Source organism: Phocoena phocoena, chromosome 12 (assembly GCF_963924675.1).
Source record: "Phocoena phocoena chromosome 12, mPhoPho1.1, whole genome shotgun sequence".
NCBI lineage: Eukaryota > Metazoa > Chordata > Mammalia > Artiodactyla > Phocoenidae > Phocoena > Phocoena phocoena.
The window spans coordinates 72,496,781-72,640,959 of record NC_089230.1 but is presented as its reverse complement, the minus strand read 5'-3'; the positions used below and the strand labels follow the sequence as shown (position 1 = coordinate 72,640,959).

Below are 144,179 nucleotides of genomic sequence, written 5' to 3'. Positions count from 1 at the left end.
GATAGCAGGTTTCTGGTCCTCAAAACAGGAAGGAATGCCTAATTGCCAGATAGGCACTTCTTGTTTCTGATAAGACAATGCAGTTACAAATAGACTCTATCAGAATCTTTACTGTATCCTTCAGTTTGGCATAGGAAATCATGGTTCACATTTTTCTCATTGTTAATATTAAATTTATATAATATAAAAGTATAATATTTATATATGGATTTAAGTATCTCTATATGCCTAAGGTTTTTTTTATTAAGCTATACTAAAATGGTTGTGGATTCTGAGTAACGATTTCCAGTTCTTCCTTAAAATTAATACAAGAGACATACTCTGCTAAGTGAAGCAAAGCTAGGGTAAGAATCAGTGACATGAAAGCTTCCTTGAAAGATGATTAAGTCCATCTCTTTGACCACAGCTAAACCTATGTGCTACGTTACCTGGGCAGAAAGAGAATATTGATCTATTTTAAAATTCCGCTTTCTGGTAGGTTCCTCAGTCCTCCTAGTAATGCTCACATTTCTGTGTTCAACTGTGTCTTCAGACCCCATCCTGCTCTCCAGGATGCAATATTAAAAAACACTATTGAAGGATGAAAAATTAAGAAACAGGGTTCATACGTCATTCTACAAATTAATCTACATTCCATACACACATATTTCCGTTGGTTCTCTGGGTTTGCTTTTACCTCACCATGATTATCAAGTAGATGCAGTTGAATTATAACTTCACCCTTAAGTCATTTGTTTAAATAATAGTTATTAGTACCTAGTAGGCTCTGGGCAGTATGTGAATGCTAGGGTTACAGCCTAGTGAATATTTTAAGCTTGCTCTTTTTTGGTTTTATTAAAGTCCCTAACGTCACGAAATGAGCTCTGTGGGTACCTAGTTGATACCAAGCTAAACAGTTGATTTGGTCAGAACAGTGCCTGACAATGTGTAATCACAATTTAAATAAAATTCAACTCAAGTTGAGAAAAAAGGAAACAACACTGTCAAAACTCTATTTGGATTCACACCAAACCAAGTACACTGCTATAGCATAATCTAAGTTTTATTAGTTTCTTGTATACACAGAAAACAAAATTTTAAGCATCATCAAAATAATATTAGTAAGGCACCTCTCCCTTATGCTAATGAAATATATCAAAATCAAGACATATAGCATTCCGCTTACTACAAAAGCTTTAATCATCTGCATCACAATTCTATATTAAGGTATAAGCCGAGAGCAGTTGACGCATTTGCCATATAGACGCCCAGATCAAGTTTCTGCATTTAATCAGCTACGAATAGACACTGTATTTAGATCATTTCTCAGAGCAGCACTTTGGGAATATCTCTATCTTGTAAAAGATATTAGTGGAAATGAATTATTTTAAAAGCCGATAAGCTTTCAGAAACACCCTAATGACAAATTCATGCTAAAAATGGATATTATATAGATTAGCACAGGAAACATAAAATACTGTAAGATGATTCAGTTCCCCAGAAATTCACACGTAGTCCATCTCAGGAAAGAATTGGTTGTAATCCAGGAATAATTACCTCCTACAAAGTTCTTGCCTGTCTGTCATAGGCCATTTCCCATCATCTAGGTGTGTTCAGACTCTACAAATAAAACCATGATTAAAAATATCACAGTGTGGTGTCCTGGTTGCCATTTGAATAAACCAATAACATTTAATCACAGATTTTTAACCTGTCCTTTCTATAGATGCTAAACAACCCCCAAAGAATAATCACATCCACTTTCATGAAATATTCTAATATCAAACTCATGAAGTACTAAAAGTACCATTGTCAGGTGGAAGCATTTAATATAATGGAAGATTTTGGAGGGACTATATTGCATACAATAGAAATTCTTATTCGGGAAGGGCACGTATCTGCTTGAGCTGTTTTCTTCCTGTTACATAAGCACCTGGGAGTCAGCCAGTGGACATCTTGCCTCGGAGAATTGACAGATGCCTACTGACTAAGATGGAAGCAAGCCAGGAAATCCAAACTAGCATACTTCATATTGACTATGAACAGAACATTTGCTCTAATGAAAGATATTCAACGAGTTTTCCAGTTTTTGACTTTATTAGCACATTTATTGCCTCCTTCTCTGAGGTTTCTTAATAGCAATTCCTATATTTGCTTTTATCAGTGTGATGGTGTTGTATTTATTATAGACTGATAAGTGTAATGCAATATGGTATGTGGCCAGAATCGTAGAATATTTAAATATTAGAGGCATACACTGTTGTTTTGAGATGGCATGAGAAGCCTGTGTATTTGCATGGGAATCATCAATTAGTAGGGAAAAAAAGAAAAAGAAACAGAAGAGTTTTCTGCAAATAGTCAACACTACATTTTATTAATGAATCACGGTGCTTAAAATCCCCATTTTTGTTCTAGTTATCCACATTTCCAGTTTACCTCGTAGTTATAGTGGAAAGGGCATAAGCTCTTAAATCGGACTGATCTGCCTTTAAATCCAGCTCTTCCACTTACTAGCAGAATGACCTTGGAACCTAAAGCTCAGTTACATCACTTATACAACAGGTATAATAATATTTAATTTGAATGGTTGTTACAAAAATGAAATAGGAAATACTGCTTGTCACAGTTAGTAAGTAGGCTATTATTTCACTTCAAATCCACCCTCTACCCTCAAAACAACAAAACAATAAAACCTGGGTACATCATGAGGGTATTGTGGTTTGGGGTGGTACGAAGCTTAAGAATACAAAATTAGTTTTAAAAGTAAATATATATTTGGAAGGAGAAAATAAATCATAACAAGTTACACATTTTTTAAAAAGCTGATTTAAAAATCCAGATGAAACAACATACTTTTTGTTAGCCTCCTCATATGACAACAAATTTTGTAATAGCATTTTTCTTCTAGTACGTTGATGGAACTTTGGTTTTTAATTCTATTTAGTCTGGGAAAACTTTTTTGGGGGGTCATAACTTGTTCTTGGGAAGGGCATGTTAAATTGTAGAATCGTTGCCAATTTTAGAGGAGTTTTTATCAAGTTTCTTTCCTACGTGAGTTACAAGATTTGGGGGAGTTTCAAGTTTTCTCTAAGTGACAAATTTTAAATATCATTTTGAAAGGATACTGGCAACACTTGACCTATTTTTGTGTTGATGTCCTCGTGTCATGATGTTGCATAGTGTGGGCAGAAGCTATTTCTGAAAGCTATTCTTATATCTGGTCAACCAGCAGTAATTTAACTCTACTCAGTTGTGACTTTGTAATAAGTTCCAATAAACCCAAACTAAATGGATCTCCAATTCAACTCCCCCTTAATTTGCATCCCGTACTGACGAGGAGAAGTTAAAGAGGAAAGAAAATGGTCTTACAACAAATTGCAGTAAAAATATCTTGCTCTTGCAAGATTTACAAAACATACAACCATATGGGTCCATTGCTAGCATTCCTCCCAGGGCCTTGGAAGGGATCCTTGTAAGTAAGGGGCAGTGAAGCTCAAGCTATATCAGCTTCACCTAAAATTCACCTTTTCTTTTCATCTTTTCCCTTCCTTTCCTGCCCAACCTCTGGTCACCTCTTTCTTTATATCCTCTCATTGCTTCACTTCCCCATGTTCTGACTTTTTGCCCTGTCAGTACTGAAATTGCTCCCACAAATGTGATAACATTCAGTAGCTTTTCCTTGGTTTCCATTCGACTTGATCTTATAACCCTTTAGGCTATTATCACATGCTCCTTGAAACTCCCCCTTCCCTTTTAGTTTTTGGTGACTCCTTGGTTCCCCATTTGTCCTTCAGCCTTGCAGTCTTCTTTTTCTGCCCTATTCTGGCTTGTCTCTTCCTTCACTTCCCACATCATATGGATCCCTACCATCCTTTTATCTGCCCTCTGTACTCATTGCTCTGTGAACTCCAAAGAGAACCCTCATCTCTTACGGTTTTGCAGCTGGTACCTCCACAGGGGTGATCTCTTAATCTCTAATTCCCATCTTAACCCTTTCAGTTTGCTCCAATTTCATTTTTCCACCCCTCTGAAGGACAGGCTGCTTCAAAGTCACATCGGCACCTTAAAATGAGATGTTCAAAACCTACTTCATCCTCACCCTTCTCAACTGACTCCACGTTGGTCTCAAGGATATAAATTTTGGAGTAATTTTGATGAGATCCTCTTTGTCACATTTTAGACCTCAGGCTATCACCAAGGCGATTCATTGAAAAGGCTTCCTTAACTCTCTCTCAGTATAAATTCCCATTTCCATCTGTTTATAAGCTTTGAACTTAACCCCAATAGTGTATTTGTTTATTCTCTACTGAGAACAATAGTATACAACATTTTGGCATTACCCATACAGGTTTTTGCTCCTCTGTTGGTGAGATTTTTTTTTCCCCCCCAAATGCCCAAGCAAATCTGAACCTCTATTTTGGGAGATGAGGACCCAGAGTTCTCTGCACATACAGGCTATTGCCTCACAGGGAGAGGTGGCGTTCTGACTATGTTTTTTGCCTCTTTTGTGACAAAAATGGCAGGTCACTGTGCTACACACTAGCTCCATGTCTTCATTTGAGGACAGTTCAGTCGGTAGGCCCCAATCGGGTTTCTAAAAGTGACCCAAAAAACAGCAAAGAGAAACAGCTTGTTCCACTTGTTACAGTTTGTGAAATTTATCTTCCTGAAAAGGCACTCACCATTCCTCATTGCAATAAAGAACAATCACATTGGCTAATCCCATTCATTTCCCAACAGTGAGGAAAAGTTGTCACTTGTGTGATTGACAAGGTTACAGGCCCACGCAGGAGAATTTGAGCACGGATCCTCCAGAATGCAGTTCTGTCACTCTTTTCTGGATTTCTACTTCACTTCTAGTCTGTATCTTGGGGAAGAGGGAGAAGGGAATGTGGGAGAAATAATGACTCCTCATATTTCCCAGAGATTCAGTACCAGAATCAGAATTTTTAGAGATGATTTCTTTATGGAGGTCTCACACATCAGCCCACAGACTGAGAGAAGGGAGAAACTCTGTCACGAGTTGAGTCCAAGCCTCCGTGGGGGGCAGGGATTGTTAGTGTACTATGCACTTGTGCTATATAATTATTTATTGACCTCTAATTAGGTATCATCTCCCCCCAAAGACTATAAATTTATGGAGGGTTAGAAATGTCTGCTCTTCTTCTTCTTCTCCTGCTTTTCCTCCTCCTTCTTCTCTTTCTCCTTCTCCTTTGAATTCTCAGACAGCGCTGGTTACATATGGCTACTTATTTAATATGTGCAGATGAAAAAATTAAAGGATTGTTTTTAGAACATTGAGGAAAATTCTATACATGTTGCTCAAGTTCAACCTTGTTTGCCTAAATTGAGTTTACAAGCCTAATACCTATGACGTTTCCAGGAAATCTTGAAACCTAGGGAAATAAGGGGGAAACCACTCAGATGTATAAGATGATGACATATGTACAACACTCTAATTGTGTGGTCTTCATTAAAATGAGAAAATCTGTCAAACACTACCATCTGCCATCCAAAGAATCAAAAGATGAAAAAACACAGGCAAATCAAGTCAATAGATGACTCACAAAAGGGGTACCCATTTGAAAGGCAACACATTAATGAGTAACAAAGTCGAAAACAATGGCAAAGCAGTGGGGGGGGGAGGGGAGGAGGAGGGGGAGGTCTGACGGTGATTATCCAGTTGCCATGTCACTGCTGAGCTACAAGAAAAGAATATGTAGTGGGGGGAAGATGACTAACTAAATTAACTATTCTCATCCCGCACCATTCCTGCAGAGACTCAGGAAAGATGTCTTTAATTTCAGGAAGATGTCTTGTCCTTCAATCATGTGATTGTCTTTCATTTCTTGGGCAAATCTGTGATCAATGGTGGGGGAAGAAGGGAAAGGATAGAGAACCTCCAATTTACTCACAAAAACACAGTTACACTCTAACAGAAGCATTTTGATCCACAGTTGCTCACATTTTCTCAGGGGATAACCCAGCTCTGAATAAGAAAAATGCTCTTGCAAGGAGCTGGAGACTGACCTCACATGATCCAGATGGAGGAGTGATAAAATGAGAGTAAATCACTGTCATGTATTGAGTTCTTACCACGTGCCAGGCATCTGGAAGTGCTCTGGAATTACAGTTTCATCGATCCACACAGAAACCTTATATATTTGGAACAGTTATGACCCTGATTTCGCAGATAAAGAAACCAAGGCACAGAAAGGTTAAGTAAATAGCTCAAGATTACACAGTTGGAAAGTATCATTAACCAGGATCTAAACCCAGGCAATCTGATTTTAAATTTCATGTCTTCATGAAGAAACTTCGTTTTTATCCTATGCTGTTATATCACAGTGCATTTTAATGTATTTTAGGTCATTTTGTTATCATAAAAACAGAATAATAGAGATGAGTTGTATTATGAAAATATCAATAAAGCTGAAAATTCCATAAAAGTAGGTGGTAGCTATTACCAGTACTTCAGTTTTAATAAGAGAAACCCATGCAGGGGCTTCCCTGGTGGCACAGTGGTTGGGAATCTGCCTGCCAATGCAGGGGACACAGGTTCGAGCCCTGGTCTGGGAAGATCCCACATGCCGCGGAGCAACTAGGCCCGTGAGCCACAACTACTGAGCCTGCGCATCTGGAGCCTGTGCTCCGCAACAAGAGAGGCCGCGATAGTGAGAGGCCCGCGCACCGCGATGAAGAGTGGTCCCCGCTTGCCACAACTGGAGAAAGCCCTCGCACAGAAACGAAGACCCAACACAGCCATAAATAAATAAATAATTTAAAAAAAAAAAAAAAAAAAGAGAAACCCATGCATAAATGAATTAGAACTGAGAATCAATGTGAAATAATGAGATAATTATATATCATTTTTGTCTCCCCGGTGATCTCATATTATATAGAGTTGTACAACTAAGTTAAAAACCTAAATATTGTTAGGGATTTATCCACTTTAAAGTTTAACTCATTTAAAATAAAAAGGAAAGAAAAGATTGAAAGCATTTATCTTCTACTCTTGCAGAAAATTCAAATACTCAAATTTTACTGAGTATCTCAACTCAGAAAGTTTTGAAAGGGTTGATGAGATTTAAACCTGTGAAGTACTTAAGAACACCCAGCACAGGCATTTTAAAAATGCTTCCTTTAAGATAAAACTAATATATAATAAGTCAAATTTCCAGTGACCTTGTATCTTACTTTGGCGTCCCACAGAAGCAGACACTGAGATAAGACTTGAAAAGCGAATAGTTTGTTTGGGAGGAGAAGGATGTGACCAGAAGAGAGTGGGGAAGAGAGACAGGAAGGAGGCAACCAACAAAGGGCACATTAAGAAGCCAGTTATCACCTCGTATGAGTGGAGTCTAATTTCCCTGGGGAAACCCTGAAAGCCAATGGAGACCATGCATCCAAGAAGGGTGAGGGAGTTGGGACATTGACACATCAACTCCCATCAGTTGTTGCTTTAGTCATCAAATGAGGGCTGCTCTGGGGAGGGGCAACGATTCTGCCATGGGTCAAGCCTGCCCTCTGTGAGGCAGAGTGGGCTCCAGTAGCAAGAGGAAGTCCTTGGTGCAGTCGCTGGCAGCTGGAAGCCCAGCCAGTGTGCAGGCGCCAGCATCTGCTACACCTCTCCCCCATCCTACCCTTCACTCTAAAGGACATTAGTTTGTCTCTAAATCTTTACATCCAAACATCATTTTCTCTTGATAATAATGAAAGATCAAATTATCCTACAAATAGACTTCATCACATTGGTTATTATGAGGGTTCCACAGAAGCAAATGCCCAGGAAGAGAATCCAGGCTGCCTGTTTCAAGCTGCTCTGATGATCAGGGTCATCACAAGGTCTTGCACAGAGTAGTGGATTATGAGTTAGTGGGAAAGAGTGTGTGCGAGAAGCCAAGTGCACTGAGTATATATCATTGATCCAGGATATCAAGATGCCTTCTGGGAAGTCTCTCTTTCAGCCCTCGAAGTAAAATGGTTGTTATTATTGGACCTGATGGTCATTCTTCTTACTCTATCTTCACAAAACCCTGAAGTTCTGTGGGTCTCCAAATCCTTAATTTATGAGGCAAGGAGATTTGTAGTCCAGAGAGAGATCAAGTGGCTTATCCTTGGTCATAAACTGAGTCAATTGTTCAACAAGGGGCAGCAGTGATTCCACATTGTCAAGGAGATGGCAGGATTTGGAATAAGAAGTCTGTTCCAGATCACCCAACTCTCCTCTAAGTTGTATGTGTTTCCATTCTTACCCACCTTCTAATTGTCTCATTCTCTCCTTCCTTTCACATAAAATTTCCTAACTTGGCCAAATGGCCAAATGAGTAGATAGGTGTTTCTCTTTTCTAGTGTTCTTGCTACATTGTGGCCATAGGTTATGACCTGTACCCCTTTCTCAGGAATGAAAAATACCAGGTAATGAAATAAGCCCTCATGGGATTAGATGGTGAAAAGAACATTTTGACCATTTCTTCCTGCCCTTGTATCCTGTTTCTAGTCACCTACCTCTGAGCCATATGCCCACATAGTTAGAAATATGGATTTTTTTGCATGTCTTCTGGTTTGCCCCCGGTTCTTCCCGTGTTAAACTGTTTCTTAGAACTGTTCCTTGATGCTTTGTCCTGAAACTCCCTCATTCATTACCCAAACAGTAATAATCAAAATTACTTAACCTTGAAAAATCAATTATAAAGATGACCCAAGTTGGGAGAAAAAACATTCAAGAAAGAAATGCTTTTAACAACAAAAAAAGAGGTGATGAAAAGTGGGGAATCATGTACTCAAGTAAGAAGTGTGATTTTCACTCTCTTGTTGGATGCCTGGTAGGATTGCTTAGAAGAGGAAAAAAACGGATCAGCTATGTGATTTATATTTGCATTTTGAAATTTGTCCCTAGCCTGAAATCAGATCTCTGTGTAGTTTACTCAGCCATAAGGTGGAGTCATATTACTCCTCCGGCTGATGACTCACAGGAAACACTGGATGATTTTTAAACAGAAAAATAAGCATAACACTCCTTTTCTGAGCATTCTGGAAGATAGGTGGATAAGAGAAGAAGGATGGAAAATGTCTTCCTACACTCATGGCTCAGTAATCCTCACCAAGTTCAGAAGAGAGCAGAAACACTGAGATTTTTCTCTGGTCTATGCAATGGGAAGTATGAAAAGCTGCTGTTACATTGGAAGTGGATTTATTGTAAGGTTTTCTTCCCAGCTAAAGCTCCAGGGTGTGAGTGCACCTGTGGATGTGTGTGTGTGTGTGTGTGTGCGTGTGCGTGTAAAAGAGAAAGGCATGAGCATAGGACCAGGAAAATGAAACTTGTAAATATTTATCCCTAGGCTTCCTATGCATGTCTCTTCTATATCTTTGGAGAAAACATTAAACATATAGATTACGATTACGATGGAAAAGCAAAATACAGCAAAGTTATCAAAGTTGCAGTTACAACCCTGCACAATTCAAGCATGGCATTGACTCATCCTTGGCGAATAGCATGCATTCCTGTAAAAGAAAATATTACTTAGAGGACAACATATGCGCACTACTGTGTTTTAATTGCATCAGGAAGACTGGTATTCAGCCAACATTGATTGGATTTAGAATAGACAAGAACATCCTGCCAATTTAGGGTTTATTTATTTACTATGCTTGGTTATTTAGTTGAAGCTACATCAATTATTTATTTAATGCTCTTGTTAATTTGATCTGCTCCACATGTCTTAGGCTATGGTCTAGTAGACAGTGGCTCTTAGGTATGTACTTAACACAGAGACTGTAGGCTATTTATTCTCAGGCATACTGTCCCTATGAAATGCTCTGATATCCAAGTCAGACAAAAGGATGAGCACCAAGTCTTGATTTCCTAGTGAACTCAGGTTCTCCTTTTACATCCTCAACTGGACCTTGAGACTCAAGGAATACATAGGAAATCCAGATCCTTAAATATGAATTAAAAATTCTGAAAGGTAATAGCAACTTGATAGACATTCGTAATTGCCGGAAGCATCTGGGAATAGTGGCAAATTACCTTAACTATGTCTAACAATGATCCATTTAGGCAGAAATTTTAATTAATGACAGGAGCAAAAGAACAAAAGTATCAGATTGTTCTGGCATTATGTACAGACTTTATGATCTGCAGATAGAAAATGTAGCATGTTCTTATCCTGTAAAACTATAATCCCTTGAATCTACAGAACATAACTGGCCTATGGAACTATCTGTGATGATGGAAATGTTCTATATCTGCTCTGCCCAATGCAGTAGCCACTAGCTACACGTGGCATTTGAAGTATAGCTGGTGCAATGGAGGAACTTAATTTAAAATTTTATTTAATTTTGTGGGAAGCCGGTGTTCTGCCATGGGAAGCCGTTGTTCTGCCATGTCGCAGATAACGCTTATCAGGGAGTAGCCCAAAAGGCTATGTGGCACACATGCGCCACGACGAGCCAATATGCTAATGAAGGATCAGAATTGCAACCAATAAATTGTGAACAGCACATATCTTGTTGAGTTAACCAGCCAACCACAGGTTGCCACGGGTTATAGTGCATTATAAAAAGCCAGTGTGAACAAGTCTCGGGGTCTTCCCTCCATCTGTCTGAAACCAAGCTGTACTCCAATAAAGTGTGATACGAGAAGAATCTAGCGTGTGGTGACTCGTCTTTCTGCTGGTCAGAAGCGGCTCGCCGCAAGTGGTGCCGAAACCCGGGAACTTCGCACCCCGCGTGGGGGACCGATTCAGAACTCGACACACGGAGTGGACCGTCGGATCAAGATCCAATTTGGGTCCCAACAAGATTAACAAGAGTCGTGGAAGAGGATCCCAAGGGCGATGCAGGGCGCTCAAGGGATGATGCTGAGCTGGATGGTGTTGATGGGCCTTTCCCTACTCAAGGCGGAGGACAAGATGTTTTGGGGAATTAGCCGGTCCTGGCCAGTTCCTCTACCGGTCCATTCCCATAGCAGAGTGCTTCCAATATTTTATTCCACCAGTTGTGAGATGAATACAGCCTGCACTGTATCGTTAGACGATAAATGGGTACAATATAATGCTACAAATTTTGTTTTAAATAATACCCTTTGTTTTAGTTGGAATGCCTCTGTGGACTGCATTCATTTAGCTCGAAAAACCTTGACTGCCTGGAATAACCCACTTACGGGAAATCAGGTTCCTCTGTCTATGCTAAATGAAGCCTTGACCAAAGTAGTACAGGGTCAACATTCTGGCTCTGGTACAGGGAACTCTAGCCAGGATGCAGTGAATGTTACCACCTTACTTTTGAGACATGAGGGCGTGGTCCCCCTACCGAACAATACAAAAAATTGCACTAGGTCTAACCGGACCAGGATTGCTCCTTACTGCGCAGCCATTGTCAATTCACCTCCAATTTTTACCCCTTGCCAGGACCAAACTTATGCTAAGTGTCAGCTTACCTCTGGATTTCAGTTCTCCCCAGGTTTAAACTCTTATGTGGGGAGAAAAAAGAAGGATGATAATAAGACGGTCTGGTACTATGAAGGGTGGCCTTTCTTTTCTTGGCTATTGAGAAATCAAGTAGGGGCAAGTACAGACCTTTCCCCTTTTGCTATGTTACAAGATAGTAATGGCACCCTTTTTAATGCTAGTGGAGTGGCAAAAACGTCCAATGGGACACGATACAAGCTTAATGTGACCTCTTATGCATCTGAGTTATATAATTATTCCAGAGCAGTAGCTTCGGTTTGTGTACAGTCGCCATTTATGTTTTTATTAACTAATGATAGTCAGGGCTGTGGTAACGGCAGTGTATGCTGGCTATCACAATGTTGGAATGGCTCTGTGGCGCAGACTGCCTTATTGGTCAGGGTACCTACCTTTGTGCCCATCCCAGTCCAGGCAGACCCCAATAATTTTCCTCTTTTGAATTTACTGCGCGAAAAGCGAGACTTTGGCGTAACAGCTGCCATAGTCACCGCGGTCGCGATATCTGCTGCTGCAGCGGTCACCGCTGGAGTGACCATGGCTAATCAAGTACAAACTGCACAGGCGGTAAATACTATAGTCTCCCAAACCTCCCGGATTTTGGAGGATCAAAATAAATTTAATAACCATCTGATGAATGGGATTTTATCACTTAATCAGCGAGTAGACTTGCTGGAAGAAACCGTGGAGGATGTTTACAGCATCCTACAAGTAGGATGTGTACAAAAGCTGGAACATTTCTGTATCACGCCTCTTCCTGTTTCAGATGCCCTGAACCGGAGCAGGGAGATTGGCAATTTCCTGAGAGGAAATTGGTCCCGAGAGGCTGAATTGATGCTGTTAAACCAGAAGATACAGATTAAGACTTTAAATGCTACTAGGCTATACCCCGTTACGCTTGGGGACTTTACTACCTGGCTGTCCTCTACCTTTACCTTCTTTAAGGAGTGGGTCGGTGTAGGGATGTTTGCAGTGTGTTGTATGGCGGGACTTGTGGTGTGCCTGTGGTTGATATGTCGTTTACGAACTCGGATAAAGCGAGATAAGATGTTGTTCACGCAGGCATTGGTGGCCATTAGTAAAGGCGACTCCCCTGGCGCCTGGCTCTCCATCTTGAACGACCCGTAGTGATTGCCCTTGCACAAAAAGGTTTATGACCATTGCACTTTTGATGGGAATCACGAGGCAACATCAGCCCCTGCACTCCGCGGTCCGTGTGGACATTGCACGACGGGGAGGGTGATGAGCCAGCTTCTCGAACCTGCTCTTGCTCAGCGAGCATCCCATGGGGTGAGCGCTTGTGCGGGCATTGTTCGAGTTCAGCTCCTGGGTCTAAGAAAACAAAAAGGGGGAGATGTGGGAAGCCGGTGTTCTGCCATGGGAAGCCGTTGTTCTGCCATGTCGCAGATAACGCTTATCAGGGAGTAGCCCAAAAGGCTATGTGCCACACATGCGCCACGACGAGCCAATATGCTAATGAAGGATCAGAATTGCAACCAATAAATTGTGAACAGCACATATCTTGTTGAGTTAACCAGCCAACCACAGGTTGCCACGGGTTATAGTGCATTATAAAAAGCCAGTGTGAACAAGTCTCGGGGTCTTCCCTCCATCTGTCTGAAACCAAGCTGTACTCCAATAAAGTGTGATACGAGAAGAATCTAGCGTGTGGTGACTCGTCTTTCTGCTGGTCAGAAGCGGCTCGCCGCATAATTTTACTTAATTTAAATTAAAATACCTACAGGTGGCTAGTGGCTACTATATTGCATATTATAGTTCTAGGGAAAAATCATTTTTGATCGTCAAAGAAAAATTATAGTAGAGTATGGCAGGGATGAGATAAAATTGGAGATTCTGAACAACGGTACATGGAGAAAATACTTGTAAAAGATGTATCTGATAAGGAACTGTTATCCAAAGTGTATGAAGAACTCTTAAAACTCAACAAAAGAACACACAGACTAAAAAAGTCCGAAGATCTTAATTGATACCCCACCAAATCAAATATAAAGATGTATATATCCAAGTAAGCATATGAAAAGATACTCTACATCATATATCATGAGGGAAACACAAATCAAAACAATAATGGGATGCCACTACACATCTATTAGAATGGTCCAAAACCCAGAACACTGATAACACCAAATGCTGGTGAGGATGTGGAGCAACAGGAACGCTCATTCATTGCTCATGAGATTGCAGAATGGTACAGTCGTTTTGGAAGACAGATTAGTGATCTCTTACAAAACTAAACATACTCTTACCATATGGTCCAGCAACTGTGCTCCTTGGTATTTACCCAAAGGAGTTGAAAACTTACGTCCACACAAAAATCTTACACTGATATTTATAGCAGCTTTATTTGTAATTGCCAAAACTTGGAAGCAACCAAGATGTCCTTTAGAAAGCAAATGGATAAAAATCAATGGGCATAATCTGAAAATATATCGATTTTAAAGCAGGATCTAACTCTAAAGGTTTGGAGACCCTTCTAAGAAAATATATTTTTCAGTTGCACTTTGAGTCCTCTGAGGCTTTGAATCAGGTAAAAAACTCCTAGAAACTCTCTTCTCTTCTTGAATTCTTTGGCCCTGGTGTCCAGCTTCTCCCTCTACTCTTCTATTCCTTCTCAGTCTCCATTTTTGGTCCTTTGGTTCCTACTTACTTTCATGCCTCCTATTTGGGCTTTTGTCCCCTGAGCCCTTAAGACTCTTCTCTTGATATCTGCTTTGCTCTACCCAGTCTCTGTTCACTTTTCACTCCCATGACTATGTTTTGACTCCCAAACCAGCATCTTGAGCTTCAGACTTCATATTGGGCTGCTTCATCCTAGCTACTAACTCCCCAGGACCCTTCTGCCTGAATGTTCCACACAAACCCAACATCAGAGGATTTGGCTCAGTAACCCTCTAATATCGATACCTTCTGACACTATTAGGCTACAGGTCTATCATTTTATATCCAGATTGATCTTATCGTGGACCTCTTTCACGTCTTATCTTCTGTGGGTGGTAACACTATTCTTCTCCTCCTGAGACTGGAGATATTGGTGTCTAGAACATTATCCTTTCATTCAATTAGTCAACAACCCAACCTTCAGAAGACCAATTCTTCCTGGATAAATGTCCCTCATATTCATCCTGCCTGCTCTTCCTGCAGGGCAAGCTGGAGGCCTGGGGCTCTAAGAATGAAGGCAGCTTGGGCCTGGGAATGGGAAGGGGGTTGGCCATGCACTGTGTGATCAGAGCACCGGGCACTTGGGGTTCGTGATCCGTGAATCAGTGAGAGGTCAAAGCAGAAAGTCCATTGGAGAGGACTGAGAACAACAGTGAGAAATATGGGGAAGGTTTTATAGCATATAACCTGCCAGATGGAACAAGCAAGTCTGAGAAGCAAAGTCTACAAAGGGTTCTAGAAGTATGGATGTAGGGCAAAGGAACTTTTAGGAGCATCTGTTGATGACTCTGTGGGCAGGAAGGGCGCTGCTAAGATTACAGAGCTTACTAGACTGGCTTTTTTCTTTTCCCTGGTACATCACCCTAGTCTAAGCCCTCATATCTATATTACTACTTAATTACTGTACTACTGCTCTGCCTTAATTATTACTTTTGGCAAGTTAGGCAAACTCTCAGTGCCTCAGATCCTTATTAGTAAAAGTGTTCATACCTGTCTCACAGAGTCATTTGAGGATTAGATATGTTACTGTATGGAGAGCACTTAGAAGAGAGTCTGGCACATAACAAATGCTCTATAAACATTAGCTGATGTTCTTGTAGTGTTATATTAATATTATTATTTCTGTAACAGTTTTTTAACTGGCCTATCTATTCCCAGACTCTATCCCCTCCATTCCATTCTGCATTTAATTTTGCAGTCATTTTCTTCATGGTCCTTCTTTGGCCTTCAGTGGTTCCCCAATTACCTGATGATCAGACCCAAACTCCTCTGTCTGACTATCATGACCTTCAGTAATCAAGCCCCACCCACCCAACTTGACTTCTCTTTGCTCTCCAATGCTTCACCTCTCCTTTCAGAGACCTACTTAACTGTCTCCGGAGGAAGTCAAGACTTTTCATACCACCTCACCTTTGTTTGGATTGCTTTTCTTCCCTGGAAAGATCCCCTTTCTTATCTTCTACCTGTCTCAATTCTAACCACTCTTCAGGGCCCAGCTCACATTCTACCTCTTCCACTGCAGCAGAGGTAGTGTCTGTTGTGCTTTTTCAATGTGTATGTCTAATGACATCAAGCAGAATATCTGACACATAGTAAGTGTTTGATAAATTTTTCTGTTTTAATTATCCTTTCTGTAGTAGTCAACATCACAGAATTTAGAACTATCTATTGCTTGATTAATAGTTTATGGATATATGTTATAACAGTTTAGAAAGCCTTCAGTTACATGTCATAGAAGACCACATTAATGGAAGGTTAAACCCTAGGGATATTTATTGTCTGCTTCCAAAGTTTCATCAACAACCTATAAATGTCTTTCTACCCTTTGGTTTCACCATTCTCAGCCTGTTGGATGTTCATCTCTGTGCTTTTTACCTCACCATCACAATATGGCTGCTATAGCTCCAGTCATTACATCCTCACCTCAGTGTCCCAAGTGGAAGAAAGTATCAATGGCAAATATGTCAACCCTAGTTGGAGAGGCTAGCAAAAGGAGTGTCTGGGAAAGGAGAAAAGGGATGCCATGACTGGCTTAGATAATTCATCACTTGGGGCAGGGCACATTGCTACCCAAACAAAATTGGAATTCTGCTGGGAAAAAAGAAAGAAATGACTCTTGAGTTGGCCTCTTGGTTAGAGTCTGACCCTCCCTCTCTTGCATTTTCACTCTTGACTGTAGTTTCCTTGAAGGGAGTAATAACATCTTTATTGCCAGAGCACACAGCACAGTCTTGAAAACGTAGCAGCCATTCAGTAAGTAACATTGTTGAATCGTTACCCAGATAGCTACCTACTTTGTAAGGAAGAGAGGTTCAACACGCACACTGTGAGCTAACAGACACATATGTTTAACCTGCTTTATATGATTCCTGCAGAAGCTCAGAAACCAAAATACAAATATTGAGAAGTATTTTTTTGTTGTTGTCGGTACTGTCTGCTTGATGTAAACATTATGTGCTTAGCTGAGCTGGGAGTCCTTTAATTATCTTTTCAGGAAGCCTTGTTGAGAGGGTAGATCCTAAAGCAACCAACCAGAGTAGCCTCCTGCCATTCTGTGCTCTAAAACAGGAGTCAACTCCAAATAACAGTTCCCTCCCGGACACATTATAGTGTTTATCTGAACGCAAAGTAATTAACATCTCCATCAAATCAAATCTCTAATTGCATCATATGGTCTCAGCAACTCTCAGGCCACTTACCCATCTGGTTGCATCGATTTAGCCATTTGCCAGCATGTGGGTTTGTGTGTGTAGTGAGGGGGGAGCAGAGGATTGTTGGGTGTTTGGAGTAACACGTTACCACATGTGCATAGACAGGGTTGTAACGTGTCCCCCAGTCACTGTGTGCCTCTGCTCAAGGCAGAAGGGGACAGCTGCTCCTGGTCACACCACTCTTGCACTTAAATCCTAAAACATTTCCTGCTCACTGCCTCTGGAGAGCATCACGGCATGGAAGAGATAAAGGTTTTACAATTACCTGGATGAAACGGTATAGCCTAGCAATTCCTTAGCTGTGAAAGGAAAATTCTACATGTCAAGGAAACAACGGCAATTCTAGATAAAAGCCACGCTGAGATTTTGAGCCCTTGGAGAGAATGAGATATAGAAAAAGAAAAGTGATTGTTAAATAGACTCGGAGAGTGAAAAATTCCAAATATCACCAGATGATTTGGTTATATGACACTCCACACCCAGATGTTTTAGATCCGAAGTCTGACTTCGAAGTACATAAATGTGATAAACAAATCTGCACAACTATAAGGAGAACTGGCCCAATTTATACAATGGTTAATGCCAAAGCTAAGAAATATCCAACCCATCTGTCTGAAGTTGCTGGTCAGGGGCTATCCTGAGAAGTCACTGAATAAATATAGCTGACTTAGCAGATGTGTTACTAAAACTCATGAATGGCCATTTGGTAAATATGCTGAGACAAAATAAAAGAAACAAAATGGGCTGTGGATATTCCACACAAGCTAAACGTAGCACTTGCAACGAACATCACCTAATGAACGGCCAATAAGAGTTGTAAGTTGCATCCATTATTTCAATACGCCTTTTTGTTTAATTTTGTTTTCCACAGAGGGAGAATGCCGGTGCACCTGGAATTAGCGCTTGATATGCTCTCCTCATAGGGGCTACGGTGATCTTGCCTTGATATTAACAATTCCAACTCCCAGGCTTGGCTGGGAGGTATGGGTGACTGGCAAGGGCAGAGGGGGAAATAACCAAAACGGCCCTCCGACCCACGGTGTCCGTGATTGCTTTTTGCTTCTGTTGTCTCTGACTCATACTCTGACACCCATTTAGCTGATGCTGATTGATGTTCCCACTAAGAGTGAAAGACTGTGTGTGTGTGTGAATTGGAGATAATAATAGTCACTATCTCATAAGATTATGGGCAGATTGAATGAAATAATCATATAAATGGTTTAGCCCATGATAAGCCATATAAATGTTAACTCCTATTATTATTCCTTTAGTTATATTGGTGATAAAAGAGAGGGGTAGAGGAAGGAGGTCTTTTAAAACCTGTTCCAGACATCATTCATTCACTCATTTCTTCATTCAAAAGAAGCCCCTTGGTTGTCATATTGGGTGCTCACTCTACTGGGGTAGAAGTAATGGCATTGGATACAACACAAGATCTTGGTAAAATCTCAACTAGGTGAAAATTGCTTCTGAAATTTCTTTCCTCCCATTCAGCTGCCCTCCTCCACAGTACTATTTTCTCCCAAGGCCCTGGTGGTTCAGAACCACTCACTGAAGATCACCTTAATAGGCCAAACGGTCACCTCAGTCATCCCCCACCTAAGTCTCATTTCCTCAGATGTTTTCTTTGGTGACCGACTTAATTCACGCTACGATGTTAAATTTTCTGGTCTGGTGGTACATTGGATTACCTCTTCCAGATTATAACCCTGCAGTTCAATGGTAGAGACACAGTGCCTTACACATCGGAATCCTTCTCATATGGAATTTCAGAGCTCAGAGTGGGCCCGTGGGGTAAAGACCTTGGGGCAGATAAGCTGTTCAGCATCTCCCAGATCAGTTTACACAGGAAGTTCTGTCTATGTACAGGGATGGCTTAGTGAGAGATAATGAGGTCCTATTCCGATCTGATGGTGCAAGCAGTTTAGCTGGAGAGAGAAAAAATTTATCGGTTAGACAACAATAGAATAAAACCCAATGCATAATATTGCTAGATAATAACCGTCAAATATTATTGTTCTGAGAATACGTAAAAATGCCAAAAGTTATTTAGTAATAATAACTAATGTTTATGGAATGCTTACTATGTGATAACAAAGTTTCATGTGGTAAAATACACGTAACGTAAAATTTATCATTAGTAACATTTTGAATATTCACAGTGTTGTGCAACCATCACCATTATCTAGTTTCAGAACATTTTCCTCACCCAAAATGGAACCCCATACCCATTATACTCCCCAATCTCCCCTCCCACCAGTCCCTGGCAACTAACGGGCTTTCTGTCTCTATGGATTTGCCTATTCTCGATAGTTCATATAAATTGATTCATTTAATATGTAACCTTTTGGATCTAGCTTCTTTTTCTTCGCATAATATTTTCAAGATTTCATCCATGTTGTAGCATGTATCAGCACTTCATTCCTTTTTTGTGGCTGAGTAATATTCCGCTTTTTGGATATGCCACATTTTGTTTATCCATTCATCAGGTGATGGACATTTGGGCTGTTCCTATGTTTTGCCTATTGGGAATAGTACTGCTTTACATATTTATGTTCAAGTCTTTATTTGGGCACCTGTTTTCAGTTCTTTTGGGCATATACTCAGGTGTTGAATTACTGGGTCATATGGTAATTCTAAGTTTAACTTATTGAGGAATTGCCAGACTGTTTTTCAGTTTCTATTTTCCATTACCACCAGCAATATGCAAGGGTTCTAATTTTTCCACATCGTCACCAACACTTGCTGCTTTTCATTTTTTTTGATTCTAGCCTTCCTAGGTGGTGTGAAGTGATGTCTTGCTGTGGTTTTTGATTTGCATCTCCCTAATGACTAATGATACAGAGCATCTTTTCCTGTGCTTGTTGGCCATTTGTATGTCTCTGTGATAGCATTTTAAACACGTTATCTCAGTTAACTCTTACCCTAGACCTGACAATATTTTGCAGGTAAACTGTAAACTGAGGCTTTGTAAGTGAATTTAATATATTGTCCAAAGTCATGGCAGAATTGGGTTTAAATCGATTCTGGCAATCTGGAACTAGGGGTAACGAACCTGGCAAATAATGGTCTTGGGTAACTGAAGAGCATCTGTACCTCCCAGGTTACAGAAAACTTCCAAGGACAGCGCAGTTAAGAATCAAGTAACGCTGAAGCAGCTCCCCTGCAAGGCAGGTCAGTTCTAGAGAATAACCACACGCAGTGGGTCACTGAGCCAGTGGCTGCACGTGGGGCCCAAGGCAATGAGCATTCACAATGGAAGTTCTGGGGAACCTCTGGAGGTCATTGGAAAGTTTTATTTCCATTTTGTTTCTCATTATTAGAGAAAAAAGAAGTGACCTGTCATAACTGCACCAAAATCTAATTTCTTTCACAAAATGCCATTTTATTTGATTCGCTACAACACTGCGGTCAGAAGGTGCAAGATGAAGGAGTTAGACTTACATAACCCCATAGCAACAGAAGCCAGACTGTATTTCAAAGAGCACCCAGGATATTCAAAGAGCTTTGGAATAGGCCAGGGGAGTAAGGAACCTGTGCTCTGCTGACCCTCGGACCGACTCGACAGCCCCAGAGAAGAGTGTCTATGCTGACGTGTCACACAGGCCACATATGTGGATGTGCCACAGGCCACTGGCAACTGGTTAGACTTTATACACATCTTGGCTAGCTACCCTGCCTCCTCCTTAGATTATTCTGGAATTGATTACATAATTTGGAAATTAAGATAAATAATGCACAAATAGGAATGAGAGTTCCTACAAAGTCCCTTTGATATAGTAGTTTCTAGGAAGAACACTCCATGGTAAAAAAAAAAAAGAAAAAGAAAAAAAAAAAAAGCCAAAGTACACGGAAATTGAGCCAAATGAGGGAGAATTTCAAGTTACAGTCTATTTTATCCCAAATACTGAATAATCTTTCATTCTCCGTGAGAGGGTATTACAGTATGGCATGACTTTGTAAGTCAGAAGCAAAGAGAGTCAAATAGACACTGGGACTAGTTAGAGAAACCCAAGTTTGAATATTGGTATCTCTAAAGTATCGACAAATCACTTGAACGGGACAAAGCTTGCTGCCCCTGCTATGTGGGAGCATTGTCTTTTCCCAGGTATTTGTGTGAGTAACACTTGCCTGTCACATACCACCTGGACCATGTGGAGTGTTTTCATTAGCACATTCAGACTGATCTCCAGCCAACATCAGCCCTTTCTGTTTACCTTAAACGAAGTGCAAAGTATAAATGTTTATCAAATCTGGACTAGACTGCCTAGTCTCCAGAGAGTTTAATTGTGGTTTCTTAAATGTGTTTGAATATGGAAGAGAGCAATTTTGGACAGAAAATAATGAGATTCACTTGAATACTTTTTCTCTTATGATCTGGACTTCCCAAGGAAAGATGAAGAAATTGGCAGGAATTTTCTTATCAAGGATGGTGATTGTGTAATATCACCCATATAAAGTATATAGAGTTATTTTTTTAAGAAATACTTTTTAAGGGTAGTCATTAAAAAAATTTTTTTTCCTCAAGAATTCTCTATGCTCATTTGAAAAAAAGAAAACCTCTCAGCAAAAGTAACATGTATGTAAAGATGAGGCATTAGTGAAACAACCGGGGAGCATTTGCTGGTGCCAGGCTGCTATCTGGAGCATTTGTTTCCTGGAGAGGGTGGTGAGATAAAGTGAGCTCTTTTATCCTCTGCATCCAAAATACAGATGCCTTAAATCCTGTTTCAGTGCAGAGCTGAATCAGAGCTGGAGTTAGACCGTGAAACCACAGATCCTTTGTAACAAGGTCTTTATGTATATGACTGGCTGTACTGAGTGGGTGCAACCCAGCTGAATCTATGTGAATTCCCTGGTTGGTGTAAAAATATTTATGGACTTTTCAAAACAGCTGTATGTTTATTTGAACTATGTGATTCCAAATTCAAAAAGCCAATATATTCAACATTAAAAGCTTATGGAAAATTACAAGTAGACATTACTGGCTTTTAAAATTTTCTGTCTTAAAATACATTTCACTTAGAGTACATCACATATGGATAGCCAATGGTTCATTTGTTTGATACTAGTCAAAAAGAACTCTAGGAAGTTTTCCCCTTCTACGTTTAATATTAATTTAGTTTAAATTTACTATTTTTCTTGATTATTAGTGGAAAGAAAGAACATTGCTGAAAAAATGGAAAATGTAGAACATTGTAAAGAAATAAAAATCACCTGTGATTGCAACCCCCAGCTCTAACAGATTTTAATATTTTTGTCTATTTTTTCTAGTCTTTTATCTATGATTGTGTGAATACATATGCATATCTAGATTTCTGTTTGCTTACCAAATTGAATTCATACCTTAAACAAGTTTTGTCCCTGATTTCACTGAATTATACAATGAGATTTTAACATGCCTTTAAATATTCTCTGAGCACAAGATTCTAAACTGCTGCATGCTATTATCCTTTAACAATTTCACTACTGTTGAATGTGTAGGTTGTTTTTAATGAATGACACAGTAATGAGTATTTTGATATACAAATTTTTTATCATATCTCTGATTATTTCCTTTATATAGTTTCTAGAATTGGAATTGGTGAGAAAAATATAAAAGTAAAACTTTCTTAAGGTTCAAATATATTTTGCCTGTATTCTTCCGAATTAATATACCAATGTAAATTTTATAAACTCCCACCACCAGTGGAAAAGAATGTGATTGTCTATCTCACCATATTCTCATCCAGACTACTTACTAGTATTAAAAAAGAATAGTTTCTAGTTTGATGTGCCCAAAATAGCACCTCTATGTTGCTTTAATTTGCTTTTCTTTCAAGCTAGTTAAAATAGACATTTAAACATTTTGGTAAGTTGTATGTTTTCTTTTAAAAACTGTTCATTTTCTTTGCCCATTTTCCTTTTTCTATTAATTTAATTTCCTCTTCAGTTTTGGTCTTTAAATAAAAAGTAGATGCTGGTTATGAAAATTTAAACAAAATAGAATTATGAATAAAAATATGAAAATTACCTTCTACCCACCTCTCACCAGTATAGTTTATTTATATATTTCTTATAGAAATTTGCTTTTACAAAATACACAGGCATACATATACATCTATAGGGTGTTTTTTTTTTTTTTTTTTTTTTTTTTATGCGTTACGCGGGCCTCTCACTGTTGTGGCCTCTCCCGCTGCGGAGGACAGGCTCCGGACGCGCAGGCTCAGCGGCCATGGCTCACGGGCCCAGCCGCTCCGCGGCACGTGGGACCTTCCCAGACCGGGGCACGAACCCGTGTCCCCTGCATCGGCAGGCGGACTCTCAACCACTGCGCCACCAGGGAAGCCCTATAGGGTGTTTTTTTAAAAAACATAAATTAGATCATTTGCTTTTTCACTTAAAAGTATATTATAGAGTTATTTATCAGTGTTAATAGATATCCATTTTTAAAAACTCTAGTATTCTGAAATTTGGGGGCTGTATCGCGTAATTTATCTCATCATTTCATTATCTGTGTACACCCTTGTGCATATATTTTTATGCTTACTGTGAATGAGGCTCTGGCCTTTTCTATGCATCTTCCCTCTAAATGAATGCAAAATAGGGATTTGATTTCCCATATGTCTTTTTCTCAGGGAAGAGGCTTCTGTTCTACAGCTGAGAACATAGTTCTCATCAACTAGTCAGAAGAGACAAGGGCAAAATAAAGTGCTCTGATAGGCCCTTCTTTGTGCTCAGAGATGACAGCACCAGATTCCTGAAAAAACTGCAGAAGATGTCTGACAGACTTTTCAAATCCCTATTCCAAAATCAGAGAACAGGAGCGCAGCTATTCATGGCTCCAGCAGGGAGGAGAGGGGTGAGTCACCATGTTGCAGCCTGTCCTCCGCTGAACTGGTGGCTTCATGCTTGGAGCTGTCGAGCAGGTTGCCACTGGCCACACCTAGAGGCCAGGCTGACCCCTAGGTACCTAGGATAGGGAACTCCAAGGACAGCCCCCAAAGCCTGTGCAGCCAGTAGGCTCTTGGTTCCTTCCTCCAGGAAATAGCCCAAGGGGCCAAATACCTCAAGAGGCCGGAGGAGGGAGAAGCTGCCAGGCTTAGCCTGATTTCACCTCCTGGCTCAGAGCGTTCTGCCGGGACTGCTGGTAGCACCGCACAGCCATCTGCCTGACCCGTCTCAGATGAGCACAATAGAGGGATGCTGTTATGCAGACCCATTGTTCACAATCTCTTACTCCCGGAAACCCCGGGAGGGGATCCTAGAAAATCCATTCATTCATTCATCAATCAGACATTTATTAAGTGCCTCCATAATACTGGTTTGTGGCATCTTGTTGGGGAGGAAGGGACACAGTGATGAAGAAAACATGGTCTTCTCCCTCAGGGAGCTTGCTGTTTATTATAAAGACACAGATGTGAGCAAGTGATTATGGTAACGTTTCACTATGTTAGGTGCCAGACCAGAAGTGTGTCCAGAGTGGGGCTGGCATGACGGAGGAGGTGGGTTATTCCTACTTGGGAGGTGAGGGGACTGGGAAGTCTTCATGGAGCACGTGCTGTTGGAGCCAAGTCTGCTGGTCTTTCCAAACACTGACTTCCTTTGCATCCCTGGAGCTCTGTCTGACTCCAGAGCAGGTCCTAGCAGTCGCAGCTAGTGTCCAAGAGCTGAGCATGGCCAGCCTAGTACCCAGGATTGCAGGTAGGCCTCCAGCCTATGCAGAAGGCTTCTTAACCATGAGACTACGAGGCAAGCCTAGGAACATAGTGTGATGTCTTAGGGTTGAAGACCAGACGCTCAGAAAGGCCATGGATTGAACCCACAGTGGAGATTCATTTGACCTTTGTCTTTGTTTACATTTCCCATAAGAAGACCCTGAGACAAAGCTAAATTTTCTGCAAAGGCAGGATGAAAAGCAGATTTCTTGTATATAATTTTGTGACATCATTACCTCCGGTTCCTCCCAGATCAGGGGTACAAGTGGGGAGATCAGGATCCATACCCAGCTGTGGATTCAAAAGGCCTGGGTACCACTGTCAAGGCTAATAGTAAAGAGAGAACCAGCAAAGTGGTTTAGGACAAGAACCCAGTGAAGTCGAGGAATTTCTCAGAGGTAATAGTTTACTGTTTCATTTTATGAGGAAACTACAGTTATTAAGAATTTAAAGAAGTTGGGTGCTCACTAATAAAATTCATCCTGTGTTTAGAATTAAACTTCAGGTACTTCCCTGGCGTTCCAGTGGTTAGAACTCTGTGCTTCCACTGCAGGGGGCACGGGTTCGATCCCTGGTCAGGGAACTAAGATCCCTCAAGCCATGAAGCATGGATAAAAAATAAAGAAAGAAAATGAAACTTCAATCTATTAACAAATTAACTTAAATAATTGAATCTAATATTGTGGAGCGCAGAGAGCAGAGTGGTGCCTATTGTTCCTCACAGAAAGAGCACACCCACACACCACTCATTCATCTGGGGACACAAACCTCCCATTGTAAAGTCAGCACTGGAAGCAGAGAGACATTCCTGAGGGGCCTGGAGCCCCTAGAACTTGCGGTCAGACCTTCAACAGTGATTCTTACACGGTGGTTGGAGGGGATAGAAGAGGGAGGGGTTGAAGCTGAAGATGGAAAGAGCTTTGGGAACTATAACAGTTTCCTATTGCTGCTGTAATAAATTACCACATGCTTAGTGGCTCAAAACAACACATTTATTTCCTTACACTTCCGAAGGCCAAAAGTCCAAAATAAGTCTTGTGGGGCTAAAATCAAGGTGTCTCAGGGCTGGCTCCTTTTAGAGGCTCCAGGAGAGAATCCATTCGTTGGCTCATCCACTCCTAGGGGCCTCCTGCTTTCCTTGTCTCATGGCTCCTTCTTTATAGCACTCTGACCTCTTGCTTCCATCACCACGTCTCCCACTACTGATATCCTTCTGCTTTCCTCTTACAAAAATGCTTGCGATGATCCCGGGCCCACCCAAATAATCCAGGATAATCTCCCATCTCAAGATCCTTCATCACACCTGCAAAGTCCATTTTACCAAAACAGATTCACAGGTCCTGGGAATTAGGATGTGGACACCTTTACAGGGTGGGAGGATGCATTACTCTTCCTACCATGGGTATCATGCTGGTGAATGCAAGCATATCTATGAGATATTGAGAACTATTGTAAGTTTCTACTCTGTAGAATGACTTGGACAGATTTTCATGTGAGAAGATATCAGTGACGGTATAGCGTAGATGCAAAGACTCAGGACAGGTCCAGGTGGGAGATGGTGAGGCCCTGAATGGGGAAGGGGATGATGCGGAGAAAAGGGGACATGAAAGAGTCATAGCGGAATACAAATATTCAGTCACCCTGAAGGTGAAAATTTGACTGCTTTGTTCTTTTTCAGCCTTTCCTTTGCTGAATGAGAGAGATGGGATGTAATTATTTCTTACCCCTGGGAGGGTTCAAAGACTGAGCCTTCTGTTCTCTTGGAGAAACGAATTTGACTACTTTTGATTTAGGCTCTAGATTTAAAAAGTCTTTGAAGTCTGTTGTAAAAGAACATGGGGTATGGAGAGGAATAGAGGTTGTGGGGATGGGGAAACGGAAGAGAGGAGCAAGGGATGAGCAATACCAGCTGGGACCCCAGAAGTCTGGGAGTTAAACTGGGGCAAGTGGCCCAAGAAGGGGAAAAGCCCGGTGCCATGAGAATGGGCCTGAGGAGGGATCCGAGTCCTCTTCCATGATGGCCCGGCAATCACAAGAGCCTCCAGCCACAGGAGACAGAGACACGACTTTGCTCACCAGGTCATTTTGTTTCCCTCCTGGGCACACAAGGAGTCTGCAGTCTCCAGCCCACAGCATCTGGGTGGGACCATGTGACTGGTTCTGGCCAATGGGATTGGACGGAAGCAGCACATACCACTTCCAGGCCTGGGATGTAAGACATCATCTACGCTGGATCCTGCTTTCCCTTTCACTACACCCTGTGAATCGACAGGATGGCAGGAATTTGGAGGACACCCGTCCTGGAAAGCTGCTGGAGTATGTGCGTTGGACTTTGCAAAAGTAAGAAATAAACTTTCATTGTGCTGAGAGCCACTGAAATCTGGGGTATGTGTGTTCATGCAGCGTTGTCACGACTAAAACACCAACTGATTGTGCCTTTAGTCCCCAAGAGAACATCACTTAGGGGGCACTGGCACCAGACCCAGGGAGTGTATAGTAGGAGGGATATATTAGAAAGAAAGACTCTTCTGGGGTTCCCGCTGATGGTTCCCTGGTTACCTACCTCCCCACTGCACCCCAGGATGCCTGTGAGTCCAAGAGGTGTCATATCCTGGACACCTAATAAGATAGTGCGGTGGTGAAAAGGTCTGGCTTGTACTCGGCGTACTGAACCGTACATGCAAGGTCTGTCCACACCAGGGACCTCTGAGATGGGACCACAGTTACCGACACCTTGGATACACCATACAGTTATTTTTCTAATATTTAAAATTAGAGTGACTAGGACCCACATAAATGCTGCTTGCTGTTTTCATGGATATAATCCCTGAAGCCAGCTTTGTTTTGGCTCCTTGGCACTTGCTGTGTCTCAGCCTGGCTCCCCCGAGAGCAGAGACGGAAACAAAGGCTTGTGTGCAGGCCGTTTATTTAGCATGTGATCTTGAGGGGCCAGAGGAAGGAACCAGAAAGTGTAAAACAGGGAAGAAGGAAAAACTACTACAAGGCTATTCTATCAAGTTATTCACCCCGGTGGGCAACTGGGGCTTGATCCCATCAGGGCCGGCTGAGGAGTATATAGATAGTGTCAGAACTGTCTACTGAACAATTTGACCAGGAGAAATATTTCTCCATCACCCATTGGTTGAGGTTGGCCCCAGGAGGAAACGACCCTCCTGTCTTCAGGGCTGAGCCGTCTGCCCTGGTCCTGGAACAGTGGCCCTGGGGGTCAGGCAGCAAAGGACGCTCAGAGTGTGCTGGAGGCAAGGGGCTCTCAGTGTGAAGCCACACAGTAATTTGCCAAAGTCACGGCTGTGAACAGTGCTGAAGCTCAGGGGCTGTGATGCAGGGCCCAGCGGGTGTCTGATACACTACCCGCTTCCTGCCACCACCGTGATCTCTTATGGGGAATTCTTGGGGGCAGGAACTCCTGGCTCTCACCTCCAGTTTCCTAGAAGCTGAAAGCCAAGAGTACTGATCTGTCCTCTGCCTGCCCTAAGTGTGAATGACCTTCCTTGGATGGCATGCTAGAGAGGGAGTGGAGGCGAGGAGAAAAGCTCAAGGGCACTTGGCAACTGCACCAGCAGATCCAGCGACGCAACTGGAATTGGGGGGATGTTTTAGATGACAACTTTCCTTTCCTCTGCCCTGTAAGACACTTTGTGTCCTCTTTCTCTCCTGTTATGTTCCAGCTCTCTCTGGGGGTCACACACGTCCCTGGTATATCTTCTGCCTCTTTCATTGCTCTTCTATGTTTTAGGCAAAGAGCACAGAGTTGGGAGAAGTGTTGGGACCTTGTCATGGGACAGAGTCCCCAAGGTTCCTGTTCTTGCCTCCTTCCTGAGCCTCATGTGTGTATATCATTTCAGTATTTATTGCTAAGGGAGGGGGCTTCATTTTTTTAATGACTTAGTTTTTGAGCAATTTTTATTTTTAAAATTTAGGTCCTTCCCCTTCTTTAGGGCTGGAACAAAATTAAATTTGTTTGGAAAAAAAAATACTGTGTAGTTTGGCCTGCTTCATTCTCTCTAGGCTTGAATTCTTGGTTTTAGGATCACTTCAATCCATTAGAGTAATACCCCCTTCCCCGCTTTTTTCTTTAAACCAAAAAGTTTATTTCTCTCTCAGTTAAGAGAAATCTGGCAATAGGCAGCCCAGGGCAGGAATGGCAGTTCCACAAAGTCGTTGGGAACCAGCTTCCTTCCAGTTCCCCATTCTGTCATCCTTAGGAGTGGCTCTTATCAGAGTCCAACATGACAGCAGTACTACTCTAATAGCGTTACTAGGCTAAAAGACCAGAGACAGCTAGATATTCAGTTCCACTCATGGGTGAGTGGACAGCTCTGGGAGGCAGGCTGTACATGCCCTGGAAGGTCCTAGCAGGATCAAGTTCAGTTTCCCATGGCTGCGAGCAACTTGATATCATCCCCTTGTAGTGGCTGGGGTTGGACAGAGGCCGTTCCCAGACCTTGAATCCTGAGAGGGTGTAGCAAGGATGGGGCTCTTTGACGATCATTCTTATACAGTGGCAGCCTCAACAGCAACATTCTGACCTGACTGTTCTCTGTGGGTGATAGTTCCTCTGAGTTTCCTTGTCCCTGTCATTCCCTCTCTTGAATTTCAGCCTCCTTTTGCGTCTATGAATCCCTAGTAATCTTCCAGTAAATTCCCTTTTCCTTAAGTTAGCCACAGTCAGAAGGATCACTGAATGAGACAGAAGACAAGGTGGGGAGTGGGTGGGCTGCGGAAGCAGTACCACCCCCCCCCCCAAAAAAAAACCCAGTCAATGTGAATTCATCGTGGGACCCTCCACTAATTTGTGTAATAAACTACTGGATTCAACATCGGGTATGCATTATGTGTATCATGGCACATTTTTAAATAGACTTAAATTGTTTATAGAAACCAGCTCTGGAACAATCTTGTTAGAATTCACATTCAGTAGGAAATCAACATTCAGTCAGAAATTAACATTCGTACAGCAGCTTGTCAGTAATAGTCTTATGAGAATAAGAGCATATCCTTCTGAATTTATACTGACCTAGAGATTGTTCTTGGTTCTGTTTCAATCCCACTTACCTTCAATGACATAATTAAAGAGATATCTGGAAATGTGGATTGAATATACACATTTATCTCAGTTCTCTCCTAAAACCCTACTCAAAATGATGGTAAAGGCACCAAAAAAAAGGCATCCATGCTCAAGGGCAAAGAGAATGGGAGTGAAAGGAGGATTAGTAACTGACTCCTCAGTCAAAAGAAAGGTGACACCTAAACCAGCAGTGGGAGAGAGCAACAACCTGACAACCAAAAAGCTGATTCATGCTACCGAACCCCAGAGGCATCAAGCATTGGAGGTACCAGGTCCCTTTGAAGATGGGAATGTAAAGAGATGCTGAACACAGAAGAATTAGTTGAAAGTCTGGATTTGCAGCAGCCAGACACCCCCTTCCCCAGCACACGCACGAGGCAAACACCTCTGCCCTGCCACAGCTGAAGACTGGAAAGGTCAACCCCGACAAGTTTTGGATCTGAGGACAACAGACACAGCTGAAGCATGAGTGAGGAGGCACTATACTGAAACGACGGGGGATTAAACAGACCTGTTACAAAGAAGTGCCTGACACTCTAAAAACTTTAGACTGTAAATAATCAATTGCCATATAAGTTCCAAAAGTTTTGATACCAAGGTGTCTATTTTATTTTATTTTTTTACATCTTTATTAGAGTATAATTGCTTTCCAATGGTGTGTTAGTTTCTGCTTTATAACAAAGTGAATCTGCTATACATATACATATATCCCCATATCCCCTCTCTCTTGCGTCTCCCTCCAACCCTCCTTATCCCACTCCTCTAGGTGGTCACAAAGCACTGAGCTGATCTCCCTGTGCTATGTGGCTGCTTGCCACTAGCTATTTTATATTTGGTAGTGTATATATGTCCATGCCACTCTCTCACTTCATCCCAGCTTATAGCCAGGACATGGAAGTAACCTTAGTGTCTGTCGACAGATGAATGGATAAAGAAGATGTGGTACATGTATACAATGGAATATTACTCAGCCATAAAAAGAAATGAAACTGAGTTATTTGTAGTGAGGTGGATGGACCTAGAGTCTGTCATACAGAGTGAAGTAAGTCAGAAAGAGAAAAACAAATACCGTATGCTAAGACATATATATGGAATCTAAAAAAAAAGAAGGTTATGAAGAACCTAAGGGCAGGACAGGAATAAAGATGCAGATGTAGAGAATGGACTTGAGGACACGGGGAGGGGGAAGGGTAAGCTAGATGTCTATTTTAATGTAACCTTTCTTAGCTATCACGTAGAAATAAAACTTCAGGCCCTCCTAGGACTGAGGCCTGCCTTGCTCCTGACAATCCTCTGCTCTGCAAACATGATGAGTCCATGACCATAGACCCCAGCCCAGGAAAGGAAACCTACTCTTCATAGACCAGCCACCCAGCCTGTGCATTCTTCTAGTGAGTACTTCCAGTGGTAAGCTCTGATCTTTGATTCTTTATAACACAGGGGTTATAGAGCACAATCTCTGGAGTTGTGTTGCTTGGGTTCAAATTTTAGCTCTGTCAGTTACCTGCTAGGCGACTTTAGACAAGTCACTTCCCAGTGCCTCAGTTTCTTTATCTAAAATACATTTTTAGTTATATAATGATAGTTATAATACGCCTACGACTTACCTTGTTCACCTATAAAAAAACCATCCATCAAAATTACATTGTGCTCAAAGACAGAATTTCAAGACTTTCATGTTATGAAGTGAATGTTTATGTCCTCTGAAAATTCATATGTTGAAGTCCTAACCCCGGTGTGATCTTTCTGGGAAGTGGGGCTTTGGGAGGTGAATAGGTCATGAGGGTGGGGCTCTCATGAGTGGGATTAGTGTCCTTATAAAAAAGATCCCAGAGAGATCCCTAGCTCTTTCCTCCATGTGAGAACACAACAAGAAGACAGTTGTACACGTGCTAGGAAGAGAGCCCTCATTAGAAACTGACCATGCTGGCACCCTGATCTTGGTCTTCTAATCTCCAGAACTGTGAGAAATAAATTCTTATCTTTTCCAAGCCACTCAGTCTGTGGCAATTTGCTATAGAAGCCTAAACTAAGATACTTCATTTACAAAACCATAAATTGCTTTGTTCTTTTCCATGCCTATAGACTTAAATATCAAACAGAATTCTGACTTAGACTCATAATTTCTATGAAGTTTTCAGGAATAATTTACTCCATGAGGGTGGATTCCATCGATGTATCTCTCTAGAGCCTAGCATATGAATATTTTTAGAATGAATGAAGAGTTTTTTAATGAAATCAACTCCAAAATGTTGTCTACAACATCAGAAATTCATCTCAATTTGGTATTGTTTTGGTTATTATAATTTGCTTCAAAGGTCACATTAAATATATTTCTTTCCCGGTAAACTTTTGGTCAAAAGCAATACAGTTCTTATCTGGTCTTGCAGCTTCTTAAAACTAGAGAGACTGTTATGATTATACTGTTTGCTTCCTTGGCATTCTTCATTAATGGATCAAAAAGTAAAGTGAATCGGGCAGCACAGGCTGTGTTACATCACAGGAACAAACAACTCCAAAATCTTACTAGTTTAAAACCACAAAGGTTTACTTCTGGTCAGTGGGAGGTCCTGCTCCATATCTTCCTTATTCAGACCAATGGAATCTCCTCCATCCAGACAAGGGGGAAAGGAACATGACAAAGTGCCCATTGGTTCTTGAGGCTTCCATTCAGAAATGAGACATATCACTTCCACCCATATATCACAAGGCCACACCTGACTTCAGGGGATAGGCAGAAAGGGCACCTTGCCATGTACCTAGGGTGAGCATCCCAGAATTACTGGAGGACACGAATGACTACCAGATAAAGCATTTCACAATTGATTCTGAGCTCAAAGACAGAATTTCAAGACTTTTATGTTATGAAGTGAATGTGTATGTCCTCTGATAATTCATATGATGACGTCCTAACCCCGGGGTGGGGGAGTTAGGTTCTCATCTCAGTCTTCTCCTGAATTTTCTTTCAATAATTTTTAAAGTTAAGACAGATTTGGTTGGTTAATAAAACGAGCCATTTATCATGATTATGGAGAGGGAAATTTTCCTGAAAAGACAGAGGATTGGATCTAATTCTAATCTACCGTGTTTGCTTGTGACTACCTGATGATGGAAAACAAAACAACACGGATTCTCAAAGTCTTGTCAGTATAGTCTGACCATGATAGATCAGTGGGTCACGAAGTGTGCAGGGCTTCTGTGGAATCTCTAGAATGCAGTTAAGGGTTCAAAAAATGCCTTCTTTTTCAAGCATATCTGTTTGGGACCAGATTTTCTTCATGTACTTTGACCAAGACAACATATTGCAACAGATTGAATACAGAGCAGACATAAGAATCCAATCATTTTTCATTAAGTCAGACATTAAAGAGATTTGCCAAAGAAATTAGTTCTGGAAAATATAGTTCTTTTTATAAAAATACATATTTTTACATTAATATGCAACAGGTAATGGTTATTCTAAAGGAATTAGTAAATATATATATAGTTTAAAATTTTCTCACTTTTGATTTTTAATATAGTAAGTGTTGATAGATATAATCCACACAAACTAAAGGTCTTTGGGGCCCTCAATAATTTTTGTTTTAACTTTTTATTTTGAAATAATTATCCTCAATAATTTTTAAGAGTTTAAAGGGGTCCTGAGACTAAAAGACTTAAGAACCACTGCCTTAGAAAATACCCTGCTTGGAAAATTTCGATTTAATCTTTCAAAAGAGAGAACTACTAAACAGCATTTTCTCTACAGTGAAGATTTTAAGGATCAATGAGATAATAGTAACAATTTGAATTTACCTCCAAAAGGAGCAATTGCATGGTGAATACTCATCCCGTTTCTGGGAAGCGTAGTTTGACCTGTCTGTATTGAAATACCAAGTCAACTGTATATCTGGATTACAAAAGAGTATATTCTGTTAATCTACTAAATACGACCTGAGAATAGAACTAGTCACTGAATGAAGATACACACCGCTGCAAATAACTAAAACTCATCTAAAAGAGGCTGAAATTAAAATAAGAAAATTCCTATTTTCATATAAGAAGTCCAGATGTTGGCTATTTCCACGGATGATTATTTGATAACCTCAACAGCATTAAAATGTTCCCAGGATCTTTACATCCTTCCAACCTGCTAGTTTCAGGATCCTGGTTCATATCAGTTTTTATGAGCCCCAAATCCTAACATCAAAGGTAAATATTATACAAGATCAAGGGGTAGAAAATGGAGGAGTGGCATGCTTATTCCCATGCTTTTCTTTTAGGCAGCAAGAAAGACTTTTCCTGGAAGCACCCTGCCACCATAACACTGACTCCTTTTCTCATATCATTGGTCAGAATTGGATCACATGACTGCTCAAACCAATCCCTGGCAAGTGGGATAGAGGTTACCATGATTAACTTAGACCAATCATGATTCTCCCTTTGTGGGTGAAGAAGGGCTTAGCTTTTCCAAAATCATTTGACTTCTTGATATCTGCACAAAATTGGAGTTCTTTTAGCAAGAGTGAGGGTGGGGATGGAGAATAGCTATGGACTAGGGAACCGGTAGGTTCCTGCAAAATCATGACAACTGAAATGTCTCATTGTGGTAACCAAGACTGTTATGAGATAATAGATAAATTCAGAGACGTTTTATAAAGATCATAGTTGCCTGTTTTCCTTCTTTTAATTAATCAGTTGTCACTGAGAGCTTAATGAATGCCTAGCAGCATTAAAGATAGTCTCAATTTCATAAAGCTTTATTGATAGTTCATTCTTAGCTTGTAGTCTATAATTTATTCAATAATAACAAAAAGTCAATTCTACTCAATTTAATACTACAACATTTTTGTTTCCTTACTTAAATTATTATACATGTGTCGCTGCTCATAACGTTATAGTATCATATCTTTTACACTTAATGTTTTCAGTTAAAATTTGGCTCCCCATTAAGCCGAGAACATTTATATATTTAAAGAATGTAAATTTCATTCCATAAGCCAAGTAATTCTCTAAGTAATTAGTAAAATTCAGAAACAAATACAGAGAAAATACTATTCAACATGTCCTTCCTTTTCTAGAGCAACCCACACACCAGCTGTCTGGTCTCCCACTAATAGTATGAACCAACAAGAGCAGGTAGATATTTTCTGCTATGATTCTGTATGGTATGGCCATAGCAGGAATGACTCATAGATCATTTAGGAAATAGTCCTCTGTCGTTTCTCCTTCAAGCCTCAGCTTACATGTCATCTCTTCAGAGGCCTTCCCTGACCACCCTGTTTAAAAGAGGCCTCATCCAACTACTTTGTATTAAATCACTCTTCTAATTCCACCTATAGCACTCTTGCAAATATCTGTAATTATCTTGTGCATGCATTTGTTTATTTTCTGTTTCCCAACTAGAATATAAGCCCTATGAGAGCTGGAAAACATGTTGGCCTTATTTCACACTGTATGCTCAAAGCTTAATACAGTTCCTGACACATAGTGGCTGATCAATAGATACTTAATTGAATCTAGTTTTCTTTCCTGAATCATCTATTTTATGTTATATTCTGAAAGGAAAATTTAAAATTAAATCTTGGTGCTTATCATATTTTGGCCATTGATATGTAATAACATAGGATATTAAAATTGTATAGTTAATGGATATGTAACATAAGGTGTCAGATGTGGTGAAACATTGTAATACATAGTTATATAATGGGACAAATCAATCTCTTTTTATGTCAAATGGATACTTTTTTTATAGACTGTATTTTTATTTCACACAATTTAAGTATTTAAATAAAAATTTATTTAAGTATGAGAAATTAACCTATTTGGGGCTAACACAGAAGTTTAGAAATGTCAGGAAATGAGGCCATCATGAACTCACAATACTCTATTTGTCCAGATCTAAACTTCAGCAAATATTTTGTATCTTCAGTATACTTTGGGGACCACCGCTCATGAACTCTCATTGTGGTTTTAATAATATACATCCAGCTGTAACTATAATACAAAGCATGGAATATTTTAGGCCATTAAATATTATACTTTATTGTTACTAATGAAGTAAGCAAGTTACTGAAGGGGTACAATGGAATCTGGCTGTTTTCAATGGAGATATTCCCATGTATGAGTGTGATTAGCACAGACTTGCTAAATCTCTCTCTGAGCCATCTGTGAGCACCTTCTTGGTTTAAAACAACACACACTTGCTCTGCTCACTTCTTAGTTTTTGCCACAACTGTTATCTTTATCTTACACCTGGGAAGATTCTCAAATGCCTGAAGTTTGGAAACACCACCTTTCACTAAGAATCTGATCCTCAGACTGAAAAAAGACCTCAATCAAAGTCAACTCTCTCAAATGAGATTTTATTGGCATAAAATGTTGACCACAGAAGTGCCAGTCCAACTGTAAGGAGAAGAAAAGAGAATTTTAGCTTACCATTAGGTTTAGAACACATTTATGTGTTTAACTTCCTAATAATGCAAAATAAAATTCCTGGTCACTTGAGTACACTGGCTTGTTCTTTGGTTCCATCTCAAGTTAGGGGGATTCAAATGCTCCTTTTTTAATGGCCTCAGTGTGAGGTCCTAGGTTCTGGCAAATCAGCAGTAGTGGAGACGTTGCTGACAAAGGTCTGGCAGATAATTTGTCACTGCACTCAATGCTTTGGAGGCTGAGGTCCTTACTGCAGACCCAATACAATCTTTTCTAAAAAACTTGCTCTGATCGCCATGGAGCAGGAGTCCTCAACCCCCGGGCCACGGACTGGTGCTGGTGAGCGAGTGGAGCTTCATCTGCCATTCCCCATCGCATTACCACCTGACCCATCATCCCCGCCCCTCGAGGAAAAATTGTCTTCTACGAAACCGGTCCCTGGTGCCAAAGAGGTTGGGGACCGCTGCCATGGAGGATCCATCCACATGGAGCCTCAGGGAGACTGCACTGCAATAAAACTACCTAGAACTGTCCAGAGACCGGTGTAAATACAATGTCTGCTTTAAAACAAATTCTAAAGTGATCATAGACATTATAGCAATCACTTTTTCTACCAAAGATGCATGTTTTTAAAAACCAGCCAATCAGAAACATCTAAAATAGGCTTCATTCTGACCGCGGTATTTAGTTCTTCAAGCCTAGACTGAGTATGGTTAGGAATCCGACCTTTAAGGTCATATTTAAAGTGGGTTTGTTTTTTTTTTAAGGCATTTCAAGGTATTTCTTTCTCAGCAGAAGTTTAAGCATATGCCATAATGATGGCATTTCCATCATAATATATGTTGCTTCAAACCCATCTCTGCAAACCCATCAAAATCTGCACAAATGACTGTGGAATGGTAGAATAAGAAGAGTCTATCAAACACACTTCCCTCTGCTTCAATTCCAAAAGTTCAACTTTTATTATAAATTAAGCAACTGAAAATCAAAGTTCTGAAGACGTAATTGCCTTCCTTAAATCTTAGTTTTAGTTTAACCTTTAGAATGATCTAATATGCCATGACATAGGCATTTCCATTTTCTATTGTATTTGTACACCATAAAATTCACCCATTTTAACTGTGCAAGTTAATAATATTAGTAAATTACAGAGTTGTGCAACCATCACTACAATCCAGTTTTAAAACATTAACACCCCTTCAAAAAGATCCCTCATATGTATTATGTTCAGGGTTTTATATTGCCTTTTTCACAGCTTTTCTGTGTGAAAACATAATTACGTCATTGAAATAAAATACCCAAAATGTTAATAAGTTTGATTCTGTTGGCATTCAGACACAAATGAATCCTTTTCCCAGAAAGGAACACATTTTATATGTACAATCTTTTAAAAAGGAGTCTAGCTAGGTAGGCAGCCGTTATCAGTTAAAAATAATAATATTTATAAGATCACGGATAAGAGGGGATGTACAGGAACTGAGACTGGCCCTGCTTTTGTACGAGCAAAACCGGCCTTATTCTGGAGGCACATGGTGGCAACAGCAGCTGTGAGTCACTGTCTTCCCCACATCCCTTCACACTGCTGCTTCTCACCTCAGTCTCTAAGTGGAGAATAAGTCATGCCCGAGCTGAGGTCATCCTGTCCGTGGAAAAGAGCACATTCAAAATGGGAAACTAGTTGAAGCTCTAATTTTTCTTTTCATTGGTTATTATTTTCTGGATAAGATAGAAGCCCTTTTCCATTGTTTTTATGTGGTCTTGATTTTTCCCATGCTTCCTCCTCAGGGACTTTCACCTAGCACCCTCTCTCCAGGATATGCTCCCTTTCTTTCATCCTGTAGTCATTCAAAAATCCAAAGATTAAAAATAAAGCATGTTGGGTACACATGCACCATGTGTAAGGTGAATTTATAATCCTTTCTTTTTAGTAAAATATAAAAGCTGGTGGCTTTAATGTCTGTTAGAATGTAAGCTCCATGAAGGTAGGGAGTTCTGTCTGTTTTGTTCACTGATATATCCCAAGCTCCTAGAGCAGTGCCTGGCACACAGTGGGTGTTCAATAAGTACCTGTTGAAGGAATTAAGGTTTTTATATTTGTAATCTAATTTTAATCCTCATTGTTGTGCTATGGAAAACATATTGATATGTTATATACAACACATATTTTAGGAATGGATAATTTCCTAGAAACATACAACCTACCAAGACTGAATCATGAAGAAATAGAAAATCTGAGCAGACCAGCTACTGGTGAGGAGGATGAATCAGTAATCCAAAAACCTCCCAATGAACAGCTATAAAAATAAAGGAAATCCTGCCAGTTGCAACAACATGAATGGACCTTGAGGATGTTATACTAAGTGAAATAAGTCAGACAGAGAAAGATGAAAGTACTGTATAATCTCACTTATATGTGGTATCTGAAAAAAAACCCAAAAGACAAAAAAACCAAACTCATAGATACAGAGAAGAGATTGGTGGTTGCCAGAGGTAGGGATTGGGGAGGGAGGTTGAAATGGGTGAAGGTGGTGGAAAGGTACACGTTTCCAGTTATAAAATAAATAAGTCTTGGGAATGTAATGTATAGCCTGGTGACTACAGTTAATAACACTGTATTGTATATTTGAAAGTTTCTAAGAGAATAAATCTTAAAAGTTCTTATCACAAGACAAAAATGTGTAACTATGTGTGATGATGGATGTTAACTAGACTTATTGTGATGCTCATTTCACAATATATACATACATTGAATCATTACATATACCTGAAATGAGTATAATATGTCAATTATATCTCAATTTAAAAAGCACATAATTTAAATGTACCAGTGATCTCATACAGACTTCTAAAATAAACTTAAAATATGATAAGAATATTGATTGGCTTTTGCCACACTGGAAATCAGCTTCAACGTCTGTATAAATAGGTGGCAGAAGTGGAATAAATGTATAAATGGAAGATTTAGGATCTTCTATCTCTAAGAGTCCATATTTCTATTTCTCAGTGTGCCTGAGTTTGATCAAGTATAAATCTTGCCTTATTTTCATTCATTGGTTCTCCCTTTTTTCCTTCTAGGAATTCATTCTTCTTTTTTTTTCCTTCACAATTTTAAGACAACTGATGTTCTCTTGGATTTACGTGTCATCATCACAATACACCCATCCTTTCCCGCACCATTTCTAGTCCCCTTGATTAAACTTGTTTCTTGAGTGTTCCCAGACCTGGATTACTATCATCACTGAGACACACTCTCCAGTCGCATGAGAATCCTCCCCAGGACTATTGATCTCATTGCTTCCTTCCCCCTACAGGACCATGAGCCATCGTCCAGGTCCGGTGCCCTCTCTCTAGATGCTTCTCCTCCCCTGCTTCCTCTCTTCATCTTATCAACATTCTCCTGTCTCAGGACTTCCCTGATGGTGCAGTGGTTAAGACTCTGAGCTCCCAATGCAGCGGGCCCGGGTTTGATCCCTGGCCAGGGAACTAGATTCCACATGTATGCTGCAACTAAGAGTTCACATGCCACAACTAAGGAGGCTGCCAGCTGCAACCAAGACCTGGCACAGCCATATTTAAAAGAACTATTTTGAGCTCTGGAAGACCATTAACTTCCCTTTAAAAAAAATTCTCCTGTCTCTTGCACACTAAAAACAAAACCCCTCTACTGACCCAGGCTTCCCCTTCTCTCTCTTTTCCTGTAAAATGGTAGCATCATCTCACTGTTTTTATTTCTTTACCTCTATAGCTCAACTAACTAAAAAATCTTTCACTCCCATTCACTCAAGATGGTGTTTTGAAGTCACTTATAACCACTTAACTGCCAAATTCAATTAACACATGTCCTTATCTTGTTTGACCCCTTGGTAGCACTTAATACCTTGGACCTTTCCTTCCTTGCTAGAATTCCTTCATCCCATGTTTCCACCACCCCTGCTCTATAAATGTACCTTCTACCACCTTCCCCATTCCTTTAAAGTGAGGGTTTTTCACTTGTTTTGTTTTTGTTTTATTTTATTTTTTGCATACCCTCTCATTTTACAAGCAAATGTTGCTTTCCAGAGCTCTGTCCTTGCTCCAGTTCTCAAGCTTACAAAATTTCTATGGGAAAATTATCAACTCCTATCGTTTTAATTTCTACTTCTTTTTTTTTTTTTTTATGATTCCCACATTTAAATCTTTAGCTGTAAACTCTCTGCTAAACTCCAGATCTCATATTTCTGGTTGTCCTCTGGATATCTTCTCAATATACGTGTTCCTAAGCCTTCTAAAATCTATTAATTTTATTCCCTTCTCTGTGTTATGACAAGCAGCCACGTTCTAGAGGAAAGAGGCTCTATCACCTTTTATCCTTAAGTGAAGATGATGTGCAGTAGATCCCCCACCAAACAAAAGTGAATATATGACCTGAGTGAGAAGTAAATGTCTATTATTTTAAGCCTATGAGAGTTTGGAGTTATTTGTTATTGCGGTCTAGCCCAGCCCGACCTGACTGATTCAAGATCTAAAACCAAATTCACTGTTGCTTCCTTGAGCACTATTAACAGAATGAAAGAACATGAAAGCATCTCACTTGCTCTTCCTCCTATATTCCGTTCTCCTCATCTTTTTTGAGCCATCAACATCAACCCAATTAAGCAGCCTAGAAACCTAGAAGCATATCTAAACTTCATGTTCATGTCCACCCACATTTTATGATTCAGGTAGTTCTGCAGGTTCTATTTCTAAGTATCCGTCAAATATATTCTTTCATTCCCATCCTTAGTATACATCTTCTCATTATCTGTTGCCTGAACTATTGCAATGAGTTTGTAAATGATTTCCTTGTCTCTAGTGTCAGACTTCCCTAAATCCATATGGCTGCCGGAGTAATTTCTATAAAAAGAAAACTTTGGTTATTCCACCCTCCTGCTTAAAATCTCTCACCAGGGCTTACAGAATAAAGCTTAAATGCTTTATCATGGTATATCAGATTCTAAATAGTCCAAGCCTTTTCTCCCTCCTTAGCCACATCTCTGCTCCAGCAACACCTACTCCCTAGAAGCACTGCCCCTTCTCCCACTCCTGCACCACACACACACACACACACACACACAGACTCCACTATTTCTTGACTGATTCTTCTAGAAATCCCAATTTTGGTTTCTTTCGCTTTAAGAAGGCTTTCCTGGTTGCAACAAACAGACTTATCACTTCCCTCCCTTGTACTACTTCTTTGCTTAAAATGTGATTTTGTTATTGAACGTGGCAATTAAAAAAAATCTTTGCTCATGTGGCCACTGTGATGGCCACAGATGGCAATGACTGCGATCCTCTTGAGAATAGGGGGATATCTTATTCACAATTATATCTGGAAAGTGCAGAACTTAGCACATTACAGATACCCTAAAAGATGTTTACAAAATGGATACGATAAACCATTTCATCAGATAGCTTAGCATCTGTTAAGTGTTCAAATTTTTTTATATAACAAAATTTATTGAGAGTTTACTATGTGTCAGGCACTGTAGCAAACATTCTATAAGTTTTATTTTATTTAGCCTAACAATACTTCTAGGGCACTTAGACATGCATTAGATACCTATCCTCACTGATTTCACTATCTGAAGCAAACCCTTTCTCACCTTCCTGACAGGTAGATCATTATAGGCCCTTGGGTATTAATTAGATGGATTTCTTTCCTACACAGTAATTGAATGGATAGCAGAGACATTATAGCCTACACTTGGGGTTCTTCTCTACAACTTTCAAGAGGAAGTTCAGCTCTATTATTTAAAACATTTTGGACAAAAATCATGACATTTATATATCATCTTTTCTTGGAAGCATAACTTTTTTTTTTTTTTTTAACCAAGATTCATGGACCTCTGTGATAAGTAAGGGGTAACTTAAATACGAGAAACAGGCACAGAGAGGTTGACTAAGTTATTCCACATCATAACTTTCCAGGATTTCATTATTATTCCACACATACCCAACACCCACAAAAGAACTTGCTAATTATCACTGAGTGACAAAATGCCAAGAGTGACAGAATTGTATAGATGACACTCAAGACTTATCTTCGGAAGACACTGATAAGATGTTGGGGAAAATGGCAAAGACGAGAAGACAGAGTAGAACTCTATGCCAAAATCCTATGACTCCAGGCTCTGGTCCTCTAGGTTGGAACATTGTCTTTTACAATTAAACTCTTGTGAATCTTTAATCTTCAAATAATAATAGGCAGATGGAGGAACCTAGTCTGTCAATACATTAAAAAACAAATAAATCCTCCCCAAACCGATATTCCTTTCGTAAGGAGGGCAGAACCCGTGGCATTTGCTGAAGGCGAAAAGCCGTGAGACTGTCGAGCAGTAATGACCCGCCCCTCGGCCTTTTTTTTTGCAGTAATACACAAAACGTGTAGAATCGCTTAAGTTTAACCCGTCTTAGCCTCTTCACTAGGAAACTGGCCGCTCGGGCGAATGTTGTTTTCCACCCCCCGCAGACAAGTGTGGAAGAGCGATTAACACTCGCTTGACAAACCCGCTCCCCGGGCCATTTGGGAGTTGCACGCGTTCGCCCCCGGGGTTCGGGCCGCTGCGCCTTCACGCGCAGCCTTTTTGTTTACGCGGAGAGAGGGGAGGAGAGGGTGAGGACGTGTAAAGATGTAGCGGGCCGCGGGGGCTATATAAGGCTTCGGGCTCGGGCCGGGTGGGTGCCAGGGGCCAGCCTGCCCATGGAGATCGCGGAGACCACGGAGACCCCAGGCGGCCAGCGCGCGCGCTGCCGCCTCCAGCTGCCAGCCGCTACCGAACGCCACACGCGGCGCGGGGGCGCGGACTCCGGGTACCGCGTCTCTGTCCCGCCCTGCGCCTCCCCCGCTCCATCCCTCCCGCCTGCGCCTCCCCAGCTCCACCCCTCCGCTCTCTCACCCCCGCACTCTCTAGGCCCTCGCTCAGATGCGGTCGGTTCTCCCGGGTCGGGGCTCACTGCTCCTCTGCGCACCTTCCGCTGCCCACCTCGCAGATCCGCAGGCTTCTGGAGACCGTGGGTGGAAGACAGTGGCGAGGAGGAAGAGGCGCCGCACCACGCCGCGGAGGCGGTGAGTGAGCCGCGCCTCCCGGGGGCGCTGTTGATCGATCAACGCCGGCTACGCCGGGCCCCAGGGAGACGCGCGCCTGGCCTTCCCCTCGCTTAAGATCGCGCCTGCTGGTGGCCATACCGGTGGCCCTGTCGGTGCTGAAGCGACGGGTGCGTCCTCCACAGCTACTGGCACGAACAGATCGGGCCGGGAGCGAGGCTACTGAGAGCCCCGCGGTCGCATTCCCCGCAGAAGAGAGGAAAGCCTGGTCGCCAGGGTTTGCAGTTTTTTTAGCAGGTGAGTGCTAACTTCGATCCATTTCCTTACACCCCCAGATGCCAGATGGCCCCGGAATAACGGACGCCTCAGAAAAGCTTTCCCGATACAGACACCCAGTCAGGTGAGTGACAGGCCTCATCGAAGGTCTGTCTGCAGCCACAGGGAAGAGCCGGGGGCCTCGTCCGGCCCTGCTCAGCAGCTGGTCCTGAAGTTTTTCTCTTTTGGAAAACCTATCTTTATAACGTTTCTTTAATCTTCCTCGTCCCAGAGCTCCTTTACTCATCGAACTGGAAAATGTAGGAGCTCACGCTCTCCCCTAAAAGAACTGTTAATCAGTGCACACTTAGTAAACACTTAAAAAATATATTATGAAGAGTGAAAGCGGGCGGTGTTAGTGAAAGTAGAAAGGTGACGTCTTGTGCCTGCAAAACAATTTCTTTTTAATGCCAAAGGGTTCAAGTGAAATTGACTTCACACCAGGCAGAGTGTGTATATTCTTTTTCTCTTGCAAACCAGAAGGAAGAATGGTATTCACAATCATGGTTCACAGCAAACTGAACAAATCGAGCTTGACGTGTAAGAGAAAAAGGAAATATGATGAAAATCCTAAAGACTACTAAGGATCACAAAAGGGACCAACAGTTATTTGACCTAACAATTAGGAGCTAGTTTACTGTTCCTAGCTACTGGGAAGTCAGCCTTCCTGCAAGATTCTTTGTAGCTTTTAATCAGGTGGAAAGTTAATTCTGCAGTTTGCCTGCCTTAGAGAGCTGTTAGATGAAGAGCTATATAATGTTTGTAGAATGTGTATATGTTTATAATAGCACATAGTAGTCGATACATGTTGATTAATTTCCTACCCTTTGCTAGAACTTGTGAAGGACAGAGAAAAAAATAATCACAGCCCTTTGGAAGTGTTTTAAGTTTAGCTTGGTCAATTTTATAACTAACTCTGTCAGAGGGGGTGCAGAAGGGTCAGGGAAGTGTGTATCATAGGTGTGATTACCTGGCTGAGTCTTGAAGTTAACCAGATGGATGGTAGGTCGGGAACGTGGGAGCAGAAGAAATAGCATAGAAAAAGAGAACAGCATCGTTCCTTCTGGGAGCATCAAGGAACTGGCATTTGGGTGTGTGAAGCTGTGGTCATTTCACCAGGGAAGCCAGAGGCCAGGTCTTGTACACCTTGGTACAAGAGTTTTGTCCTGATCCTGTATGTGGCATTGGGAACTCATGGACTTTATTCTGTAGATGGTATTGGGGATTACTCAAAGGATTTTAACCAAAAGAGTAATGTGATTAGATTTATGTTTCAGAAAAATCACTAAGGAAATGGTATATAGCTTTAGTTAGAACACCAAAAGTGAAATTGGAAGTTATTGCAGTTCAGGCATTGGAAGCGAGGATGGGACTGGGTGAATCTGGAGAATACTTAGGTGACACAGTAGATTAGGTTTATGACGTATTGGATATGGTAGGTAAAGTAGAAGTAAAAAGACAGAATGACGCGCAAATTGGTGGAACTGTAGATCAAGATACTGAGTCGAATTTTCCCTTTGTCATATTTAATGTGCCTATGGTGCCTCCAAATAGATATTCCAGTAGAGAGCAGCATATACAGGTTCGTGGTCCAAAGTCAAGTTCTTAAGTGGAAATACAGACAGACTTGGGAACCTTTGGTAAATTGGGGAAATGATGGCAGTGGGTCAGGTCATCTGGAGGAGTGAGAGAGGAGAAATGATCACTCTTGATAAAATGGTGGGGGAAGGCCAGCATCTAACCTGTCTACAGAGAAAGAGAGATCCACAAAGGTGACTGGGAAGAGTCACTCAGAACAGGGGAGAATTCAGTAAAGTATGAAGTCCCTGGAAGAAAAATGGCCAGTGAGAGATTCCGGGGGAGAGAGAGTGTGATAACAATTAAACAACGTTCTTTGGGTTTGGCAGTTTTACACATTAGAAAATCAACTGCTTCCTATATAAGCACTTCCATTTTTGAACTACCGTAGCAGTTTCTTTGTATTTCTCTTAAGTTTATTGTATTTTTATTAAGTTCTATCTTGAGTAGTAATGTGTGTTTCTGATTCTTTTTACTCAGTTGTCAACTTCATGAAGGTAGGGACCATGATTTATTCATCTTTGAATTATGTTTGACGCAAGAGATCACTAAAATATTTAATGAATGACTGAATTACTGATGGTTGTTTATTTAGACACCCAGTTGATAAGCTTAAAAAAAAACTATTTGGCTAGAAATGTTTATAAACTACACGGCCTACTTTTTTGCCTTTTAAAATAGAGTATAGTGAACATATGTAACTTTCTCTTTGTTAGAATCAGTCTATTGTATGGGTATGTGGGGCTATTTATTGTATACTAAAATACTGTGTACTGTAGCTGGTGATTCAGCCTTGTCCTTTTATTTTACTTGGATGAAAAATAATAGAAGATCAGATGGCAAGATTAATATTTGTGGAAATTTGAAGTTTTGAGGTAATCACGTTTACATACAAATTATTTGTATAAAACCAGTCTAATTCTCAACATCTTAACATGGTGTTCCAAAATTTAGTTGGGTGGGGAAAGGGGAGAGAGATGGGCTCGAGGTTGGGGTCAGAGGTAGCCTTTTGAAAAGGTTGCTTTTTGTACTTTTCTAAACTTGATTTGGTTCCATCTGTAACTAAGAGCTAAGTCTGAGTTTCAAGCAAAATACTAGGTAATTTATGCCTATGTGTAAGATGCGTAATACTTTGATGTCTTTATAAAGTTGGCTATCATCACAATTTTTAATGTCATGGTAGAATTCATTTTTTTCCCAAAGGAATTTGGAAGACAAACCTTCTTCTGTATTTTGTAAGAATAAATATATCCATAATGCCTGAAGTAAGTTAAATATTGATCTTATGCTCACGAAGGGTTTAGTGTCAATTTGTTTGGTCCAATTTATAGCTTGGATAAAGATTTAAAGTAATTAACCAGTTATTGATACTTTGTCAAGTAGACTCCATGAAAGCTGTGATAGTAGAATTTTAAACTATCTAAATGCATAAATCAGTTGTTAAATATATGGAGATTTTGAAATTTGAACGTTTCATGAGTAGAAGGATTCTGAATGTGAAAAAAATAAAGCATATTATGTTGTCTGCTTCTTTCAGACTGTTTTGGCCAAAATCAAAGTGTTACGATTACTTATATCAAGAAGCAGAAGCTCTTCTGAAAAAATTTCCAATTCAAGCCACAATTTCATTTTATGAAGATTCTGATAGCGAAGAAGAAATTGAGGAGCTGATCTGTGAAAATTAATCTGATTACTTTGATGACATTCAAAGCTTGTAGGTACAAATTAGATTAGTGTACAAGTGTATCATAATCCTTTAAAATTAACTTATTTGTATATAAATTATTAATAAAATGAACTATTTAGTAATTACTACTATGGTAGTTTGGCCTTTTTTATCCCTACACTATAATTCAATGTTGGAATTTAAAAATAGGTTTTATTTATAATGGAACCTTGATTGTATTATAAACATTTGGGGCTTATAAAAGATAATTTGGTTCTCTTCATCAAATTACAAATTTATCTTCAGTTATAACTTTGAAAATAAAACTTTTCAAAGAAAGACAATATTTAATTTTCAAGACTGAATCTTGTGACATCTGGTATTTCCTACCGAGCCCCATTGGATGTTGTAGTTACAGATGAATATTATCTTACTAGATAATGAGGACAATCCTCTTATGTTTCCAATCACACATTATTATTATGTATTAGCTAGTAGATGGTGAAAATGTTGTAAATCATTGTCTATAATTGAGATTGGGAATCAATGTTAGGGCTATTAAATTGTAGGGATTTTAATGAATGATGAGTCAGGTAATTCTTACTTTAATACCCTTCTGCAGTCCTCAAATCCAGTAGTAAAATAGCATGGGTGTTTAGTACTTATGGCACTACATTGAGGGATCCCCAGAATTAAAACAAAGCATTCAAATGGATGTGACTTACATGGAGTCTAAAAAAGGGGAGACAAAAGGCCAGAATTTGATAGTATTTTTTTTTCCATTTCTGTCCACGAGGGAGCTAGGAAATTTGGCAGATAGGAGACATTCTCCAACTGCATCACCTTCCATCGCTGCTGTGGTTCCCTGCTCCTGATACTCATGTAACGATTTTCACATAGGAAGTGAAATAAGAAATTCTTAGAGATTAGCTTTTTTTTTTGTTAAACATAGACTTATAGAAGAATACATCATCTTTTAATGAAAGAGAAAACAGGAACACTTTGCATGGGAGAGGTCACATAGTAAACTATGATCATGAAGTTCTTTTAGCTCAAATACAATCTTTGCAGTGGCAAGCAATTGAAATATAAGCATTGATTTCCAGGCACTTTAAGGACAAAGGAATTGAAATAGAGCAAGGTCAAACCATGTTTCAGAGTCAGGAAAAGTTAGTAATGGCAGGAGGATGGAGAGTTACTTAGAACTATATTTCTTTTCCTGAAAACTTCTTCTTTTACTGGGTTCTGCTCTCAGGATATGTGTGTTCCCCAAGAGATATGCAAAAAAACCACCAGGTCACCAATCTGGACCTTGAGTATTAGGGACTGGTGTTTACCTGCACAGTATTTGTGCTGCTGTCATTAATATGGTGGAAAAGTATGAAAAGCCACAGCCACATTTATTGAGTGCCTACTATTAGCCAGGCACTGTGCTAGGTAATTTACACTTGACGTCTCACTTAATTCTTACTAAAACCTAAATCCATTATGCAGATGGGAAATGAGGCATTGAGATACTAAAGTAACCTGCAGAAGGATGCTCATTTAGTAGCTGCAGGGGTGGCATCCAAACGAAACCTATCTGACTCTTGAACGTGGCTAGCTGTTCAGCGCTACATTTGGACATAGGCTGCATCAGTTCTCAGTCCCCTTTATCTTTCAGGGAAGAGAGGAAGTTCGATGCGGAGGAAGAACTTGTGAGTGGGTGAATGGAGCAGAAAGAGACTTTACTAACCTCTGCGACTCATTCGTTAATCATTAGCGAGAGTTCTTGAAGGTGAAGTGTTCTCTTCACCTAGCAGGAGTGACTGTTTGCATTTGACATCTTAACTCTTAAAGGTTCTCTGTCCTGTACAGCGTGGTGCCTTAGAAGAGAGAGTTTCTGAGAAATCAAAATGCCTTATTCCATATTTCAAGCAGTGTGATGGTAGTGCTTCAACAATGGCAGACACTTGTGTTCTAGGTTAACAGGCGTCTCCAAGAATTTATTCTCAGGTTCAATCAGCACCAAGGCTTAGGAACAGCTTCACCCTTTAATCTTTCCACGGAACAGCTGTCACCTCTTCGCGGTGCTCAAATTCAGGGTGCGGGACGAACGGAGCATGCGTACTTTGCCCTGATTCCACCCCCGCCGGCTCTCCGTTGGTCTCGTTGGCTCCGCCCCTCGCGTCCTCGACGTTCTGCGTCATGGCGCGCCTCACCCTGGGCGACCCCGGAAGTGGGTCGGGGGCTTGGCCTCTGCCCGGCCTCGGAGCCGGAGCCGGAGGTGTTATCTGGAGGGGTCGCGCCGAGTTATTCCGTCGGGCGGCGTACCCCGGGCAGGGCCCGGGCTAAGAGTCCAGGATGCTGAACGTCCCTTCCCAGTCTTTCCCGGGCCCCAGCTCGCAGCAGCGCGTCTCCTCCGGGGGGCGTAGCAAGGTAAGCGGGTGACTCCGGCGGTCTCGTGCCGCAGCCCTCCCTTCTCGCCAGCGTTTCATGCTCCGGCACAGTCCGTTCTCTCCTTCAGTACCCTCTCCCACCTCCTGTCCCCACCTCTAGCTTTCGTTCCCTCCCGCCCTTGCTGGCGATCTCTTTCAGATCCCATGCCGTTTCCAGTCCTCGAACTCTACTAACCTCTCTCCCTCTTACGTACTGGCCCCTTTTCTTTCCCATCCCTTTATCCCGTTCTGTCATTTCCCTTCTTCCAACTCTTTCCCCATTAATTAAATTCAGATGTATGATAGGGCCAGGCTCTGTGCGTCCTATATTGTAGGGATTCAGTCTTAGCTTCCCTCCTTAAACATAACCTCCTCCCCGTTCTTTTGTTCACTTTTCGAAGGGGTTGTGAGCGATGTGAGTTCCCTAGAAGAGAGGAAAGGCTGAGCACTAGCGACAGAGACCAGTGATCATCCCGCCAAGGGTGGGGACTCCGGGAGCTAGGGAAGATTGGAGAAGCGAGAACAGGTGTCTGCAAACCTCCAGTTAGGTTTACGGACGCTTCTCCAAGTCACACTGCCTTTCTGTCTTCCTCTGGTACCTGATTGTTTTATCACTGCCTTTTCTACTGATGTCATTTGCTGACTCTGAAGCTAATATAATACTCTTTAACCTTTTGTTGCACGTAGCTTCTGTTACCAACAGGTGGAACACAAATGTGTTTCATATTTGCAGAATTTAATAGAATTGTCTCCTGTGTTCATTGCAACATGAATGCTGCTTGCTTCTGTTGATTGTTAGTTCCTCATTCAATAACCACATCTTCATGTTTTGTTTGCAAGACTTCCACCTACTCGGGCCACTCCTTTTTCATTTCTGGACTCTTGAGCCTTAGCACTGACATCATTTGGGAACTTCACCAACTTTCTCTATGTTCTCCACATGGACCTGGAGTTTGACTCTAGATCACAATTATGGGTTCAGGGATCTGTAGCTTTCATTAGATTTTCAGAAGTCTATCACCCCAGCTGTAATAATAATAAAACTGAGATTTATTTAGTGCTTACTGAAGACCTCAGTGCTTTACATGTATTAACTTGTTTAATCTTTCTAATGATCCTATGAAAGTGGGTGCTTTCGTTATCTCCATTTCACAGAAAAGAAAACTGGTTAAGAAATGCTGCCTTGGACCCAGTAGGCTTGATGTGATGTGACTCTGACTGTGACTTTTCATTTATTGCTGCATATATTATGCAGCCATCCAGTCGTGTGTCCTCATCTCCTTGGTGTTTGACCTGCTTCTCTCCTTAAGCTAAGTGCTTGGCTGAATAGTAGAGCCTTTTCAAAGAAAGCATCTCTGGATTAGAATATGAGAGTTGCTGCCCTTCTCCATTAAAACTACCAGCCATGTTCTCAGTATCATTTAAAGGAGAAAACTTAGAGGCAAAGACAAATGTTTCCCCAGCTGGTGATGGGAAAGGTGAGTCTTTGGGTCCAGAAAGAGAATAAAATGCGATTATTCTGCAATTCAAGAGAAAACTCAGACGATTTTTTCCCCCTTTGTGAAATTGTTGCCGAACTGAACTTGAGTTCGTTTTCCCGACGCGCAGTGAAGGCCATCTCCTGATACTGGGTTGTGGTGGAGGAAAGCGCAGCGTTTATTTGCAGGGCGCCAAGCAAGGAGAACGGGCAGCTAGTGCTCAGAACATCCAGATTCCCCGATGGCTTTCAGGCAAGCGTTATCAAAGGCAACGTTTGGGGTGAGGGTCCAGGGAGCATGATTAGCTTGCGGACATTCTTCTGTTTGGTTGGTGGTGAGGTAACATGGTGATATTTTAGAAACCTCAATCCACAACCTTCTTGTTCCTGCCAGGCTGGGGCTTTTGTGTTTGTGGTCAGCAGTTTCTATCCCTTGGGGTCCTGGTTGCTGTAAAAGAACTCAAGGATATGCATGGTGTTGTTGTGTGTATCTCTTCAGGAGGGACTAGGAGTCCTGTGACTATTGTTCAAGCTCTTAGTAGTTTTCTTGCTTGACTACTTTTCCTTGGTTTCGGCATTTTCTCACTTCTGTAGTCATTAGCTGTTTGATTCTGCTCTTTGGAACTCTGGGAAGGCCTAGGAGACTGAAGCTTTTTCTACAAATAAGAAGCAGAGACATGGAGACCCTACCATATTTGGGTCTCAGTACCATATTTATTGAGACCCTACCATATGCTGGAGATGTGATCTCTGTTGGGGAGGGGGAAATTTCTACAAAATTGACACGAGACAGATTAGCAGGAGAGAAAGAAACAAACTTAATTGGCACGCACAGAAGTCTTGTAGAAATGGGATTTACTGTTATGAGTCTAAGCTCGTACTGCTCGCAGCCCGACAGGCCAATAAGGGGGAGACAGATTGCTGGGGCAAGGAATCATGACTTTATTTGAAAAGCCGGCAAACGGAGAAGCTGGTGGGCTCATCCCCCAAAGAACTATCTTGCCTGAGTTAGAATTCAGGCTTCTTTTATACTAGAAGGGGAGGGAGTAAAGTCAAACATTCCCTGTTTCCCATCAGCCTCCAGAGAGGATGTGTTAATTTCTTCGTCTCTGCAGTCATTTGCAGGTGGGCCTGGTCAGGATGTTTCCTGTGAGCTAAACAAAGGTATTTTTTTTTTTTTTTTTTTTTTTTTGCGGTACGTGGGCCTCACTGTTGTGGCCTCTCCTGTTGCGGAGCACAGGCTCCAGACGCGCAGGCTCAGTGGCCATGGCTTACGGGCCCAGCCGCTCCGCGGCATGTGGGATCTTCCCGGACTAGGCCACGAACCCATGTCCTCTGCATGGGTAGGTGGACTCTCAGCCACTGCGCCACCAGGGAAGCCCTAAACAAAGGTATTTTAGCTTAATGCTCATTGCCCGGATAGCCGGATTCCCAGAGATGGGCCATTATGTATAATTTAAACTTACAGGCGACATCCCTTTAGTGATTAACTTGTAATAGATTCTTCCCTATTACACTAAGGAGTGGCCAAAGCTGGCAGCTTTTATACTTTTTAGACAGACAGTACATTTGAGAGGAATTGATGGGACAAAGAAACTTAGGTCTGGATACTGAATTGGTAAGGAATTTGAGCAAAGTTTGGGCTTGGGTGGTAAATTAGTAAACAAATAACAGGATTTGTTTACAGGCTTCTTGGCCCTGAATTTCCTATCTCTGGTGAGAAGGATGTGTTTCTACCTCCCAGTAGAGGGAGGGCACCTTTCACATGCGAGATTTATTTCCTGCTTTCAGGGAGATAAAGAGGACAGTCAATGTGTTCCTCTTGCATGGCCTGCCCTGGGCCCCAACATCTCTGTTGTCAAAGAGTTTAGTCCAGCAGGCTTCACAGACTAGTAAAGAGGCAGTTATAAATACCATAGGGACTGTAACAGTCTGTTATGACCTTGAAGGAGTCAGGGTCAGAAAAGGCTTCTGGAGGAAGTAATGTCTGCGGGGGAGAGAGCGGAATCAGTTTCCATTTACCTAAAAGCATAGAATGGGAAGGGGCAAAAGTTAAAACGTGGAGCTAGTGAGGTAAACTATGACCAGATGATGAAGGGCCTAGTAAACCACTCGAGGGCATTTAGAGACATTATTATAAGGATTATGAGGAGCCACTGAAGGAGGGAGGGTCCTAGATTAGATTTGCATTTCCAAAAGATTACTTTTAACTACCCTGGAGGTGATAGAATGGTGACAGAAGTGGTTTGGGATGGGAAAGATCATATGTATTCTCACACTTTACTTCGTTTATGAAGACCAAGAGACCTAGAGAGTTTTGGCGATGGTAAGATTGGGATGATGTGGATTGGTAAGAAGGAATGTGAAGTTGGAAAGGCACCACAGACCTATTAACTTGGTTATTTTGGGGGCAATTGAATATCTAAAACAGTTATGATTCAGGAAAGTGAGATGTGTGTTTTAGTACTTTCGGGCCACTCTAACTGGATATCATAGGTGGCTTATAAACAACAGAAACTTATTTCTCACACTTCTGGTGCCTGGGAAGTCCAAGGTCAATGCACTGGCCAATTCTGTGTCCTGTGAGACCCCAATTCCTGGTTTGTAGCCATCTTTTTAGTGTCCTTACTTGGCGGAAGGGGTGAGGGAACTCTCTAATGCCTGTTTTATAAGGGCACTAATCCCAACAACTTTATCACCTACCAGAGGCCCTATTTCCTAGTACCATCCCATTGAGGATTAGGATTTCAGTCTATTTTGGGGGGACACAAATAGCAATAAACTTCCTTGAATATGACTGCTTCTATGTTAAACAATTATCTGGTACTATGTTACAAACTAATTATACAGGTTAGATGTCTTGAAAAATTTCCACTAGGGTGTCTCAACTGGTTAAAACACTAATTGTACCTCTTATCTAAAAGCTTTGAAAATGTATTTTGTAAAAAAACCCAAAACCCACAAAATCCCAAACATCCTGTTATTAAACCCTCTAGGCAGGAGAAAGCAAAATTTTGTGCAAAGCCCAGGTAATAAATAATTTAGGCTTTGAGGGCGTCATAAGGATTCAATCTCTTCACCACCAGCACCATCACCATGGGTGGAAATTACTCGTAGCTCAAGGGCTATACAGAAATGGGCATAGGCCAGTTTGCCAACCCCTTCCCTAGAGTGTGACAGTTTAGAGACATTATTATAAGGAATATGGGGAGCCACAGTTTTATTGTTTTCCATTATTTGATAACCTTTGTTTCTCAGTGGATTCTTAGAAAACATATTACCATCTCATGTGATTTCTAATATTCTGTGTATGTTGAAAATCCAGAAAACCAACTTCAGCCAGTTTCTGTTTTCTTCTATCAAATCCCTTGATTTTTAAGGCAAAGAAATTTTGGTCCAAATGGTAAGCGACTAGAACATATTAGCGGTAGAGCCAGGACCAAAATTTGTTTTCTGACTCTGGGTTCATTACTATCCTTGTACTATGATACCATTTGGATGGACATTTGTGTGCCAGGATTTCTAAGCCCCACCTCATGGCCCAGGTACTTTATATAGGGTTCCATTTATAATTCTGATACCACGTCCTAAAGCTGAAGAAGACTTTTAGAATTGTTATGTTTGAGTTTTCTTATCTTTTGGAGTGGGAATCAATAATGAAGTGGCCTGAGGACCAGCAGCAGGAAGGGGAAGGGAAAGCAGCTGACTCGAAAAAGCCACACTGAATTCTTCCCTGTTCCTTTTTGAGGTCCCTCTGAAACAGGGCAGAAGTCTTATGGATTGGATTCGACTGACCAAAAGTGGAAAGGACCTAACAGGATTAAAAGGAAGATTAATTGAAGTAACTGAAGAAGAACTTAAAAAACACAACAAAAAAGATGATTGTTGGATATGCATAAGAGGTAGGTGGTATTTATTATGTACTGCAAAACGTTTTGGCTAGGGTTTCCAGTTGTAATGCTGTACAACCCCTTGGTCCTGTTATTTGGTGTTATGATTTGCAATTAGCTAACAAAAATATGCCTTACACTGGGCAGTAAATTCTCTAATTCGGAATTTGGGTCTGAATTAGGGCAGTATTTCTTCCCTAAGTCACTGTTCACATAGCATCCCTGTACTGTATTCCCTTTGAAAGAAAACAAGTGTTTACCAGGCAATTTAATACCAAAGTAATAAAATTATTCAGTAACACCTAGTTTATATGGAATAACGTTCCACCTTTGTGCCGTGTAACAGAATTCTGTAGGAAAAAATGTCTCTGAGAATCTAAAGTAAATCAGAAAACCCACATTAAAGCCAAATCCTAAGTTCTCACTTGCAGCACTTTTTATTACTTAATCCACGCTTGTTAGCAGTATGAGTTACCTGATTTTTCTAGCCCACAGCAAATTAGAAGCCCCAGGCTAGAAATGGATAGATTGGGAGAGAGTGAGCAGAGAAAGAATGATAGTTGATGGAAGTAGATCTCATGGTGTCCTATAGCCTGGTATCTGGGAGAGAAGCAAAAACAATAAAGGGCTTGCAGCTGTGCACTGGGTCTCCACAGCAATGTCCTTGAGTCATCTAGACGGGGTTCAGTATATCCACTATCCTCAGTTTAAAGAAGAAAGGAAGTGTGTCATTTATTGCTGTTATCGCAGTTGTAATTTTATCATTGTATAATTTTGGTTTGTTGTCAGTTATCCTGATGACACTGTCACCTGTATGAGGGCAGGGACCATGTCAGTCCCCTGCTGTGTCCTTGGTGCCTGGCACATAGAGGTCATCAGTATGTGTTTGTTGAACTAGTGCAACACTTATCATTCTTAAGAAATTTGGTTACTTGAAGAGGTGGTTGTCACAGTAGATCACTGGTATAGTAAATGGAAAGACACCAGTAGCACTGTTAGTTTGCTGGGGATGCCCAAACAGAATTCAACAAACTGGGTGGCGTAAACAACAGAAATTTATTATCTCACAGTTCTGGAGGCTAAACTTTAAGATCAGGATATCTTCTTTGGGCTTGAAGAGGAAGCTGTTCCATGCCTCTCGCCTCTCTTCTGGTGGTTTGCTGGCAATCTTTGGAGTTGCTTGGCTTGTGGTGGCATCACTCTGATCTCTGACTTCATCTTTATATGGCATTCTTCCTGTGTGATTGTCTGGGTCCAAATTTGCTGTTTTTCTAAGGACATGGGTCATATTGGAGGAGGGGCCTGCCCTACTCTAATATGACCTCATCTAATTACATCTGCATTGACCCTGTATCCACATAAGGTCATGTTCTGAAGTATTGCAAGTTAGGATTTCAATGTATGAATTTGGGGGTACACAATTCAATCCATAACAGATATAATTAGAGTGTGGAATGTTTTTCAGTGGCAGAAGGTATGGAATCTTCCAGGAGGGGATGACTTAGCTTGTTCTGAGACAGAAGAACAGATGCTCAACTTTTCAAAGTTTCTCAGGGAAATACACTGTGGATAGACCAGTAACTTGGAATGAGGATTCTGCCAGACACAAAAAGCTCCTTTTGCCATTTGATAGGGTTTTTAATACCCTCCTTGCTTTCTCTCCATGCTGCGTACCTGTTTACCAGGTTCAGGTAACTGGCACAAAATGACCTCCCCACTGTGCCCAAGTGTCTTCTGCTGGCCTGGGTGAAGTGGAGGTCAGTTTCCCACGAGGATTTCTCAGCTGGTCCAGGCTATGGGCGTGTCTGAGCTGTTTCTGCAGTAGGAAGCCACTTTTTCAGAAAACTCTCTCATGTGAACCCTTGACATCCTAGCGCTATTAGATAAATGAGGCATCATTACAATACAGTCATACTTTTTTATTCATTTGATGTACTGATGGAGGTCAGGGACAGGTTTGCTATGTTTAAAAAGTAATACATGTTGCTCCCAGTTACATATCTCCTGTAATGATTTGAATGGATGTCACTCTTCTGGTAAGGTTGTTGATTTAAGGATAAATTCTTTTAAAGTTTCTGTTGGAGAATGTATTCTACCCTACTAATAATTAGGCTTTCCTCCCCACCCCCCGATTGCAAAGTAAGATGTGTCTTTTTTTTTTTCCCTTTTGACAGAGTTTGGATTTTAATTTTAATAAAGAAACATTTGATTTAGGCCCTGCCCTGGGACCCTCCACTCAAGGAGGAGAAGATAAATAACTGATAGACAAGTCTGAGTGAAGTGCCCTACGAGGGCTATAAAGAAAGTGATGTCAGATTGCAGGGAGGGAGACGTGTGGGTTAGGAAAATCAGAGACTCTTTTGTGATAGAGATAAGCCTTGAAAGGGTAGACAGGATTTCAACCGGAAGGGAGGGGGAAGTACACCCAAGCGGAGGGAAATGCTAACCAAGGGTCTAGACACAGAAAAGCTGGAGGTATGTTCTGGAGCTTAGGCTGCCTGTTGGAGAATTATAAGAAAGAAAACTCTGAAGGCATGTTAGGGCAGATTATGGAGATCCTTGAAAGCCAAGCTGAGAAATATGTTCTTAATTTTGATGGCAGTGTGAACTGTTGGAGGTGCTTGAATGTGGGGACAGAGAAGGCCTTGGAAAAGGTAGTCTGGTGGTGGGCATAGTGAATTGAAATGAGACTAGGAAAGCATTTAGCTCTTACAGAAGTTCAGGTGGTAATAGGTGAACCCGGATGTTGACAAAGGCAGCAAAGTAGGATGAATGAGGATGACAGACAAAGTAGGATGACAGACAAATTCCTGGTAATTTCTAACACAGTCCTCTGTGAAAGTAGAAGAAAGCACAGGACTGAATGTAATTGTCTTTTTCTTCTTAGCTGTTCTAATTTAAAATGTTAGTGATACCTTCTTAAAGGGAATGTATGCCAGTTTAGCTTTGAAGGTCAGTGCTAATGTTTGGACCCAAGTTTTAATCAAAGCTCTACCACAGGGAAGCATGGTATCAAGGTATATATTTTTTTCTTTTTTTAAAGTATTGGATTCTTCATTTTCTAACAATTGCCCCATTTTTAGATCAGTTCAAATTTCAGCTTGATCAGAGCAAGGGAGACACAGTGTCTCTTTAGAAAATATACACTTTGGCGTGGGTTTTTATAGCTAATATTTGGGGGACTTTTTTTTTTTTGGAGTACATAGCTGTTCTGCTTAATGTTCAGGTGTGCTAAATCTAGTTACGTTCGTAAAAATGATGGTGTAAAAAGAGCACTTGGCTGGCAGCTGACTGTAAAATGTGGGCATTGGTCTGGAATGATCTCAAAGGCAGGTTTATGGAGTTTCTGATTTGTTCACTTAATTCTCACCTTTCTCTGTAAAGTATGTAATTCCTATAATGCAATAGGAGTTAATTGGGACATTGAGGGACTGGATGGGAGAGAGATAGCTTTTTCAAAAATTTTGCTGAATTTCCCATTAATTCATGCAATTGTAGTTTTCTCTTTTATTGCTATTTCTCTCTGTCTCTCTCTCAAGAACTAAAGGTGATTTACAAATATGTGAAGCTTTGAACATGAACATTTAGGTGTTTGAATAAAAATCTAAATCACTAATCTGTGAGAGCTCTGTAGAGCCTAGATCAGACTTTGTTTTTTCTGTAGTATATTTTACTGTAGTATGTAATCAGTGTGGGTAATGATGTATTAAGTCATGAAATCTTTTGGCATCATTTTAATCTTAGGGTGAGGGGAAGTGTGGCCTGATACTCAATAACAGTCCATTTAAATAAATGATATTTCTAAAAAGTTGATTACAGTAAATATATTGGCCATTCTGCTGTTAAAAATTTAGTGAAGGGCTTCCCTGGTGGCGCAGTAGTTGAGAGTCCGCCTGCCGATGCAGGGGACACGGGTTCGTGGCCCGGTCTGGGAAGATCCCACATGCCGTGGAGCGACTAGGCCCCATGAGCCATGGCTGCTAAACCTGCGTGTCCGGAGCCTGTGCTCCGCAACGGGAGAGGCCACAACAGTGAGAGGCCTGCATACCGCAAAAAAAAAAAAAAAAAAAAATTTAGTGAATGCAGTTCCCCAGGTGGGATTTAACGGATTTCATTTATAACTTAGAAATGAACATACTTTGATTTCTCCTAATGCTGATTGTCATATACTAGTAAATTGAAGAGGCCTGCTTGAGACCGTTGTAAAAGTGACTTTTAATGGGTTTGTATTTTTCATGTTTCAATAACTAAAAAATCTTGGCAGATTGATTCCAAGAAATGGTATTTTTCCATTACTGTTTCCTAGATTTCTAGGTTCATTTACAGTAAACTTTTAAAAAATTTACTTGTATGACAGTAGTGTAAATTTTTATGAGTGCATCAATCCTCATTATTCCTGGGTTTCAAATTTGCCTACTCACTAAAATTTATTTGTAACCCCCAAATCAGCACTCATACTGCTTTCATAGTAATTTGAAGACGTGCACAGTGCAGTGAAAAATTGTTGCTGCCCGAGCACACGTTCCTAGCCGAGGTCAGACAAGGCAATGTTCTGCCTTCTTGTTCCAGCTCTCTTACGAGTGTCTTTTTTGCCGTTTTTTTAGTGCGACATTTTTCACATCCTGTGCTTTTCGTTGGTGATTTCACTGTATACATGCCCCCCGGCCCACAAGGAGAGTGCTGAAGTGCTGTCCCAAGAATGCGGTCATGTGCCTTCCAGAGAAAATATGTTAGATGAGCTTTGTTCAGCCATGAGTCATAGTGCTGTTGACTGTGAATTCAGCGTTCATGAATCTACAGTATGTATTGAATAATATGTCAAGCAGAACATACATTAAACAAGGTTATGTTTTGATTGGTTGACAAAAATGTGACCAGGGGCTTGCAGGAACCTCACCTTGTATTAATATTTTCCCTTAGCGGTGGTTCAGTGTTGGCTAATTCAGTGTTTGAAGTGAGTTTGTAGAACGTAACTGCCTAGAGTAATGAGAATCGACTGTGGTTCTTTAGGTTATCTTTTATTTATACTTCAGTAATAATAAAGTAAAATAAGTTTTATACTTTTTAGGTTAGATTCAAACCCACCAAGAAGAGAGCTGACTTTTTTTAACACCAAGTTCTTTTCTCCAGGTTTCCTTAGCTCCCTGCTTCAGTGCTGTTTTGAGAAACTAGTATTTCTGTCTCTAGCTGAGAAACTTTTTCTATCTGAAAATTTTCTTCTAGAAGCAGTTTTTCAAGTTTGGAACTAATGCTTTAATATATAATAGAAGGTATTATCACAGTAATATAGAGTGCCTGTAAACAATACTGTATTGTTATTCCAGTTAGCTCAACTATTCTGTACATTGTCTGCTTTGTGTAACAGCCTCCTTACTTGCTTCTTGACAGTTTGCGGATTCTCGAACAACTCCCTTCTGCTATCACTTGCTTTAGGAAATACAAACCAACATTTTTTCAGGTCTATTTCCTTTTATTCATCCATTTCTAATCTAATCTGTAGGTTCTCAGGTTGCCTATTATACACCACTTATGCAGGTAATCTAGTCTGTTGATTTTATTCTGTCCTACTGACATATGAGACCATTCCATTTCTTTTACTTTTACTGTGTCTTTATCTCCTTAATTGTTATTCAATCTCTTCTTTCTTTTTTTGACTCTTCCTCTCTGTACCACCCTTTCCATTCACTAAAAATCCACTAGAGGGGAAAAAACTGGTGTTCTGGGCGAGTGGAGGAGGGCCTCATCTAACCCTCAAGTGTTTTGCTTGATTGACACAGTGGTTTACAGACTTCAGCCAACATTTAGACATTTCCTTTATAAGAAAGTTTTTGATTACAAATTCAATTTTAAAGAAATTTTTAGGGCAATTCAAATTTTCTCTTTTTCTTGTGTCAGTTTTTATAAGTTACGTTTCTCAGTATATTTGTTAATTTCATCTGTTATTTACCATGTTGGCATAAAGTTGTTTATAACATGCTCTTATTATCTCTTTAATGTCTTTAGGTTCTATAGTGATAGACCCTTTTTCATTCCTAATATTGATAGTCTTTGGTTTTTTTCCTTTATCAGTCTTACCAGAAGTTTATCAGTCTTAACTTTCGGCTTTGATTTTCTCTGTTCCTTGTCCATTTTCTATTCACTGATTTCTACTCTTGTTACTGGGGAGGTGACTGTTTTAATTTCTCTTCTTCAACATTGGCATCTATACTTCTGTGGTGATAATTTGCTTGCAATAACTCTTGTTATAGTCTTAGTTAATGTCTGAATTACCTGGTAGCAGGAAATTCAGTGTTGGCATTTTTATCCCGATTTACATTTTAGCTGTTGCCATTATCTTTTTACCAGAGATTTTTGCTCACTTAAACTTATTATCCAGTCACATAATTCTCAGATTTTTAATTAAAATCACATATATAGCTCAGTATTCTTTATAAGAAGTGTTTTCTGTTTTTAAACAGCTTAGCAGGTTGATGATGTGTGAGATCTGTGCTATGTGCTAAGTGTTTACTTCTCCCAACAAACCTATGAAGTAGGTATTCTGATTCACAGATGGAGGCACTGAAACTTAGCGAATCCTCATTTTCCAAATGATGAAACTGCAGCTGAGAAAGTATATTAGTGGGGACTCATGGATGTAAGTGGCAGAAACTCCAGCCTAATTTGGTTTAAGCAGAAGGCTAAAAAGTTACAGGTGGAGCTGACTTGAGGTGAGGATTGGTACAGGGGCTCAGGTGGTGTCCTCAGGATCTGCTTTCACACTGTCTGTCAGTTTCCCTTCTGGGCTTGCTCCATTTTAGGACTAACTCTTCACAGCAGCAAGATGACCACAGCAACTGTAACCCCAGTTCTTTTCAGGTTCTTTTCCTTTTATCTAATAGCTAAAAGAAAAGCCTTGGAATTGGCTCCGATTGGCACAGTTTTGATCATGTTCTCGTTGCTGGAATTGTAGTTCTATTTAGGGGGAAATGGTGTACTTAATCACTTAAACCTAGGTCACAAGTTCATCCTGTAGCCTAGAGAGGGGCCACAGTGAAGAGTCAGGGAGGAGGATGTGACTCCTTGAAGAAAAACTGCTGCTGTTGCTGGAAGGGGAGTGGACGCTGGGTAGGGAAAACATTAATGCCCGCTACAGAGCATAGAGTAACTTGCCAAAGCCATAGCTGATGAGAATAGAGCCAGTATTTTAACCTAGGCAACCTGATTCTAAGCTGTTATGCTTAAACTACACTGTACTGCTTCCTGTTTTATCATATTCAACTCTAGATTGGATCCTGGCCTAGCCTTTATGCGTAACTCACTTTGAGTGCCATTCATGAATTAATTTATTATGAAATTACGATGGAGTGCCTGTTACTTGTAGCTCTTCCCTTGTGCTAAATAACATTGCTAATTAACAGTCATACAGGATAGCCTTCCAAGACAATTTTTATTTTTAGTAATTTAATGAAATATAGCTTTTGCTTTCTGTGTGACTTTGTGTGTAGTTGTCATTCATAAAAAATAGAGACTATAGGTTTTAACTTTCTCTTTCTCTATATTGGTTCACTCGTTTAATCAGTATTTCTTGGGGTCCACTATGTTTCATGCATGATACCAGGTTCTGGGGAGTGACATGGAAATTTAAAACAGAGCTGGCCCCTGCTCATGGAATTCACAATCTGGCAGGGAACACAAAGTGTTACTCAAGTCTGAGGAGTATTGTGAAGGAGAGGTCTGCTGTGCTAAGAGTGAAGATTCCAGGAGACTGAGTAGAGATGAAAGGTAAATGGGCATTAACCAGGCAGAGAGGAAGGGGAACAATATTACAGGTTCCGGAAAAAGTACGTGCAAAGTCTAGGTGGTGTGATTGTGTGAGAGAAAGAGCCCAAGTGCAACACATAGGTGTTCACTGTGAATATGAGGAACTTCAAGTTAGTGATACCTGTATTCTTTCTTCTCAGTTTCTTGTATTGGAAAGTCAAAGACATCATTCTTTCTAAGGCACACTCTTTCCTAAGGCTTGGCCCTTTATGTGCTCTTATCAGTCCTCTCCAGCGTCTTCTGTGACCTCAGGTAGTTGTTTATCCTACATTGTTGAAACACCCTCAGTTCTTTCCTTTCTTTCTTCCAACAGCTTCTTCCTTTCAAGTCTCCTCATTTTTTCTGGTCCTCTTGGACTTTGCTTCTTCCCCTGGACTTTCTTCCTCAGTATTTGATGTATGTCCTCTGTTAGAACATCTATAACGTTTTTGGGCCATTTCTTCTATTTTTGTCTTTTTATCTAAATTGAGTTTCAGGGTATTAATATGCAGCTTCTCTCCCTACCCCTAGCATCTAGTACAGGGCATGGCTCATGGGCAGTGTTCAGTAAATATCCTTTGAATCACATGTAGGACTTTTAAACCACATATGGTAGGGATATTTTAATGATTTCACAAAATAGTGACCAGTTGAGGGACTTTCATTTTTGCTGTTTCCAGGTTATTGGCTCTTAGAGTTAGGGAATATATCAATTCCTTAATCAAAAAGTTTGTTATTTCTGGACAGTTTTCTGATATATACTCATGGTCAGTTATTCATTTTTGAGCTCATAGAATGTGAGCTGCAGCCTGATGGGGATCCTATATTCTCTCTCCTTTGTACAGCTTCATATTTCCTTTTGCAGACTTTGCACACTGTAGGGGTTAAGTAAATATTGGAGATTTCTTCAGGGCCATTTTTTGCCATTAATATTTTCAATTAAACCTTTTATTTTGAAAAAGCTTCAGACTTTCAAAAAAAGTTGCAAAAGTGATGCTGTGAACTCTAGAAACCCTTCACATGGCTAGATTCACCCATTGTTGACATAGTCATCATTATATTTTAATGAATCCATTTTATCTTCACTACTAACTTATTCTTTATACCTTTTTGTCATCTTTGTTTTAGTCATTGCTGTAAGGGTTTATGATACACAATTTTAATTTATCACAGTCTACCTTCAAATAATATTATACCATTTTACATACAGTGTAAGAATATACTTCCATTTCCTTCTCCAGCGTCTTGTGCTATTATTGTTATTCATTCCGCATATGCTATAAATCCTGCGACATGTTACTATTTTTGCTTTAGACAGTCACTTATCTTTTAAAGAGATTAAGAAAATGAAAAAAATTACCCACATTTTTACCATATTCAGTGCTTGGTATATTTTTGTGTTGATCCAGATTTCCCTTAAAGAACTGACTTTCACATTTCTTGCACTACAGATTTGCTGGCAATGAATTCTCAGCTTTTGTTCATCTGAAAACATCTTTATTTTGCCTTCATTTTGAGGATACATTATAATTGGGTATAAAATTCTAGGTTGACAGTTTATTTTCCTCAGCGCTTTAAAAATGTCACTCCACAGCCTGGAGGGGTGGAATGGGGAGAGTGGGAGGGAGGGAGACGCAAGAGGGAAGACATGGGAACATATGTATATGTATAGCTGATTCACTTTGTTATAAAGCAGAAACTAACACACCATTGTAAAGCAATTATACCCCAATAAAGATGTTTAAAAAAAAAAAAAAGTCACTCCATCTTCTAGTTTGCATAGATGAGAACTCTGTTGTCAATTTTTTTTTTGAGGTACACGGGCCTCTCACTGTTGTGGCCTCTCCCGTTGCGGAGCACAGGCTCCGGATGCGCAGGCTCAGCGGCCATGGCTCACGGGCCCAGCCGCTCCGCAGCATGTGGGATCCTCCTGGACCAGGGCACGAACCCGTGTCCCCTGCATTGGCAGGTGGACTCTCAACAGCTGCACCACCAGGGAAGCCCTTGTTGTCATTCTTAATTGTTTTCCTGTAGAATGTAAGGCTTCTTTCTTCTCTGACTGCCTTTAAAATTTTACTTTGCTTTTCAGCAGTTTGACTATGATGTGGTTTTCCTTTTATTTTTTCTGCTTGGGGTTCTCTAAATTAACTTTAGGAAGTTTTGGGCCATTATCTCTTCAAATACTTCTACTCTTCTTTTGGGATTCCAGTTCCATATATGTTAGCCTGTATTGTTCCACAGCTCTTAGATGCACCATTCTGTTTTTTCACTCTTTTTTTTCTTTGTGTTTCAGTTTGATCATTTTTGTTGACTTTTCTACGAGTTTACTTATTTTTTCCTCTATTTTGTCTAGTCTGCTGATTAACTCATCAGAGGAATTCTTCATTCTGATATCATGTTTTTCATTTTTTGTGTTTTCATTAGGCTTCTTTGTATAGCTTTCATCTCTGTGCTGAAATTTCCCGTTTATTAAGTGTCAACCTTATTTTCTACTAGATCTTTTAATATATTAATTAGAGTTATTTTAATGTATCTGTCCTATAAGTTCCAGTATATGCACCATCTCTAAGTCTGGTTGTATTGCTGTTTTTCTCTGTTGACAGTGGGTTTTAACATTTTGAAAAATGTGTCTTACAATTTTTTGATTGTGTGTTACACATTGAATATAGATGAACAGTAGAACTTGAGGTATTTATACTCAGAGATGGTACACTTTTGGATGTGAGGGTGATCTGGCTGCGACAGCTGTCACCCCATTGATCACCAGGGTTGATTTGGCTGATCTGGATGGCTAGGCGGGTCTCCCCTTTCTCCCTCACCACTCCATGTGCATCCCTCTTGAAGCTGCATGCTTGGTTGAAGAGGATGACCTTGCCCGATAGAGGGGGATTGTTCTTCCGTCAAGGGTGTATGAGTAGCTGCGCTCCCCTGCTAGAACCTGCAAACAAGCTCTCAGGGTCATTTGTAGGAGAACATAGGGTAGTCAAGCTTCCAATACTCCACACACATCCAAATGAGCTGCTGCATGTGGCAGTCTGCCTTTCTTTAACAGAAGGAAAAAAAAAAAGAAATGGTACACTTTTTCTGGCAATTAGGTTGAGTCAGCTTAGTTAGTAGTTGATCTGGGTTTGGGGTGGTTGTTATTGTTGTCATTGGTGCACCCCTGACTTCAGATTCCTCCAGCAGTAGGTTACCGCTACCTTGTTTTTGATGCGGGGCCTTAGTGTTGGAGGATTTTTTCATTGTCCCTGTTCTACTCTTATTAACTGACAGCTTGCCCTATATACTTGCATAGGGTCTTGCCCCTCTCCCGGTGGCAGACTGCTCTTACTTCTTGTTTGATGCAAGACTTGTGGTGGTAGAAGGGGTTTTGCAGTTTTCCTGTTTCAGCCGCAGTCTTAGGCAGGTCCTGTTACCTGAGCCCCACGGGCTGAGCTTTCTCAGTGATCCTGTCACTTTCCCACTGCCTCTTAACTCAGTGCAGGGTTTAGGATGCAGGCACATTTCTTGCCCATGGCAGCTGAACTTTGCCTTATATCAGGAGGGCAGGAGGAGGACGGGGCAGAGGGCATGGGGTGTGAGCAATTACTCTGCCTGCCTTCCAGTCCTAGAAGTCATCTGTTTCATATCAGCGTAGGATCTCGGCCTGAGTGGGCTTTCTGTCCCTCCTCTAGTGTTTAGCTTACATTTGCCTAATGTAAACGCAGAGTGGAGGAGGATGTGTGTTTCCTGCCCTATCCAGCAGCAGCTAACCTTTGCCTGATATCAGTGCAGGGACTTGAGGATGGGAGGCTTTAGTAGCCCTTCCCAGCAACAGACTGCGTTTGCCGCGTGTCAGGGTTGATCTGCAACATGGGTGAATTTCTTGCTCCTTCCTCAGCAGTAGCTGATCCCCACCTTGTACTCCTGCAGGCCCAAAGTATAGATGGCCTTTTCTCGGTACTCCCGCTCTACCCTCAAGTCTTGGAGCAGGTACTACACACCTGGACCACCTATGGACCTTTCTCAGGTCTGCCCTGCTCACGCTATTTCCCATGAGCATCTCATGAGGTGCAAGACTATGAGAAAAGAATTGACTGCATGCAGAATCCCTTTGTGTCTGAGCCTCTCAGTGTTCTAAATTGGCACTAGTGCACACTGGGCCCTAAGAGAGTTGGTTAAAATTCCCGTTGTTTTATAGCAGCATCTCTTTTGCCTGTGCTCTGTCAAAGGTGAAGTGGTTCATATGTCCGATTTCCTCAGAGGGGCTTGTCACCCTGTGGAATTTAGATATTTGGTTGCCTTACCACATCACCTCACCGATAGACTCAGAAACTTGCAGCGTTTTGGGACTTCGCTGGTGGCGCAGTGGTTAAGAATCCACCTGCCGGGGCTTCCCTGGTGGCCCAGTGGTTGAGAATCTGCCTGCCAATGCAGGGAACACGGGTTCGAGCCCTGGTCTGGCAAGATCCCACATGCCACGGAGCACCTGAGCCCGTGAGCCACGGCTGCTGAGCCTGTGCGTCTGGAGCCTGTGCTCCGCGGCAGGAGAGGCCGCGATAGTGAGAGGCCCGCGCACCGCGATGGTGCGCGATGAAGAGTGGCTCCCGCTCGCCGCAACTAGAGGAAGCCCTCACACAGAAACAAAGACCCAACACAGCATAAATAAATAAATTTATAAAAAAAAAAAAAAAAAAGAAAAAAAAAAGAATCCACCTGCCAATGCAGGGGACACAGGTTCGAGCCCTGGTCCGGGAAGACCCCACATGCCACGCAACTACGGAAGCCCGCGTGCCTAGAGCCCGTGCTCTGCAACAAGAGAAGCCACCGCGATGAGAAGCCCGTGCACCACAAAGAAGAGTAGCCCCAGCTCACGGCAACTAGAGAAAGTCTGCGCGCAGCAAGGAAGAGCCAACACAGCCAAAAATAAAATAAATAAATTTATATATAAAAAAAAATCCTCAAAAAAAACAGCGTTTTTGGATTATCTGGTTTTTTTCTTTTTGTTAAGGGTGGGAGCAGTTTTTTCTTGTGGCTTTCTACTTCTTAAGTTCATCATTATACCTGTTTTTTTTCTTTTCCCAGCCATGCCGCTCAGCTTGCAGATCTTAGTTCCCCGACCAGAGAATGAACCTGGGCCCTCAGCAGTGAAATCGCGGAGTCCTAACCACTGGACTGCCAGGGAATTCCCCATCATTACATCTTAATTAATCTTTGCAGCTGGTTTGTTTCGGAAGATAGGAAATAACTCAAAGCATAAGGACATATTTGGGGTTTTTTTCCAGGTAACTAATAGCAAGGCAGTTCAGTGTTGGTAGCTGTCATTGGTAGCCCTAAGGCACAGGCAAACAGAGGGAAATGATCCCACGGAATAGGAAAGAGTGGGGTAGTCGGAAAACTGATCTTTTAGAGATAGGGTGTCTTGTTTATTACTGGTGTAAGTTGTAAACCCAGTTTAAGAATAGTAAACGTGTCCGGTGCTAGTAATGTTTGGTCATTATTCTCTCTAGGAGAAGTTTGTGGATTTTTAAAAAAATACTCAGAGTGTAACTGACTGCTCAGACTGTTGGTTAATTTTTCATGCTTTCACAGGTCAGTTTACTTTTAATGAAACTTAAATGTCAGGGCTCTTTTTCCTAATACTAATAATGTAACATAAGATGACCTTTGATAATTATGGCCAGTCAACCTTGTGAAGTGCTTGGAGGCCTTTATTACATTCCATTTAAATTTTCCTGGGCAAACTGAGGCATTCAGACCAGATTCTTTTAGCTCTTTTATTAATTAGACTGGCCATCATTGAAGTCGTTTGGTGCAGTTTGAAGCTCTAAGTTATATTCAGGACAGTTGCTGTCTGGTTCTCATTTCTCTGAGGTAGTGCTGGTCTCATTTCTAGTCTTTTTTTTTTTTTTCCTCTTAAAAACTGTGCACCAGAGCTTGGCAGTTAATAAGTACTTAAGATACTAATTTTAATTTTAGAGACTTTTGTCAAATGTTCTGCCTCTTCATAGTGAGAGTGATGGCCCAGAAAGGTGAATGGAAGTTCCACGTGTATGGGCAGAACATTTTTTTTTATGAATTGACTGGGGGCAGTGGCAGGGATCCCCAGCCTACTATATGTAAATCTTTTCTTTTAGGCTACAATCTTCTAATCATCTGCAAATAACTTCTGCTGCGATGGGTGGTAGGAGGTGGATCTTAGTGTTTTGACACGTAGACTTTTACTTCTCGTTTTTAGTTCAAGCCCCTCCTCCACTAATTGCCACTTCCCTGAGTGTAATGTGTCTCTGGTTCCTTGTCTCTAGAGAGTAAACCTACACTTCTTGTGGGTTGGGAAGGGGGCTTATTACTTGGTTGCCTCCTGCACCCTCACTTTCAGAACTACCTGGATTACTGATTACTCCACCTTTTGGGGGTTCTGCTGTACATACTGGCTTTGTTTATAGGTTCCCCTCCGATTTACACATAGGCCTTATTTTACCTTTCTTCACTCTGCTAAGTAAATTATTGCTTATGATTTGGCTTTCAGTCTTCCAAAACTTTACTGCTCTCATGTCCTCTTCTGATTTCTGTGTCTCTGTGGTTTTATGTCTTATTTATTCTTTGTAATCATTAGGAAGATTGCAGGAATGTGAGAGGCAATGTGTGCTTTTAATCCCAAAGTCCTGAGATACTCTATTATCCAACACCTCGCAAGCCTACATTCTATTATTCTTAAATACCAAGGCCACATTTACTTTAAATCATTATAAAATCCATTTATCTTTCATTAATATCTTTTCCATTTATCTCTATTGAAATTAGCAAGATAATTGCCTAGTTTTCTAAAATATTAGGCAGAATTCTGCTCTTAGGTGTAACTGATTAACTCCTTTTGGACTAAAACTCCAGCAAATACTGACTATAAATTGAGGACATATTAAAAAAAAAAACTATCTAAAAACACTGGTGAGCAACCAAAAGCAGACAGAAACTAGAGGGTAATGGCCATCTGTATTTAGAAGAAGGAACTGTCACTGGGTGAATTGCCATTTCCTGTGGCATTTGATTTGAGGTCATGCCCAAGTTGGTACTGTGAAGGGTGGCTAAAATTCAGATGGAGGCTCCCAGTCTTGAGTTGAAGAACTAGATGACAGAGTTTGGGGCATTTGTACTAACTGAAAAATGAGGAAGAAAATCCAGAAAAAGAGATCCAGAGAGGGATATAAACTGTCTAAATCTTGCATACGGACAAACTCTAGGCAGCCTAACTAAGGCTAAAAGGATTGAACAGAGGTTTTAGTTTCCATTCCCCCAAAGGGGAAACAGAGTTGAGAGTTTGAGGCCAGTCAAGTTAATTGCCTACTAAAACAGTCAGTACTCTTTGGAGGAATGTAACAGAATCCAGAATTTCTACAACATACTATTTACAGTGGCCAGAATATAATCCAAAGTTTCTAGACATGCTCAAGAGAAAAGGCAGTTATTAGAGACTGACCCTGAGATGATCCGGATGTTGAATTTAGTTCGCAAGGATTTTAAAGCACCTATTACAGCAATACTCAAGGAAGTAGGGAAACAGATGTATAATGAATGAACAAATAGGAGACTATAAAAAATGGGAATGTAGAACTGAGAAATACAATATATGAAGTAAAACATTTTACCAAATGGGCCTAATAGCAAACTGGACCTAACAAAAAGGAAGCTTAGTGAACTGGCAGATAGATTAATAGAAATTATCTGTAGAACAGAGAGGAAAATGACCCAAAGTAAAATGAATGGAGGCTCAGGGACCTCTGGGATAAAATAGAAATGTCTAATATATATTTATTTGGAATTCCAGAAGGAGAGGAATGACAGAATGGAACAGAAAAATATTTGAAGAAATATTGGCCAAAATGTTTCCAAATTTGGTGAAAGACATAAAATTGTCATTTCAGAAGCTTAGCAAAACCACACATGATCAATGCAAAGAAAATCACATAGGGACATGATATTCAGACTGTTGAAAGCCAAAGATAAAATCTTGAGAACAGCCAGAAGAAAAACACCTGGACGCTGTAAGAAGGACTGCTGAAGAGAATAAAATAACACCATCAACTCTGAATTCTATATCATTAAAGATACTCTAAGGATGAAGATGAAATAAAGACTTTTTTGGATAAACAAAAGCTACGAACTTAGCATCAGCAAACCTATACTACAAGGAGCTCTAAAGGAAATCCATCAGGTTAAAGGGTAATGATACCAGATGGAAACTCAGATCTTTAGGAAATAGTAAATATGTGAGGAAAGAGACAGGATTACTTTTTTTCCTCTTATCTTTTAAAAAATACATGACTTTCTAAAGCAAAACTATAACATTGTATTGTGGGGTTACATAAAGTATCAGGGATGGAGGGTGGTAAATTGTTCTTACATGTGAAGGGGTACAACATTGACTCAAGTAAACTGGTTAAACTTAGGGATATATATTGTAACCCCTAGAACAGTCACTTAAAATATAATGCAGATAGGTATACTAAAAAGCCAATAGATAAAATGAAATTCTCAAAAAACATTTGGTTAGCCCAAAAGAAGTCAGGGAAAGAGGAATAGAGACAAAAACAGAAAACTTGAAGGAAAAAAAAAGAAGAAGAAAACTTGGGGCTGAGGAGGGAGACTAATAAGATGGTAGCTCTGAATTCAATCACATCAGTAACTAATTTAAGTGTAAATGGACCAGTTATTCTAATTGAAAGATAAGGGATTTTCTGTGTGTGTATATGTATCAAGACCTAACTACATGATATCTGTGAGAGATATACTTTAAATATAAAGACACAGGTTGAAAATAAATGTGTAGGAAAAAGTATACTATCTAAATAGTAAATATAGGGAATTCCCTGGTGGTCCAGTGGTTAGGACTTGGTGCTTTCCCTGCCCTGGGCCTGGGTTCAGTCCTTGGTCGGGGAACTAAGATCCCGCAAGGCATGTGGCATGGCCAAAAAAACCCCAAAATGGTAAATATAGTAAGATTGGGCTAGATTAATAGCAGATAAAAAACTATTACCAAAGAAAAGACTCTTACTAGAGATAAAGACATTTTATAATGTTGAAAGGGTCATTAGGAAGACTTTATGCCTGATAACAAAGCTTCAAAGTACACGAAGCAAACATTAATAGAATTGAAAGAAAAAATTCAAATCCATAACCATTGTTGTGTATTTTAACACCCTCTTAGCAGTTGTTAGAACTAGATAAACATCAGACGTAAAATAATGAAAACAATATGCAGTTTCTTTACTGAACACAAGATGGCAAAGTAGTCACAGTACTTGCAAAAATGGATCTGCGTATTTGAGTACAGTGAAATATGCCATGATTTTACTATGTGAGCACACCCTTTTCCTTCATTTATTGTAGAGCCAACAAAATGAACAGTGGTGATTAGTGAAATAAACAGGAATACTGCAGTATAGTAGCATAATACTTTGTATATACATGATAGACGTTAAATAAACTTTTGTTGAATTAATGTAATGTGGGGCTTTGGAGTTACATTTGTGTTTGACTTTTAAAACAAATTATTTTAAAAGCTAATTATAAAATTACCACTTTTACTTATAGCAGTAGTTCTTAAACTTTTTGGTTTTAAGATCCGTTTACTCCTTTAAAAATTACTGAGGACCCCAAAGAACGTCTATTTATCATGGTCATATCTATTGATGTTTACCCTTCAGAAATTAAAATTGAGAAATTGAAAGAATTTAAAAAATTGATTTAAAAATAAACTCACTGTATGTTATCATAAGTAATAATATTTTCATGAAAAATAACTATATTTTCCAAAACAAAACATAGTGAGAAAGTGACATTGTTTTACATGTTGGCAAATATCTTTAATGTATGGCTTAATAGATAACAACCATATTCTCATATCACCTTCTGCATTTAATCTTGTACACTTGTGAAATAATTTTTTTGTGTGTGTGTGTGAAAGAATTTTTTAAAAAAGGCAGGCAGCATCTTAGTATTGCTATGAAAAAGTTTTGACCTTGGACCACCAAAAGAGTCTTGAGCTTTGCAGGAGCCCCCGGACCATAGTTTGAAACTCTCTGACTTACGACATAGAACAAAGAAAAAGTGAAAAATTACTAGTTAGTGGGTGTGTGGCCTGAACCATGGGGATGCCCTTCCCTCCTTATTAGTGGGCTGTCAGGGTTCACATATATGGGTACCTAACCTGAAAAATTGTGGGAGCCCCATCTGGGAGCTAGATTAATAGATATGAAAGGTCCACTTGTATCTTCCATTGTGCTGTGTCATCTAGAGCTGGGGGTTGAGAATAGTTTGGGTCATGCTGCAATCCAGTTCTGTGTTCAGTTATCTGAGATATGAGGTGTGATTCAGGTTCCACAGGTGGCAAAAGGCTTTTCCTCTCTAAGGGGAGTTGGAGTAGTGACTAAAAAAAGAGCGGTCTGGAATTGGAACCTTCACATATTGCTGCAGAGAATGGAAAACAGTTCCTCAAAAGGTTAAACATAGATTGCTGTGTGACCCAGGAAGTTCACTCCTTGGTATATACTCAACAGAAATACAAATATATGCCCACACAAAGCCATGTGCACAAATGTTCATAGCAGCATTATTCATAAAAGCTAAAAAGTGGAAACAGCCTAAATGTCCCCGAGCTGATGGATGGGTAACTAAAATGTAGCCCATCCATACATGAAATATTATTCAGCTGGAAAAAGGAAGTACTGATACATGCAACACCATGGATGAACCTTGAAAATAGTATACTAAGTGAGAGAAGGCGAACACAAGAGACCACAAATTGTGTGATTCCATTTATGTGAAATGCCCTAAATATTTAAATCTAAAGAGACAGAAAGTACCTTTGTGGTTACCTGAGGCTGGAGAAGATGGGAGGAATGCTACCTGAAAAATGTTTCTGCATGTTGTTAAATTGTACTGTATGTTATGTGGTCCACGGCCTCTGTATAGGGACTCAGATCTTTGCAATATCAATATCAAAAACTCGAAGGGAGTCTTCTGCCTTTAAATAACTAATGAGTCTCTGTTTGTTTGTTGTTCCATTTTAATACTTTTTAAGATCTGGTAATGAGACCACTGTAACTAGTATCTCCTTTGGCCTTAGCTTCTAGGAAGTTCAGGACCGCATTTAACTGCTCAATCATAGTAAAACTGTTAGCTAGGCTAGGCAACTGGTATATTTTCTTTTCTTCTACACGTTTTAGTGTGTGTTTTTAAAATTTGTACGCACAGACTTACACAAACTTAAAGTTAATATGTTACTGTAAGATGCCCATAGTCTTTATCAGTAGCAGTTGGGGTTTAAATTACAACAAAAATATATGTGAAAAACCAGAGGCAGCGTCTGCCAAAATGGAAGAGTTCTTTGTGTGTAAAATGGCAACATTAGTTTTCAGGTTATACCTGAAATGATACTGATCCTTGAACTAAGCTTTTCAACAAGCAGTTTTAAACTAGATGTTATATCTTTAAAAGCCTATTGGGAATAATTCTGATCCTAATCATTACTTCAGACATTTGTGGTCTGTGGAATTTGGAGCATTAAACAATAGCAAAAATTCCTTCTAAATTTGGTGGGGAAAGGTGAATGGGGAAGGAGAGACAGGGGAACTCTGCCAGTTTTTTTTTTTTTTTTTTCTTTTCCTGACTTTTTTGGAGGACTGCTGGAAGAGAGATTTTGTGAATTTACTTCTTTTTGTGAATTGCCTTTAAGCAATTTTATAAAGAAACCTGGACTGCTTGGTTATTTTCCAAAATTAAACTGGTGGAAAAATTACAGTACCTTTCTTGAGTCTGAAATTCAACTACTTTCCTTCCAAGATTATTATATAGGATGAACATTTAAAATTATCTGAGGTTATTTAAATTCATGGAAGTCATTACATAAGGAATAGTCCTGGATATAAGAAAACCAGTTGTCCTCCTTGCACTCTTGAGGAGTCTTGAGGGCTGGATTTGTCTGCTCTCTAGTTTACTACAAGTGAAGGATTCAAAAGGAATTCACTTCCTTGGGTAGACTATTCATTGAGCTATTCTCCTATATTTCTTGTTCCCTATTCCTTCTTCTTAAAAAAATAAAGACATAGTTAAATATGTGAACAGATAAAGTAAATATTGGGGAAGATGAAAGGATTATTAAGATCTAAATAATAATCTTGGTTCCTTGCGCAACTGCAGAGAAGAATTGTGCTTGCTTTCGCAGACCGTGCCTCAGTGGCCCAGTCACCATCTCAGCCTTTACTGAGATGATCAACAAATGGGTGACAGCTCCATTCTTTTTCATCAGATTCTCCTGCCAGGGCAGTAGAGGACGATGAAGTGGTAGTATGAGAGAGAGAGGTGGGGGCAGAGAGAACTGTTAAATATTATATACGGTGTTTCATTATTTCTTTGCCTTAGGAGGCAGTTCTCTATAGGTGTTTGCACACCTGCATAGCTTGCGAGCAGATGCGCCGACTGTCCTCGTTCTAGGCAGTCTTTTCAGGGATGTTTGCGTAGTGCACGACCTTAGATGGTAGAGCTAGTGTCTCCCTCTAGAGTAAAGGACAGCTTTGCTTACTGTTCAGTATAATAGAGATCATGTCTCCCTCCACAGCAGAGGGCCAGGTGTATTTACTGCCCTTTAGAAAATGTTCGCACTTCCTAAGCTCAAGGTTGCTCTTCCGTCATGAAGCACATTGAGTTTACAGGTGTTATCTGGCCCTCTTCACATAGCTCTGTGGGAATTGGGGTTCAGGGAACTCTTGCAGATGCTGATATTCTAGTTACCTCTACTGATGTAAGTACTAAGCTCCCCTTTGTTTCTAACCTGGGAGTCTCGTGTTTTCTGTCAGGACCCATGAAACTGGCAGGCTAACTTGTTAGCTTGCAAGTATGGTGAAATCTCAGACCCCTCATATTCTTAATACTTCTAAATAATGGTTTGTTAAATGGAATGTATTTGGAAAAATTTATTGAAACTTCGATTTCTAATTTGTGCAGTTTGTAAGAAGTTCATTTAGGGTGTTATTTCTCCTTATTTGATGTAGGGTTTGTTTATAATGTCAGCCCGTACATGGAGTATCACCCTGGTGGAGAAGAGGAACTTATGAGTGCAGCGGGATCAGATGGTACTGACCTTTTTGACCAGGTAAGGTGCTGAAAGTGACCATTCCCTCACAGTGGAGGAGTGCTCTTAGGTTCAGCAGTGCGACAGTGGTAGAAAGAAAGAAAATAGTGGCATAAATTTCAGACGTGTGGCTTGAATTTTGAAGTGTGGGAAGATGCTCATAAGTAACAACTGTTCGTTTAATTTGAATTATTTTACTAACAGTTTAGAGTTGCTCTCAGATCTGTATCTGGGAGTTTACTCTTAAGTGTTTGCTGGTCCTCTGCTGGTAACTGTTTACTCAGTTTTGATCAATTTTGATAATGGTGATGACTGACTTATAGGAGGCGGTGACCATTAGAGGAAATAACAAGTCCCTTAGCTTCTTTGCTCATTTGGGGATTGTTACATAATCAGCCTGTCTTGCTGTACTAAGTCTGCATATTATGTAGAAAGATCATTAATGAATAGAAAACATTTTTCCTAGAGATAGCAGAGATTCTGTAGTATGTGTCAAAAGATACTTAAATTAGTCACTTTTCCCCCTTATATTTATTAAAAACAATGATTAGCTCTTATACTGTTTAAAAATCATGTAGAATATGATAATTACTATCAATTGGCTGAACTGCTATTTTGAAACAACTATCTTGAGAAGAATAGAAATTGGTCTTTGTCTCACAAATGCTTTATTTTGTATTTTAGCGATGATTAACCATGTTGTAGTACTGGGTTTTTACCATCTGAGATACCTGTATCAGATTGGGTTATTTTTAGAGTTGCGTTCTGAACAAATGAAATTTGATTTCTGTTCCTCTTACCTTCTCATCCGTTGTAGGATTTATTTTTTGACCAGGATACCAGAAATACAATTTGTTTTGTATTTTAATGTACTTACATGCATCTGCTTAAATAACCGAATCTCATTTGCTGTTAATGTTTTTCCTGGGTTGGAGAAAAGTCATTTTCACCCATTGGTGTTAATAGGATTCTCCTTGGGAGGTCCTCATTGCTGATTTAAATTCCCGTTGTCATTTGATGTTTGTTATTGGCTAGCAGTGCAAGCCAAATAGAAAGTTTGGGAATATTTGCCGGAAAACTTGTCTACCACACTTTTATCTGTCCTGTGTCAACTGAAAAAAAAATTCACAATGTGAGAGTTGTGAGTTAAGTTTTATTTGGGGCGAAATGAGGACTGTAGCCTGGGAGACAGCATTTCAGGTAGCTCTGAGAAACTGCTCCCAAGAGGTAGAGGGAGAGGTCGGTATTGTATGATTTTAGTGAAGAGGGGTGCGTGGAGTCAGGCACGCATTTTGGCAGATGCTTGCTGCTAGTTACGAGGAGCAGATGCCACCTTAAATGATCTTAGTGCTTTTCTAGACATGAGAAGATGCAGGAATTTGGGCTCGTAAAATCATCTCCTGAAAATATCTAACTCTCTGAAGGCCTGTTCTGCCAGTTTTTCCCAGAGTACAGAGTGGGTCATTCCTGCTCTCCACCCTGCACTCCTTTCGGGGGGGTGTTGAAGGTCAGCAGCTGCGGTGGCTAGTGACTTAGTCCTTGAAGAGGCAAGATGGCAAGTACCAGTTTTTAGCTGGCACCTATAACCTCTTGATGCTGAATGTACTCTTCCCCAAGAAGAGTTTCCGGTAACATCTAGTCCTGTTTATATTTCTTAGTGTTGTGCGATTATATGGACCTTGTTGAAATAAGTTTGTTTTGGGGAAGTCACAAGAACTGCTATATTGTTAAATTCTTTAGCAGTTTCAACAGTACTTTTTTTGACCAAAAAAAAATGCACAACCTAAAAGTTGAGAATTATGTTTTATTTGAGGCGTTACTGAGGACTGTAGTCTGGAAACAGCCTCTCAGATAGCTCTGAGAAACTGTTCCAAAGAGGTAAGGGAGAAACCAGGATATATAGGAGCTTTTGCTGGGAAAAAACATGTAGTAGAACATCGAAACATTACTACTAATCACAAAAAACAGGCATCTCAGTTAATTATTTTAGTGCTTTTCTGTGTATGGGAAGATGCAAGAGTCTGGGCTTGTTGAAATTGTTCCTTTAATATGCACCTTAACTCTCTAGCGCCAGTATCCTCTTTTTCTCCATCCTGAATTCCTCTTAGGCCACACCATCGGGGGCGGCTGCAGTGGCTTGATGGCTTTATGGCTGCGACATCCTTTGATTACTGAAATGTCAGGCTACACCCTTTGTCCACACTTTAGTTATCAGATTGCTGCATTCCCCTTGGCTTTAATAAGACCAATGATGTTTATTTACGACTTTTACTCACCACAGAAGTAAACAACTTGATAAAATTCTAGAAACAGTGGTGAAGTGTCTTATATCTTTAATATCTAGTATTTGAGTTGTACAAAGAATATTAAGTAATCTCTTTATCATCAGACTTCTGTCTCTAGTTTTGATCTCACTTCTGACTTCTCATTTCGCATTTCCAGTTGGCTGATGGGCGATTTGAAAACCTGTTGGCAGTTGAACTCAGTGTGCCCTCAGATAATATCAACTCATCTTCTGCCCTTTGTTTTTTCTACTGTTTCCTGTTTCTGGAAATGGGAACTTGAAACCACTTGAGTAATCTTTACCTTCTCTCATTGTATTATTGAAGTGATCACCTGGACCTGTGCCAGGGTCTTGGCCCAGGTCGAGATCCCTTGTCTCAGCCTGGGAGGTTCTTTTTCTGCTTGGATTCGTATAGCCAATAACAAAACCAGTGCTGAGACTGGAACAGCACAAGCTTTATTCGGTGGCCAAAGAATGGAGAAGCAAGAACTAGTTTGCAGATCAACTTCTCAACCTGACTCAGGCTGAGACACCATATGTATAGGAAGGTTGAGGTAAAATGGAGGGAATTGAGTAAAGGGTGGGAGGAATATTCATGACTTATCCGAGAACTGGGGGTGTGTTTGGACCAGGAACTGAGGCAACACTCCTTTTCAGTCCTTTTTTGGGCTCTTCTGGTTGTTGTCATGGCAGTTGTCAACTGTCATGGCGCTGGTGGGTGTGTCACTTTTAGCATGCTAATGTATTACAGTGAGTGTATAATGAGGCTCAAGGTCCACTGGAGTTTAGGACTTCTGCCATTTTGGGCCTAGTTAGTTCTAACCAGTTTAGAAATTTCTCTGGGAGCAGCTTCCTCCTTTTGTATTTGGGCCTGAAACTCGATAAGGGCAGTTAGTTTCCGTCTGAGGGAGGGGCAGGAGTATGGTTCTGGGGCAACAGTCTTGGTAACAAATGTGCCTCAACATCTAATCACTGGCGAACTTCTATGATGCTGTCTTTAAACATTGCACCTTTTCTGTCTTCCCACTGCCTTAGGTCAAGTCATCATCACCCTCTCTAGCCCTAATATTTTAATACTGTCCCGGTATCTTTACCTTCAGTACCAATTTAGATAACATGACAGCTAGAATAGTATTCTTAAAGACAATCATCTTAGCACCTTGTTCTGCAAGTTTCAGAGGCTCACCAATGACAGTGTAATAAATTCAAAGTCATTAGTCTGGCATTTGAGGGCCTAAAAATAATGTATCAAGGTAAATATTCTCAACATGCAACTTGCTTTGGAACTGAAGTGCTTTGAGCAAATCACCAGTTCCATGATAGACAAACCCCATACCTTTGTCTCTTTGACTATCCTTCTCCTTCATCTATCTGTTAAAATTCTACCCAACCCCATAACCCCAGAGATGGTGCTTTACACATTACTGGAGACTCCATAACTATTTGGTAAATAAAATTTCAATTTATATTAATTAGTGTGCATTTATAAGTACATATATATTTTTTACATATTTTCTATTTTAGTGTATATTTATTTACTCAGGAACATACATAAAGATTCTGGTGTCAGTATTATTTGACCTGATTATTTAGTGATTATATAGCATGGAACAATATATTATGATTTTCCTTTACTGGTCTTTTACAATTGGACTTTTAGGTTGTTCCCAATATTTTGCTAATATAACTAGTGCTATGATGAGTATCCTGGTGCCTTCATCTTTGTGTATATGCAAATATTTTCTCAGGTAAATTCCTGAATTACTGAAAGGAAGAGCTGCATATTTTAAGGCTCTTAATATATATTGAGAAGATGCCCTCCAGAAAGGTTGTTTAAATTTAATTCCCACTAGTAATTCTGGCAACAAATACTGTCAGTTGTTTCCCTTGAAGTGACAGTCTCACTTTGTTCATTTAGAAGAAAATGTCTATCAGATACCCAAGTCTGAGTAACTAGTTTATAGGTCATTCTTTTTCTTTTATGGGTAAATAGCCCTTCAAGAAAAAACACAGTTTAATAGGCAAATCAAACAGTTGCCTAAGTGTTTTTCCTCGCAGCAACCACCTTACTTAGCAGCAGAAGTGTTTTTGAGAACTTCCCATTTTGTCACACAGCATATAAAAAAGACCTGTAACCAAGGGTTGAGGTTTAAGAAAATTAATTGTCTTTTCTACTTCATGAAGGATATTCTTAAATGAAACGAACTCCCTCCAGCCCTGTGGGTCTGTGGTGGTAAGCAGTGTGATGATTGAGACCACTGCCTTGATTTGTGCTAAGATGCAAACTGGTTTACCCACCGTTGCTATTTCAACATCACTGCAAATGTCAATACAATGAAAAAGGCAAATAACATCTTAGTATTATTATGAAACTAATCGACACCTCATGGGCATCTGAAAGGGCGTCAGTAACCTCCAGAGGGTCTGTACACAACACTTTGAGAACATTGTTCTAAAGTCCCTATATATGCTTCCATTTTGTCACTCCCTTGTTGGCTAATTGAATCTGCTTCTTAGTTTTTCAGAGCTGTGTAAGAATATTTAGTTTTCATCAGAAAAAAATTAGGGCATCTCATGGAGTTAGAGTCATGTTGCTTTTCTGCTATTTTTCTCCCACACCAGGTTCATCGTTGGGTCAACTATGAATCCATGCTGAAAGAATGCCTGGTTGGCAGGATGGCCGTTAAACCTGCTTTTCCTAAAGGTACGTGGAGCCAGGGCGAAACTGGCATTGATGTGTGATACACATGGACTGTCTTTTAGGTGGATTTCAGCAAATAGATTTAAAGAAATCACTAAATTGTTCTCATTTCACTGGTGCCCTGTTCTAGCCACTGTAAAGATTTTACTTTAGTTCTTTAGAATGAAACAATGACTTTACCTTAAAAATTTGGCATGTTTTGAGAGAACATTCATAGTGTGGAGAATAAGCATAATGGAAGTGAAAGAACTTTATTTACTTAGTTTTCATTAGTCTTTTATTCTCTTGTTACATAGAGTAGCTCGAACAGTTGGTTAGAGGTGACTTTTAGACTAGTTTCCTAAAATTTGATTTTTTGAATATGTAATTGTATTCACATGACTCAAAAATCAGAAAATATAAAAAGTTATACAGTAAAGTTTCCCCTCTCAGCTTTGTCTCCCATTTGCCTTGAACTTTTCCACTCCTTGACTCTTTACCCTAAAAACTGATTTTAAAGTACTTTTAAAGAAACCAATTGCTTGGGACTTCCCTGGTGGTCCAGCAGTTAAGACTCTGTGCTCCCAATGCAGAGGGCCTGGGTTCGATCCCTGGTCAGGGAACTAGATCCCGCATGCATGCCGCAACTGAGATCCTGCATGCCGCAACTAAAGATCCCATACACCGCAACGAAGATGCCACGTGCTGCAACTAAGACCTGGTGCAGCCAAATATATAAATAAATGTTAAACAAACAAACAAAAAAACGATTTCTTTCCCTTACCTTCCAAACTGCCACTCAACAATCGGCATGGTGTTGGAGATCATCTCTTTCCTCCTAAGCTTCTTTTGGAAGAGCACACTTTGAAAAGTTTAGACAGGCAGTTGGAGTAGCAGGAGTACTTTGCTTAAATCCTTTACTGTAGATGGAACCGAGTCGTTTCTTTTGAACAACTCCTGATTTTGACATCCAAATTAGGAATACATTGGCTTGTTTGAGCTGACTCTGCTACTATTTATTTAGTTCAGTGAGTTTTGTATTTCCAGGCCTTACTGTTAGAGGCCTGTGTCAGCTGTATAGAAATAGCACAGGCGTACCTAGATTTGAACCCTAGCTCCATGGCCTCTTGGCTGTGCCATGAAGATGGCAGTTTCTGTCTCTGAGCCTCAAGTTTTTTCGTCTGTACACAGATTCATAGGGCTAAGAATTAGTGTAAGTAAATTAGCATGAATGTAACAGAGGCTCAAAAAGTATTTTTTCTTTCTATCGCTATAAAACAAATAAGCAGTACACGCATACAGGCATACTTCAGAAGTATTGCAGGTTCAGTTCCAGACCACTGCTGTAAAGCAAATATTGCAATAAAGCAACTCACATGAATCTTTTGGTTTCCCATTGCACATAAAAGTTATGTTTACACTCTATTCCAGTCTATTAAGTGTGCAATAGCAGTATGTCTGAAAAAAAAAACAACATACATACCTTAATTTAAAGACACTTTGTTACTGAGAAAAGCTAACCATCATCTGAGCCTTCAGAGAGTTGTAATCTTTCTGCTGGTGGAGGGTCTTGCCTTGATGCTGATGGCTGCTGACTGAGCAGGGTGGTGGCTGCTGAAATTGGGGTAGCCGTGGCAACTTCTTAAGATAAGACAGCAGTGAAGTTTGCCACGTTGATTGATTCTTCCTTTCATGACGATTTTTCTGTAGAGTGCAGACATGTTTGGTAGCATTTTACCCACAGTAGAACTTCTTTCAAAATCAGTCAGTCCTCTCAAATGCTGCTGCTGCTTTATCAACTATGTTTCTGTACTATTCTAAATCCTTTGTTGTCTTTTCAACAATCTTAACAGCATCTGCACCAGGAGTAGATTCCATCTCAGGAACCACTTTCTTTTCTCATCCGTAAGAAGCAATCCCTCATCTGTTCAAGTTTTATCATGAAATTGTAGCAAGGATTGTAGCAAGTCAGTCACATCTTCAGGCTCCACCTCTAATTTCAGTTCTCTTGCTGTTTCTACCATGACTGCAATTATTTCCTCCACTGAAGTCTTGAAGCCCTCAAAGTCATCCAGGAGGGTTAGAATCAACTTCTTCCAATCTCCTGTTAATGTTGCTACTTTGACCTGTTCCCATGAATCAGGAATGTTCTTGATGGCATCTAGAATAGTGACTCTTTCCAGAAGGTTTTCAGTTGACTTTGCCCAGATCCATCAGAGGACTCACTATCAGTGGGAGCTATAGCCTTACAAAATGTATTTTTTAAATAATAAGACTTGAAAGTCTAAATGACTCTTTGATCCACAGGGCGCAGAATGGATGTTATGTCAGCAGGCGTGAAAACAACGTGAATCTCATTGAACATCTCCATCAGACATCCTGGGTGACCAGGTGCATTGTCAGTGAGCAGTAATATTTTGAAAGGAATCTTTCTTTTATGAGCAGTAGTTTTCAACAGTGGGGTTAAAATATTCAGAAAACCATATTAAGAGATATGCTTTATTATTCCATTTATAGAGCACAGGCCGGGTAGATTTAGCATAGTTCTTAAGGGCCCTAAGATTTTCAGAATGGTTAAGTGAGTCCTGGCTTCAACTTCAAGTCAGCAGCTGCATCAGACCCTAACAAGAGAGTCAGCCTGTCCTTTGAAGCATTGAAGCCGGGCATTGACTTCTCCTCTCTAGCTATCAAGGTCCTAGATGGCATCTTCTTCCAGTAGAAGGCTGTTTCATCTACACTGAAAATCTGTTGTTTAGTGTAGCCACCTTCGTTAATTATCTTAGCTAGATCTTCTGGATAACATGCTACAGCTTCTACATCAGCTCTTGCTGCTTCCCTGTGAACTTTTATGTTATAGAGATGGCTTCTCTCCTTAAACTTCATGAACCAACCTCTGCTAGCTTCATACTTTTCTTCTGTACCTTCCTCTCCTCTCTCGACCTTCATAGAATTGAAGAGATTAGGGTCTTGCTCTGAGTTAGGCTTTGGCTGAAGGGAATGTCGTGGCTGGTTTAATCTTCTATCCAGATGACTAAAACTTTCTCCATGTCATCAGTAAGGCTGTTTTGCTTTCCTGGAGTAGCACTTTTGATTTCCTTCAAGAACTTTCCCTTTGCATTCACACTTGGGCCGACTGTCTGGTATAAGAGGCCTAGCTTTCAGACTGTCTTGGCTTTTGACATGCCTTCCTCACTAAGCCTAATCATTTCTAGTTTTTGATTTAAAGGGAGAGTCGTGGGACTCTTCCGTTCACTTGAACACTTAGAGGCCATTGTAGGGTTATATTAATGGGCCTAATTTCAGATGGTTGTGTCTCAGGGAATAGGGAGACCCAAGGAGAGGAAGAGACATGGAGAACTGGCCAGTCGATGGAGCAGTCAGATCACACATATTTATAGATTGAACTTGCAGTCTTATGTGGGTGCAGTTTGTGGTGCCTCAAAATAGTTACAATGGTAACATCAGAGCACTGCTCACAGATCACCGTAACAAATACAGTAATGGTGAAAAGGTTTGAAATATTGCCAGAATTACCAAAACGTGCCCTAGAATCATGAAGCGAGCAAATGCGGTTGGAAAAATGGCACCAATAGACTTGCTCAATGCAGGGTTGCCCCAAACCTTCAGTTTTTAAAAACACAGTATCCGTGAAGTACAGTAAAGCAAAGCACAATAAAACGAGGTCTGCGTGTATACCAAAAGCAAGCTAGTTTGAACTTTAGTGTCTGGCAGTCCTTCCAAACCAGTTTACATTTGTAAACAAATCCCTTTCTTCTCTTAATTGCTCCTGAGTTCACCTATTCACTGCCAGCAGGGGCCATGTTCTTAAGGAAAGATTCTAACTGACTAATTTTACCTCATCCTGAACATTACATATCTTGTTTACACAGTCTGGTACTAAAGGTCATGTGCTTCTCTGTAATTCAGTGTGGTCAGAAAGTGTGCCAGCTCCTTAGGCTTTTGTGACATAGGAGACATGAAATTAATAAGAGGATTTTTCTGGTTTCCTTCCTTCCTCCCTGGAAATGAAAGACAGATAATCTTCAGAATGTTTCATCACATACGGCAAACACCATTGAAAATGAGCAGATTCCACAAGGAATTCCCCAGATATTTAATTAAAAAAAAAAAGGAGGGGTGCTAGAAGCAGCAGTCCAGGATGATAAGCTAGTTCTGATACCTCCATTTCCCCAAAGCACTTATCAGATACTTGGAAAGTAGAGCCACATGGGAATTTTAATGGTCACATAGGAAATGGGAGACTGGATCTTGGGTCTGTAAAGGCAGGGAGTTGGAGCTGAGATCCCTGCCTATGGCTTGACTCTTGAAGTCTGTATGATCAGTGAAATGGGAAGTCTTGAAAAGAAATCTGTGCAACAACAAAGGGGGATGTCAGGATAGTCTGCCTTGACCTTGTTTATGAGGTGATGGAGGAAAGAGAAATCTCCTTTGAGAATTTGTAACCACAGTCTTGCGCATGTAAGAGTTGGGAATTCCAATATATATACCACCTATGTGGTCTTAGAAACCTCAAACCGAGAAATACAATGGTCTCCCATTACTGGTTTCCCTGCCTGCTTGGCAGATTTATGTACACATTTTTAATGGTGGAACAAACTTTCAACCTAAAACCCTTAAAATTCCCACAGGGACACATCAGCAGTTATTAGCGTACAGTAGAAAAATTAAACAACACTTGAGGAAGCAAGTCAGCAGAAACAAAAGCAGAATTCCACCCCTTGGACTTTATTATTTGTATACAAGGAATTATAAAAATAATTGTGAATAAAAATAATTATGTTTGAAGTGGTTAGGAAAATAAGAATGAATTGGTAACATGAGTAAAGCAAGAGACTGCTAAAATAATCATGTAAAATTGAAAAAAAAATAGAACTCCTAGAAATGAAAAGTGGAGCTGGTGAGATTAAAAAGTGCATAGCATGAATAGTTAGAGTTTAGACGTAGTAGAAGAGTTGAGTGAACTGCCAGACTGAGCAGCAGACGTTGAACAGAATGTGGTGCATAGAAACAAAATGATAGAAAAATATGCAAGAGACGCAGAGGACAGAGCAATAAGATCTAACACCTGTCATCAGGTTTCCAGAAGGAAGTAGTAGAGAGAATGAGGAGGAGGTAACATCTGAATGGCTGAGACTTTTCCAGAATTGGTAAATCACAAATCTCAGATTTAGCAAGTTCAGCAAATCCCCAATCAAGATAAATAAAAAGAAATCCACACATAGACTATTCATTGTAAAACTGCAGAACACCAAAGACAACAGCCAGAGAGAGATAGGTTTACTAACAAACCAGTGATTAGTAAATTGACAGCTAATTTACTAGTGTAATTTACTAGCTGTTACTGCTAATTTACTAGAACATCAATAGGAGACAAAGAGAGCAGTATCTTGGAAGTTCTGAGGGAAAACAACTGACAGCCTAAAGTCATTCAGTAACAAGGATGAAATAAAGGTAGTTAAGACTAACAAAAACAAACAAACAGATTTATGAAACCAAAATCAGAAGGGTTGAGGAAACTGGGATTTCTGACTAAATCCTAATGGTGAAGAACTAAACCATAATGAATATTCCTTCTCCTTCTCACCACCTGGTTCAGGGAAGTGCAAACATATTTCTTATCCAGGATGAGAAATGGACTCTGAGATACTGTGTATTCATAAATTAAAAGTTTCCTTTTTCACACTGTCTCTGGCCCTGGTATTGGTTCCTGAGGCTGCATGATCCGTAGAAAAAGCACAAGTTTCATAGAAACTAACATGGCTTCAGATCTCATCTCCGCCTCAAATTGCACTCATGAGCTGTCGATCTTCAGCGTCGGTTAACAGATCTGAGTGTTTTTGCTCAGCAGTGAAATGGGGTCTAAGAATGAAACATCCCAAAGTCATTGTGAGGATTAAATGATGTTTGCTAACCACCTGATGCATTAGAAGCAACAGGTGGTGGGAATAGTAGGAGTGGTTATTGCTGTGGTGGCTGCTTTTGCCCCTCTGCTCCTGCAATACTGAGGCTGCTTACATTTTCTATTCCTTTGTATCCCTATAATTATCAGCATGTGTCTTACCATGGCTCTGCTTCTGGGAAAAATTAAGTATTATCATTATTATTGACAGGGCACGTGAGAACATGTTTATGAATCTCAGTTTCACTATAAAGCCTTTTTGGATTATAAGTGTTTTGCTAAGATGAGGCCAGTAGCAGGTAGTGATGTGAGAGAACTTGCAAGGCATTAGGAAGCAAAGACAAGAACTTTACAAATCAGGAAAGTTGTTGACTGCAAGTAAATGGATCGGGTTTTTGGAACAGTAGAGACTTAAGATCCAGCAAGATAACAGTCTGAACTCCAAGCTAACCAGAACTAGTAGATCATATAAAAGGGACAAAGTAACTAAAGAGAAAGGTTTAATGTGTCAAGAATGTTCATGATAATTAAAGTGAATGTTGTTTTAACAGTACCTCCTATGCCTTTCGTCTATAGGCAGAGATTGATCCTTGAAGTCTGCTGGCGTGAGACTTAAGGATAGAGACTATTAGATGGGGTGACCGTGTAATTGTCCAAACTGGGGCAGATTGGAGAATGAATGGAGCCTCTATTAGTAGTTACACTGAGACAACAAGGGGCAGGCAGTAAACTGTTAACTGTATCAAATTAGAGACTATGTTCACTCTACAACTAGAGCTTCTCTAGATGAAATGGGAACAGAGGTGTAAACAGAGATGAAGTGGGAATAGAGGATGAAAACAGATTAAGTAGGAATAGAGGATGAAAACAGAGACGAAGTGGAAACAGTAGGTGGAGACTTGCTGACATGAGGATTTATAGGGGTTTGGGGGGGTGATGGATATACTGAAGAGAAATGTTATATATGGGCTTCTTTCAATACGAGATCCTTGACACCATCTTTTAGGTGGCGTGACCTGCCAGACCCCAGTGCAGGGAGGAGCCAGAAGTAGCATTTTGTAGGCATCCCCACAGCTGAGCAGTCCCGGGAGGACAGTTTTCCATTTATCTACTGGCTTCTAGGGTAGGAGTGGTATCTGAGAAGAAGACAGGAGAGCTAACAGTGTCAGAATATAAAACACATAGTACTAGTGGGTCATTATCAAGAGAAGAGTCAGTGGGTTTTTTATAATCCTTTGTTTAAAAAGTATTGTGGTTTGTATTGTGCTTTAGAAAGATATCAATAATGAATAAAGGGAGAAACTTTGTTTGAAAAGGTGAGCTTCAGTTATTGATTATTTATGTGGAACACTTCATTCTCTGGCAAAGGTGACAAATGTTCTTTTTGCCCTTTTTTGAGTCCTTTGCTGTCATTATTATAGCCACTGGCCACATGTGGCTGCTATTGAGTATGGAAATACTCTCCAAATTGAGATGTGCTACAAGCGTAAAATACCGCATTTCAAGACTTAGGATGAAAAAAAGAATGTAAAATATCTAACAATTTTACATTGATTACATGTTGAAATGACAAGATTCTGGATATGTTGCATTAAGAGAAAATATATTATTAAAATTAATTTGACCTGTTTCTTTGTACATAGTTAATATGGTTATTAGAAAATTTTAAATTATATTTGTGGCTTGCATTATATTTCTTCTGGACAGCACTGTACCAGATCATAAATGCACTCTTAAAATTTTAATATATTATATTTTAAAAATAGTCACATTTTCTTTATATATATATTTTTTATTGAAATATAGTTGATTTACAGTATTGTGTTAATTTCTGCTATACAGAAAAGTGATTTAGTTATGTATATACACACACACATTCTTTTTTTAATATTCTTTTCCATTATGAGTTATCATAGGATATTGAATATAGTTCTCTGTGCTGTACAGTAGGAGCTTGCTGTTTATCCAGTTCTATATATAAAAGCTTCCATCTGCTAAACCCAACCTCCCACTCCATCCCTCCCCCACCCCCTCCGCCTTGGCAACCACCAGTCCGTTCTCTATGAGTCTTTTTCTGTTTCAGAGATAGGTTCATTTGCGTCATATTTTAGATTCCACATATAAGTGATATCATATGGTATTTGTCTTTCTTGTTCTGGCTTACTTCACTTAGTATGGTAATCTCTAGGTCCATCCATGTTGCTGCAGATGGCATTATTTCATTCATTTTTAAGGCTGAGTAATATTCCATTGTATATATGTACCACATCATCTTTATCCACTCATCTCTCGATGGACATTTAGGTTGTTTCCATGTCTTGGCTATTGTGAATAGTGCTGCTGTGAACATAGGGGTGCATGTATCTTTTTGAATTAGAGTTTTTTCCACATATATGCCCAGGAGTGGGATTGCTGGATCATATGGTAGCTCTACTGTTAGTTTTCTGAGGAACCTCTGTACTGTTTTCCATAGTGGATGCACCAGTTTACATTCCTACCCACAGTGTAGGAGGGTTCCCTTTTCTCCACATCGTCTCCTCTCCAGCATTCGTTATTTGTAGAGTTTTTAATGATGGCCATTCCGTAAAATAGTCACATTTTCTAATGGCATAGCCCAGTGTCAGGAATGTTTCTTCTTAATTTCTCATTGTTTTATCATGGTTTCTAATACTTTATGTTTTTAGTTTTCACAAGCGCTTGCTGACTATAAAGCACTTAGAACCATAGATCAGTAGAATACTTTTGAGGTGGAAGAGGGATTTAGAGCTGTTCTAACACCGTCAGTTTAAAAGGGAAGATCCTGAGGCTTGTAGGTATATGTACTTTCCTTAAAGGCTGCAGTTATTTAATAGGAGAAGCCCACCATTGAGAGAAATCCTGGGTGCTTCCTTTTGTGAGGCAGAAAATCACCTCATTAAAGTTATCCTCTTTCAACTAATTTATTTCTCTTTGGTATATGCCAGTGGTTCAACCTGGGTTGAGTTTGCTCCCCAGTGGACATTTGGCAATGTCTGGAGATGATTTGGTTGTCACCGCTGAACTAGATGCTACTGGCATTCCCTTGGGTAGAGGAGAGGTCAGGGGTGCTGCTAGATACCCTACAAGGCACAGGATACACTCCCATGACGAAGAATCATCCGGCCCCAAATGTTCCTAGTGCTGACATGGAGAAACCCTCATATATGAATTAGTTTTTTATTCTTAAAAATGATGGTATTAGTGGCATCACTAATTGGGTGGGCTGGCTGCCAGCTGGGAGGTCAGCTTCTGTATAGTCAGTCAAAGTTCCCTCTTCTAGGAGCTACCGTTTCCTCATTGATAAAATGGGGACAGTTCAGGGCTCAAGTGGGTGGACAGAGCACAAGCTCAGAGGCTCAGTACGGTGGAAGCAAGACAGTTACTAGTGGAGAGAAAGGGGTGCGTGTCATGGTGAAGTGGACTTTACTGGCTGAGCAGGTTTGCTTTCTCAGCCAGGCTACCTTCATTTGCTTTTGTGCTATAGGTCCCACTGTCTGAGTGATTCCTGCCAGAAAGATATAAGGGACAGGTAATTAAAAATGGGGGGTGAGAAGTCCCCGGTCAGGGGGCAGATGCAGGCCTGAGCAGGAAGTGGGTCTTGCTGTGTGATTGTGACTGGCCAGTGTTTGGTTTAAGTTAGTATTTGTTTTGTTTTGTTTTCAGAGAGAAATGATTGTTTTTAACGTGCTTTTTAAAAAATATTTATTTATTTATTTGGCCGTGTCGGGTCTTAGTTGCAGCACGCGGGATCTTTAGTTGCGGCGTGTGGGATCGAACCCGGGCCCCCTGCACTGGGAGCGTGGAATCTTAGCCACTGGACCACCAGGGAAGTCCTGAAAAATGATTTTTGAACATGTGTATATTTGTGTATGGGTAATACCAAATAAGAAAGGAGTGGTTAATCCCTCTGAGGATAGGACAAGAGTAGAAAATAACTAATAAATTGGAGAATTGAATAAAAAGTGACAAGTATAGCCTTGAAAGCAGAAAATACAAACTTCTAAAAATGCAGTATTTGCTGTGATTAGTTAAATGAATTGTGGAGAGAAAAACTGACCAGGAATAAGTAACTATATAGTCTGGTACTTTTAGAACTTTTTAATCCTGGAATTTTTCAGAGTATGTGTTTGAACTATTGAACCTTTATTTTAATTCTGCTAGTAGACTACTTCTAGGATAAGGAGTAAACTTCTGGGCCTTGAAGTTTGAGAGATGTACAAAATTTGAAGATGATTCAGAGGATATTTACAACGATAAATTAAGGAGAGTAAAAGAGAAGGATAGTTTAGAAATACATAAATTATTAAATTTTATAGAATTTGAGAAATGGGTTTATGACTTCGGAAACAAAACCAAGAATTAGGCCTCAGTTGTGTTATGAAGAGTTAGTTCTCTTTAGAGATGAGGAAGAATTTCTAGAGAAAAATGGTTATTAAACACATTGTAGAGAACCAGGGAGTCTTCTGGCCAGGCAAAGCAGTAAAGGGAGAATGGTACACTTTGGATTTTGTGACTAAGATCCCTGGTAAAAAGACGGAGCTCCTATCTGATGGTTACGTGACATCAGCCTTTTGGAGTGAGAAAGGAAGGTGGGGTACGTAGCTATGGATAAATATGACATTCAGATGTAAAAGTGCGGCGTTTGTCTTCCTAGAATGTTTTTTGTTCAGGGCCTCCTGAAAAATGCTTACATATTTTCAAAATGTAGCTAAAATATTATTTCCTCAATGAAGTCCTTTCATATTTCAAGTAACAGTGCCCTCCCTCATCCCTGTGCTTCCATGCCACCTTCTATATATCTCTTTTAAAACATTTATCATATCATATTGAAAAGACCATATTGAAGTTTCCAATTTAGTTTATTTAATTTTTTCAGTAATACATTCACGATTCCAGAATGAGAAGTGCCATGGTCATACCTTTGTCTCCCACCTACCCTTTTCCCTCCTGTGCACAGATGCAGGTAATCGTGTTATTGTGTATTCTTCCAAATCATCATTACGCATGTATAAGCAAACTGAACATATAGTCGTATTTTCCTAACTTTTTATCCAAAGGGTTTCATATTGTGTCACTATCCCTATTAAGGTGATGGTCAACAGGTATTTGTTAAATGAATCAGTATACTAGTAAGACAGGGTTTGTTTGTTTGCTTGTTTTTTAACTTTCCCCATCCCAGGGGATCCTTCTGTGGCTCCACTTAGAAGAGGTAAACTAGATTGGGGTCGCAATTAAAAATTGTCGCCTGCCCTCTTACCAAAGAAGAGTTGAATGCTGATAGATCACAGCTCCAGCCTTCTAAAGGACTCTGACCCTTCCAGAAAGCAGAGGCTCTGATCAGAGTAATGCAGTCTAACCAATATTATAAGAAGATGCAAATTTTCTTGGCCATGGAGCCAACCGAATGATGGAATTAGGTATCAAGACAGAATGTTAGATTTCTTGTTAGAGAGGAAAGTATCTCATGTGCCTAGAGTAACTCTGATGTAAATGTGCTTAGCAGTAAAAACAGCCTCTCGTATTTCTGTGACTCAGTTTTCAAAAAGAGTTGCAAAAGTACACTAGTGGAGTTTTTTTTTTTTTTGTGGTACGTGGGCCTCTCACTGTTGTGGCCTCTCCCGTTGCGGAGCGCAGGCTCCGGACGCGCAGGCTCAGTGGCCATGGCTCGCGGGCCCAGCTGCTCTGCGGCACGTGGGATCCTCCCGGACCGGGGCATGAACCCATGTCCCCAGCATCGGCAGGCGGACTCCCAACCACTGTGCCACCAGGGAAGCCCACTAGTGGAGTTTTAAAGATATTTTAGATCATTTAGCTAGATGTTCTCTTCCTACTGATACTTCTTTTATTAAAGAAAAAAAAGACTCAGAAAAAAATGAATAACGTAGCAGGATCCATAAAGTTCTGACAGGTTCAAATCAATTCACATCAGACAGGAAGTAATCATATGAGATGGCATATTTTTTCCCTAGAAACAAATTCCCTGGGGACAAGTTTTCAAAATCTGAGCCTCTTAGATAAAAACAAGTTGTTTTACATGATAAATGAGATTCATCAAACTGCCAACTATGTTGTACACTGAAACTGGGTTTAATTTACTTATGTTACTGTGAGTTTGCTATTGTTCTAAGATATTTATAAAACGAATGATCACAACTGCAGTAGCAAAGACAGATGAAATTGTATGAAAGTAAGTCAGCAAGCAGGGACATCAGTGATCCCTTGCAAACTAATGACTAGATTTTCATCTGGCAGTTGAAAAACAAAGCTCATTTTGAGACATAATTTAAATGGTTTTTAGGTCCTGTGTCTTTTCAGAAAGTATTATCTCTCACAATGGCATGTTAAGAAAAATGGCGCTTAGTTTCAGGGGAGATGAAGTTTAATCTTGACTTTGCTGCTAAAGAGCTGTGGGGTTCATTCAAGTCCTGACCTCTGATTTTCAGCCTTTAATGAGGGGAGCGGATGATAAATTTGGTGTATGTTGTTAAGATCCCTTTCAGCTATGAACTTATTTCAGTAAAAAGGGGAAAATAAAAAGAATGGTTATCTGACCTCCTTAATCATGGGTATTTTATGGCATGTGAGTGAAGTGGTAGTAATTATGGGATCTCTGGCTGATTGAAAATCAGAACATAAAAAAATTTGAAAGCTTTGATATACGTACTTTGGTTTCTTTTTCTACAAAACAAGATGATGTCACCTTAACAAGTAATGTCTATCAATTTAGTTTACTACTTGAATATTTTGTGTTAGCTTGGCATTCTTTTTTTTTTTTAAACTCTGGCAACTTGCTGAGCGTTTTATTTTGACATATGGTTATAAAACTTGTGGTGATCAAAATATAATATAGACTTGTGAGCTGGCTGCCATCCTGAAAGGAAACACCCATTAAATTTTTTTCTGGCTTGTACCCCTGATGATTGATTGCACTGATATACAAGTGAAAGTCTTAAGATATTTTCAGCATTTTGGCCATTTAAATTTGGAGTAATAATAATCATTTTAACTGCTTACCTAGATAGGAAAGATAATAAGGTGTCTTTCTTTGGGTTAATATGTATGTTTCATATATAAAGTGTAATCTAATAAACTTTGGATAGTTTTAACTAATTTAGAATATGACGATCAGGACAAAACTTGGGTCTTTATGTGCTTTCTAAAGAAATAAACCAAGGTATTAGAGCAAAAATGTCCAAAGAAGGAGGAAAAAGCCCAGTGAAATTGGAGACAAATGCCTGCAGAAGTGGCCTGCAGTCTTCAGAGATGAAATTTCTTACTTAAAGCATAGGCCATCTGTTTATCAGCCTTATTTCTCTCCTCAGGCCTCGGAAGAAAGCCCTTCAAGAAGAGGGCTGTTACCTTTAACTCAATAATATTAACCGATCTTCTCTCTGATGTTACAATATTCTTACCTAACTTTTTTTCTAAACCACTGTACAGACTATCACGAGGAAAAGAGACTCTTAAACGGTAAGTCATATACATTTATAGTAAAAAATGAATCATATTCACGTGACTGTGTACAATATTGCCTCACAGAATTATTTGGGGTATTTAGATATTTTTTATACGGAGGATGTGTTTACTTGCCTAAGCTTAGAGGATTTGGCAGAGAACTTTGTAGATCCCTTATTGCAGCCCTCCTTTTATTTTTCATCTTTATATATTGATGTTTTTATTTTATAGGATAGATTTTTTTCAGGAGTGTAATTACTGTTTACATTCTCTTTTTATATAATCTTTATTGGAGTATAATTGCTTTACAATGTTGTTAGTTTCCACTGTACAGCAAAGTGAATCAGCCATATGCATACATGTATCTCCCCATATGCCCTCCCTCTCGAGCCTCCCTCCCACCCTCCCTTTCCCACCCCTCCAGGGGGTCACAAAGCATCGAGCAGCCCTGACTCTTACCATAATCCCTTCTATAACGTCCCTGAACATGTGTTCATCTGCCCTCAGCTTGAATACTCATGGTGACTAGGAGTTCCGCCCTCAGAGGCCAGGCTGAACGTGTCCCTCCCTCAGGCACGGGGTGCTCTTCCAGTGTCTACACAGATGCTGAGTAGCCAGCCTATTAATCTCCCCTCCTCTGGGCTCGGTAGCTCTGGCTTCCTCAGCCGTTCAGTATGACTTGGAATTATGACTGACAGTGCCACTAACCCCCCAAAAAATTTGGTATGACACTTACGAAATGCACGGGGCTGCTCTGACTGAACCGTATTACTAATGTATGTTTAAAAATTGGGTTTTTTTCCCTCCCTGTTTGCACAAGAAAGTTATAGAAATTCAGCTAATAAGCTGGATTGCCAGATGAATTACCTTTTCTTTTTTAACTAGAAAAGATTGTCTTATTGTAGACTACTTTATGCAATTTGTGACGTAACACCTGAAGTTGTTTGTCTGACAGTATCACTGATAGTATCTTTGGAGCTCTTCCGTGTTCTCAGAGTTTTCGAAAACAGTGAGAAAACCAGAGCCTTGAAAATGTGATGTTGAGGACTTCCCTGGTGGCTCAGTGGTTAAGAATCCGCCTGCCAGTGCGGGGGACAGTGGTTTGAGCCCTGGTCCGGGAAGATCCCACATGCCGCGGAGCAGCTAAGCCCGTGAGCCACAACTACTGAGCCTGTGCTCTAGAGCTCATGAGCCACAGCTACTGAAGCCTGTGTGCCTAGAGCCCGTGCTCCGCAACAAGAGAAGCCACCCCAATGAGAAGCCCGTGCACCACAATGAAGAGTAACCCCAGCTCACCACAACTAGAGAAAGCCCGCGTGCAGCAACGAAGACCCAATGCAGCCAAAAATAAATTAAAAATTAAATCTTTAAAAAAATAAAAATAAAAAATAAAATTTGATGCTGGGGCACATCCACAAGAATGTCTAAAATGAAAAAAGACAGAATACCACGTGTCAGCAAGGTGGTGGAGCAACAGGGCTCCCATACACTTCTGGTAGAAAGTGTAAATTGGTATGACCACTTTGGAAAACTGTTTAGCAGTATTTACTAAAGCTAAACATATACATGTCCTATATACCTACCAGAAATGTAGATGGATGTTCTTTAAGAATGTATATGTACATGTACAAGAACATTTATAACAGCACTATACGTAACAGCTAAAAACTGCCCAAATGTCCATCAACAGGAGAATGAATAGATTCCGGTATATGGTATGTTCATACAGTGTAGTAATACTCAGTAATAAAAAGGAACAAACTACTGATGTATTCAGCATCCTGGATAAAATCTCAGAAAGCTCCAGACCTGATTTATTGTTTACTATTAATCATGCTGATTTGACATTAACTGAAATGTCTATAGAGCTGGACCAAAAAAGCCAGACCAAAAGAGAACATATTTTATGATTCCATTTTTTATAAAGGCCAAATGCAGGCAAAAACTATTCATGATGTTAAAAGAATAGTGGTTACCCTTGGGGGAGGGGTGCTGAGTGGAAGGAGGCACAGGGAGGTGCTGGCTACAAGAGTACGTTTTACTTATGAAAATCCATTGAATAGTACATTTATGACTTGTGTCCTTTCATAATATTTCAATAAGAAGTTTACTGAAAAGATGGGGGAAAAAACGAAAAATGCTACATGGATGAACTGTAGCTATTTTGTTTGTTTTTCTTTGTGAAGGCATGCTTCCCAAGAGCCAAGTGACAGATCCACTTGCCAAAGAAGGGCCTAGTTCTCCAAGGTATGCATCTTTGTTTTACTTTTTTAAAGCGTAATCAGTTCTACACCAAAATATACATGTTAAAAAAATGGCTCTAAGTTTGATTTATTGCTTATTATATTAATTATGCTTCTTTGACACAAGAACTGTAGTGCCTCATTTATCAGGCATTGCTGGAGAATGAGCTGTTCCATAAATATGAATTTTAAACATAACCGAAGTTTAACCCATTTTAAACACCACAACTTTAAAAAAGAACTATTCAGAACTATTTTTTCTGATTATAAAATATACATTCATGGTAGAAAACTTGGAAAATAGAAATACAAAAGAAAGTGATAAAATCAGTTGTAATCCCATCAACTCTGGATATAGACTCTTCTAATATTTGGTTTATTCCACACAGTTTATTCATGTGATACCTATTTCCATACTATTCTATTTTGATAATACAGTATTACAGTATATTCTATGATCAATTTCCTATGTCATGAAAGATTCTGCAAAAGCATTTTTTGTCTGTATTCTATCATGTGATGGAGATTGATCATAGAATATCCATAATTTATTCAACTACTCTATTTTTTGTGTGTCTAGTTTGCTTTATCAGTTTTTAATGGAAATCCTTCAGAATGTATTGTACCCTGTCTTAGTAAATTAAGCAATCCATGTATATGTTTGTTAATGATATTTCAGATGCCCTTAGGGTTATGTGTGTTATTTGTAGTCTTTCTCTTACCACCTTTCCCCCTATTGTGAGTCTATAACAGCAGCTTCCGGCTCTACTTGCTTTACCTGTTAAATTATTTCATATTCAATTTTAAGTTAAGGGCCTCAGGATACCTCCTAGCATTCACATTGGGGGCCTGTATACAGGTAGTAAGTGCAAAAACAGAATCAATTTGATCAATAGCTATTACAGAACCGAAGACTTAGTTTTTCCTTAAGTTTTTACTGTTGACCATTAAGCATCCTTGGTGAGTTAATTTCTTGAGGAGTAAAAATATGTTTGTGACAGGGAGGAGTGAAGGTAATAAGCATGTAGATTTTGTCATGCTTCTTCAGAAAACATGTTGTGTTACTGCTCTGATAAAAGGAATTTTAGATGTGTAACCTTTATAAAAAGTGCCTTGTCAAGGATCTTGTTTGTTTTTATCCAAGTTAGAATACATGGAAGTATAAGTATTTTAAGTTGAGAAATAATTGCTTTATTATTTATTTCATGGTAACACCACTGATTATTTAGGAAAAAAACTTTACCTAGAGAAATATATTTCTCACTGTAGATTTTGAACTGTATGTTTTAAATCATGTATTTATTGTGTCATAGTTTATATTTTTAAATTGTATATGTTTTAAAATTATATATTTAATGATTTAATATATGTTAATGCACATGATTATTTATTCTTTTTAAAATATTTTACAGCTATGACTGGTTCCAAACAGATGCTTTAGTCACCATTGTCATATATACTAAACAGAAGGTAAACACATTTTTAAGATCAGAAAAAAACAAAAAAGTGAATAATAAATGTTAGCTATGCGCAGGTGTACTTTTCTAAGAGCTCTTCTTGTATTAACTTACAGCAACTCTGTGAGGTAGATCCTTTCGTTACCCCTATTTTACAGATGAGGAAACAGAAATTAAGTAATTTACCCAAAGTCACACGGTAAGTGGCAGATCTAGCATTTTGAACCCAGGCAGGCTGGCTCCATAGTGTATGCTCTTAACAACCATGCCATAGCATCTTAGGGAAAAAATAGACTAGGAAGAAGCATATTTGCATATTTTATGTGCTCTTCTGTGATTTTTTTTGTGTTTAAGCATGGATAACAGCAGTGAGAGTCCCAGTTTAACTTCACCATACGAACTAATTTCCTGCACTTAAATTGGAATTCAAGAGCCAGGAGAGGCTGTACTGCTGGAGCTTAGTATGCTTAAGCCACTAATGGGGTTCAGTTAGTGCCCTCTGAAAACTAAAATTAAGGAGTTAATTCATTCACTAAGTGTTTATTGAATTCCTGCTTCATTTTGAACACCATCGTAGAATTCAGGAATCTAATGATGGGCCAGATTCATAGAGACTGAACTCTCACCAGGCTTACAGTCCAGCTGGGAAATCAGATAAATAAGCAGGCAACTTACAACATCTCCAGACACATCCTCCAGCAACTGGCAAGGTTCCCACACTTGAGGAACTGTGGAGATTTAAAGACAAGTTCTGGCAGCTAGGAATTTCTGAGAACTCCTGCTACTTCTGTAGTAGCAGAACCACATCTGAGCTGGTGAGTGCCTCCTACTCCTGCAGCAGGATTTGATGGCTCCGCAGAAGTGACCAGCCTCTGCCTGAAAGAGCCAAGAGGCCCAGAGAGGCACTGCTTGTTCCGCCTTCCACTGCCTCTCGGTATTGTCTCCTGACCAGGCAGTCCTGAACCAAGAGGACAGGGCCTGGCAAGGCTGGGGTCTGTGTGCTCTCATTGGTGATATCGGTGAAGCGCAGAGGATGGATGATTACGGGAAGGGGGAAGGTTTCTACGTGGAATAATGTATTCAGAGTATGGCGTAAATGATAGACATCAAAATAACTTGCACCAAAACTACGTAGAAACTAGAGACAACTAAAAATTTGTTAGTGAATTTATTATTATTATCATTTTTGATAAGCTGAGCCTAAGAGGTTGTGTTATTTGCACAGTGTCACATAATAGCGGAAAGATAAAAATGAACACAGATATCTTGGCTTCTTGTCTGATTCTAATTTTTTTTCCAAATTATTTATTCAACAGATATTTGAGCACCTACTTGGTGCTGAGCAATATTCTGAAGACAATATTCTGCCCCTTACACTTAGAGCTTAAAGACGAGTGTGTAAGGTAGACATTAAGCATAGACAAATGCGTAGTTAAAATTGTGATATATACTTTGCAGGAGAAGAACTGGGTTGTATGAGAGAGAAAAAAACAGGAATAATGTGTATTTAGCTTGTGGGTTCTGTAAATAAGTACCATATGAACTTTCACTGATCAGCTTAAAAGTATAGTAATAGGAGTTTGGTGAAAAGTTTACTTTTTAATCTTTCTCTTTTTGGTTTCCATTTAAGGATATCAGTTTAGACTCAGTAATAGCTGATCACCGGGATGATTCCTTTAGAGCAGAAACAGTTATCAAGGATTATTCATATCTTATACATATTGGTAAGTACCTTATTCTGTATTAATGGAAACAACTTTTGTTTCCTTTAGGTATAGTAGTTACTGGTGTAGAGTCTTTGTACCTATAATATTTTATGTGCCATTGTCATTTTGGTTTGTCATTTTTGATCTTTTTTTTTCTGTTATTTCTTTATACTAAGGAAAGCTCTAGCAAATGGCAGTACAACCTCATTTTTCCCAAGTTTAAACAATTAGGTGCGATCAAAATCAATAATCATATGAAATACTTGTTGGCCCAGCTTTGTAAGACTCTGTAACTTTACCTACAAATAAATCTCCGGAGGCCTGCCTGTCATGTGCTTCCGCTGAGTAGACATCACCAGGCACTGTTCTATCGGCCTGTCTCTTGCCAGCCGCAAGGTTATACTGTACCCTTCAGCTGCCTGTCCCTTCATGGGCAAAGATCTACCATACAGTTCACTTCTGTCTGTTTTGAGAGGTTACAGATCTATCAGGGGAAAGAAATCAGGACTAAAATCTAGAATCAAGGTAGCAGATTCTTAATCCATTTCTCACCCATAATGACTCTAGGAGTTCATCCTTTTCTCCTTTAAGGAAGGTAATGTTATTCTAGTTAGAAGGTAGAAACGAAACAAACCAAAACAGCAAGAAGAAAACTGTATTTTAAGCACACATTCTTATGTAAAGAACGTTTCATTTACTTTTGCAAAACAGAGACTGAAATTCTCCAGGCCTCAGATGACTCGCGATTCAACTCATGGCTTTACCATGTTAATGAAGGACCTTTAGTCCTGAATTTGATTGGAGTTGTTAAATGCTTTTTCTTTCTTATTTTCCCCCCCCATTCACTAATCAACCTCAAATCTTAAACATTTCTTCTAGAAATACATGCTACCCTATTTTTTGCTAGCATAAGATCAAATATATATTGCCTCTTAGGGAGAGTTTTAATCAAAAACTCAGATGTCTAGAAAAGTATACATTATTCGTTAGCTCTGTCATGATTTTTCTTTAAGGAAGACCTCTGTGTCAGCATTTACTATGTTTCAAATACTTTATGGCTAGTTCTGTTCACACTGTAGCTAACTGTATCTTGCACACATATAAACAACAAACAAAAATTCCACAGTCAAAAATGTGAAACTCCTGGTTGCTAATATTAGATCAGAAGGACTAAAATAATGCAGAATCTTAAGTTCCACATAACTATTAACACAGTGAACTTTAGAGCAGTTGTTTGTAAAAATACTTCTTGCATCACCCCCTTCTGGAATGTAAGTTCCATAAGAGCAGGGATTTTTCTCTTTTACTAACTGTGATAACTGTAACACCTGGAGAGTGCATAACACGCATAGATGCCCAATAATTTTCTTTTTCAATAACTGAATGAATATTCAACTTAGAGAACAGTAAGAAAGGAAACGCTGAGCTAGACCCAGTCCCGGCCTGTATTCACACACGCATGTGCACACCCTGGAGTATGTGTGTTTCACTTGCTATCTCTCCCTGCCTTGCTCCTGTCTTGGTTTGTAGCATTGTCAATCTGGGACTGTCCCTGCACCAGTGTGGGTTATCCACCTGTGGGCAATTGAGTATTTACTCCTTAATTAATAGGGAGAGAAATGGAAAAATTGAAGATACATATTTAAGTAATTTGTCTCAAAACATTGTATACAGTATTTTGGTTGTGTTCAGTTTCTTTCTTTTGATTTCTCACGATATGTTTGAGAGATGTGAAATGGTGCGTGAAAGAACCATTTTAATGATCTTATATGGTGTTTGTAGACCATAGGAACTGAAGTTGGATCTTAACTGAAATTTGTTTTTTCTCCAGCCCTAAGTCATGAGATTCAGGAAGATTTTTCTGGTAAGCTACCAAAAGTAATTTATCTGTGTACATATACACACACACGGGGGCGTGGACAGCGTTTGTCTTATTATTCATTTGTATATTTTCATGTTGCAGACAAGGACATGATGTTTTCTATATAAGCAAGTACATTAATTTTTAAATGTACTCTTTTCCCTCTGGTTTCAGTTCCCCCCACGCCTTTTTTCTTTCCCCTTTTTCATCTCATCTCTTTTCCCTTTCCTTTTCCTCTCCTTAGAAAAAAAATTCCTGTCCCCATTCTTCCTTCCGGGCCTACTCCTGACATGCAGCTTGCAGAAATATACTTAACCACACCAGACACATTTTTCTTAGGTGTATATATTCAAATATTTAATATTGACAGAGCATGTTAAATTATGACTATTTCTGCATGTAAATACACAACGTGGATTTTACACAGCTGTTTAGCAATAGAAGACTCATCAAAGGGTGGTGGTTTCTTGTTTTTCGTGTTTTTCTTTAGCTTTATTGAAATATAATTGACAAAATTAGAATATATTTAAAGATTTAAAGTGTACAATGTTATGATTTGATAAAGGTATATGCTGAGAAAAGATTCACACAATCAAATTAATTAACACATCCATCACCTCGCATATTTACCTTTGTGTGTGTGTGTGTCTATGCATATGAACACAAGTTCTGTTGTCTTAGCAAATTTCAGGTATACAAGACAGTGTCATCAACTGTTGTCACCATGTTATACATTAGATCCTCAGACCTTATTCACCTTGTAGCTAAAAGTTGGTACCCTTTTATCAAGCTCTCTCTAGTCCCCCCTCCCCCTGCCCGAACTCCTGGCACTATTTTGCTACTCTCTGTTTCTATGAGTGTGACTTTTTTTTTTAATTCTACATATAAGTGATACCATGCACTGTTTGTCTTCTCTGTCTTATTTATTTCACTTAATATAATGCCCTCTAGATTTATCATACGTTGTTGCAAGTGGTAGGATTTCCTTCCTTTTTTTAAGGCTGAATAATATTCCATTCTATATTCATATATACATGTGGTTTCTTGTTTTAAAGTACTGTCAGAGTACCTTACACCGGTTCTATACCTTCCCTTTTCTTTATACCATAGTAAGTTCTGTAAATTGTATAAATTAAGCTCTTTAAAGTCAAGGACTTCTTATGTTTGTTAAGCTTCAAATCAGTGCTTACTGAATTGAATTTATTTGAATAATCTGTGTTTAAAAGTTGTTAAATTGCTACTGAATTATGTGTTTACAGTGAAGAAGGACAGATTGTTTCTAAAGACGAAAAGAAATATACTTTAGATCTTTAAAAGCACATTCAATTCATAAAATTTAATCAATTTTAAAAGTTTATTTTATTATTGTACTCATGTATTCTAAACTATTTTAAACATTCAAAAATAAAAAGAGAATCTAAAAGATTTTTAATTATCAAAGATTGACATGCACTTTATTGGGATTCATTCTCCTGAAGCTTTTTCTATGTTTATTAGGCTCAATATTGGTTTACTGAATTCACTCATAAGAACCCCTCAGATCCCAAGAAATGTTAAAAGAGTATAAATTAAATTTGCTTTTGTGGATCCATTCAATGGCTAATTTGTATATTTAAGTTTTTTTTTAAGCTATGTGTTAATTAGTTGCCATGGCTCTATTTGAGCTTGTATGAAAACTAGCATTATGTATTAGTTTGGCCCTTGATAAATTAATTTGAAAGAAGTTAATCTGAATCTAACGTAAACTGGATTTAACACCATATAAGGCATAAACAATTTTGATGAACATGTACACAAAATTTTATTTATCTCACAAATGCTCAGTGTCATTCATATCTGATTGGGACATTTGGGCCGTTTGAGAAAGATTGGTTTAAAAGTAAAACCTTATATTTAGTATCAATGAATACAAATGCAATTTATCTTCTTTTCAGTGCGAGTTGTTGAGAATGTGGGAAAAATAGAGATTGTCCTGAAGAAAAAAGAGAGTACTTCTTGGAAATGCCTTGGTCATCCCCTGGAGAATCATAATTCACTTATTCCAAAGAAAGATACAGGTAGGCTGTGCTATTATTTTGAGTCCTGGGTTAATGAAAATGTTGTGTCAGTGGCTCAGTTGTATCAGAGTTTGGAAGGCCACTTGCAGTGAGCCAAAAGGTCCTTGTATCTCTCTCTGTGGGGTTGAAAGGGACATTGTGTCTGTTATCCTTCTTTTTTTTTTAAAGCAGAAATTAAATTTATGACTCTGCTATCTAATGTTTAGACATAACAAAGGTCATTAGGTAATGATACCTAAATGTAGAAACCCACTCAAACTCTTGTCCAACCATTCACTCCTTGAGGTTTTTTTTTTTTATAAAAGGTGCAGAAACAAGTTAAGTTTATGCCTTGTAGGCACATCTAGTTTTTTTCTGTTAGAGAAGGCACATTTACTGTCTCTCTGCTTACCTAAACCAGTTTCTGAGTTTATTCCTAAAGGATGATACCATTCATTTCCTTCCTTTCTTTATTTTTTAAAGTTTTTTATGTAACTATAACATTTATAGGCAAAGGTGTGTATTACAAGTGTTCTACTTGATGAATTTTCACAAAGTGAATGCACTCCATATTTTCTCTTTGGAAACTGGTAGGATTTGCCTCTTCCAAGTGTTTTGAAATTTCACGGTTTGATATACCTTAATGGGGGGTCTGCTTTCAGCTTCTGTGCTGAATGTTCATCCTTTTTTGCTAATATTTCCATTACAGAAACTTAAGACCCTCGGGCCTGGGGAATACTGATATTTCTTCCCTCCATGGTCTGTGCTTACTTTCTAGAAATAGTCTTGCTTTAAGCCTTCTTAACCAGTTCTGTAATTAGCTTGTCTTTTCTCTCTCATTTTCAGTTTTGTCCTTTTCTTCTACTTTTTGGGAGATTTCTTCAGCTGTGTCTTCCAGCTCTGCTGTTGTGTTACTCATTTCTACTCTCATATTTTTAACTTTGGAGAACTCTTTTGATTTTTGTTCCTTTGTTTTAGCATCCTGTTTTCTATCTTCTGTTTTTAAGAATTATAGTGTTTGAGAGTTTTTGTCTCCCTGTGTAGCCTCTATTCCTACAGTTTGTTTATTTCGGTCTGTCTTTCATATTAGATGCTTTCTTTGAACGTCTGCTGATCCTTGACCATCTGCTCGTACTTCAGGGTGGAACTCTAAAAGCTGATTGGAAACTCTGTGCATGTGGGTGTGGCTTGTTGACAGTAATATTTACTATGTGGCTGGATGGTTTCTTCGGGAAAAGTCTGATGCCAGTATTTTGTCAGAGTCTCTAGGGTAAACAGTCTTCTACCTCGCATCCAGCATTTCAGAAATTATATGGGAAAAGAAGGCTGGGATATCTGTAAACTTAATTTCCTTTTTTTTTTTTTTTTTTTTGCCTAGTATACTATATTAGGCTACTAAGGCTGCTGTGAAAAAGTACCACAGACTTGGTGGCCTAACAACAAAGTTATTTTCTCACGGTCTGAAGGCTAAAAGTCTGAGACTAAGGTGCTGGCAGGGTTGACTTCTCCTGAGGCCCCTCCTTGGCTTACAGATGGCTGTGTTCACATGGTCTTCCGTCTGCGTCCCTATTGCCTCTTCTTATAAGGACGTCAGTCACATCGGATTAGGGACCACCCTAATGACCTCATTTTAACTTTTTAAAATACGCTGTCGCCAAATATAGTCACTTTCTGGGGTACTGGGGGTTATGACTTTAACGTTGAAAATTGAAGGGGACACAGTTCAGCCTATAACATATACCCAATCTAGAGACCCTTTGTTTTGCCCTCTACGGAGAGAGCAAAATCCTGATATTTTGCTAGAATAGGAGAGAATCAGTCATGTGGCCGTGTGAAGTAGGGGAGGACTTCAGAAAGCAGGGGAGGCAGCATCTAGGCTTCTTCAGTGAACTTTCTTCCAGAAAGTGGTTTTAGCTCTGCCTTCACTCTGATTCTAGATACTTGGTCCTGCCAAGTTCTGAGCCTCAAATGCTCATGTTACAGATGGGTTGATTCTTGGCTTTTTGTTTGTCTAGCTTAGGATTTAGCTTTACGGAGTCTACTGAGTCAGTTACCAGTCGTCTCTTTGCTTTGTCAGCTCCCAAACTTCTGTTGCTTTTTTATTTCTGTTCTTATTGTCCTTGCAGGCTAGGCCTTAAAAAAAAAACACACACACACAGAGAAAAAAAACCATCTTTGCTGTTATTTTAGGGAGGGGTTAGAAGAAACTAACTGTATGTATTCAGTTTAGCATCTTTAAATATTTAAAATTATAAAAATATATTTGTGGATAGTATTTTAATTTTCAGAAAAGTATCACGTAGCTGTATTTTGAGTACATACTGTGTGTAGAAGGCTATTTTAGGTATTGTGGTACGAAACAAATAAAAGGCATCAGAAATTATTTTCCCAGGTGGAAGAAAGAACATACACAAACATAAGACAGAATACTTGTATCAAGAAACAGGCCAGTAAGAGCAAGTTACATAGTGCAAACCTGAATGTATTGTAAGTTTACCTTAAGTGAACAAACAGATGCAGATGAATTTCACCTTAAATGACTCTCCATGAATGAAGGAGGTGAATATCAAGCAATGTTTTGAAAGTGGCTTTAAAAAAACCCCAAAAAACTATGAAGGGCTTTCCAGGTATCATTACTGGGTACTTATTGTGCCAGACCTTTTGCAGGTGGTAGAGAAAGGAAATGTAAGCCATATGTGGGAAAATTCAAATAGAGCCATTTTCCCAGAGCGGGAGGTCTCAATTGTGTGGTATAAGGTAGGGAGAGAGAACATAGAGGAATAACTGAGTGATGTAGCAGATCAGAAGAGAATAGGTAAAAGACAGTGAAAATGAAAAGAGATATTATTAAAGTGAAATCTGTTGTGCTGAAATTATCTGACTCTCTAGTGATTGGAAAATCATAGCAAACCAAGTAAAAGCTAAGTCCTAGAAATAAATGAGACTGAGAACCCAGGCTGACCTCCATTTGGAAATAGAATGAACATTGCTCAAGTATTCTTTTCTATAATTTCCTGAGGCTTTCCATGAACTCTTTCATCCCTGCCATAAATTTTGGCTTGAATCATGAACCATCATAGTTCGCTTTAGCTTTCTTGTCTGAAATTAGAGCCATGCATGTATTTTTCAGTGAATTAGATTTTCCACTTTGGAAAATGACTCAGAGTTCAGGGGATTTTTTTTTTTTAATTTGTTTGACAGAATTAGCATAGATAATTTCTTCTTCGTCCTTTCTCTTCCTTGACTCATGACAAAAACTATAGGTTATTTTCCACACTAGCAAAGCTGAATACTTACATGATCAGAGTATTATGATTAACTTGCTGTCAGTAGCTTCAAATGTTCAGTCTATCACATGGCTCCTTGGTTTTCAAGGAGGTTTTCATGCTGGCTTCCTCTTACTGAAATTTCGTAGTTTAAAAAATAAGCATGTAAGTTGAAGACTTAGTGCACTACCTTCTCATGTCAAATCTAGAATTTACTTACACAAAAGATTCAAATATAACAAAGAATGTAATCAGAGAAGAGAAACTACTTTGTTTTTACATTTAATCCAGCTGTAATAGTTAGTAAATTAAATTATATGACTAGAATCAAACTACCATTTGTAACTTGGGCGCTTCCAATTATTTTCTTCTTCCCAAAGATGAATAGATGAAGATTATGAGTGAGTAGTTGTGTGTGTGTGTGTGTGTGTGTGTGTCTGTGTGTGTGTGATGACTAACAAACTTGTGTCTATTAAGAGTCAAAAACAATAGATAATTGGATTGCTATTTCTGTATCCAACCTAGAGTTTATTTTAATTGTGATTGCCTTTAATATGGGAACTTAGATCACCAGACAAAGGCAGTTATACAGATTTGCCAACAAACAACTCAGTAAATGAATATTGGGATACAAAATTGTAAACAAGATTTAGAAAAATTGTGTCATAATTGTGATATGTCAGCAGCTGTTTGTAAACCTCTAGGTTAAATATATATAGAATCTATAACTGTCTTTATAATTCAAGTTGAACTGTATGAAATCACTGATATTTATCTTTTAACCTAAAAAAATGGCAGTTTCTCATTATTTGAACTATACTTTCCTCAGGGCTTCCTAACTGCTCACACCACACGCGCGCGCGTGCACACATACTGTCTGTAGGTGTAAATGTGCTTGTCAGCACTCTGTGAGCAGTCACTTAGTGGAGGCTTTCTGTGGAGCCTGTGATTCTGCAGGCAAGCTGTTTGCTGCCACAGTGAACCACAGCTCTTGTTGCAGGGGTAGAAAGAACCGCCCTCACCCCTCCCCTCCCCTCCCCTTCCTTGCCTGCGCATCCGCGTTTCTTTGCTGCCTAAAACAAGCATTCAGAATTACTGGAAAAGAAGAAAATATTGTGGATAGCAAATAGAAACTTCATTGTGCTTTGTTCTCTTAAATTGTCTGCTCAGCCCAGCAGGTATAAAGTGGTTGCTTGCACGGTAACTATAAGATGCTTTGGCATTTTGCTGTCTTCTTCTTATTTCTAGCGGAATGGCCTGAATATGAAGAAACACAGAATAGATGGGGCAGGCTGTAAATGAGTAAGAAATTATTTACTATATTAAAAGGTAGAATAGAAGAAGTTTAAAAACTTAGAATTCAGGCAGTTCAGGCACTTCAGTGTGTAATGTTGGCTGAATTATTAGTTATGGAACTGAGGAAAAGTGATAAGCACTGAAATGTTCAAATCTAGTGACAACCTTGCTAAATGATGTGGACCCCATTGTCTAAGGGCCCCACTGGATCTAGTCTTGGAGAAAGAGCTTCCTTTCTCCTAACTTAATGCTAATATTTAAGTCTATAAAATCCTCACTTTGAAAGAAGGATTCGACTCACATCAGTCTAGTAAAAGACCTGAATACACTTTAGCTATATATATTTTTTAAAAATAATTTTTATGTCTTTTTTAATAAATTTACTTATTTATTTTTGGCTGCATTGGGTCTTTGTTGCTGCGTGTGGGCTTTCTCTAGTTGCGGCGAGTGGGGGCCACTCTTCGTTGAGGTGCACAGGCTTCTCATTGCGGTGGCTTCTCTTGTTGCGGAGCATGGGCTCTAGGCATGCAGGCTTCAGTAGTTGTGGCACACGGGTTCAGTAGTTGTGGCTCGTGGGCTCTAGAGTGCAGGCTCAGTAGTTGTGGCACACGGGCTTAGCTGCTCTGTGGCATGTGGGACCTTCCCGGACCAGGGCTCAAACCCGTGTCCCCTGCATTGACAGGCGGATTCCTAACCACTGTGCCACCAGGGAAGCCCACTTTTGGTATATTTTTAACAGTAATAGTTAAAACAGAAAGGAATCTATGCTTTATTGTCAATTTACTAATACTGCTTCATTAGGTTTTACCCCAGTATATGGAAAAATGTGTGCCCATACACGTTTATCATCCTAGTGTTTGAAGCTGTGTTATGAACGTATTCTTTTTTTTTTTTTTTTTGCGATATGCGGGCCTCTCACTGTTGTGGCCTCTCCCATTGCGGAGCACAGGCTCCAGACACACAGGCTCAGCGGCCATGGCTCACGGGCCCAGCCGCTCCGTGGCATGTGGGATATTCCCGAACCGGGGCACGAACCCGTGTCCCCTGCATCGGCAGGCGGACTCTCAACCACTGCGCCACCAGGGAAGCCCTGAACGTATTCTTATTCATATATTCAAGAGTGGTTTGGGTGAGGATGATAAAACTATACTACTAGAGGTTAAGTGGAAGTCCTACCAGAGTTAGTGAAAAGGCTGAATAATTTTTAAAAACAGCAAAATAAATGCAATTATATAATACTTTTAAAAGCATATAATAACTAAAACTTTGTTGTTTCTTCAGCATAGGAAGGTATTCTAGTGACTTCATGGGTTTGAGTTATTTTATCCATAGTCAAAAATGTTAGATATTTGTACAGTTCTTGAAAATAGTTTGTTCTCAAGTGTTCTGCAGACCTCTGCTCTACCAGCTGAGCTATGGAAGGCTCCGCTTGTTCTCAGGGGTTCTGAACATCATCCCTGCACACAAGTTCATTGCTCATCAAGGTCACTGTCTTGGCAGAAACAGACAGCCAGCAAGGCTAAATCAGGCTGACCCCTGCTGTATGAACTGTGACAGATTCTGTAAAGGAAAAACTCAGATTTTTCTTTCCTGTGTAGGAAGAAAACTCCCTCCCTCCGTACTGTCTTTCTCTCCTACGTGTCTCCTTTACTGTTCACACAGAATGCTTCACTTCTGACACTTCTGGTCCCAAATACATGGAGATTTTCCTCCACAGCAAGCAGTTCTTTGCAGTACCAGCTGGTGTCTTACGAGTTAACTCAGTTCTGACACTGTCTACCTGGAGACACCATCGGATCCCACAGGTTAAGGGCTCAGTCCCACATGATCCCTCCCCCCGTCCCCCAACACACACACACTTCAGATGCCAGTGGCAAGCCCAGGTTACCACCTGTCCTTCTGACCAACTGGCTATAGATGGGAGGTTCCAAAGACCCCTTCCCTGGGCTTGATCAGTTTGCTAGAGTAGATCACATATGATAAAGGATACAGATGAATATCCAGATGGAAGAGATGCAGAAGGTGAGAGAAGGTCTGGGAGGGTCCTGAGCATAGGAACGTCTGTCCGTGGGGAGTTGAGGTCTGTCACCCTCCCAGTTTTGATGTGTTTGCCCACCTGGAAGCTCTTTAAATCCCCTGCTATTGGGATTTTATGGAGGTTCCTCACATAGGCATGATCAGTTATTAACTTCAATTCCAGCCCCTCTCCCCTCTCCAGAGGGTGGGACGTGGGGCTGGAAATTCCAAACTTCTGTCATAGCTGAGTCTTTCTGGTGACCGGCGCTCATCCAGGAGCCCACCGAGAGTCACCTCATGGGAACAAAAATGTTCCTGGTTCTCTTGTTACATAGGAATTTACAAGGATATTAGGAATCCCGTGTTAGAGATGAGGGTCAAAGACGAATACAGTGGTTCCCCCTTTATTTGTGGTGTTGCTTTCTGAGGTTGCACTTACCGCAGTCAATCGTGGTCCAGAAATATTAAATGAAAAACACCAGAAATAAACAATTCATAAGTTTTAAATTGTGCACCGTTCTGAGTAGTGTGATGAAATCTCAAGGCGTCCCGCTGGGGACGTGAATCATCCCTTTGTCCAGCGCATCCCGCCCGTTAGTCACTTGGTAACCTTCTGGGTTATCAGATCAGCTCTCGCAGGATCACAGTGCTTGTGTTCAGGCCACCCTTATTTTACTTAGTCATGGCCCCAAAGCGCAAGGGAGGTGATGCTGGCAATTCCAGTACGCCAAAGAGAAGCGTAAAGTGATTCCTTTAAGTGAAAGGGTGAAAGTTCTTGTCTTAACAAGGAAAGGAAAAAAAAATCAAATTATGAGGTTGCTAAGATCTACCATGAGAACAAATCTTCTCTGTGAAATTGTGAAGAAGGAAAAAGGAATCCGTGCTAGTTTTGCTGTTGTACTTTAAACTGCAAAAGTTACTGCCACAGTTCATGATAAGTACTTAGTTAAGGTGAAAACGGCATTAAGTTTGTACAGTAAGGTATTTTGAGGGAGACAGACCACATTCACATAACTTTTATTATGGCATATTGTTATAATTGTTCTATTTTATTATCAGTTATTGTTGTTAATCTCTTACTGTGCCTAATTTATAAATTACAACTGTATAATATGTACATATATATAGGAAAAACCCAGAAGTTTCAGGCGTCCACTGGGGGCCTTGGGATGTATCCCCCATGGATAAGGGGGAACTACTGTGTAAAAGACAAGAGTTGCTCCTACTGTTCTTATCACTTAGGATATTATAAGAGTTTTAGGAACTCTGTGCCAGGAACCGGGGGCAGAGGCCAATATATAGATTTTCTCTTATCTCACAGCCCAGCCCCTGGTCTCTGGCCGTGAACCATTTATATCAAATGATACACAGCTAAGAAGAAACCGGCGCTTTACTAGAATCTCATTCAGTCATTAATAGCTCTCCAGTCCATCACCACATCATATGAAAAATGTCTCCCAGGGCAAGGCCCCTCAAGTGTGCAGGCTTTCTATTCAACCTTAATAAGTTCCGGAAACCAGAGTGGTCTCAGCAACATATGGCTTCACCCTTTCAGGCATCTGATAAAATTGAGTTAAGAGACAATATCATGTCTTGCTCTGAGCCTCTTCCAAGGTGTTAATGTAATATTGGATTTCCCTCCTTACATAACCCAGTTTCTAAATGGAATGTCTATTGAATTGAATGGCTGTAGGTTGTGGGTTTTTCTGCGTGGACATATCTAGGTATGTATATCAATATATTTTTAAATATTGTAGATGTTAGTGTTGATGTTTGGGGTTATTTATTTTCCATTGGAGCATTTTTTAAGCGTGTAGTTCCACTAACTGGTTGCCCTGTGTTGGTTCAGGAAGATCGTAGAGGAAGACATGAGTAGAGGTAGATTGCAAATTAGGAGGTAAATAAATCATACAGGTTTCCCCACTATCCAAAAGTAGAGCCTTCCTATGGAATCTTTCGTAAGTGGAAATGGTGTAAAGGGAAGAAGCAGTTACCCTAGGACACATCTAGCTCACGGATGCACAAGGTAAACTGAGACAAAGTGCAGACGCTCACGGGCACAGTTCAAAGTTATGGCGGCTTGATGCCGAGATGCTCAGTGTAGTTCCCGGGGAAGGAGCTTGGGGTGCTACTCTATCTGCTCGGGGTGCGTGCTGCCTCCGTAACAGCTCACTGCAAAACAAATGCTGAATGCTATTTTCCCTTTTCACCGTTTTTCATAAAAGTGAAAATCCTCTTTGGATTTCTTTCAGTTAGGAAAAACAGGTACTAATGTAGATTTTTCATAAAAGATAAGGGAAATTTCGAAAAGCGGGGGACACCTGTATTTAGGTAATTGAAAGTAGTAAAGAGTGCTAAGAAAACCTGTGGTTGATCAGAACGGTAGGAATTGGGGATGTTGAAGAAGAGATGTACCTGGGATGGATGGTGACTTGCTGAACTGGTTCCTTAATTTGGACATTAAATAGTTAGTAGGGAGTTGTAAAGGGTGGAGGGATAATCTATAAACATTTATGCTTGAACCGATGTGGTCGAAATAAGGAGGAAGATGCTAAAGAACGATGTACTATTCTAGAACGATGATTCTCAAACTCTTTGAACAAGGCCTATGAGTTGGGGCGAGAAACTCTCATAACTTGTTGCCCCGTCCACATCTTCTCAAGCGACTCTGTGATCTTGGGCAAGCCGTTTATCTTCTGTTAGCCCCTGCTTCCAGCAGGGAAAATGAGCGTGGATAGGTGCTTTAACAGTGTACTAGGGGGAATTCCAGTGGTTAGCACTCTGCACTTTCACTGCAGCGGGCACAGGTTCCATCCCTGGTGTGGGAACCGAGGTCCCGCCTGCCGTGTAGCATGGCCAGAGAAACAGAAAGTGTACTAGGAGCAGGAAGGATCCGAAGGACAGGTTGAAGGCAGTATGGACTCCCAGTCCAGTGCTCTCTTCCACGTCTCTCTCCCACTGAGCTTTGTCTTTATTTTAGCCTGTGAAAGTCTACTCTTTAGAAGGAAAGCTATAGTTTCTTTTCAACGAGAAGAAAATAGGATACCCAAATTATCATATTATCCTCAGCATTTCAGTGTCACGCTGAATGTCTCAATATTATATGTATGTTATTAAAAGAAGTTAATGTGGGATTAACAGATACATACCACTGTATGTAAAATAGGTAAACAACAAGGACCTCTACTACGTAGCATAGGGAAATACATTCAATATCTTGTAATAACCTATAATGGAAAAGAACCTGAAAAAGAATGTGTGTGTGTGTATGTGTGTATATATATATATATATATATAACTGAATCACTTTGCTGTACACCTGAAACATTGAAGATCAACTATACTTCAATAAAAATTAAAAAAAAAAGAAGTGAGGTTTCTGGACAGACAGTTTTCTGTCATGTTTTTGTTTCACCATCTCATATTTATCTTCAGTTTCTCATTTTCTTGTATAATTATGCTTATAAAACCAAAAACCTGACACTTCAATACAGGCATTATCCAGGCTGAAGTCGTCAGTGCATCTGCTTTATACACCTTCTCCCCCATTTTTCAGGTCCATGCCTGTGATACTTCTCTCCTCAGTGCAACTGAAAGACGAAAACATTCTTAAGTTTTCCGTAAGACTTTTAGAACCTGTTGTTAGCACGTCCTTGTGAAATTATGGCAGTTTTATTATTTTATCGGTAAGATGTTGAAATTATCTCAGTGGTGTTAAATAGCAGGAATACTGTGTTAATTCTCTAACAAGGAAAGCCAGTCAGTCAGTGGAACGCTGAGTTTCCTTGTGTTTTAAGTATAGTCAAAGAGGTGCATACTTACTGTAGCAAATCCTTTCTGGTAAAGGCTGGAGGTGAAATTGTCAGGAGGGGCACCTGCCCTGGACTCCGTGCTTGGAGGAAAACACAAGGGCTCTCCTCCAGCTGCACGGCTCCCACAGGACGAGGAGTGTGCAAGGTGAAGAATTATCCACCTGGAGTTCAGGCGCTTTCCTTCACCACTGCCCTCCAGGTATCTGGAACCCCAGAATTCCCTGCCCAAATGGCCCCAAATCCGCTTCTATCCAGGAAGTGGCCAAGGCTGTTTATGGAGAGAGCATGTAGATGAGCCTTAACATAAGGGCTGGTGCGCCCACACCTGCACAAGGCTCCACTCAGGGTCAGACAGTGGGGCTGAGGAGAGGGGGGTCAGGCCATAGGCAGTCAAGGGGGTGCTGCTGTCACCCCTCCGCCATCTTCCTGTGTGGAACTCTGAGGAGGTGAAGAATGCTGAATTCGAGCCTAGCCTTCTAGGTCATTATGAAAGTATATTTCAATGTGTAGCGTAGAACATATTTTATTTAGCAGTTATTTGTCTGATTTATAACTTTCACATATTTAGACATATAGATGGGGGTCTCATATTGTATTACCACTCCGGGTCCCAGGAAGGTCTAGAGGAAGGGATAAGGAGGTCGTTTGAACCTTCATTTCTTCTTGGGGGTGAGCCTAGGTCCTCCGATCCTTCGTCGGGCCCGTACTGGATTAGGCCTTCCTGGATAACTCTGGGGCGGTACCCTTAGCTGTAATCTGGTCTAAGCTTTGCCCTGGCAACGATGCACTCTAAAGTTTATGTGCATACCGAGCTACCATGGTGACAGATGGAAAGATTTAGTGACCAGGTTCTTTGGGAGCAAAAGGGACAAGGGAAGAAAAGGATTGGATGAAACTGTGGCCAAAATGATTTCTTAGGATTCTATGTGAATTTTAGTTTTCCACTAACCATTCATTATTTGATGTAGGACCTTCACATCCTAAGGTCTGGAGTAAATCTTTCTGCACCTACTTAAATATTTTTAGGTTAAAAAAAAGAGCATAGGGGCTTCCCTGGTGGCGCAGTGGTTGAGAGTCCGCCTGCCGATGCAGGGGACACGGGTTCGTGCCCCGGTCCGGGAAGATCCCACGTGCCACGGAGCGGCTGGGCCCGTGAGCCATGGCCGCTGAGCCTGCGCATCCGGAGCCTGTGCTCCGCAACAGGAGAGGCCACAACAGTGAGAGGCCTGTGTACGGCAAAAAAAAAAAAAAAAAAAAAAAAAAGCATAATTAGGATAATAAGATGCTTTATTAGGATTAATTCCTGACATCTCTGTAAATGCTATTTTATAAAGAGAGGAAATTATGAAACAAAGTCTACTCTGGCATGCTGTTTACATCCGAAAGAAAATTTACAAGTGAAAATATTCATGCTTTCAGAACTTCTGTAACAAGATCTTCCAATCCAAGTGGTATTATTTTGCTCTGTATACAAATAATATTTCCTGAGCTTAGGGTATTAATTTCAAATATTTCCCGTATTTATAGAAATACTTGATTCCTTTCGTTTATTTGTATTTTAGTACCACAAACTTGGCATCTTCGGTTTTTCACTTAAATTAATTTTCCAGATAATCAGAACTTACACCCTTAAACCTAAGTTTATTTTTTGTTTTAATCATTTTTTGACCATTGAAATGTTCTATAATTCATATACATATGAATTTTGTTTGTGTATATATAATACACATATATAGAGACACAAGAATGTATTTTTCCTGCCTTTATCAAAGAAATATTTCTAAGTTATTGAATAGTGCTGGTATTGTTAAACCTTAAATATTTGAGTTTCCGGACTTTTCCATTCTGTAAGAAAAGAATTTAGAATGAGTTTGTTGATTATCAAATATTTTTCACATCTACAATTTAATTATGTAGCTGTTATAGGCTTAAAGGATGGAATTATTTTTAAAAGTAAATTTAAGAAGAAATAAACTAGACTTTAATTTCTTAGGCTGTAATGGTTTTAACATGCTATAACAACAGACATGAGAAAATAACACTCATTTTATAGAGCTTATTTTTCAAATTACAGAAGTACTTACAGGTTTTAGAAAATGGATATCGCAGGAAATAAAATGGAGAAAACTAACACTATAAGATTTTCAAATTACTGACAAATTTTTTAAATGTCACAGGCCTGTTAGTGAAACTCAAGCTCCCTAAAGAGCAAAAGCTGAGCCTGTGTTTTTGCGTGGTAGGTCTGAGAGTACTGCTTATTTAATTTATTCCTCACTAAGAGAAAATGAATCACTTTCTAGGTTTGTACTACAGAAAGTGCCAGTTAATTTCCAAGGAAGACGTGACTCATGATACGAAGCTTTTCTGCTTGATGCTGCCACCAAGCACACATCTTCAGGTGCCAACTGGGCTACATGTTTACTTCAAGCTAACTATTACAGGTAAGGCAAGCAGAGGCTTTGCGGAAACATTTTCTTCTTTGATAAGCAGTTCGGAGTCAGTACTAATCTCTCGAGGAAGCGCCCATTTAGGTTATTAATAAAATGTTTATGGGCAGCTAGACTTAGTGATAGCCAGATTCTAGGTTTGTGGATGCAGTGATCCTACATGTGGGAACTATAGCTGTGCTGCATCATTGTATGAACAAAGAAATTATCACTAGTCACAGAGGTAGTGCCACCAGCACTGTAATTTATTACTAACAAAGCCTTAAAGGAAAGAGGTGAGGGAGCACACAGATGGTCTTCCGTGAAGACAGCTGCCAGAAACACACACTAACGTCTCTTATTTTGCCGCTTACGGGTCTGTCGTTTATGAAGTTGAATTTATAAAACTGAAAATGAGTGGATGATTATAAATGATTTCCTGGCATGTGCCGCTAGTATAAGAAGCTCTGCAAACACACTCCTTACTGTGTCAATTCTTTTTCCCTCATTTTCGTCCTGCAATTACCTCATTTACTTGTTTTAAATACCTTTCTTACCGATGTCTGACATCTTCTTAGTCTTTTGAAACTGCAGAAGATGACACTCCTAGCCTTTCCAGCAATCAGCCTCACAGACTACCAGCCAGGATTTGGTGACTATGGTTTATTATGATGGCACTGTTCAGTTTTTCTCTTCATCATCACTAATGCCAAGTTATCATTCAATAGCTGGTATCTTCCCCAGTGTGGTTATTGTCAATGTATTATAATTTACATATAGATTAATTTTTGTATATGTGATGGAAACATGTATAAAATGTTGGTCTTTCAAATATGTTGTGACTCCTCTTTCTTTGGAATTTGGCTGGCTAAAATATGACTTATTAATTTTACCCTGTTTTTTATTATTATATTCTTAGAAGTAGTTGGATTAACATTCTTTTCAGTGACCAAAGTAATATATAAAATATTAAATTGTTAAAACAATTCAAAATATATAAAGTAAAAAGTGAAATTCTTCCCTTCCTGGAACGCAAATGATCCCACTGGCCATTGGTATCCATTGTTAAAAATTTGGTAAATAGGGACTTCCCTGGTGGTCCAGTGGTTAAGACTGCATGCTTCCACTTCAGGGGGCACGGGTTTGATCCCTGATCAGAGAACTAAGATCCCGCATGCCGTGTGGTGAGGCCAAAAATAAATAAATAAAATAAAATCTTTTAAAAATTTGGTGTATAATTTAAATTATTATGTAAGTACCTTCTCACATCTCTGTGTAAACTTTTAATGCCATTTTTGTTGTAGCCTATTACAAAGCTTACATGTTGATGGTGTAGATGGTTGTCTAAGTTTATTAACATAAAACCCCATCACCTTATGCCACACTTAATAAAAACAGATTATTTATATTATGGGTAGATTACTGATTTGTTAAAATTATCTCAGCACAGATAGGTTTAGGGTATATATACATGTACTACATACATATAGAACATAGAATTAAGTTCACATTAAGTGTACAGTTTTAAATATATACTGATAGCATCATAAAATTTGTATGCTTCATCTTCATTTAGATTTTTAGATTTGAATTTCTTTGTTGTGACTTTTTTCAGGTACTGAAATTGTGAAGCCATATACACCCGTATCTGATTCCTTATTCTCAGAGTTCAAGGAACCAGTTCTTCCCAACAATAAATACATCTACTTTTTGATCAAAATCTACCCTGCTGGACTCTTCACACCAGAGCTTGATCATCTTCAGATTGGTTAGTATATATATTTTTTAACCTAGATTGTGTTCTGGATTGGATCACATGTTACAGTTTCTTTTAGTTATTTCCCTGTGGGAGTCTGTCAGATATCTTAAACTCATCATGTCTGTGGCCAAAGTCGTGTTCTCTTAGTCCCACCAACCTATCCTTGCTTCCATATTCCTCATCTGTTATTCGCAGCATCACTGTTCATCCTCGACCCAATCTGGAGACTCGAGTCATCGCTGCGTCTTCCCATTTTCTCCTTCCCAATCCAGTCAGTCAGTAAGTTTTATTGAGTCTACCTCTCAGTGACTTTTTAATCTTTCTTTTCTATCCCTTCTGCCACCTTCTTAGATCAAGCCTTCATCATTTCTCTCTTAATCTGTAATTGGTCTCTCTCAGTTGCCTCTAACTGGTATCTTTCTATTAATCTGCATTTTCCAGTTCTTTTTCCATACTGCCTTGGTGATAGATTTAGTCATGTTGCTCTGCAGCTTTGACGCCTTGGATGGGTCTCCATTACCTGAGTAGCACAAGGATTTTGTATGGTGAGAGGTGAAGCTGGAAAAAGCATCCAAGTCTTTGCAGGTCACGAAGAGGACTTAATCAGTTAGTCCAGAGGTTTGTCATCCTCATTCTTAGGTGCTTGAGTTTTTTAGAATGCCTCTCTCTACCTGTCAAGTACCTTTTTAAAAATATTTTTTTAAAATATCACTTACTTTATGAAGCCTCCCCCCTCTTCTGAACCCCTCGGTAACTAACACTTTGTTCATTGATCTAGGATAAGAATAAATAATATTCCTTCTTTACAGGATTTTGAGTTTAAGGATAGATATGTCTTATCTTTGTATTTTCCATACCCAGCAGGGCAGTTAGCGCATAACAGGCTCTCAATAAAAGTACTTTGAGAGAATTAATAAAGGGACTATAAGGAAATCTACTAATATTTAGAGACCGCCCCCCTTCCTGTTTCTACTCCTTTTTCTGTGTCTTCAACTTTTCACTGCCTTTTGCGTAACAATAAAAGAGCTCTTCCCCTTTTAAGACAGTATTAGCAGTAATATCGAGTGAAGTAGATCACGAAAATTTGGAAATAGAGAAAATTTGCTGCTCTCTGAAAGTTAAGCTCAGCAGTCCACATATAATAGATGTGATGAGTCATCTTTGGTTACATAAATCAAAATATTGGACATAAATGTGAACCTAACGAATTTTGGAATACCTACAGATCTAGTGAAGGTGATATCACCTTGCGAAGGACTGACAACATGATTGTAATATAGCAGCTGGAAACTTAACTGATGGTATTATAACCTATCCATAGAGATCGTGTAGCAGAGAGCAGGGTGGACAGTCAGCATAGAGCATGGGAAAGGAAAGCCAAAATAGCAAGATCAGTGTTTTTTCAACTTCATCTAGGGGAACTAGTCATGGCACAGATAGTGGTGCCACCTAGAGGGTTGTACACTGGCATGGCAGTGGTAACTCATGAAGTCTCAATATGGCCTATGTGAGCTACCCTATAAAATTATCCACTTCTTTGTTTCAATTCCATGTTCATCAAGCAACTTTTAAACGATGATTTTGCCCTTCCAAATGTTCCAAATGTTTGGTCTTCCAATACTGGGAATGAGATGCCTTCATTAGAGCAGTGATAACTCATGAAGCCTCAATATGGCCTATGTGAGCTACCCTATAAAATTATCCACTTCTTTGTTTCAATTCCATGTTCATCAAGCAACTTTTAAACGATGATTTTGCCCTTCCAAATGTTCCAAATATTTGGTCTTCCAATACTGGGAATGAGATGCCCTGGTCTGGTCTTCCAATACTGGGAATGAGATGCCCTGGAGATGCCCTTCCAATACTGGGAATGAGATGCCTTCATGAGAGCAGTGATAACTCATGAAGCCTCATTATAGCTTATGTGAGCTACCCTATAAAATTATCCACTTCTTTGTTTCAATTCCATGTTCATCAAGTAACTTATAAACGATTGTTTTGCCCCGCCAAATGTTCCAAATATTTGGTCTTCCAGTACTGGGAATGAGATGCGCTGGATGGGGCATGTAATGCTCAGGTCACTAGATGCAGGTAGTCAGGCTGAAAATCCATTGCCATTCTGGCATGTGTGCTTTAATCTCTTGTGAACCTCATTAGCATCAAGTCCTTGCCTGAGTCTAATCAATTTTATGACATTGGAAGGACTGGACTGTGGACAAAAGTTATCAAGTTAATATCATTCTGTGAGGCTGCTTTAGTAAACAACCAGCTGACTTTTTCCTGAGGATGTCTGATCTTATGGTCCCTTTCAAACTATAACCAAGGAGCTTCTGTTACTTTCTAATGTTTAACTCATCAATTACTACAACATTCTTACTCTCCTGCCATGGACAAAAAAAGGGAAAAATTATGAGCATCCAAACATTTAAAAATAAACCAGACCATTTGAAATTGTTTTTAAAATATGGTCAGCTTTATTTTGTATTTTTAAAGTTACATTGAAAATTTCTGAAATGTCCTAAAGACAGTTCTCTTATATGAGTGGTACATAGCGATTATATCAACTGCATAGCAGAAATGGGTTTATTCAACTGTTTGATTGAAAATTTGGAAGTAGCATGCCCCAAGTACAGTTTCTGATCGTGCTTTGTCTTTATGGGAATTAAATGCAGAACAGCTCTTGTTTTAATTGATAGGTATTTTCAGAGATTTGATGGAGGCAAAGTTAGCACTTTTACTAACAACATAAGATATTAGAATACATTTCCATTTCAATTTTCTCTCCTACTACGCTTATTACTGTGGTTAAGAATCAGTATGTAAGTAGTGAATGTGTATTTTCCGCCCTATACTGTGCAAGACAGGTATACTCGGACTCTGCTTTTGAAGTGCCTAGTTTTAGTTTAGCAATCAAACCTTTATTGATAATTTGTAGTTAAATATTTGGCAATAGTTTGTATGTTAGAGACTCCAGTTGATTTGGGAAAATAATATTGGGAAAGGAGTATAATGAAATCTCATTATTAATTTGATTATAATGATAATTTGAGTATAATGACATACTTGGGAGCCTAATGAGTATTCTCAAAACCCCTTACATTCCTTAAAAACTGAGATGTAGGCTGATAATTATGCAACCTGTTTCTCCTCGTGTTCTTAATTCAGCTAGGTTAACGGTCTCATTTTTTTTTCCTGATTTTATGTATATTTCATTGTTTAGGAGATTATGTTTCTGTAAGCAATCCCGAGGGCAATTTAAAAATATCCCAGTTCCAAGACTTGGAAGATCTCTTTTTATTGGCAGCGGGAACAGGCTTCACACCAATGGTTAAAGTACTGAGTTATGCTTTGACTCATATACGCAGTCTCAGGTATGTCATTTTGTCTTTAATTACTACCCCTTGTAAGACTGCTAGATTAGTAGAAGGTATTCTAAATTGATTAAATACTTAGTGGACCTCAACAGACATGTTATCCCTCAGTCGTCATTTCTCACTCTTCTTCCTCCACTCCAAGCTGTTTTATTTACTTGATTCCTTTATTTTTGATATTTTTGGTTACCTAATTGGCACTAAAAAAACATTCATGCTAGTTCACTTTTAGACTTTCCATTCATGCATAATTTTAATTCTATAATCGAAATAGTACTTTTTGAGTTGTTGTTGTTTTTTCTTTTAAGGAAAGTGAAGCTGATGTTCTTCAATAAAACAGAGGATGACATAATTTGGAGAAGCCAATTGGAGAAATTAGCATTTAAGGATAAAAGGTATAAAAGTGGTATTAGCTCTGTTTTTAAATATTCATACAGGTTTAGTCAGTTGATACCCTGCCTCGTTTGGCTGGAGTTTTTAACTGACCAGGAAACTCCTTCAAACAAAAATAATCACTAATTCTCTTAAAAAAAAAACAAAAAACTAAATGTAAGTAATGTTAGTACACCTCTCCCAAAGAAATAGTTTGATAAGGTCAATGTGACATCAAATGTGTATCAATAAAATATATACTGGGCTTTATGTTTATGTTATGTTGTGTATACTGAGTTAGGTTTCATTGAAAATGATCCAGTGTAGCCAATTTGGTAATTCAAGATTTTCTTGTTATAATGGGGACAGATCAAATAAATCTGGTGAGGTAGGTTAAGCAAAAATAAACATGTTTTTTTACTACAGGATTTCTTAGAGCGTTTACTATGCCAGTTTCCATTGTGACTTTCCAAGAAGGGGATTCCTTCTGCATTGTTTAGCAAGATTCTCTTCATTTTTTTTCATTCACATTAACACGTATTAAATATCACTAGTGGTCCTCAGTACACACTTTGGGAAATGCTGGTATAGGTAATAGAAAAAAGTCTGAGTCAGGCTGAATTCAGTGGTAAAATGAGGCAGCAAGGACAGCAAGGTGGCAATTTGTTTCATTGAAAAAAGAGCCCTAGCACAGTCCAAGGAAGTGAGATAATTTAACCATGCATACGCCCCATCTCCCCTAAAGAGATATGAAAGCAGTTGGAAATTCAAAACAAAATTTTCAGAAGAAGAGTGAATTGGACAAGCTGTCATATTTCTGAAGCATTTTTGTAATCATTAAAAACTATTTCTAAGAATTGCAGAACTTCATAAGTCATACAAAATATCTGACGTAAGTATTTATGTTTATGACAGTGTGGTGGAGATAAAGTTCTAGACATTTTAAAAGTTAAAGACCTCAGAAATCCAGCTGTCCCAGGGGCTCCAGGTTCTTCTGATTATTTTCTGAACATCCTCACTAAGGTGATGCCGTGGTTCCTTCTAGTCTTTTCCTCCCTGTTGTCTCCCATCCTCCCCCTCTTTCTCTTTTAGTAAATAATTTGCACAAGTGAAGGACGACCTGGATTTAATCATCGAAGTGTTTTCTCACATACTTAAAACATAAACCTAAGAATATGTGCTATACTTAAGTAGTTGCACGGCAAAGAAATAGAAATTCCTGGGTTTTTCAAGTGTCTTTTTCACTAATTTTCAAAGTAGAAAATCGGAAGCAGCATTTATCAAAAAGCCTAAAGACCTAAATTCTGGTTTTCAGTCTACCCTTTACTAGCTTGAAACTGTATTCAAAAATTACGTAGCTCTGTGGGCCTGTCCCTTTATTTTCAAAATAGAATAATGACATCTTTCCTATTTACTTCATAAGCCTGTTGTGAGGACTAGAGAAGATAGTGCAAATGCTTGGAAATTGTGAAGCCCTGCCTCAGATGTTTGGGTTGCTGTTATGAAGGACCTCTGTATACATGTGTTCTTGTATTGACGGTTTGAGCTCCTGTTTCCTAAACAAGCATTTAAAAGACTTTAAGCAGACGTAGCTACACTTTTTTACCTAGGTTTTTTTAAAAAAGTATTTCTGGCAGTTTTGGGACATAGTATTCTTCAAGATAGTTTGCTTGTACAAAAAAAATTTATTTACTATTATTTCAGCAAACAGACATTGTACTCTTAGTCTATCCATTGATGTTAAACTCGACATAAGAAGTAATGTGTATACGTATAACTGAATCACTTTGTTTACACCTGTAACTAACACAACGTTGTTAATCAACTATACTCCAATGTAAAATAAAAAGTTTTAAAAAATTTAAAAAAAAGAGAAAGAATTGGTAGAAAGGCATGTGTTGACAGCTTCTGAACATGAAGTGCCCTTTAACAACGTCCCCTGTGTGTTTTGTTTTATCTTGCTTGGTCCACATAATTTGGGTTGCTGGAATTGCATAGGCTGCAGGACTGAGGATGAGGAAAGGCCCCTTCTTTTTCACTTCTGGATGACTGGCTCTAAGTGAGTGAGACGCTCCAGTGTGCTGGGAGGAGTGAGTGTTTTGCCTCTGGCCTGCCTTTATCCTCTCTTTTCTGCTCGCTCGCGCTCTCCCTGCTCTCACCCGCCTCCTCCCGCTACTGTGCGCTCTCTGCTCCCTCCCTTTCCTTCCACTTTCTGGAGGTACAGTCTCCTTGCTGGGGGCCCTCTACTGGCACTGACTTCCAGCGTCGGATAATCTGTGCCCCCCTGGAGACTCAGGGTCAGACCCTCCCTGGAAAACGCAAAGGCCTTGGGGTCAGACCCTCAGTGGGAAACACAGAGGCCTTGTGTATGTACATGGCTTTGGAACATTTGTCAGGAACCTTCCATATTCTCAGGTTTTATGCAGATAGAGGAGAAACCTAGCCTTAAAGGTTTACTGATGGCTCTCGGTAGTACTGTTCATTCAGAGCATAATTGTTGAGTCCCATACATAGAAGGAAAGTGAAAGTTGAAATTTAATATAAGGTAGTTTTAATTTGTCACATCTGTCATTTAGTTAACATTTAAGGCTTAATTTTTTTAATCTGTTAAACCACCGTTTCCTACATCTTGACTCTCCTATGTCACTGCTCGTTTTAGTAATAAAGTTTCTGACGGCAGAATGTGAAACTTGAACACATCTCCTTGGTTAAATTATTATGGGATTGTGACTATTAAAAAAATAAGTTCTATAGTTAAAACAAATGAAATACCTTACTCTCTGTAGGATTAGGACACAGCTTTCCATTCAATCCTTTGGGGAACAAGGAGGGATAGGAAAAATGTATACTGAGACTGATATATTATCTAATATTTTCATTTTCAGCAAGCATGCTGTGCTTGTCCTCAGAGTTTATCCAAATAACACAGTTGGCAAAGGAAATTCTTTGAAACATTGTTGTATGATGGAAACTTATTAACCTGTGACCTCGGGCAAGTCACTTGATCTGAGGGAGTTTCAGTTTTTCCATCTGTCATAGGGTTGTTTGGGAGTGGGGGCCATGAGGTAGCAGATGTGGGTGCCTCGCCCAGAATTAGCATATTTGTAGCATTCATTTACTCATCAATTTCCTGTGAGCGTCTCCCAGGTGCCTGTATGGGGGTATAACAGGGAACAGGATATTGTGTTGGCTTATCTTCTCATGCAATCCAGGGAACGGATCTCTTCATTTTCCCATGTTGCTAAACTTAACAGAATTGCCGAAAATAGGTAGAGCATTTGTACTCTTTCAGGATGTTTCTGTTTCTATTCAGTTTTCATGTCATTAAGCATAAAATTTCAACGGAAAAAAAAAAGTTGGCTTGCCTGAATTTTATCCAAATGTTTATTACACTTGACTGTTAACTCCAGTAGAAGGTAAATATGTACAGCAGCAGGTGTAGCTAATTACTTTGTAAACGGAAATTCAAATTAAATTTCACTTATCTCCGTCTCCACTACTGAGCAGTGTTGTGAGGCCTGGTTGACTCAGTCTTACACGCTGGTACTCCCCCCTCCCCCAGTAGAACGCACCCGCTCTGCGTTCTCTGCTTTTGCAGAATTCTTTTTGAGGTGCAGGACAGTTTGACAGTGAGATTGACTTCTGGATGGCATTTTGTAATATATAAATAGAATAAGTATTTCCCTTCCCTTTCAAAGCAGTCATGTTTGAAGATAATAACCTTATTTTCGTAAAGTTAGTAGCATATTCTTTTCTATAAATAGTAGAATTTGATGATTTGCTGATTTTCCCGTTTATAAAATTAATACATATTTGTATAGAAAAATATATAAGGGAAAAGATCACCCATAATCTTACCACCTAAGGAACAACATTATGGTTTGTATCCTTCCATTCTCTTTCTTGCTCTTTCTCTCCCTCTCTCTCTCACAGACACACACATACATACACACATGCACGCACTTATACACTTAAATGCACACATTATTTTTGTTTTGTATTTTTAAATAATGTGGCCATACTGACTATACTTTCTATAACTACATTTTTAGTGAATTGTGTGTATTCTATGTATAGAATACTCTCAACCTGTGGCTCTCGACCTGGAGTGATTCTGTTTCTCCCCGCCCGACACCCTGACACCCTAGGGGACATTTATGTCTTGAAACGTTTTTGATTGTAACAACTGATGGAAGGGGTTCCCCTGGCACCTAGTGGGTAGAGACTGCTAAGAGCCTACGAGAATGCTGTTAAGAGCCTCCAGTGCACAAGACAGCACAGGACAGCAAAGAATTATCCTGCCCAAACTGCCAGTAGCGCTAGTTGGGAAAACTCACACTACACCATGATTTTTAATAGCTGCATTGTATTTGGCCATTGAGTTCATACCATAATTTGTTTAACCAACCCTCTACTGTTTGACATAGCGAGTACAAATTTTTCTGTACCTCTCTAACTATGCAGGATAAAGATTCACCAGAAGAATCACTAAGTCAAAGTGTACCAAGGCCTATTGATCCACTTTGACAATAGCCTCTCGAAGGTAAAGGTTTTTCTATATTCTGGTATCAGTTTGGGGACCAACAATGTGTAAGTCCCATTTAAGACAGCAAAATCCAGTGATTCCAGAAGCACAAGTAAGTTAAACAAGGTGCTTGAACGCCTTTCTTTTTCCCCAGCCTGTGAGGCAACTCAGATATGTGGGCCCCTAATCTGGACCCTGTATCACTCTCTGTTCCTCCCAGATGTTCCTCCAGGGGTGGTGTTTTTTTGGATTTTCTTTTTTACTGAAGTATAGTTGATTTACAATATTGTGTTAGTTTCAGATGAACAGCAAATTGATTCAGATATATATTTTTTAGTTTATTTTCCATTATAGGTTATTACAAGGTATTGAATACAGTTCCCAGTGTTTTTTTTTTTTTTTAAAGTTTATTTATGTTTTGGCTGCATTGGGTCTTCGTTGCTGCGTGTGACCTTTCTCTAGTTGCGGCGAGCAGAGGCTACTCTTCATTGCGGTGGCTTCTCTTGTTGCGGAACATGGGCTGTAGGCACGTGGGCTTCGGTAGTTGTAGCACGCAGGCTCAGTAGTTGCGGCACACAGGCCCTAGGGCATGTGGGCTTCAGCACTTGTGGCTCGTGGGCTCTAGAGCGCAGGCCCAGTAGTTATGTCACACGGGCTTCGTTGCTCCGTGGCATGTGGGATCTTCCCGGACCAGGGATTGAACCCATGTCCCCTGCATTGGCAGGCGGATTCTTAACCGCTGTGCCACCAGGGAAGTCCCAGGGGTGTGTTTCTTGGAATGTGTTCCTTGAAATATTTATGTGTTCCCCCTAAAGGGCTCTATGATTAAATAAGTTTGAGAAATAATGTATACTATGTTATCTTCTTGAAGTTTAATATTAACTTAGCATATTCAAGGCTTTGAGAAATTCTAAACAAATCTATTTAACTTCTCTTAACCCAGTAGTCCCAAACGTATTTGCCAGGTTAGCCTTTTGTTTTCATGGACAACCACTAACATTTGGAGGAGCACACGTGTTTAATCAGATTCGTTTTGAGAAATATTTTTAACCCGTAGCTATTTATTTTGTGAGCTGTGTTTCCCATGAGCAAATAGCAAGTTTTTCTGCAGATTCTAGTATTTTTCTTTAGCTAGAGAAACCAGGAAAAGCTGGGGCCCCAAATACTCTGAAGTACTACTTTGTGGGCAGTGAGAAGCCACTGAAGCTTTAGCAAAGAAGTTGTGAGATTGGATCTGGGTTTTTAGGAGAACTAGTATAACAAGGATATGCCAGATAGTTGAGGGTAAGCTTATTAGAGTAGCATCTTAGACAAGAGATAGAAGGGCCGGACCTGGAGTTGTGGCAGTAAAATTGGGAAGGCAGGGCTATGTATGTTTGTTTAAGAAATAGGAAGGAGTGGGTCTGGGAAGCTGACTGCCTGGAGGAGGAGGGAGTACGCTGTTGAATGACTTCAGGCTCTGCATATGGTTTAGACTGAATGCATACGTTTATATTTCAAGATTTTTTAATCTCAGGTCATTTATCAGCCTACTTTAAAGTAATTTGTTTTGGACAAGCTTGTTTACTTCCATTGACATTTAGACCTCATAGGCATTCATCAGAAGCAGGCCTCTCCCTCTCTCATTCTCTCTCTCTCTCTCTCTCTCTCTGTCTCTCATGTTGCTTTGCACTTTATGGATTCTCGAAATTTATTTTCAGGTAACCTTTTCAAGAGTCCCAGTCCTTTCTGGCACTTCTGAAATCATAGGGCAGAAAGGAGTTTCAGGACATTTGCCAGTGCGTCCCCTCATGCCTCAAGGCTGTAAATGCTTCAGACAGTAAGTTGCCCTTCAGAAAAATTCAGAAGCAACCATCCACAGTAACCATCTGTATCCTGATATGGTATAAAAAGCCCTTCATTCATGTATTCTTGAGTCTTACCTTGGGATTGCTCCCGCTCCAGTGAAAGCTCTTTTCCAGGGCTGTGAAGGAGAAGAGAAACAGGAGAGCATCCTCCTTACAATCCCCTGAAAATTGCATCCATGCCACCTGGTCACGTTTTCCACTGAGAGACCCAAAGGTATACCCGGGGGACCAATATGTGAATAAATACAAAATACATGAGGAATTTATACCATTTATGTAAGGATCACAGTTATTTTTCACCCTTTAGTAGATGCCTGCAGAAAGCATGCCACTGATTAGGCTTTTTTTTTTCTTTTTAAAGCATCTCACTAAAGGAAAATTAAGATTTTTATTCAGATGACAAAGGACGCCAGTATTGATTTATATATCTCAGCAGTTTTATTCCAGTGACAGGCTGATTGGAAATAGAGGCAGAGGAGACTATCTTTTATTTGTAATTTAACAAGGCAGTTGCTATATTTTATTGCATTGTCTATGTATAATTAGAAATGTCTTAACATAGTGGTTCCACAGCTGCTTTTGGGTCCCCTTTGATAATCTGATGAAAAGTTATAGACCTTCTTCCCAGAAAAATGCCCTTACAAATTCACGTACATTTTTATATGTAATTTCATAGATGCCAGCATATGGCTTTGTTCTTCTGAGTATAGTGTTTATTTTTAACCAATATGGCTTCTTGTTAAATAAATTCCTTTTTTCATTCATCAAGTATTTTTTGCACACTTGCCTCAAGCTAGATCTGGATACAGTATGAACAAGACAGGCCAGGACTCTGGCCTCATGGAGCAGCAAACAAACATCACATTCCAGAATTACGTAACGCTATCTTAATGATAAGTGCTGGGAAGGAAAACATGCTAGTAAAAGAGAGTATTCGGGGTACTGTTTTATATAGGGTGGATTCCTATTGCTGCTAAAGTGAAATGGGAACCTTGAAGGCAAGAAATAAAACACGTCTCTGTTGGGATTTTAAATATAAAATCAGAATATTAGAATTGTAAGAGAGCATATAGTTTTCCCACCTTGTTCCACAGATGGACCTACAAGCCCTAGAGGCTGGGTCTGGTGAGAGCTGGGACGGGTTCTGTAGCCCCGGCTGGCGCCCTGAGCTGGTCTGTAAGCTTGTGCTGGCCCGTCCGCTCTTGGGAGCGTTCACCCAGCTGCAGCCCAGCCAGGCGAGGACCACAGCTCCAGCCATGTCTTGCTTCTGTTCTGATGTTTGGCTCCCAGGGCCACCTCGCGAGAGAAATTATTCGCTTCAGCGTTTCCTTAAGATTGAGATTAACGTATTACTCAAGTGGACAATGTAGAAACACATTCGATCTGATGCTACTGAAAATGATAAGAACTAACTGTTTGCAGAAATGGAGCAAAGGGAGCAGGTAGAGCTTAGGATTTTGAATGTGCTATGGCTGTTCATCAGCAGTTCACTTAACAGATTGCAGAGCTGTGGGAAGAAATGGTCTGTTGTTCCCTTGTGAGGCTTGGTTTGATGTGCTTCTTTCTGATCGTAATTCTGTACCCTTTCTTTTCTTTGAAATGTTTCACTCCATAGTGTTTGAGTGCCTCCTGTGTGATGGCCACTAGGGGTGCAGTGATAAGCCAAGCAAACATGGTCCCTGCTCTCATGGAGTTTCTGGTCTAATGGGGAAGGGAGACATTACTAGAATAATCACCTTGGTGGCCACATATTTACAGCCTGATAGAAAGGCTACAAAGAAGAGGAAAAGGGAAACATTTCTACAACACATGTAATTACGAAAGGACTCCAGACTGGTGGGGCTGCAGTGCTTCCCTGGAAATGATGCTTGAGCTAAGAAACTGAACAGTGGGGTGTGGTAGAAACATTACAGAAGGAGAAAGAGAACAGGCAGGGTGTGGCGGTGAAGGCTGAGAGAAGCAGAGCACAGAGTTAGGAGCTGGGATTGGGGAGAATTTGGACGTGGAGGGTGAGGCAGATCAGTCCTGGGTTTCTGGTTTGTGCAACCAAATGGACTGTGGTGCCATTCACAGCAGTGACATCGGGTGTGGCACAGGGATACTGTAAGTCAAGGTTGAAGCCATGAAGACAGTAACAGTAAGAAGTCAGATAGGCCGTTGGTTATCGGGGTCAAGGACTTATTGGAGGGGTTTGAGTCAGATGAAAATGTACATGTCACTGGTCGTTGCTCTTTACTGTGCTTTATACAAGCGAATTATTAATAAAACTGTGGAGTTCTCTGAGATCCTTCAGAGATCTCTTTCTAATGAGTTCAATAGAAAATGTCAAATTATTCTCTTATCTGTAGCAAAAGTTTATCTTTAGTAAATGTGGATTTACCTGTATTTGCAAAATGTTTGTTTACATTCTGTTCTAGTGGTTTGCTAGCAAGCGTGTCAACCTTCATATATTCATTTGTTCTCCAGGGGAGAAAAAGATGCGTTAGTGAACTGGAAACATGTTCATAATGTATTTAATGTAATAGACTTTTAAAAAATGTTTCTTTTCTCCAGATTTGACCTTGAATTTGTTCTCTCAGTACCTACTTCTGAATGGAACGGCAAACGGGGATACATCTCACCAGCTCTGCTTTCTGAATTTTTGAAAAGAAGTTTAGACACGTCCAAAGTCCTCATCTGCATTTGTGGACCAATGCCATTTACAGAACAAGGAATGAAGTGAGTAGCAACGTGGTAGGAGAGAGAATCCCAGCACCGTGAAATGACGACCTCCTATAAACAGCAGTTGACGTGGCTCTCATTTCTTCCTATTCATATGAACATGCACTTCAGTAGTCTGTCACAGCATAAGAAAATAATAACAAAGTGTTTAATCTGCGTGCAGGTGAAGCGTCGGAGGCCCGGATTATGCACAGAGTTAGACGTGAACACAAAAGTCAGACACAGCCAGCTCTTGATGGCCTCTGGTAGTGGCTGGTAGTATGGACGCTTTCACGAGATTGGTGCCAGATAGTTTGGGGGACTCAAACTATAGATTCAACCTCCTCTTCCACCAAAGCTTCATAATATATAATAATTTTTTAAAAATATAATAAGCAGTGTTCATCTCATTGTAGCTTTTGATCTTCCATCATTCTCTGCAACTGGGTGAGCATTAATCGATAACACAGTGAGAGAAAGCCAAACAGCAAGACAAAAACCAGAGACTAGAATATAAATAAGCCAAGACCAAGAGTTGAACTCCACACAAAGAACAACCAGTGGTAGTGACCATCTTATTTAAAAATCACCTTGATCTTATTTAACTCTAAAATGATACTTTAAAATATTTGGTTACATATAGCCACTACTGGGTTTCTAGATGACTTTAAAATATGACTGCCTTAAATGCCCTGCATTTCCTTGTTTGGTATATGACTGAACCTAACATTTGCTAGGTAATTTTCTCTCTTGCTATTTTATTTTTAATTTTAATTATGAAAAAGACAGGCGGTATGTCCGGAAAGGTAGGTTGGGTTCAGATAGTGAGAGGCTTGCCTGCCGCACCACGTTGGCCCTCGTAACTCCTGTGCCGTCCTGTCGTTTTGTCTGAATGTGCGTGTCAGCTCTGGAAGCTGCCACTTTGGGTTGGTATCCCAGCTCCACCACTTAGGGTCATGCTACAATCATCAGCTAAGTGTCCTAGGGCCAAAACCATCTAAGCTTTCGTGCACTCACCTGTCCGAGGGAATAAATGATAATATTGGTGCAATGCTTAGCACGGTGACTACAAAGAGTGAGTACGAAGTAAATGTTTATTATTTTCAGCAGCATTTTATTTATTTATTTTTCCACCTCCTTTTTTTTGGCCATGCCACATGGCTTGCAGGATCTTAGTTCCCCAACCAGGGGTCGAACCCATGCTCCCTGCAGTGGAAACGTGGAGGCCTTAACCACTGGACCGCCAGGGAAGTCCCCTTCAGCACTATTTTAAACAGAGCTACTTTTAAGATTTCAGTCTCCATTTACAGTATTCTCCAAGTTGAATTATACTTAAGCAGTATTTCTGCTTCTCCTGTTCAGTGGGAGAAAATTACGATAGAATGCTAGGGGATCAAGTCCTTACTTCAAAAACTGGTGAATAAAGAGGAAGAAAACCAGCATTTATTCTGCCTTTTCTGTATGAGTTATACTACTGGATAACCACATAATAGATGAGCAGAAGTTATTCTTTATAGAATTCCTCAGCTGATAGACGAATAAAGAATGATAGGAGTAGAATATCACCAACCTCGGTCCCTAATGAAACTAGTAGATCTGTACATAGATCACCAGTGGTGGTTAGTGTCCAAAAAGAGAAGCAACCCGGTATTATGTGCCTCCTGATGAAAGAGCACTACGAAGTAGTCTTGTCGGAAAGAATTGAACCTGTAACTGATGAAGCCTCTCGATCCAATTATTAAATTTGGGGAGATCAAAGGAAAAAGGAACATTATTAAAGTAAACCACAGGGATGCAGCAAAATGAGAACTGTGGGAGACTCAACACTTAAAAATCTGATTTTGTCAACAAATAAATTGAAGGACAGAGAGAGAGAGAGAGATGGAGGGGATGTTATAGATCAAAAAATACCCAAAAGAGGGGCTTCCCTGGTGGCACAGTGGGAGAGAGTCCGCCTGCTGATGCAGGGGACACGGGTTCGTGCCCCGGTCCGGGAAGGTCCCACATGCCGCGGAGCGACTGGGCCCGTGAGCCATGGCCGCTGAGCCTGCGCGTCCGGAGCCTGTGCTCCGCAACGGGAGAGGCCACAACAGTGAGAGGCTCGCGTACCGCAAAACAAAACAAAACAAAAAAACACAAACCCAAAAGACATAGAAACCAATCACAGTGAGTAGACTTTAATTGGATCTTGATTCAAACAAACTTTAAAAAATTATGGCATCTATGAGACAATTGAAAATGTGAACACTTACTAGATACTAGATGATATTAAGGAATTATTGTTAATTTTTTAGAAGTGATGATTGTGTTTTTTAGAAAACACATGCTAAATGGGGAAAATGAAACAATGCTGTGGTTACGAGGGTAAACTCTGATCTTGTTTATTTGTAAACATCTTCCCTAAGAAACATGTGCTTTTTATTTGTTTTTCAGGTTGTTGCATGATTTGAACTTTTCCAAAGATGAGATCCACAGTTTTACAGCATAATGAAGAGCCGTCATTCAGCTGTTTTAGCTAAATTTGTGATTACTTAGGGTTTTTTAAAAGAACATTTTTGTATATAGGTTAACTAGAATCCAGGTTTTAGTTTCTTAAATGAAATCAAATGTTTCTTCACTATAGATACCTTGTTGACTTTATTTTGTACCATAACTTATTTTATTACTGATATTTGTCCTGGAAGGTCAATCGTGGCAACAAGTATATACAGGATTCTTTGTGTTAGGAATCACAAAGTTCCTTACCATTTAAACTGTATCGCTGTTCTACAGTAAGCTCTTGTGTTTTATGACATGATAAAGCAAATGATCATTTTGATCACGTTTCTATGCTGTAAGATGTCTGCTCAGCATTACAGATTAAATTTTACATTGCACTGTCAACTCAGGAAATGATCCTTTACGTCCTTGTTCTTACTATGAAAACATGGAACGTTATAACTTAAGCGATCCAAACATTTTGTGTGTCTATGGCCTTGATACAGAGTAGAATAAAAAATATTCTTAAGTACTTTTTAATCTTTGTGGTAGAAATGTGTTTGAGTGCAACAGTATGGGTTAGTGTCTATGGGGAATTTTAAAAGCAGCAATAAAAGATTCTGGAGACACTTCACACACGCAGCTTTGGATTATATGTGTTTAGAAAGTTTAAGACAACCTTGACAACTCTTTTGATTCTTAGCCAAAACTAGAGGCATCAGGAAAGATAATGAAAGTATAGCGTCTGGTCTCATGGTCTAAAATAATCATTTGGTGCTTTGGAATAGGTTAAATTTAAATTCTTTTTGAGCCCATCTAGACCAGCTGGGCAAATGAGGGACACTCCGATCCTAAATGGTACCTTCCCTGGCTGGCTGCTTGCCCCACAGCTGGCGGTTCAGCAGGGAGCCCTCCTAAGCTCTGCTGTGTGGACATCTTATTCTCTCTCCCTGCTGCTGTGTGCAGCCTTCAAAAGCTTTCACAGATTGGGATTCTGCAAAGGGTATCAAGAAAAGCCATTGTATATACTACCAAGTGTAAAACAGACAGCTAGTGGGAAGCAGCCGCATGGCACAGGGAGATCAGCTCAGTGCTTTGTGACCACCTAGAGGGGTGGGATAGGGAGGGTGGGCGGCAGGGAGACGCAGGAGGGAAGAGATATGGGGACATATGTACATGTATAACTGATTCACGTTGTTATAAAGCAGAAACTGACACACCATTGTAAAGCAATTATACTCCAATAAAGATGTTAAAAAAAAAGAAAAGCCATTGTGAGCTTTTCATGAGGAAACTGTGTTGGATGCATAGGTGGCTATGCGTAAGCGAACTTAGATTTTACAGCCATATTCAGGATGGCAGCATTGCTTTTGCTTTTACAGAAATCGTTTACAAACGATTTGGTAAATAGCCAAGTCTTCACTGAATGAATGGTGTACTCAGGAGGAACACAATATTAACATTCCTCAAATTACAAACCCCCAGCCCAGGAAGCTCCCCAGGTGCAAGTGGCTGGATCAACACTTTCTTCTTTCCCTGCGTCTCCCTCCTCCATGCATCGTCATTCACTCAGGCCGGAGGTGGCCATGCTCCCTGTGGCTAAGAGGAACATTTTCTACCTCTGCCTTCCTGCCACCTCTTTTTTTCTCCCCTAAGATCATGAACTTTCCAGGCACACCTTTTTTTGTAGTTTATTAGTAATATATCTGTTAATTCTACCTTAGCTCTCTCATCTTTTCTACCCTCCTTTTTCCTCTCTCCTCCAAACCCTTTTCTAATTACCTACAGGTTACTCCCTGTTTGTTTCTCTTCCTCAGTCTTCTTACTGTATTTTAAAGCAAAAGAAAACCCATGAGCATCTTCTGAACGTATATGTTAATAATTCCCAAATTGGCATCTTTGAGAATCAGCTGAGCTTCAGTTTTCAATATCCAGTTACCACCTGGGTGTTCCACAAGCCCCTCAAATTCAATGGATGCCAAACTAAGCTTTTGCCGTGACCATCTTGTAACCAAACCGGGTTAATGTTTGGCTGACGCTCAGCAAGCCGAAACGCTGAGACGCCACGGATTGCAGCAAAGAGAGGGTTTATTTAAAAGGCAGCCGGGTGAGAAGACGGGAAAACAAGTCTCAGATCCGCCAAAGGGCTCAGGGGAATTACGGGATAATGAACGAAGAAGCAGGGCCGTCTGAGGCGTGGGGAGCGTGGGGAAAGGTGACCGGGAAAAGGTGGGGGGTGATTGTTGTTCTGCGCAGGCGTAACGAGGCTACAGGCTTCTTTCTGCACGTTCAAGAGTGGAGGCGCTTAGCACGAGCTGAGGGTGGAGTTTTCCACCCTCTGGCGTCAGAAGGTCCCTGCGTGGCCACTCATGTGTGCCCGTTTGGAGGGTCGGTGGTCCTATCCAGTGTTAACCAGCTGAGCTCCAACTAGACACAGCTGACTCCAAGTTCCTGGAAAATAACTCGGGCAGATACATACCTTATTGTTTAGGCTTCATGCCGCTTGGAGGACATGCAAAACCACCTTGATCAGTGAAGGCAGCTGAAGTGGATTTAAGCAAACCCATGGTTTCAGTCTCTCCCAGGTCTATTCCTCCTCTTGAATTCTCTGATTTACTGGTGCTACCTTCCACCTAGCCAACCCTTCTAGAACTTTTCGGGATCAGTGTCTCCCTCTCCAATCTGATTCCTCCATACCAGCTAGCCCTGCCCTGTGGTCCCTCAATCACCTCAGTACAATAGCCCGACAACTGGTCTTCCTATTGCAGGTTTTTTTTTTTTATTCCTATCGCAGTCTTGACCTCACTGAAATCCATTCTCCATTCCAGTGTTGCTAGAGGGCCTTAGAAACTCCCCTAAATAGAGCCTCAGTCTCCCATTTAATACAGCCGTATACTGAGGAGCGCAGAAGGGAGTATGGATTGTAACTATTATTCTTGAGCGAAGAGCTCCAAGGCTCCTACATCCTGTATTCGCAATAAGAAAATTGGAATTATACTCAAAGTCACTTTTCCTTGAGAATTCTGCTTGCTTACTTCCTTTTTAAAAATGTGTTTATGTGTCAGTTTTGTATCAGTTTTCTATTTCCGCAAGGACAAATTACTGTGAACTTCGAGGCTTAAAACACCCATTTATTCCATAGCTCAGGGGTCTGGGCCCAATGGGGCTCAGCTGGGTCCTCTGCTGAAGACCTCCTAAGGCTGAAATCCGGTTGTCAGCTAGGCTGGACTCTTCTCGGGAGGTGCTGGAGAATGTTTAGCTTCCAGGCTCCTTCAGGTTGTTCGTAGAATTCAGTTCCTTGAGGTTGGAGTTCCCCATTTCCTTGCTAGCAGTCAGCTGGGGGCCAGTCTTTGCTTGTATAGCTGCCCATGTCCCTTCTCACGCTATCTGTGTGGCTCCCCCCAGCACTGGTAGATCCTGCGCGTCTCACGCTTTAGATCTCTCTGCATTTCCCTTCTGCTACAGTCTTTCTTCCCCCTGCTGGAGAAAGTTCACTGCTTTTAGGGGCTCATGCAATTAGACGGGGCCCGCCCAGGACTACCTGGATAATCTCCTGATCTTAAAACCTGTAGTGTTACAGCTGCAGAGTCCGTTTTGCCATTTAATATAGCATATTCAATGTCTGCAGGCATTAGGGTGTCGACGTCTTTGGGCGACCATTCTGCCTACCACAGTCTGAAGAGGACAGAGAAACTTGTCCAAGGTAAGATAATTGTATTTTGTCTAGAGCTCGCTATGGGCCCTCGATTTTCACCTTAATGTGATGGAGGAGTGAGAGATGCTTTCCACGCCAGAATACTTAACTCCATTATGCTGGCGAAGGCTTGACTCCAGCTTCCTCTGTGGCCTACCTTCTCTGCCACATAAACTTGTCCTAAACTAGTTTGGGGCTGTGTCTGTTGATAGCTGCAGACTCCCACCTTTGGGCAGATGACCCAGTCTTTGTTTGGTCTACGATATTTAGAATGGCGGCTAATTGGTTCAAAAGGAAAAGTGAAACCTCAGCCAGCCCCAGTCTCTTGCTGTCTTTCTGCTTTGGTTTTTTTTGGGTTTTTTTTGTGTGTGTTTTTAACTGAAGTTATAGTTGATTCAGTGTTCAAGTATATTGAAGTATAGTTGATTCAGTAACAGTGTTGTGTTAATTTCTGCTGTCCAGCCGAGTGATTCATTTATATATACATTCCTTTTCATATTCTTTTCCATTATGGTTTATCCCAGGATATTGAATATAGTTCCCTGTGCTCTACAGTAGGACCTTGTTGTTTATCCATTTTATATATACTAGCTTGCGTCTGCTAATCCCAAACTCCCAATTCATCCCTCCCACACCCTCCCTCCCCTTTGGCAATCCCAAGTCTGTTCTCTCTGTCTGCCAGAATGCCAGAGTCACCTATCTGAAATACAAAAAACATATTTTCTTTCCTGGTTAAAGTTCTCTTCTGCTTCCGGGTCCGCACTCATGGAATGGAGGCTCCATCTTGGGGGGCAGCACACTGAGCTCGGGGCCCTGGAAATGAGGCACTGGTTCCACACCCGGAGAGCAAGCCGAGGGGACATCGGGCCACTGCCCCCAGCCCTCCAGCAAGTGCTCAGCTCTTAGGAAGGGTGTCACCCCAAGAGAAGCTTCTATTGTCTGCAGAACATTCATGCCCAGGTCTTTCTGTATTTTTTCATTTCTCTTGGATAGATACCTGCAAATGAAATTGCTGAGTCATGTGGTAACTGTACATTTAATTTTTTTTTAAACCCTATTTTATTCTGTGTATATTTCTAGATCTAATGCTGAGACATATACTAGTTAGATACATGTACATGCTTTTGAATGTACAGTTTCAAACTTTTAAGAAAATACCAGGTTGTTTTTTTTTTTGCCAAATTGGTTGTACCATTTTACACTCCTACCAGCAAGCACTGTATCAGAATTTCAACCTTCCACATCGTCAACAACCTTGAATTATTAATCTTCTGAAAGTTAGTGTGTAGTGGTATCTTATTGTGATTTTAATTTGCATTTGTCTGATGTCTGTTGACGTTGAACTTGTTATCATGTGCTTATTGGCCACTGGTATATTGTCTTTTGTAGGGTTTTAATCTTTTGCCCTTTTTTTTTTTTTAATGTCGGTTCATTGGTTTGTTTATTTATTTATTTTTGACTGTGTTGGGTCTTCGTTTCTGTGCGAGGGCTTTCTCCAGTTGGGGCAAGCGGGGGGCCACTCTTCATCGCGGTGCGCGGGCCTCTCGCTATCGTGGCCTCTCTTGTTGCGGAGCACAGGCTCCAGGCGCGCAGGCTCAGTAGTTGTGGCTCACGGGCCTAGTTGCTCCGCGGCATGTGAGATCTTCCCAGACCAGGGCTCGAACCCGTGTGCCTTGCATCGGCAGGCAGATTCTTAACCACTGCACCACCAGGGAAGCCCTTGCCCATTTTTGATTGGATTGTTTTTCTTATTGTTATTAAATTGGAAGCATTCTTTATACATCTAGATACAAGTCCTTTTTCAGATATGTTTCACGAATATTTTCTTCCATTGTGTGACAGCAAATCATATGGAGTGCTTAGGGCAAGAATAAGCTTGGGTCTAAATCAATTTAAGTTAAGAGTGTAAACTAAATAACAGTGCAGAAGGCAACTGTGAAGTTGATAAATGAATGACTAACATTCTAGGAAGAGAACTCTGGTGATAGCGTGGGGAGAACATTCTGGAAGGGACAGGCCTGAGAGACGGGCAGCTAATGACAAATAGGGCCATGATGAGACATCTTTAATGCCGGTACAATGGCAAACACGTTAAATAATGCAAATCATCACTGTAGCCGTGGAGGCAGATACAAACCACACAGGCTTTGTGTAAGCTTGGCTCTTTGGGAGGAACAACCATTTCCATGTTACAGTACATTTTGTCCATATGTCTCTTAGCAACCGGACACTTGGAGGTAAATCTGAAAATGATGCTGGCAACTCTCTTCCTCGAATTTGAAGAGCTTATGTTCTGACTCAGGATTTTCTAATTAGCCATCATCTCAACCCGTGGATCAGAATAGTGAGGGAAGTGTTTTTATTGTAGTGTTTGCTGAGGTGGCCTGTGTTGACTTCATTACAGTTCTTGTTTCCTCTCATTTCGAACATGCTAAGAAACGCAGTTATTTGTGTTCGGTACAAATAACTGGCTTGTAGACATGTCTAAGGGAGAAGCTACTGAAATTCTTAGTAAAATACATTCAGGTGTTCGTTATGCTGAGGATTTCTCACTTTCTGAGCAAGTTAATATTTTACTAATATAAGAATTGTCACAAGGCAAGTCTCAGGATAGCCACATTCTTGCACAGTTTAGAGAAAAAAGATCCCAGAAATCATTATACATCTAGATTTTCCTCATTGCCTTTCACATACTGTCTGGTGTATTTTAATATATATACTTTCATATTTTAAAATCTTGAATTAATTGTTCTAAACCTTCAGTGAGATGGGAGTTCTGTGCAGTAAACCATTGGAAGGAGGGGCATTCTCCCTGTCACCCAGTTAGGAAGTGGCAAAGGCAACCAAATACAGGGTTCCCGGTACTTACTGGGGTTTCAGGAAAAGCACAATGCTGGTCAGATTAGAAAGTGACACGTGAAGATACCACCTGCTCACTCAGTAATGAAGCCACGGAGCTCGGCCCCTTTGTGCTGGACCAGCTGTGGAAAAACTGCTGTTTCCCTGGCACCCCACCATCCCAGCTTGGGCACAGAGGAAGGCCTTACCTGTGTGTGCTGCCCAGGTGTTCTGTGAGATGGAGGACCGTGTTCTTGTGGGAGCTGTTTTCACCTCCATTTTGTCCTCTTGGTCATGAAATCTTAAACAACAATAGCTAATATTTATATAGTTGACAAACCAATTCCAACAGTGCTGCAGGGGTTGCTGGTAAACCGTTTAACAACCAGCTCTTAGAAAAATAAATACATAAAGCCCTGATTTGTAGAATTTGTCCATTTTTGTGGTTTAAGTCCTTTTGCTGCTGTTACCGACCAGGATTCTCAGCCTCCTTAATCAGTAGAAACTGATAAGAAGCCAGACGAGAAATTCAGGCAAAGCTTTACTGGGGTTGCTGCTGCAGCAGCGGGGAGCGAGGACAAGCCACAGTTTCGCTGGCTTGAGCCCCGAGGCAGGGGCTGAGCTGCTTCCTTCTATGGGGCGAGGGTAGGGCTGTGTCCAGGGGTCTGGCTGGAGGAGCGGCTTAGATGCTTTACCCACTTCTTTGGTGGTGCTGTGTGCAGGGGGCATGCGCAGTGTCCTGCTTTTGCTCCTGGCTCTTCAGAAGTGGCAGTTGATTTTTTTTTGGTCCTTTTGTATCTTGTTGTCCATAATGTGCCTCAACCGTACATGCACACCGTTGTTTTTAGTCCCTTAGAGTTTCTTTGTATTTTGTTGCTTGGGGCGATGTTTGCCCAGCTGCAAGCACTGCAGCAAAGGGTCCCAGGTCCCAGCCTGTCTCACTATGGCCAATGTCAACGTGAGGTGACTGAATGTGGAGCTGGGAAGGTATGGGCACTGTTGGCTCTGTCCCGTGGGTAACCATCTCAGGTTACGGGGCAGGCAGGGTGCAAGAACTTCTGACGTGCTTTCACTTAGCACCCTCAGACAAACTCAACGAGGAAGGTATTAAATACTCTGTTTTCTGGATGAGGCTTAAAGAAGCTAAGTGATGGGTCAGAAAGTGGTAGAACCGGGACTGGAATGCAGTTGGTTTGATTAAGTTGCCCAAAGTCACACGCTGGTGGGAGCTGTCGTATGGCCTCAGAACCAGGGGTGCCAATAGGGTGTGCTCGCTTCTCCCCAAAGAGCCCTCTGAATTTTGTTTTCTATTCCGTGACATTAGAAAGCTCCACGTTATGGTCATGTCTAGACATTGCCAGAAGCACCCTTATTTCATCTACCCTGGTTTAAAAATTACTCCGAGGTAAGACAGGAAAACAAGGGCTGACCTGGGTGGGGCAGAAGACTGAGTGTGGAAAAGGCTCTGTCCCCGATTCGCTAGGTGGCTTTGGGAAATCGACTACCTGTCTTGGTGCCCTGTTTTTCTCGTACATACAGTGGGGATGATAGGTGCCTGAAGCAGAGAATATACTTAATACATATTAGCCACTAATACTATCTCTAAATGTTCTGGGTTGGGTTTTTTTTTTTTTTTGCGGTACGCGGTCCTCTCACTGTTGTGGCTTCTCCCGTTGCGGAGCACAGGCTCTGGACGCACAGGCTCAGCGGCCATGGCTCACGGGCCCAGCTGCTCCGCGGCATGTGGGATCCTCCCGGACCGGGGCACGAACCCGTGTCCCCTGCATCGGCAGGCGGACTCTCAACCACTGCGCCACCAGGGAAGCCCTGTTCTGGGTTTTTATATATTTGATGGAACGAAGGACCTGAGGTTTTTGGAGGAAAGATCACAAGTTCTTTGTAAGTCCAAAAACATAGGGAGTAATTAACGGGCAATTTATGAACCATTTCTATTTCTCACACCAGCTTTGTGTTACGAATTCTTATAAACACATTTCAGAGTTTTGACCAATATGAGGATTGATATATATAGGTGAGTAATAAAGTAATTTGATGCCAGTCCTTCCATATCTTTTTAATAAAAATCAAATATTTCAGACGTATAAAAAGGTGGAGAGAAACTGTCAGGAACAGGCAAGTATTGCCCACCTAACCTGAGGAGCAAAGCACTTACATATTGATGAAGACTCCTGGGGACCCTTCCATGATGCCATTTTCCTCGAGATCACTCCCAGGGTTACCATTATCCTGCATTTTGTGTTTATCTTTCCCTTACATGTTTCTTATACTTTATCCTGTGTATGTGGTCCTAAGCAATATCCCCGTGCAAAATACAGAATTGTCTTTTATGTTTTTAAACTTTATATGAATGATATTGTATATGGTCTCCTGCTCCTTGCTTTGTTTTAATGGCATGGTTTGAGGGATAAATCCATGTTAAAACATGTAGCACTAGTTCCTTCGTTTTAACTGTGGTATAGTATTCCATTATTATATTAATATATAACATTAAAAATTTAATTCTCCTATTGATGGACATTGAAATTATTTCCACTTTTGAAACCATCTCCAAATGGTTAATATTCTTGTACATGTCTCCTTGTGCATATATGTGAGAATTTTCTCTGGAATTTATACCTACAAGTAGAATTTTTAGGTCACAGATGTGTGCGCCTTCCATTTTACTAGAGAAAAAAAACCCCTATTTTCAAAATTGGTTGTTTCAGTTTCCTCATTCACTACCAGTGTATTAGATTTCTCATACATTCACATCCTTAAAATGCTTTTTATTGTTTGACTTTAGAAATATTCCAGATCTAATGGATACGGAGTGGTCTCAGTGCATCCCCTGATGTGTTGGGCATTTACATGTTTTCTCTCAGATCTTTTCTTTCTCCTATCCTGAAGGGAGCCCATCTCTAAAAGGACAGTTCCCAGCGTCCCTTGCCTGCTAGCTTCCATTTTCATTCAGGTAATGTGAAGCACTGGTGGAAGGTTAAACGGGAGAAGCCAAGGTCTTTTTCCCCATCCACTCTGCCTCCAATGGGGTCTCCATGGCCCCAGCTCACCTTGGCCAGCCCCTGCCATGGCTCTGACTCAGCTGGATGGACCCTTCTCCACTCAGGGCCTGCTGGGCAGCCCCAGGTTCTGGATTTTGAAAACACCATGTCTTCTCTTTCCTTTCCAGTCTAGGGGTTCCTGCAGTTATGTCTCTTGGTTGCCTCGCCTTTTGGGTTTCCAAAGTCTCTGAATTAAATTTCCTCTGAATTGAAAGACTGGGTGTGAATGTTGCTTTCCAGTCTGAACCCAGCTGATACATCTAACCCAAGTGGGACTGAGCTTTTCTTTTTCTTTCTTCTTCCTTCCATTCCTCTTTCCCTGTCTTCCTTTTTCTTCTGCCATTTAGATCGTCTCAGCTGTAAATTAATTGCACGTGTCTTTGTGTATTTTTCTATAGGGTTTTTTTTCTTACTGATTTATAAGAATTCCTATAAAATTCTCAATGTATATGAGTTGCAAATGTTGTATCCTAGTCTGTGGCTTGTTTTTTCACTTTTTAAGTGTTGAATTTTAATGCTCAGGAATGTCTCTTTTAAGTGTAATCAGATGTATCAATCTTTCCCTCTGTGGCTTGTGATTTTAACATCATTTAAGAATCCTTTCCTACCCAGGAGTTAAAAAGACATACTACTGTTTTTTGTTTCGCACTTTCTAACTTTTGCTTTTCACATTTCACATTCACATCTTTGTTTTTCATGTGTCAGGTATTTAGTTCACCTGAAATTCATGTTCATATATGGTGTGGTGTACAGGTCTGATTATTTATTTCTTTCATATGGGTAACCAGTTATCCTAGAATCAGCAGCGTGTTACAGCTACCTCGTACCAGCTCATGAAAGTTCATTGTTAATTCACAGGCATCGTGTTAGCTGGTTGTTAAACACATTGCTAGCTCATATGGGCCACGGCAGGAATTTTTATACCACAGTTATGGGCAAACGCTACAAATCAACTCCCTCTGCAACCCCTGGGGAACCATACTAGAATGCCCACTGCACAGAACTCTCTATCAAGAACCTTGTTGTACAGTGCAGTTTTTCAAATTGAAGGTTACAACTCTGTAGCGCTTATGGAATCGACTGTATGGGTTGCAACAATTTTGTGTGTGTGTGTTTTAAATAAAACAGGGCTGAATAGAAAAATACCAGGATGCACTGCACATAGTAATTGTAACTATTTTCCTCGAATCTTCTGTTTTCGTTTTATGTATATATTTACCTACATACACATGACTGTATGGTTTGAGTTGCAGTGTTAAATGCATTTCTCACTGTGGGTAATTGGTAAAACAAAATGTGAAAAACACTGGACTATTCTGTCCTTTCCTTTCGGATTTCCAAAGACACTTCTGTCACGTGTCAGGTTTTCATCTATGCATATGTCAATGCCTGAGTTTCCCATCTGTTCGTAGGTTTCTTTGTCCCTTCCCTGTACCATGTTGCTTCATTCTTCAAGCTTTAGGAAGACCTTCATAGTTGCCAGGATGAGGGTCCTCACCCACCTTGAAGTTCTTCAGAATTGTCATGTCTGTTCTTGGTTCTTTGCTCTTCTACATAAATTTTAAGACAAAGTTGTCAAAGTCCATGAACAATACTGTTGGGATTATAACTGAAGCTTTATAGCTTATTTGAGGGAGATTAACAACCTTATCATTTTCACCGTTACCCTTGAATGGGGATATATCTCCACTTACATAGAACTTCTTTAATGTCTTTCAATAAATGTTTAT

General features: G+C 40.0%; 2 protein-coding genes across 2 annotated transcripts; both read left to right on the top strand.

The window, feature by feature from the left end:
- Positions 1 to 42,755: 42,755 nt before the first annotated feature.
- Positions 42,756 to 46,678, top strand: RIPPLY2 (ripply transcriptional repressor 2). The gene is made up of 4 exons (XM_065888655.1): positions 42,756 to 42,865; positions 43,046 to 43,121; positions 43,436 to 43,500; positions 46,531 to 46,678. Exons 1-4 carry the CDS (start codon positions 42,756 to 42,758, stop codon positions 46,676 to 46,678), a joined length of 399 nt encoding a protein of 132 aa, XP_065744727.1.
- A 2,233-nt stretch (positions 46,679 to 48,911) lies between these two features.
- Positions 48,912 to 133,398, top strand: CYB5R4 (cytochrome b5 reductase 4). Its single transcript, XM_065888853.1, has 16 exons — positions 48,912 to 49,077; positions 54,302 to 54,455; positions 75,251 to 75,351; positions 80,237 to 80,318; positions 93,673 to 93,702; positions 95,874 to 95,934; positions 97,343 to 97,400; positions 99,018 to 99,111; positions 100,925 to 100,957; positions 102,889 to 103,011; positions 115,681 to 115,821; positions 117,422 to 117,574; positions 120,786 to 120,936; positions 121,245 to 121,331; positions 130,234 to 130,398; positions 132,814 to 133,398. Exons 1-16 carry the CDS (start codon positions 49,003 to 49,005, stop codon positions 132,866 to 132,868), a joined length of 1,563 nt encoding a protein of 520 aa, XP_065744925.1. The 5' UTR covers positions 48,912 to 49,002; the 3' UTR covers positions 132,869 to 133,398.
- Positions 133,399 to 144,179: the final 10,781 nt, after the last annotated feature.

Coding starts and splice junctions, on each gene's coding strand:
- RIPPLY2 (XM_065888655.1), top strand. CDS start 42,756: ATGGAGATCGCGGAGACCACGGAGACCCCAGGCGGCCAGCGCGCGCGC. Junction 43,122..43,435: donor CGCACCACGCCGCGGAGGCG/GTGAGTGAGCCG, acceptor TTACACCCCCAG/ATGCCAGATGGCCCCGGAAT. Junction 43,501..46,530: donor CGATACAGACACCCAGTCAG/GTGAGTGACAGG, acceptor TGCTTCTTTCAG/ACTGTTTTGGCCAAAATCAA.
- CYB5R4 (XM_065888853.1), top strand. CDS start 49,003: ATGCTGAACGTCCCTTCCCAGTCTTTCCCGGGCCCCAGCTCGCAGCAG. Junction 54,456..75,250: donor TTGTTGGATATGCATAAGAG/GTAGGTGGTATT, acceptor TATTTGATGTAG/GGTTTGTTTATAATGTCAGC. Junction 75,352..80,236: donor GTACTGACCTTTTTGACCAG/GTAAGGTGCTGA, acceptor CTCCCACACCAG/GTTCATCGTTGGGTCAACTA.